Consider the following 144179-nt stretch of genomic DNA (forward strand, 5'->3'; position numbering starts at 1 on the left):
CTGGTCCATTCCAGTGGTAAGTAATTCAATGCTTTTCATGTGTTGAATTCCTGACCACTGCTTCAACGATGCTAACATCCAAACAACAAATGTTTTCAAAGCTATTTTTTTGGAGTCACATGTGGTAGCCTAATTATTAGTGCATCCATCACCTGCTACTTCACCCCTGCCCAGTCATGTGAAATCCGTAGATTAGGACCTAATGAATTTATTTCAATGGACTGATTTCTTTCTATGAACTGTAACTGAGTCAAATCTTTGCAATTGTTGTATGTTGCCTTTATATTTTGGTTCAGTATATTTTGGCACACTTATTGTCCTGCTATTGACCATGAAAAAAGTATAACCTAAAGTATAATTCACTCTCCCCAAGTGTTTAAATTGTATTATCTCTCGCCAGGGGTGCAACTTTGGTTTCAGAAGTGGGGGGGAGACATAATTATTAGTATTTTTTATACATTCGGATAAACACTCCAAACTGACTACCCGACCACTCGGAGGCGTCGGCATGGGCCTAAAAAATACCATTGCCTCGTTTTGTATAATATTCCAATTATGTGAAAGTTGCGTCCCTGTCTCTTGCAGAAATGAAAATGAGACTGCTGTCTATATTCAGTCGTTACTTTATGTTGGCATGGCCAAAAGTCAGGCCAGGGTTCTACCCTATGATTAATGCCTTGGTCTTAGTCTGCACAATTAACACAACATCAAGACAACACAGTGACCACACTCTCTGGCACTACACGTTTGTAGAAGTTTGTGAAAGGCCCCACCAGTTCAAGGCCATCATCGATGGTAACTGACCATATAAAATGCAATATTGTACCATGTGAGAATGATATTCTCTGAACACATGTACTGTTCAAAACTCTCATGTGTGCATCTCGGGTAGGCCTAGACTGACCCTAGTCCCAGGGAATTAGGTTACCAACATGCACAACCTTTCACCCCTAAATCTCTTGACTCAGGAGTGGGATGTACACTCACGTTAATTAGGATTCTCATCACAGTGTGTAAAAGATGCTGATTCAGTCGACCGTTCTAGTCTGAGGGATTAGAAATTAGCTGAGGATTTGGACTGTGTAAGGCATGCAATGAAAACAAGAGAAAAGGGTGCACAAAAAAATAATAAAAAGAAACGTCCTTTTTTAGGAACCTGTCTTTCAAAGATAATGTGTAACTTCACAGATCTTCATTGTAAATAGTCTAAACACTGTTTCCCATGCTTGTTCAATTAACCATAAACAATTAATGAACATGCACCTGTGGAACGGTCGTTAAGACACTAACAGCTTACAGACAATAGACAATTAAGGTCACAGTTATGAAAACTTAGGACACTAAAGAGGCCTTTCTACTTACTCTGAAAAACACCAAACGAAAGATACCCAGGGTCCCTGCTCATCTATGTGAACGTGCCTTAGGCATGCGGCAAGGAGGCATGAGGACTGCAGATGTGGCCAGGGCAATAAATTGCAATGTCCGAACTGTGAGATGCCTAAGACAGTGATACAGGGAGACAGGATGGACAGGTGATCGTCCTCGCAATGGTAGACCACGTGTAACAACACTTGCACAGGATCGGTACATCCGAACATTACACCTGCGGAACAGGCACAGGATGGCAACAACAACTGCCCGAGTTACACCAGGAATGCACAATCCCTCCATCAGTGCTCGGACTGTCCGCAATAGGCTGAGAGAGGCTGGACAGAGGGCTTGTAGGCCTGTTGTAAGGCAGGTCCTCACCAGACATCACCGGCAACAACGTCGCCTATGGGCACAAACCCACCGTCGCTGGACCAGACAGGACTGGCAAAAAGTGCTCTTCACTGACAAGTCGCAGTTTTGTCTCACATGGGGTGATGGTCGGATTCGAGTTTATTGTCGAAGGAATGAGCGTTACACCGAGGAGCGGGATCGATTTGGAGGTGGAGGGTCCGTCATGTCTGGGGTGGTGTGTCACAGCATCATCAGACTGAGCTTGTTGTCATTGCAGGCAATTTCAACGCTGTGCGTTACAGGGAAGACATCCTCCTCCCTCATGTGGTACCCTTCCTGCAGGCTCATCCTAACCTGACACTCCAGCATGACAATGCCACCCGCTATACTACTCGTTCTGTGCGTGATTTCCTACAAGACAGGAATGTCAGTGTTCTGCCATGGCCAGCGAAGAGCCCGGATCTCAATCTGTTGGATAGGAAGGTGAAGGCGAGGACCATTCCCCCCAGAAGTGTCAGAGAACTTGCAGGTGCCTTGGTGGAAGGGTGGGGAAACATCTCACAGCAAGAACTGGCAAATCTGGTGCAGTCCATGAGGAGGATATGCACTGCAGTACTTAATGCAGCTGGTGGCTCCACCAGATACTGACTGTTACTTTTGACCCCCCCTTTGTTCAGGGACGCATTATTCCATTTCTGTTAGTCACATGTCTGTGGAACTTGTTCAGTTTATGTCTCAGTTGTTGAATCTTGTTATGTTCATACAAATATTTACACATGTTAAGTTTGCAGAAAATAAACGCATTTGACAGTGAAAGGACGTTTATATATATTCTTTGTAGAGAGAAAACTCTACTCAGTGTTCTTGTGTGTGAATCTGACCTTTTGTTTTGCGGTGATAGATCTGATTTATATCAGGACTTGTTAAACACGCCATGTTCCACCCAAGATAAGAGTTTTTACTGCAGTGTTTAGGCTTACAGAAACACCATGCCGATCTGTGCCAAAACAATGTTGGAAAAGTATAACAAAATGATTCTTCTTCACAATTCTTTAGTATGATCTAATACAGTATTCCAATAATATGTTATGCAGTCTAATGGGCCTTATAAGGTAATTAAGCTTACAGCGACTGCATGCCAAATAGAAGCAGAGTAGAAATCCATGCTTAGATGTCTTGATGTCATTAGTTCATCATGCACTGAAATATATACAAAGTGTACAAGCTTCTCCATAATGGATCTCTCCACTCATTCCAACTGAAGAACTCTATCCCCCACCTGTGGATCTCAAGGAGCATCTGCCAAGGAGGGGGCAGCGATGGGGGGTTAATCGGCACGCTTGAGGGGGGACACCCCCCCCCCCCCAAAAAAAAAGACCCGGTGGGGCTCCTTTGTGCAGCTGTTCAGCCATTTTAGCACAAACCCCCAAGTGCCACCTATCACTACAACTCAAAAGGAGAGAGGCAGAGAGGGGGGGTCTGTATGTGTGCTGGGGAGAAGGGGGTCTGTGTGTGTGCTGGGGAGAAAGGGGGCTTGTGTGTGTCTGTGCACATGCTTGATTGTTAGTTTGCATATCTGACACTTAATCTTTTGAAGGGGGAATTTCAAATGAAAACGGAGACAGAGATATTCAGTTGGACTTGGCTTGGGATGAATCCAGAAACCTATTCAACAATCTTGCATTCATTTTATAATTTGGTCCCAGTAGTATACCCAAGAGCCTTTTTACAAAGATAGGAGATGAATAGGAGCAAATGAAGCACTTTCTATTGCCTGTGGAGGTCTTTACCACACATGTGAAATTAAGATAAAATGAAGACTGATGTGAAAAAAAAACTTCTAATAGGATCGAGGGAAGAGCATGACATTTCATTTTCAGGAGATGAAGAGTAAATTAAGAATTAATATCCTTCTGCCTTGCAGTCAGGCATAGATTCATGTACAGTGGAGAGCAATAAGCTTATAAACATGTGAGATTATTGTTAAAAATGTGGGAAATACTTTACATTTGGTGTTATGAATTTAATATAACATAAGAGCTCATGTTAGATAGACTGGGTTGGACATGCTCATAGCTCAATGTTGCATAGTGCAATAACCTAACAACTGTGTTGGCAAAACAGGTTGACTTCGTATGTTCTCTTTCTGAATACTAGAATGTGCTACTGTGAGTCCGAGAACATTGTACAGTTAGACCTTTCAGCATGACTTCCCTGCATGCAGTATTTGGAGAGATTTTGGGGGTTTAGTGCAACAGTTTAAAAGGTTCATTCACTACCTCTTTCGAGCTCCTTGCTTTGGCTTTGTCATTGTAATCACAATGTTTCTGCCAATCTAGCAATGTTGCTGTACTCACACAGAACAGTAAAGAGCAACTTGCCATGGGTAATTTAATGAGGAGCAATGCTTTTCTCAATTAGCCCTCTCCGTGATAAGCTACTCTTCGTACTTTGCCTGTGTTGTAACTACCCATGGCGGAACAGGGATGAAATGGCATGTGAATAATTTGATCAACAATACAAAAGCACCCTTTTCTTATTTCATCCTGTTTACTCAACTTGAGAAACCTTTTAACATCCTTCAATGTTTCACATGGACTGTAGCTGAACAAATGCTAACTTTTATTTGTCACATGCTTTGTAAACAACAGGTGTGGACTAACAGTGAAATGGTTACTAACCAACAATGCAGAGGAATAAAAAGAGAAATAGTAGAAGAAAAAAAGAAAGAAAAAAAATAGGAGAAGATTAAAGGATCAGTGTAGAGTTTAGCACACAGAACAACATTGTGTTTATGCCATTTCAAATGTGTCAATCTTTGCAGAGGAAATCTGGTCCCAGATCTGTTTGTGCTCATATGGTTGTTATCAAGGCTATACAGCACAAACAGTACTGAGACCAGGCTAAAGTGAACTCGTTGGTTTGATCACACATTTTTATTTATCTCAGTTCTGATGACAAGAAAAACACACTTTTAAAGAAAGGTTTGTAGATTGGGCCAATCTATAGGCTCATAATACATAACTGTGACAATGATAGTAAAAGTAATATACATGTTTTAGATCATCTCCTACCTGGAAGTTACTTAGTAAGCTTTTAATTTCAAGAGCCTTTTTCTACTTCCCTCTCAAACCCAAGCTTGTGGGAGAAAAGCAGTCTTGCACCCTTTCGTTCTATGTGCTGGAGGACACTTCTTTTTAAACCCCCTTTTCAAGAGATCTGCAAATGCACCTAATCTTTTGTACCCCCTCTTTCCAGGGTATTCAGCCCCCCCATCCTTTCATCTGTCTCTCAATGACCCACGCGCGCAGTCAAACATAGGCTTAATATTTTGAATAGATCTTTTGAAAAACATGCATTTGCTAAAGCCTGAAGTGCCAGTGGACTTATTTCAACTGAATTAACTTGATTGCGTCATGCACTGGGTGTGCAGTGGCTCTAAGTCTTCACCCTATCTTAAAAAATATGGGTATGACTGTTTCTCTATGCGCTAAAGTAATGGTTGGTGATAAGGCCACACAAAGGAGCCAGTTACACTCGTTATAAAGTTGGCCTCCAAAAATACAGTACCAGTCAAAAGTTTGGACACCTACTCATTCAAGGGTTTTTCTTTATTTTTACTATTTTCTGCATTGTATAATAATAGTGAAGACATCAGAACTATGAAATAACACATATGGATTAATGTAGTAACCAAACAAGTGATAAGCAAAACAAAATATATTTTACATTTGAGATTCGTCAAAGTAGCCACCCTTTGCCTTGATGTCAGCTTTGCACACTCTTGGAATTTTCTCAACCAGCTTCATGAGGTAGTCACCTGGAATGTATTTCATTTAACAGGTGTGCCTTGTTAAAAGTTCATTTGTGGAATTTCTTTCCTTAATGCCTTTGAGCCAAATAGTTGTGTTGTGACAAGGTAGAAGTGATATACAGAAGATAGCCCTATTTGGTAAAAACCATCAAGCGATATGATGAAACTGGCTCTCATGAGGACCGCACAGGAAAGGAAGACCCAGAGTAACCTCTACTGCAGAGGATAAGTTCATTAGAGTTTACCATGCTCAGAAATTGCATCCCAAATAAATGCTTCAGAGTTCAAGTAACAAACACATCTCAACATCAACTGTTCAGAGGACACTACGTGAAATCAGGCCTTCATGGTCAAATTGCTGCAAGTAAACCACTACTAAAGGACACCAACAAGAAAATGAGTGACTTGATTCAGGAAACAAGGTGTATGTCGCAAGACAACTTCATAGGAGAGCCGTTTCAATGTAAAAACTATTTTTTTTATCAAAATACGTTTCTTGGCATAAATGCCTTCTCAAACATGTGAATTTCCATGTGCCTTAATAACAAACCTGTATGCCATCTGTCAATAAAATATATTTTTTAAATTACAAGCCTTGTTGGTTAAGCCACAGAAAAAGTTAGCAACCTTCCCACTAGCCATGATTGATAAAGATAATGAGTGGGCTGTACATGCCGAGTTCGGAGTTCGGATTGGTCTGCCATATAGAAGGCTTGTCTATTTGAACTGGCTCCCTAGCTGATGTTATTATTTGTTTCCCAGAGATGTTTGCTTTTCTAGTTAACATTGAACCTGGTTGATTAGGTCCCAGCACTGTGGCATTGTTGGCACTTTGTTTATTGTTGTTTAACTAGCTAACCCGTTAGCTAACATTGCGTGACGTGTGTACAACACCTATTGAATTTGACCGGTGTCAGTAAACTTCTGCAAAAAAGCGTAATGAAATTGTTGCCAGCAGAGCTGGTTAGGCTGTTTTATCAAAAAGGTCTGCAAATGTATTTGTCTGGTTTTTACACTAAAATATTACTGTTCTGAATCAGTCACTCAGTAAACTTGTACTGCTTTGTACATGAGCTATGTAGATGAGGTTAATATATTGGGGGTCTGTCCTTAATGCCTACAGTTAGACAGTCATTCTCACCGCTGTACCATAGCAATAAAGTCCTCATTGAAAGGCCACTACACAACACAGTGTTAGGTAAATGTTTTGAGGTCCTAGCCTCCAAAGAATATGACAAACTTGAACAACAAGGATGAAGGGACTGTCATTAAGGAAATCTTTATTGTGATTTGTAAAGTGTGACTAAGAAAAACAGCTAAACCAAGTGTGTAGCACACAACATGATATATATAAAACAGTCATCAACCAGAGGAAGAGAACACGTGTGCACATATTTTCCAAACCACATTCCAACATTTACTGTAGGGTGCCATGCTTGACAGCAGCAGCATCCTGGAAAGACACTTTGACAGTTGTTGAGCATGTCTATAGCAACTCTGGTTGCCCTGTATGCTGACATGTTCCTTGGGTCCAGGAAGCTGGTGCCCCCTTGTACCAGTTGTCTCCAATCTCCTGGACGCAGGTCCCCAGTGGGTGTGGAGTGGTCAACAAGCGTGGGGGTGAATGTATCGCGTTGATGACTGTGTTGCCAGTGTCTACAGTGCAAAGGTAATTGTGGAGTGCCAAGCAGGACTTCACAATGGTCTCAGCTTTCTCCGGGGCAACCTCAAGGGCTCGTTCCAGGATCCTCCATCTTGCAGCAAGGATCCCAAAGCAGCTTTGAAATTGAGAGTGGTGGTAGTTGTAGATATTCTTGACGTCATCAAGGCCAGAAGAACCTTTAAATAAAATAAGCATTTCCATTAGTATTGAACAACGACTTGAAGGCTATCAAATGTGTTCTGTAATAACCGTGTGGTCTATGCTTTGGACATAGGCCTTTATCCTCTTACTGGGATGCCAGATCACTTTTATGTGAGGCATATAATTACAACGTCTATAATGATATCATTTTCACATCATACTGTATGCATAGTCACATGTACTTAGTGTATCTTACCTGGATATGGTCGCATTAGGTTTACCATCAGAGGGAATGCTTCGTTTCCCACGAAGACATATGGGCTCAGTGTTTGGGTCCATCGGCAAACACTCTGACCTTGATAGCGGCAGCTGGCCGAACTTGCTCCAGACTATGCGGCAATGTCGATCATGGTGAAGCCCATTTTGCCAAGGAGGGATCGGCAACAAAATCCTCCTTCGGGACATGCCAGATGGCACGGCACACTTTCGTGACGATGACACATACTGTTGAGATCCCTTATAGCTTATAACTCACAGTAATACGTTGCTGTTTGCTGCCAATTGCCAAAAGCTGAAGGGTCACAGACAGCCTGCATCAATTACAGGCAAGCTGTGAGTTCTCTCGCATGCACGATGTGAGAGGCAAGCCGCTGAAGCAAGCCATCAGATCTGGCAACAGACAGCCGAAAGTATTGAAAATGTCTTTCCTCGTCAATGCTTTGCATAGGTTGGACAAGAGACGTGTGTATTCTCCATCGTCCGCTCTTGTAGGGTTCAGTTTTTTTTCTTCTCCTCCTGAAGAAGTAAGAGCAGTTCTAGCTCTTGCTATTCAAACTTTAGCAAATGCAATTTATAGAGAGACATGTTTGCTTCTGTAGCTAGCTAGCTTTCGTAAACAGACATATGACACCGGGTCCCGAAGTTCAAATGTTATTGCCAGCTAGAGTCAAAAAGAGTGCTTCGGCCCCTCTTGCTTGGTAAGCTACACTGGCTTACCCCAAGCCCCCTAGTGGATATATACCACACAAGGCAGACTTCTTCTCTGGGTCTAAAGCTACGAAAAGAGTCTATGCACATAAACCATGTAGCCTGCCTTTAGACTTCATTGCATTGCACACACTTCACTGCACACAGGAAGAGGGGTCCCACCCTCCCCTCTCTCATCCCTCGCTTATTCACTCACTGCTCAAGATAGGGCTTGATTTGAGAGTCGCAGCTGCACTCTCTTCACCCAAACACTCAAAGGGAGAGGGAGAGGCCCTCAAACTCAGACACATTCCTAATCACTAATAGGAACAAGTGCACAAGCAAGCAGGACAGTAAGCGTAGCCGAAACACACACATGGAATCACACGTCGCTCATTAAATTGCTACTGATTGCTTTGAGTGGCGCAGGCCTGAGGCCCAGCAGTTAATTAAGGAAATTGGGGAATAGGGGGGTAAATAAATGGCACTGAGATTTTTTAACTATCACTGAGGGAACAAATGAACAACAAACAAACAATAGAAAGACAATAGAAAGAACCATAGAAAAGCAGAGGAAATACAGATGATACATGATGATAGCAGACAGACAGATCACAGATCTTGCCATAAAATTATGGAGAGCCTTTGCAGGGAGACTGAAAAGCGACTGATACCACAAAGAATGAAAGAAAGCCACACAAGATATCTTATCTACAGACAGATAACACTCGAAATTCGCCTGATCTGATTATTTATTTGTACAGTTCCCTTTTGAGCATTATACTCTTTGAACATATTGGCTATGGTTGTCCCTAATGGGTAAAGATATAGGCCACAAGCAAGGTTGGTTAGGTTACTTTATAAATGTAATCTGTTACTGTTATTAGTTACCTGTCCAAAATTGTAATCATTAACGTAACTTTTGGATTATGCAAACTTAATAACTTAATTAATCTTTCAGTTACTTTTGGATTACCTAGAAGACAGGGTTCCAACAAACACATTTGGTGTGTCATCATAGTCATCTCTGACTTGTGGTCAGACTCAGGTGGAACAAACTTAAACTTGCGTCTTTTTTCAATGCTGAATTGAATGTCATTGAGGAAAGAGAAAGATGTCATAATGTATTTTTTCACAAACATCCTTTCTGAATTTAAAAGTAATCCAAAAAGTAATTATCGAGTTTTTAAAAAGTATCTGTAATCCAATTACAATATGTTTTTACTGGTAACGAAACTGATTACAGTTACAGTTTTTGGGGGGTCAGATTACATGATTACATAAAATCAATTACTCCTCAACCCTGACCAGAAGATATTTTAGAATGCTGTCATTTTGTAAAAAAAAAATTAAAAATCAGATGTCTGTGTGCGTGCGCGCGCAAGTGAGTGAGAGAGCACTCATTTTAGAGGGTGCAGTGCAGTGGTCACAGACTTGTTCTGGTCTCTATTCCACGGAGCCTAGTGTTCACCGCCACAATGAGTTTGGACTCTGGAGGTCAGCTGCTGTGAATGGCCGAGGTCATCCATGGCCCCTTAATGAAATAACAATAGCAGGAATGTCCAGAATGTCCCCGGAGAGCGTACACCGAGCCAGCTCGTATAGTCTACTGAACATGCTATCTCTGTCTGTTGCCAATGCTTTCTGTAAATGCGTGGGTAGAGTAGCATCAAGGAAGCTTGGTCAAGACATTAGTTAGCTGTCAGCCTATATGCTGGATTTCATGGTGTCTAAATTTATTTTCATGCTAACCTGAAAAGCACAAATTGCACAATTGTTGCAAAACTATTGGTCAGAAATAAGTGTTTCGTTAAGGTTTTTTATTATGTGTTATAACCTATAATACAACCCTGAAATTACAGACACGGGTGTTTGTACAATGCCTTTGAAAATGATAAGCGTTATTACACAATAGCAGCACATTGAGCATGTTAAGACCTGACGGATACATGTGAGCTGAGCCATCCAAACATATGAGTTTGCTTTTAAATGACAGGTCTGGACGTGCAAAATACCCATTTTGACCTTCTGGCTGCCCACCTCTGGAAGTGTTCCAGAACAATCAAGTGCAATGTGTCCCGAGTAATGTTAACTATTTATGTTGTGAGAGGATAGCCTAAATATCCTGTAATTAACATTTTATACTATGTGTAGGAGGCAGGGGTTGGCAACTCCAGTCATCGAGGGCCTGATTGGTGTCACACTTTTTCTCCATCCCTAGCAAACACAGCTGATTAAATTGCATTCTTAACTGAAGATCATGATTAGGTGATTATTGGAGTCAGGTGTGTTAGCTGGGGCTGGGGCAAAGCTGTGACACCAATCCAGCCCACGAGGACTGGAATTGCCCACCCCTGGTATACAGGGAGTACAGGAGGGGACTGGGAACTCACCCTTGTGGGGCCCCCGTGTTGAGGATCACTGTGGAGGAGGTAGTGTTCTCTACCTTCACCAACTGGGGGCTGCCCGTCAGGAAGTCCAGGACCCAGTTGCATAGAGAGGAGTTCAGACCCAGGGCCATGAGCGCGGGGATGATAGTGGACATCTTTTTTTTTTTAATTCTTAAAAAATATATATATTTATTGAATATTCGAAACATACAATATACCTGCAGTGAAGCCGCTCAATACCTACATCATACCAGTCATCCAACAGATTCCCATTCAGAGTGACACACAGAAGCATCCAGGGTCAATACCCTGCTCAAGGGCATGTTGACCGATCTACCACAAGGCCAAAAACGGGAACCCGAACCCTCCAAGATCCCCCCACAGTTCCCCAATAGCTGTCGCTCAACCATTCGAGACCCCTCCCACAGTCACCCCCTCAAGGAGAAAAAAAATAAAATAAAAATACAATTAATTCCATTCCCCACCCCCAAGAACCCCCCAATGCACCAACAACCAAGAGAATGAACTAAATAGAAAATAGGAAAGACAGAAGAAAATGGCAAACAACAAGGCAAAAATGTAAAAATACATTTAAAACAAAGGACATCAAGGACAACTGGAATCATAACAGCAATGCCTACTTTATATGTTTGTGTGCATGTCTGGCACTATTACATGTATGTGTGTGTTCTTGTATGTGTTTATTTGAATGAGAGTGTGTGTATATGCATGTGCACAAACACCTGCAGCCTCAGGCAAACCGGCATTAGTTGTAAAAACACTGGCACTTAGTGTCATTCATATGTAGTTTTTATTATGTTTTCTTTTTTCTTTTTACCATCATTCTCTCTCTCACACAGCAACTCCACTCCCACTTGTCTCCTATTCCACATACCAACCCTCAGCTTCCCTCAGCCCATACCCATCTATCTCTGCTGGCCACCCACTTCGGGTTTCTACTCAACACATATCTTTCAACCATGTACAATTTCAATCGATCTAAATCGAATAGAATCCAGATTTCAAGTTGAAGATAAATACTTTACTAAGAGTGTTAGTGTATTAGTAACTGACTGACCCGGTCTCTCCTGATCTCCTAACAGTACTATTTCTATGGTCAATTTTATATCAATGCTATGCATTTTCAGCCATTCCTGAACCTGAGACCAGAAACAGGCTACCTGAGGGCAATACCAAAATAAATGGTCTATTGATTCTGTATCCTCACAACAAAATCTGCAGAGCTTCGATGATTTTATGCCCCAAATATTCAACATTTTGTTGGTGGCAAGAATTCGATATAATAATTTAAACTGAAAAGCACGAATTCTTGAATCTTGAGTTGTTTTATATATCAACTCATACACCCAGTACCATGGAATCGGTACATCAAAAATCTCTTCCCAACTATTTTGCAATCTGCATGTAAGAATTTGTTCTTAACTGACTTTCCTAGGAAGGGGAGGCCCATCATCCTCAGTCAATTGAATAAAAATATAAATAGTGAAACATTTAAAAAGTTATCCTTTTTAGATAAAACTACACTAAATATAGTCACATCACTAAATTATTGATTAAAACACACTGTTTTGAAATTAAAGTCACCCCCCTTCATAGACATACACAGTAATTATGACAACTTCCGGAGGACGTCCTCTAACCTATCAGAGTTCTTTTTTGTTTTGTATTCAAGTCAATGTACTCAGAGGAGGCTTGAAGCTATCTGTCTTTCGGCTACACCATGGTGCTACCCTACAGAGTACTGTTGAGGCTTTGCAAAATAGCTGTTTTAATCAATTATTTGGTGACGTGATTATATTTAGTGTCATTTTACCTAAAAAGGATAACTTTTTAAAAACTTTTTTATCATGAAATTCACTGAGGAGGATCTTCCCCTTCCTCTTCTGAGGAGCCTCCACTGCCGCAGTGAAACTTCATTCCATGAGGAACTATACCTTATCATGGAGTGACGTTTGACTGTGGTCAACTGGGTTGTACTGGGGTAATAATCCCTCAAAATATGGTGTTGGAGACCATTCAAATTAGCCCCAAGGTTGCCCTATGAAATCTTGTTCATTCTCTCAAACTAAATACCATGACTGTTTTCTCATTAGCTGGAAATGTTATTTGATATGTCTGATGCAACATCATTTGGTCGATATCATTACCAAGATACTGCATACTCCATAAATATATACATGTCCTGTGCAGGGTGTGCTATTAGCATTGCTAGCATTCACTGGTTGAAGTTGAAGTCACTTTTGAGTATAATGACATGAATATCATTCACAACATTTTGACAGGAGTTAAAATCCAGTTATAATACCCCCCAAAATGTCACTATGGTGTGTCAATATTGCTTTAATTCAGGCTTGGCTGAACTGCTCTCAATTGGGACAGATTTGCCCTTTCCTCAATTCTGTGATTTTCAATGAAAAAGTTACTTCCCCATGTGGACCTATGAAAAAGGTATTGACTCCAATTGAAAATAAATGGTTATCTTTCTAATTGGCATTATGGCTGATGCTAACCAGATTAGCACCTATTTTCTTAGAGTATATCAGATAACATCTATACACGCAGTACTTCCGCATTCCACTGGGCCAGCTTGCCAACTTCTTGTGCTACTGAAAGCTAGCCACCCGAGCCACTGCCTGTTCTCCCCGCTTCCATCACCCGCCCCTCCCCCACTCTGCCTGCTGCTCCACCCCATGGACATTTACACCCTCCCCCACTGTAATCAAATGGTTACCCGGACTATCTGCACTGACTCTATTTTGCACGAACTCCATATACACTTACAGGACTCTATCCACACACTCAAGCTGACACTTTTACACAAACACATGTACACATTCACAAATGTTATATGCTGCTGCTACTACCTTGTATTCCTGCACATTGATATGGTACTTGTACCATATCAATGTGCAGCTTCCTTCTTGTGTTTTATTCATCTTGTTTATCTTTTACTTATTTTACATCTGTATCGTTGGGAAGAGCTTGTAAGCAAGCGTTACACTTGTTGTATTCAGCACCTGTGATAAATAACGTTTGATTTTACATTCAAACTTAAACAACCAGTCCTCCAGTAGCTAGCTAGCTAGTTATTCCAAATAACATCTGTTCTGAAACTAATGTCAAGATGACACATTGTAAACTATTCAAGTAAACTGTCAAAAACAAAAAGCAAATGGAAACTTGGTCACAAAAAAAAGCACTTTAAATAAAATACATTTACAAAAATCTACAGGAGTGATCAGTCATGACTAAAAATAATAATAAAAGGAATCCAGGTTTATGTGGTAATTATGTGGTCCTAGACTACATAGCTATGTGGTACTTTTTGGTTAATTACTTCTCCTGTGGTAACTAAAACAATGAAAAGGATTTCAAACCAATAAAACCTATTGACATAAATTGTAAGAAATTACGAAAATTAATATGACTTAAGAATGAATTATACAGATTTAACTCTTATTCTTATTTATTTAATTATTCCCTACAAACAAGTTCCCAGTAAACCAAAATTGGTTCTGGGAAAGTTCCCAGAACATTCGTTAGGTTGCAGCAAATGTTCTCATAACCCAAAAACTGTCCAGTCGTGATGATGATTATAGAATGTTTGTATAAAACACTTACCTGATGTTGCAAGAAGGTTCCTGGGAACAGTCTGGAGAGAACAATTTGGGGACATCACAAAATATATGTTCCCAAATCACAAAACTGTCCAATTGTGTGGATGATTCTACGATGTTTCTTTTAGGATGCAATATATTTCACGTAATTTTCCCAGAACACATATCATCTGTTCTTTAAAAGTTCACAGAATGCTTCAATAGGTTTTGGGAACAGTCTGGTGGGAACATTGTGGGTGCATCACAAAATATATGTTCCCAAAACACAATACCTTTCCAGTTGTACGGAGGATTCTACAATGTTTATTTTAGGTTACAAAAAAACATTAATCTGATGTTACAAGAACATCCCTAGAACACATTTGGTCTGTTCTTTAAAGTTTCCCAGAATGTTTCTTTAGGTTGTGGGAACATTGTGGGGACATGACAAGACATAGGTTCCCAAAACACAAAAACTGTCTAGTTGTGCTGAAATTCAGATGATGTTAGTATCAGGGAGCAAAAAACATTCCTTTGATGTTGCAAGAATGATGACAGAACAGCCTTACTAAGTTCTTTAAAGGTTCCTAGAACTTTTAATTAGGTTGTGGGGGTGTTGTTCCCAAAACACAAAATATGCTTAGTTGTGATGACATTGATACAATGTTTAAGATAAGTTGCACAGGACATTCCAAGAATATTGTTAGAATGTTGACAGAACACCTGGTCTAAGTTCTTTAAAGGCACCCAGAACATTTAATTACGTTATGGGAGCTGTCTGGTATGTTGCAAGAATATTCTTGTGATTTTCACATAGGTTGCACAGGACATTCCCTTTATGTTGTAAGAATGAAATAAGTGGGCTTTTATGACATTAATAGCATATTTGTTTTAGGTTGAACATAATATTCCATTGATGTTCACGCAATATACATTTTACCTCGTCTTGGAACACTTCAAGAACATTTTTACAATGTTATATTTAAGTTTGACCCAATATTACCATAACATTCTCAGCATGCAAATTAAAGCAGATTGGAATACATCTCCATTATGTTTTCTCCAGATTGAATGGCAATTCGCATTTGAGGACTGTTTTTGAACATGTATTTTATCTTAGCTAATGTTATGGGAATGTTTCCGGTTTGCTGGGTTTCCTTTAATTGGATAGTTTGTTTGGTGCAGCTCCCTCAAGATCTTCACCCCCCCCCCCCCCCCCACACACACACTTTCTACTGCAGGTCCTCAAATAACACATATGTGATGACACATTATGTAACGAAGTAGATCAGTATTATAATGCAGTTAATTGCATATTTTTAAGTAATTATTTATAGCAGTGTGTTTGTCTAGAAGTTGTTGAATGTGGTGGGCCGTAGCAAGCTATCTGCTTCAGATTTCGACATGATCGATCTCTGTCGAGGGAGGAGGAGCTGGTTTTTACATATTGTGTATATTTATTTATTCTGAACACATTTCCGTTTGTTGGCAATGTCCGCCAAACTGCTATCAGTTATTTTTAATCTAACTATTTAGTTATAGAAATGTGATACCATCAATGCAAGCTGTAAAATGACTCCCAATTTAGAACACAGCAACCTTAGTAATGTGCAGTGCCTTCAGAAATGTATTCACACCCCTTGACTTTTTCCACATTTTGTTGTATTACAGCCTGAATTTAAAACAGTTTCAATTACAATTTTGTGTCACTGGCCTGCACCCAATGTCAAAATAGTAAAAAATAAATAAAAATGTGCTTAACAAGTCACATAATAAGTTGCATGGACTTAATAATAGTGTTTACCATGATTTTTAAATGACTACCTCATCTCTGTACCCCACACACACAATTATCTGTAAGGTCCCTCGGTCGAGCAGTGAATTTCAAACACAGATTCAACCACAAAACAGGGAGGCTTTCCAATGCCTCGCAAAGAAGGGCACCTATTGGAAGATGGGTAAACATAAAAAAGCTTACATTGAATATCCGTTTGAGCAGAGTGAAGTTATTAATTACACTTTGGATGGTGTATCAATACACCCCGTCACTACAAAAACACAGGTGTCCTTCCTAACTCAGTTGCCAGAGAGGAAGAAAACCACTCGGGATTTTACCATGAGGCCAATGGTGGCTTTAAAACAGTTGCAGAGTGAATCTTCTTGAAGCTAGGGGGCAGAATTTTCACTTTTGGATAAATAGCGTGCCCAATTTCAACTTCCTGCTACTCATGCCAAGAATATAAGACATGCATATATTCATAGATTTGGATAGAAAACACTCTGAGGTTTCTAAAACTGAATCATGTCTGTGAGTATAACAGAACTTATGTAGCAGGCAAAACCCAGAGGACTAACTGTTCAGATTTTTTTTTCTTTTTTCCCCCTCTCTGTTTCCTGCATTGTCTTTGCCATGGGATATTTCATAGGAACCTATTTTCAGTTCCTACCACTTCCACTGGATGTCACCAGTCTTTGGAATTTGGTTGAGGTTATTCCTTTGTGCAATGAAGAAGTAGGCCAACTCGGAACTGGGGAAACTTTTGTGAGTTGTGCAAGACGTGAAAAGCAGCGCTGGTTTATAGGCAACTTTTGAAATATTTTGTAGTGACGTTGCGTTTTTGTAAGCTGTTGTCACGCCCTGGTCAAAGTATTTTGTGTTTATCTTTATGTATTTGGTCAGGCCAGGGTGTGGCATGGGTTTTTTGTAATTGTGGTGTGTTTGTCTTGGGGTTTTGGTGGTGGTATTGGGATTGTAGCTTAATGGGTTATCTAGCAAAGTCTATGGCTGTCTGGAGTGGTTCTCAATCAGAGGCAGGTGTTTATCGTTGTCTCTGATTGGGAACCATATTTAGGCAGCCATATTCTTTGAGTTTGTCGTGGGTGATTGTCCTTAGTGTCCTATGTGTACTCTCGGTTAGTTTGCACCAGATAGGCTGTTTTCGGTTTCGTTTATTGTTTTTGTAGTGTTCGTGTTTCTTTGTTTTATTAAACATGAATCTCAATCAACACGCTGCGTTTTGGTCCGATCCTTGTTCTACGTCTTCGTCAGAGGAGGATATAGAAGAAAACCGTAACAGCTGTTTTTTTCTGGATCAAAAGCGCTTTAGAAATTGACATTTTGGATATATATGGACGGAATTAGTCGAACAAAAGGACCAATTGTGATGTTTAAGGGACATATTGGAGTGCCAACAATAGAAGCTCGTCAAAGGTAATGCATGTTTTATATTTTATTTCAGCATTTTGTGTAGCGCCTGTAGGGTTGTTCACTGCTGGTGCAGATGGTGCAGGCTATCAGATAATTTTGCCAAAAAGCATTTTTAAAATCTGACATGTTCACAACAAGTGTAGCTTTAATTGAGTATCTTACATGTGTGATTTAATGAAAGTTTGAATTTTATAGCATTTTATTTGAATCTGGCGCTCTGCATTTCCCCTGGCAATTGGCCAGTTGAGATATTTACATCCCGCCTATTCTTAAGAGGTTTTAATGGCTGTGATAGAAGAAAACTGAGGATGGATCGACAGCATGGTAGTTACTCCACAATACTAACCTGAAAAGAAGGAAGCCAGTACAGAATAAAGATATTTCAAAACATGCATCCTGTTTGCAATAAGGCACTAAAGTAAAACTGCTAAAAAATAACTTCATGACCTGAATACTAAGCGTTATGTTTTGGGCAAATCCAACACAAAACATCACCAAGTACCATTCATATTTTTATGCGTGGTGGTAGTTCCATCATGTCATGGGTCTGCTTGTCATCGGCAAGGACTATGGAGTTTTTTGGGATAAAAAGAAACAGAATACAGCTAAGCACAGGCAAACTGCTAAAGGAAAACCTGGTTGCCCAGCTGCTGGGTCAAGCTACCAACCCAATTTGCTGGGTTTGTGGCACAACCCAACACACTGGGTTGATTTAACCCAGTAATACGGTCCAATTTACCCAGCAGTTGGGTCAAGCCCTCAACCCAAGGCACTGGGTTGAATTAACCCAATTCTGTGTTTGTCCGATATTGACCCAGCACTGGGTTGTTGAAATGACCCAAATTGGGTTATTTTTAACCAAGCATTTTTTAAGAGTAACAATAAAACATATGTATATAATATGAATTGCCATATTAGGCATAACTAAATTTGTGCCAAAATATACATATTATTCAGTAGTTGTTTTCATTATCCTAATTTTATTTTGATTGTTTTAGTGTATGCATTCAACAAGCTTTGGATGAAGGACTTGGCCTTCATCTCTCCTCTACTCTCCAAAGTTCACTCAAAAAGACAATAGTTCTGAAATGGGCTTGATTTCGTTTTTGTTGTTTTAATTACTCATATTTTGTTGATTCTCTCTTAAACTTCCATTGGTTAATCTATTGCTCAGTTATCATTTGGCTCATGTAAATAATTCTGTAGTTGTCCCTTTAAACATCCTAAGGTCAACATCCCCATAGTGTTCACACTTATCTCATGTAAATGTTGTAGCTACATAAAAAGATTAAACCATTTATTTGTCTTTGCTATTTTCTTCATTTCCATGCTGATTTCAAGTCGTTTTGGATAGATTTTTGATATGTTAAAAGACATTGAATGCATGTTTTAGTAAATATATACAGTATATTTACTACATTTAGTATGTTTAGTTTTTTTATTTGAAGTAAGTTCATTTAAAGTTACGTGATTCGATTTATTTAGATATATTTCATGTTTAACACACAGTAACCAAAAACCTGATCTGATTTGCATATTCATACTGAGTTCGCAGTAAACAAAATGTTCGCCAGAAGTTTCCCAGAATAGTTTGCCAGAAGTTCAGAAGATATCTCAACAGTTGGCAACAAAACAAATTTGCATGTGAATATGAGTTTGCCGCAAATTTGCGACAAATTGGCCAAAGGTTTGCCTGAAGCCTGTGTTTTTTGGTAAGGGTCTACCATACTAAGTTAAGCATTATGTAAGTGGAAGAAATTATACACATTTCAGACTAATGTGACGCCAAACGTGTTTTCTGTTGGGCAACAGGGCACCAGAGGCTAACTCCAGGCCGCTCCACAACACGTGGGCCTGCATGGTTCCATGCACTCAGTCCACCTTGCCTGCCCTCAGGGTCCCGCGCCATACCCCCTTTATCCTCCTTCTGCTTCAGTGCACTCCATGTTTATATGACTGCAACGCTCCATTTCACCTGACTCCCCCCCCTTCACATGCACACAACCCCCCTCAGCAGCAGCTTAAAGAGCCTCCCTCAGTGCCTTCATTACCATGACAAACCAGAGAGAAAGAGAGAGAGAGGGAAAAATAAATGAGAGAATGGCACCTCCTTCCCTTGTCCTCTGGTTGCAGCTGAACATTTGGATTCTCCCTCCTCTCCTACTGGCCCTAACAGAGTATTCCTTAACCTCCATTGTTCAGCACATTTATGAATTGTTGTGTGTCAAGAAGTGTAATTGCGTGTATTTAGATACACTCTGAACAAATAATTTAATTCGAGCGGGAGTACATCAGTGCTTTTCATTTAGAAGTATGACCAAGGGAAGGACAGATTCATGCTGTTAGGAAAGACAATCTTTTTTAAGGAATGTATTAATGTAAATAATTGTCATTAAAAAAGAAAGAGACAAGCAAGCGTGGTGCACTGGGTTTATAGACTGAGCTATTAGGTAGAAATGCTCACATTTGCTTTGCCGTCTGCAGCCAACTGTTGGGCTTAGGTCACTGTTCTGTGAAAAAATGTATTGATTAGATGTCACATGGGCAGACAAGTGTAAAAGTGTCACACAGGTACAGCAGGTTGATATAACTAAGGGGAAAGGTTAAAAGGTCAAGCCCTGGTGACTGTGACACTCCATTTTCCATTAACCTTCACACACACACACACACGTCGTAATGAGTAGACCAAGGTGCAGCGTGAGTAGAGTTCCACATCATTTTAATAAACCGAAACTCACCGAACAAAAACAACAAACCAAACCAAACGTGACGCTACTGGTGTGCACCCAGGCAACTAACTAGACAAGATCCCACCAATAACCATGGGGAAATGGCTACCTAAATATGATCCCCAATCAGAGACAACAATAAACAGCTGCCTCTGATTGGGAACCATATCAGGCCACCATAGAAATACATTTCACCTAGATGACCCACCCAAGTCACTATCACGCCCCAATCAACAGAGAATAAACAGCTTACTATGGTCAGGGCCTGCCTGCCTGCCGGACGGACGCACGCAAACACGCACGCACGCACTATGGGTACATTTGGACGGCTGGCAGATGAACAGATTTTCTTATGACAATGTCTGTTACAGTAATTCATTCTCTCTCATCATTGTCCATATATCATACCATTGCCGCCAACATGGTCATTAAAAAGTCCCATTCCCTTTTAACTGGCCACCACGAGACTCAGTCAACCAACTGAAATACGGGCCAAGGTCCCTTACCCACGGGAGTAATCACATTCTTATCATCAAAAGGGAATGACGACACTGAGGAGTGAGCTCACACGCTGCCTGCTATATGCCCTAGCTACACAGTTATAGCATACACACTCAGAAGATGAGAGTCTGTGCTCTGTGTAGAATATGGTGTCCGTATTAGGACAGCTTCCACCTTGGGATGCACCACATACACACAAGAGCTCAGTAGAAGCAACACAGCATGTTATTGATTTAAAAAATTGTCTGTAGTTTGCAGTATGATTAGGCAGATGAGTTGGTTATTTACCAGCTGTGCCCCTCAATATGACCAATGAGGGGTATGTACACTCAAGAGGATGCAGTCTTTAGGATGCAGTCGGATGCAGTCGTACAGAATACACTCTACTTGTATACTATTAGTCCAAAGAGATGTTTACCCCCCCCCCCCCCCCCCCAAGTTAGTCCCCAGTGGTTTAGACCGGACTCTTAAAGAGACCCCAATCCCCTTGACATAGATTCTCATTATTCGCCTATCAATGGATTAGCCCCACCCTCCAGCCAGCACTGCAGAGGGGGAGGATGGGGAGAGAAGAGGATTGAGGAGTGTTATAGGTTATACGCAATGAAAACAGAGCTAACTGTTGTCCTTAGTTTACCTATAAACTTAGAAATGCAAACAGTACATTTTAATGGAATACATAGTGTATCAAATATGAGAGCAAGAAGAACGCTGCAGGCTTAGTATTCAGTTTTCAGTAGATACATACAGTCAATTGGGCCTGTCCAACATCCACTGGTGCAGTGTTGGCAGCTAAAATTAGTTTATAGAACGTTCCGTCACTCAGAGTACATAAAAACCTTTTAAAAAGCCCCACTGTCAACCAACCATCTTACATTGAATTTCCTATCCGCTTTACTGTCAATTAGTTTTCTGTCCCACATCAGATTGGACCCAATCATGTTTACACAGAGAAACTCAACATAATACCAATACAATCCTACAGGAATGACTTCTGACGACAACCATTTTTTTTTATCCCATTAGATGGACATGCTTAATACCACTGAGGTACAAAGCCTGTTACAGCAGCGACTCAAGGGCTTCTTTTCACTTTACATTAAATTATCCTATGAGGAATGCCTTTGAAATGACAGCTGCAGTCAGCGCAGCCTGCGACAGTGCTGACTGTCATGGCATTATGTGATGGAACCATGGTAACACATCAGCCAAGTCATAGGATGTGGAAGTGATCACACATCACAAGAGACACCTATCAATCTACATTTACCAAATGTACATTTGGATGCCATCCTGACTTATACAGAGTTAAGTCTTGTAATGCAAAATGACAAAAAGGTTGCTACTTAATCAAGATCATTCTAAGATGATAAGACATTATAAAGGTGTTATTCATTTTTAAGCACTATGTGCTTCAGCACTCAGCAGTCCCATTCTGTGAGCTTGTCTGGCCTACCACTTTGCAGCTGAGCCGTTATTGCTTATAGACGTTTACACTTCACAATAACAGCACTTACAGTTGACCAGGGACGGTCTAGCAGGGCAGATATTTTACCAACTGACTTGTTGGAAAGATGGCATCCTATGACGGTGTCACGTTGTAAGCCACTGAGCTCTTCGGTACGGGTCATTCTACTGTCAATGTTTGTCTATATAGATTGCTTGGCTGTGTGTTCAATTTTATACACCTGTCAACAACAAGTGTGAAATAGCCAAATCCACTAATTTGAAGGAATGTCCACATACTTGGCCATGTAGTGCATGTTAACAATCCAATATGCCCACCATAAACACTCAAACACCTTTATCTGGATATATAAAACGGCAGCAGACTGCTTGGCATGACAACACCAATTATTCCAAGTCACAAGTCTTCTTTGAGGATCAATGAGGCAACAGGGAGGCTCCAACGAATGGAAAGAGATTCCAACCCTGACACCCTCTCCCTAGCTCTACAACTTGCCCCCACTGTGGTATAACTTGCCCCTCCAGGATTGCTAACTCTTAAGTCACCTGCTGATCATTTAGAAGTGAGCTTTGATTCATTTCTAGTCCAATACGTCTGCCTGAATCCAACATGACCTTCTGCTGGCTCACTACAATTGTGATGCACATTTGGATGTTCTGGTGCACTCATCTTGTTTGGGTTGAGCTAGCACATTGCTTCTGCCAGACAATCATGTCCACCATCCTGGCTGTTTTATGCTGAGGTGACTCATACATTGGTCTGGGAAACTGTGCAGTAATCCCAACATCCCTATAAGGACAAAAAAGAGGTACAACTTGCTTTATGTGATCGTTTATGGTGGCTGGGGATTGACTGTGAGATAGTGGTCTTTGGGCACCATGCTTGGTCAGCTCTACCTCCTCTGCAACCATTTTACTGTCCATTAAAGCCAATTGATCATCTTCAAATGTATATATGTGTGGAGCTGTGCTATGCCCTCCCAACCAATGCTTCTTAGGTCATAGTCTTTGACCTAACTACACTCTAACTAACCTCTAAGCAACTTGAGGTCACCCTCACAGTTTCTGCCACTCTCAACATCTCCTGCTGGGCGAGCCCCAGTCCATAATCAATGCCAACCACACACAGTTCATATCATCATCATATGTAGGACGTGACCTGCAGGACTTTTTGCAACATTCAACATAAAATACACTACCCACAGGCCAATTAGGCGTTGGAAAGATCTAAAGGCAAGTCTGTTTTGACAGCCCTTTCACAGACTTTCCTTCACAACCAGACAACCAACCATTCCACCCCTGGAGTGTCCCCAGCATCATTCAGGCTTGGATAACATTCCAGTTAGTCTTTGGTATGCAAGATACATGTGCTGACTGCCTATAGCGAACTGTAGAAATGGAAACTGATCACCCCCACAGCCCCAATACCCTGCCTGTCATACAGGAAGGATATGACCCTTGTCGCTGCAGATTGCCCAGAATGACCAGTTAGCTGTGCAAACTGGTCAGGCTCCAGAACTACAACCACCACTGGCTATTTAGACTCCTCACCATTTGAGGACACACTCATGTCCTGGTCGCCTCAAAGACCTTGAAATCAACCTGGCACACTTAGTTTAAAAATGGGGAAAAGAGGGCTGTACATATACACTACTAGAGTAGCTGACTGTTGTATTACAGGTTGCTTTCCTGTAACTTGGTTACGCTACTGTGTGCTTGTATCATGAAGGGCTTGTTATTACATTTTGTGGAATTGCCCATTGTTGATATGCTGTGTGTGAATGCGATTAAAACATGAACACACATTGAAAAACTAGCTTGCTTCAGCTATTCAAACACAACAGAGGTATGGCAGTGCCACTCATAGTCCTAGATATACCAAGAGCTGTATGAAACCATTTAAAGACAGAAAAACACAATAGAAAATGAACAACGGCTACTTAGATGCAGGGAAGGTGTTGGGAGTGTAATCACATTGGCTGTATTGGATTCAGAATAACATGTATTCACACCAACAGTCTTTATAGGCATGAGTTTTGCACACAATTCCTAATTTACTAGTGATTTGACTTCCATCAAATTATGGCAGCCATACTGGATTTTGGACGCCAAAATATAAAGATAATCTGTGATTATTATTAATTGCAAGGGGGTTAAAGGTACAAAATCTTTTAAGGAACATTGGACCCTAAAACATTACATTTCGATATCTGAGCCCACTTGTTTTCCTTAGAGACGATTACAATAGCCACAACAACATGAGAAAATGTGTAACTGTATCCATGTGTGTTAGGCAGGACCACACAGCACTGTATGTCTAATGAACAGCTGCCAAAAAGTGAGGTTAATCATAAATATTCATAGTTGATATTTCTACTATAGTATCTATGTGTTTATAGGCCTATATTTCCAAGGTGCATGGAAATATCTTAATGCTGTTTGTTTCAGTATGTAGGACTGTCACGCCCTGGCCATAGAGAGGCTTTTATTCATGATGTTCATGATTCATGTGTTCATGATATATAAAATCATGAACACTTACCATGCTGTGCTTTGGTCCGATCCTCATTATGACGAGAGCCGTGACAGAACTACCCACCACCAAAGGACCAAGCAGCGTGGCCAGGAGGAGCAGGGATCCTGGGCCCGGGAGAAGAGGGAGTGGAGGACCTCATGGACATGGGAGGAGTTTATGGCAGGGGACAAGACCCTGCCATGGAAACAGGCGGAAACAGCAAGGGAGGAACGGCAGCGATACCAGGAGTCACGGCAACAAGGAAAGCACGAGAGGCAGCTCCAAATTTTGGGGGGGAGTGGCACACGGGGAGTGTGGCAGAGTCAGGGTTCAGACCTGAACCAACTCCTCGTGCTTACCATAGGGAGCGTGGTATTTGTCAGGCTCCGTGTTATGCGGTGGAGCGCACGGTGCCTTCAGTGCTCGTTCACAGCCCGGTGCGCATCCAGCCAGGAAGGACAGTTCCGGCTCAGCGCGCCTGGCCTCCAGTGCATCTCTTCGGCCCAGGTTATCCAGCGCTGGCTCTGCGCACTGTGTCTCCGGTGCATCTGCATAGCCCAGTGCGTCCTGTGCCAGCGCCCCGCATTTGCCAGGCGAAAGTAACCATCCAGACAGGACTGTTGTGCCCGGCTCTACGCTCGAGACCTCCAGTGCACCTCCACGGCCCAGTGTATCCGGTGCCTGCTCCAAGAACCAAGCCTCCAGTATGTCTCCCTTGCCTGGTGACTCCTGTGCCTGCTCGCAGAACCAGGCCTCCTGTATGTCTCCCCAGCCTGGTAAGCCCTGTGGCAGCTCCACACGGCAGGCTGCCTATACGTCTCCTCACTCCAGTGTTGATCCATGGCCCGAAGCCTCCAGCGACGGTCCCCTGGTCCGGAACCTGCAGCGACGGTCTCTGGTCCGGAGCCTCCAACGACGGTCCCCCGGTCCGGAGCCTCCAACGACGGTCCCCCGGTCCGGAGCCTCCAGCGACGGTCCCCGGTCCGGAGCCTCCAGCGAGGGTCCCCGGTCCGGGGCCTGCAGCGAGGGTCCCCGGTCCGGGGCCTGCAGCGAGGGTCCCCAGTCCAGAGGCGCCACCAAAGTGGGGGGAGCCAGAGGTGGAGCGGGATCTGCGTCCCGCACCGGAGCCGCCACTGAAGTAGATGCCCACCCGGACCCACCCCTATAGAGTCATGTTTTGCGTCCGGAGTCTGCACCTTTGGGGGGGGCATCTACTTCTCTATTTTGGTTAGGCCAGGGTGTGACTAGGGTAGTTTATTTATTTCTATGTCTTGGCCAGGTATGGTTCTCAATCAGGGACAGCTGTCTAGCGTTGTCTCTGATTGGGAATCATACTTAGGCAGCCTTTTTCCCACCTGTGTTTTGTGGGTAGTTGTTTTCTGTATAGTTTATGCACCATACAGAAGTGTTTTGGTTTACCCTCTTGTTTATTTTGTTTGAGTGTTTTGTGATCAAATAAAATCATGAACACTTACCACGCTGCGCTTTGGTCCGATCCTCATTACGACGAGAGCCGTGACAAGGGCAGACAGCTGACTACCCATATTCCAAATTTGAGCAATATCAGAGATTGCAATATTGGGGTACAATATTCTGCACTTTTGAATTAATGCGGTGTGTCACAATATTTATCAATTTAACCACTTTTGCATTAAAATACTTTGATACAACCACCAGTTTGTTATACCTCGGGTAGGGGTATCTCAACATTTTGGGGGCCATGCCACTATCCTAAATGTGAACTAATTCCAGATAATCAAAGGAAATGTATGCAATTTCCTAAACACGCTCTACCTTCTTTTTGATTATCTTCCAAAGCCTTCCTTTTTGTACTTGGTTTGGCTGAGGGTAGGCTAGGTTGGTCATTTGGGGTGGGATCAGATTTCTTCTCCATGGGAATCTTTTTGAGAACTGGGTTAGTGCCTTTAACAGTTTCTTTACAGCTCTCATTGATGGAAGAGAGGTACGATTCACCAGTCAGCTTGGCATCAGGAATCAGAAGCAAAGATGTCTGAGACAGTGTCTCTGCCACATTTTTAGCTATCACTTGCGTGAAGAGAGATTGACTACTCCTTGGCAGATCTTGGCTTAGAACACCGTGACCTGGCCTGGCCTGTATGTGAATATGAAGTGGGTGTCAGACTCGAAAATGGGTCTGAGAAAGGGAAAGCAGAAGGCCACATCAGTATATCCTGGTGGAAGGAGGAGGACTTGGAGAAATCGCTCTAGAAGGGACTTGAGAGACGGCTCTGTGAAGGCATAGACTATCTCCCAGTATCCCTCTGTTGACAGCTCCCTCTGGATCTCACCTGTCTGCCTTCTGCTGGGCAGAGCAGATTCAGAGTTGAACCTGCAGGTCACTGAAGACAATGGGGTGTGTTCTGCAGAAGGAAGCTGCAGATCTGCTCCACCAGGTGGTCTATGAATGGCCGGAGGATGCCTGTGGATAGAAGGGTCTGAAAGCTTCTCTCAGCTGAAGCTGCATCCTTCACGGTAGCCAACATATTTGCCATGAGGTTGGATACTGCCATGTTGGCCTTATCTAACACCTCTGACTGTGAGACTGAACTGGTTGTGCGAACTTCCTGCCCTTATCTCCAGTGCTTCAATGACCCTAAGGGTTCTGTCCGTGAGTGAGGGTCTTCCCTGAGTCTTACAGATGAGGATGTGCTTTAGATAGCTTTCAGCTCATTCTCCAGGCTGTCTCTACTCATTGTGTTGTCACAAGTACAACACTAGATTTCTCTGGCTTAACGGTCAGGCTGCTACTGCCATTTTGAGAAGTGGCAATGGCCTTCAGGGTACCATCAGAAGAGAAGATAGCAATGGTGGATGTTGGCTGGTCATATGGGATTATGGGCGTGGTGGAATAGGTTGTACAACTCATGATAGAAGTGTTGTAAATCTGAGGCCACTGTGTGATCAGACACACTTCTTGTCTCATTCAGATATAACACATGGGAGTTGATCAGTGGTGCTTTTATGTATTTCTCAACAGAGGTGTCATTGTTGAACACCGTTCCAATGCTGTAGAGCATGGAACCCAAACCACTGCTTGTGAGCAGGGAATGTTCTGAATCTCTGCCTTAGTCTGTGGTCAATCGTGTTCTGATCCACTTGTCTTTGTTGGAGGTGATACTGTAGTTGCATCACTAGTGCATCTCTGCAGACTAGCAGAAGGTGCAACAACCTCCATTGAGTCAAAAGCTGAAGATTTATGGGGACGGATGAACTTGTCCACCTTGACCCTCACTTTGCTATAAAATCAAGCAGCAGCGTGCAACCAGTCCTTTGGGAACTCAGGCCCAGTCTCGGGGTCAAAACATATTGAGCTCTTGGAAGGAATGAAAGTGGTCTCTGAGATTACAGCTTCACTCTGGTCTGCACTGGCAGGTGTGGGTACAGACTTCTTGAGCCTGCGCAGGTGGACTACTCCTCATGCTGTATGGCCAGTGATGGTGGTGCAGCTGACAGAGTATCACTCTGGTCACGAATAAAGAAATCAGAGTCTGTAGAAGAACTAAAGAGAATCTCGCTTACTGCTCTAACAGCTTTAGCCTGGAAGTTACAGTGATGCAAAAATAATAGGGATACTCCAAGAGGACCCCGTTCTAGCACTAATAGTGATATCGTCAAAGTACGTCTCCAATCTCACAGAGTACCAATAAGTTGTAACAGAGGAGGAGTAATCCTTCATGTGGAACAACAAACTGTTCAGAAATATACTGACCTCCGTGGAGGTTTCAGATTTTCTCTCCCAAAGATTCCTCTGTTATATTCTCTGATAAGTAAGAGAGGTCAATAGTACCAATAACCTTTTTGGTCCTCGTGTCTACGTGGCCTCGGTATGCCTCCTGGGCATTGGCAGACAGGGAATGAGAACTCTTGCTGAGTTTCTCACAAAGGTCCCAATGCCTTTACCTGGGTCTCTGAAAGTTTATCATTCTCCTTGGATGGAAGTACTGTATATAATTGATAGGAACAATGGTAATGGCAGCATGGTTCAAGTCATCCTGAAGCTCCTCAGGTGTGGCTGTGTTTTCTTGAACGGGAAAAGGCATCTCTAAGTCCAAGTCTTTATCTAGTCTCAACATTCTGGGAAACTGATGACAACATTTGGAGTTTGGAGTGTCATGGGGCACTGATTTTGGTGGTTAGTAAGGCTTGTTGAGGATCAGACAAGGACCTCACTGACACCACTAATAGCCATGGTCAAGTCTTCCATCGATGCCTGTTGTGCAACATGTTGGTCAACAAGGGAGCTGAACAGTGACTACTGCCACTAGCTGAGCAGCTATCTGGGCATTAGCCGTTGGGGGTTCTAGCCATGTTGCCCTAAGCCCACTAAGGTTGGCCAGGGTCTGCTGTATACGGTCCGATATCGATCTGCTTCACCACAGTTATGAGCGGTCTGATCTCCCAAAACAGATCTGTTTCAGCTTGGAGAAGTGTTGTACTCACCATCCTGTCCACTATATACTCATGGCCCTGGCCTTAAAGATTAGTCCTTGGTGACTTCGAAAAGCTCAGATGCAAATTGCTTTGCCCTCCGAGTTTCCAACATCCTAATTGTGAGCCTGGTCTTCTTCAGTAAGTGGTCTGCAACAGACATTCAAAATCATATTGTTTTGGAATAGGTTAGGTAGTTTAGACAGCACAATACCTCTCAGTACCACGCTCAATTCCCCCAGGGTGCAGGAGCAACCTGGTCCAAGTGCTGAGCCTGGTTGATAAGCACATCAGGTGCTTATCAAAAGACCCCTGGTGGGATGTCTGGTGGGGTAAGTGTGTGTGTGTGTCACACAAACAATTTGGGATTTAAAACAATGTTTCTTATAAAAATAAGAAGTGATGCAGTCAGTCTCTCCTCAGCTCTTAGCCAATAGAGACTGGCATGCATAGTATTTATATCAGCCCTCTGATTACAAGGAAGAGCAAGATGTTCTGTTCTGGGCCAGCTGCAGCTTAACTAGGTCTTTCCTTGCACCACACGACAGGACAATAATCCAGATAAGACAAAACTAAAGCCTGCAGGACTTGCTTTTGGGAGTGTGGTGTCAAAAAAGCATCTCTTTATTAAGGACAGACCTCTGCCCATCTTTACAACCATTGAATCTATATGTTTTGACCATGACAGTTTACAATCTAAGGTAACGTCAAGCAATTTAGTCTCAACTTGTTCAATAGCCACACCATTCATTACCAGATTCATCTGAGGTCTAGAACTAAGGGAATGATTTGTACCAAATACAATGCTCTTAGTTTTAGAGATCTTCAGGACCAATTAATTGCTGGCCACCCATTCCAAAACAGACTGCAACTCTTGGTGATGGAAGATCCTTCACATGGGAAACCGTCCAACATCATCAGGACATCTTCGGACTTGGCTCCACAAGCCTCTACTTAGAATTTGTATTCTGAGCTCCCATTGAGGTACAATAGGACACTGCAAAGGCAAGGAACACTATCTGTATAAAGAGCATGATTTACAACTCTTATATTGGTCATTGTCCGTTGTCCGCCAAGATGTGCATGGTGTACAATCCTAAACAATTAAGCACTATGGACTGTGACGCGACCATATACAGTTGAAGTTTACATACTCCTTAGCCAAATTGAGTTTAAACTCAGTCTTTCACAATTTCTGATATTTAATCCTAGTAAAAATTCCCTGTCTTAGGTCAGTTAGGATCACCACTTTATTTAAAAAATGTGAAATGTCAGAACAATAGTAGAGAGAAATATTTATTTCAGCTTTTATTTCTTTCAACACATTCCCAGTGGGTCAGAAGATTACATACACTCAATTCGTATTTGGTATCATTGCCTTTAGTACAATCTTTGTCCCCATGTGCAGTTGCAAACCGTAGTCTGGCTTTTTTTATGGCAGTTTTGGAGCAGTGGCTTCTTCCTTGCTGAGCGGCCTTTCAGGTTATGTCGATATAGGACTCGTTTTACTGTAGATATAGATACTTTTGTACCTGTTTCCCCCAGCATCTTCACAAGGTCCTTTGCTGTTGTTCTGGGATTGATTTGCACTTTTCGCACCAAAGTACGTTCATCTCTAAGAGACAGAACGCGTCTCCTTCCTGAGCGGTATGACGGCGTGCGTGGTCCAATGGTGTTTATACTTGTGTACTACTGTTAGTACAGTTGAACGTGGTACCTTCATGCATTTGGAAATTGCTCCCAAGGATGAACCAGACTTGTGGAGGTCTACAATTGTATTTCTGAGGCCTTGGCTGATTTTGATTTTCCAAAGATGCAAGCAAAGAGACACTGAGTTTGAAGGTGGGCCTTGAAATACATCCACAGGTACACCTCCAATTGACTCAAATTATGTAAATTAGCCTATCAGATGCTTCTATAGCCATGACATCATTTTCTGGAATTTTCCAAACTGTTTAAAGGCACAGTCAACATAGTGTATGTAATCTTCTGACCACCTGGAATTGTGATACAGTGAATTATAAGTGAAATAATCTGTTGGAAAAAGTACTTGTGTCATGAACAAAGTAGATGTCCTAACCGACTTGCCAAAACTATAGTTTGTTAACAAGAAATTTGTGGAGTCCTTGAAAAACAAGTTTTAATGACTCCAACCTAAGTTTATGTAACTCCGCGTACAGTTTGGCCAAGATGGCTCACCTCTTTATTGACACTGCTGCCAGTTCCCATTCCTCTTCCACCTAAACCTAGGTTGTAAAATGGCGACCCCCATCTCTACGTGCCTGGCAGATATCTCAGCTTGGATGTTGGCCCATCACCTCAAGCTCAACCTCAACAAGACGGAGCTGCTCTTCCTCCCGGGGAAGGCCTGCCCATACAAAGACCTCTCCATTATGGTTGACAACTCCACAGTGTCGCCCTCCCAGAGTGACAAGAACCTTGGCGTGACCCTGGACAATCTTCCCAAGTTCTCCCATGTCACCCTGCTCCTCTGCAACCTCCACTGACTGCCAGTCGAAGCTCGAATCCACTACAAGACCACCTCTGGTCTCTCGGCCCTCCACACCTACAGGGGGGCAGCTCCCACTCAGCCCTGTCCAAGCTCTTCTCTGTCCTGGCACCCCAATGGTGGAACCAGCTTCACCCTGAAGCAAGGACTGCAGCGTCCCTGCCCATCTTTCGCAAGAACCTATAACCCTACCACGTCGAAGAGAATCTTAAATAATAACCCTCCTCGACCCACCCCCCAACAAAAACAACTTCCTAAACCAACACTTGCACTTGACTGCCCCCCTTTCTAGCTCTGATTTTGCTGACACTTACTTAATTGAGGAAAAGTGTACTTACTGTGCCTGTGATATGTGGTTGTCCCGACTAGCTATCTTAAAATGAGCTGTAAGTCGCTCTGGATGAAAGCGTCTGCTAATTGACTAAAATGTATATGTACTATTTTTTATTCTGAACTAATTTCTCTGGATGTTTTGTCTCACGTACCCTCATGTGCTACGTCCAATAGCAAAAGGGTAAAACACTCTTATAAAGACAAGAAAGGAGAGGACATAAACATTTTATCTAAATAAAAAACAGACATTACTGTTACGCCTTTGTGGGTGTTTTTCATATATTAAAGTGAACCAAGCCCAGTCCCTAAATTACTTCATATCCCTTATGACGCAGTGTTTGAGTAGACTTATACTTCACTAGCCCTCTAATAGTTCCAGCACTTATTGTAGTTATGAAAATAATTGACTTCATTGTCCCATCTCACCAATTGCATATAGGACCATAGAGAATACTGGGGAATAATTACACAACTAAATGAATGAAACACACACAAACACAATGTGTAGGCATATGGCCTGAGATAACAGGAAGGCCCAAACACTTGTCTCCATGGTGATGTCAACAGTATGAAAACAGATGGGGAAGCATGTGTGGTATTTTACAGTGTGGGCACCACTGCATCACTTCTTCCACCAGACTGTGTGTTTGTGTGTGTGCGTGAGTGAGAGCAGGGGCGTGTGTACACTGTACACTCACACGCAAATATGATCATCTTTCCTTCGATTGATCTTTCAGCATGTGGGTCTTTCTATAAACTAGGGTACCAGTGAACATTTCTTGTAGAGGGCAAATGTTTGGAGCTGTTACAGTCATGCATAATACTCAGCTCTTTCTTCATGTGAACACATTAAGATATAAAACTGGGAACATACAATCAGTGGATAGTTTATTAGGTACACCACCCAGTTCACCGAAATAGTTTGCTCCTACACACAGTGAGTAACGTGGCTTGCTATATAAAGTAGGCAGATGGACATCGAGGCATTCAGTTACTGTTCGAACGAATGTTAGAATGGGCAAAACAAGTGACCTAAGAGATTTTGAGCGTGGTATGACCACTTGTGCCAGGCGAGCCCGGTTCCAGTATCTCAGAAACGTCCGGCCTTGTTGGGTCGTCCGGAGACCATGGGCCCATCCTGCCTGGTGCCTAACAGTAAAGGCTAGTGTCGGTGGTGTAATGATGCGGGGAATGTTTCCCTGGCACACCTCTGACAACCACAAACAGTTTTTATCCTATTAGATGGACATGCTTAATACTCAAGGGGTTCTTTTAACTCTCCTCATAGGATAATTGAATGCAATGCCTTTGAGATGACAGCGACACTCGATGCAGCCTGCGACCGTGCTAACTGTCATGGCATTATGTGATGGAATCACGGTAACACATCAGCCAAGACATAGGATGTGGAAGTGATCATACATCACAGGAGCTACCTATCAATCTACACTGGTCCCATGTTTCATAAAAGATCCCAGTAATTGTTCAAATGCACAAAAAACGTATTTATCTCAAATTTTGTGCACAAATTTGTTTACATCCCTGTTTGTGAGCATTTCTCCTTTACCAAGATAATCCATCCACCTGAAATGTGCAGTTTTGTCACACAACAACACATGCAATTGGCATGCTGACTGCAGGAATGTCCACCAGAGCTGTTGGCAGCTAATTTAATGTTAATTTCTCTACCATAAGCTGCCTCAAACATAATTTTAGAGAATTTGGAAGCACGTCCAACCGGCCTCTCAAAACGCAGACCATGTGTAACGACACCAGCCCAGGATCTTCACATTCAGCATCTTCACCTGCAGGATCATCTGAGACCAGCCAACTGGACAGCTGATGAAACTGTGGGTTGGCACAACCGAAGAAACTGTCAGAAACCGTCTCTGGGAAGCTCATCTGCATGCTCGACGTCTACACCAGAGTCTTGACCTGACTGCCACTTGGCGTCGTAACTGACTTCAGTGGGCAAATGGTCACCTACAATGGCATGCTGGAGAAGTGTACTCTTCATGGATGAATCCCGGTTTGATAGCAGACAGCGTGTATAGCATGATGTGGGCAAGCGGTTTGCGGATGTCAACATTGTGAACAGAGTGCCCCATGGTGGCGGTGGGGTTATGGTATGGGCAGACATAAGCTACTGACAGGACAACGAACACAATTGCAATTTATCAATGACAATTTGAATGCTCAGAGACACCGTGATGAGATCCTGAGGCCCAATGTCGTGCAATTCATCTGCCGCCATCACCTTTAAGCATGACAATGCACAGCCCCATGTCGCAAGGGTCTGTACACAATTCCTGGAAGCTGAAAATGTCCTTGTTCTTCTATGGCCTGCATGCTCACCCATTGAGCAAGTTTGGGATGCTCTGGATCGATGTTAACGACAGCATGTTCCAGTTCCCGCCAATATCCAGCAACTTCGCACATCCATTGAAAAGGAGTGGAACAACATTCCACAATCAACAGCCTGATCAACTCTATGCAAAGGAGATGTGTTGTGCTGCATGAGACAAATGGTGGTTACAACAGATACTGAATGGTTTTCTGATCCACACCCCTACCTTTTTTTAAAGTATCTGTGACCAAAAGATACATACAGTATCTGTATTCCCAGTCATGTGAAATCCATAGATTAGGGCCTAATTGATTTATTTCAATTGACTGATTCCCTTATATGAAGCGTTCAGTATAATTCATGAGTAAAACTCAAAACCTGTTTAAACCTTTTCTCATGTTTGGAATTTTCATAGATTTTTGCAAAAATGGTGATAAACACTACTTTTCTTTTTCTTACATTTATAATACTGTTTGTTGTTATATCATATACTAAGCATTTAACAATGTACTTACATATTGAATTTGATCCTGTAAAATTCCTGGATATTGCTGTCGGACACTTTTTTTTGTATGGAGAACTCGTATCTTCGTATCTCTCTATGTTACATTGTGAAAACAGTTTTGATGGGGCACACATATCCAAAATCATGTATACGATTGCAAGATCAAATGCATCTAACAGAAAGAGTAACTTTAACATGAATAACAAAATAATTAACAGGGTTCTTCAATAATTACAGTGGCAAGAAAAAGTATGAGAACCCTTTGGAATTACCTGGACTTCTGCATAAAATGGTAATAAAATTCAAAGTCACAATAGACAAACAGTCTGCTTAAACAAATAACACAAACAATTCTACGTTTTCATGTCTTTATTGAACACATCGTGTAAACATTCACAGTGCAGGGTGGGAAAAGTATGTGAACCCTTGGATTTAATAACTGGTTGACCCTCCTTTGGCAGCAATAACCTCAACCAAATGTTTTCTGTAGTAGAGGATCAGATCTGCACAATGGTCAGGAGGAATTTTAGACCATTCCTCAATACAAAACTGTTTCAATTCAGCAATATTCTTGGGATGTCTAGTGTGAACCGCTCGAGGTCATACCACAGCATCTCAATCGGGTTAAGGTCAGGACTCTCCAGGACCACTCCAGAAGGCGTATTTTCTTCTGTTGAAGCCATTCTGTTGTTGATTTACTTTTGTGTTTTGGGTCATTGTCCTGTTGCATCACCCAACTTCTGTTGAGCTTCAATTGATGGACAGATAAGTCCAGACCCTGAGGCAGCAAAGCATCCCCAAACCATGATGCTCCCTTCATCATACTTTACAGTTGGGATGAGGTTTTGATGTTGGTGTGCTGTTCCTTTTTTTCTCCACACATAGTGTTGTGTGTTCCTTTCAAACAACACAATTTTAGTTTCATCTGTCCGAACTTCAGACGTGCAGTAATGTTGTTTTTTTTGGACAGCAGTGGCTTCTTCAGTTAACACCATTCTTATTTAGTGTTTTACGTACCTTGAACTCGTCAACAGAGATGTTAGCATGTTCCAGAGATATCTGTAAGTCTTTAGCTGACACTCTAGGATTCTTCTTAACCTCATTGAGCATTCTGCGCTGTGCTCTTGCAGTCATCTTTGCAGGGCGGCCACTCCTAGGGAGAGTAGCAACAGTGCTGAACTTTCTCCATTTATAGACAATTTGTCTTACCGTGGACTGATGAACATCAAGGCTTTTAGAGATACTTTTGGAACCCTTTCCAGCTTTATGCAAGTCAACAATTCTTAATCTTGGGTCTTCTGATATCACTTTTGTTCGAGGCATGGTTCACATCAGGCAATGCTTCTTGTGAATAGCAAACTAACATTTTGTGTGTGTTTTTAATAGGGCAGGGCAGCTCTAACCAACATCTCCAATCTCGTCTCAATAATTGTACTCCAGGTTAGCGGACTCCTGCCATTAGCCTCGGGGTTCACCTATTTTTTTCCAACCTACACTGTGAATGTTTAAATTATGTATTCACTATAAACAAGAATATATTAGTTTAAAATAGTTGTTTGATGCGCATTTGATGTCTGGCTGTTGAGTATGAGGGGACATTATGGCACTACATCATCTGATTCAGGATTTTTTTGTGGAATGACAGTCAAGCTCCTGTTATACCGCATGTCATTGAACAACAGCCAAAGTGCAGGAATTACTGTTGATCTCCAGGATTAACAGAACATTGTGTCCATGTTACGGCAGTCAACATAATTAGCCTACTTCGTGGACAACATTAAGTCAGGATTCCTGAGATAAGATTATAGTCAGTGTACATTTTCCTCGAGTTACAAGGAATGTGAAAACAGCCAAATTGTTGGTTTAAAATGACTTTCAATGTTCACGTGTGGGGTTTAATGTGGAATGCCTGTCATTGGTCAAGTGCACAGCTAACACTTCCTGTCCTTTCAAAGTAGTTCACCCTTCCAACTCCATTCTATGCATCTATTAATTTATGAATTACTAATCAGCTACACAGAACTGCCTGATAGGTGTAATCTGGACACAACCACGGCACCATGTGCAAATCCGTGTGTACAGCAATGGAATTAAACATCCAACCATGCATCAAGTGTTGTGCTGAAGGTCCACCACAAACACAAAGGGTTGTGGGGTCCTGTCCAGAAACAACCTCTTCCCCTAGACACTTGTGGAGATCTGGGCAACAGGTAGTCAAAGTGGTTAAGAACGTTTGGGCCAGTAACTGAAAGGTTGCTGGTTTGAATCCCTGAGCTATGTGAAAATTCTGTTGATGTGCCTTTAATCAAGGCACTTAACCCTCATTCCTCCTGTAAATTGTCAATGGAAAAGTGTGTCTGCTTTATGACTAAAATGTACAAATGTAAATCTGAGAGGATTGTAAGGTGTAAGCAATATGGGAAAAAATTCAGCCAAGGAAGGTGGATCTTTCACCATGTCACCACCCATGGGTATTATGGTAGCTCAGTCCCTCACTCACTGTCACCATCTGTCAAATACTTGCTTCCTCTGTCCTTGGAAGAATCTCAATTGCATTTCCTTGATTCGTCGCATCCTCTGTCCTCGTCTCCTTCACTCCCCTCTCACCTTTTTAATCCAATGGACTTTGAGGCGGCGAGAGGACGTGAGGATGCAATTGAGATTCTCCCCTTGTTTCCTCACCTCCCTTTCAAAGCACATTGTGGGAGAGGAGTGAAGGATCCTCCCCTCGGGCCCCAATGCACATTCAGAGAGGCAAGGAGTGAAGGAAACAAGGACAGAGAAAGCAAGCATTTGATGGCTAGTTTTCCCTCAGCCAAACAAAATGCTTGATAAATTCACAGATTATATAGATTTAATTATTGATCATCAATTTTCTTGACAGGACCCATTGTATTTTATAAACTATAAAAACATATAGAAGCTGTTTATCTTTTCCATTCTTCAGAAATGTTTAGCATGGCTATAAATTATAGAGATGAACATTGGCACCTTTCTTTATCAAAAGACCCATATACACATCTTACAGACACCACCACTATTCCCGCTTATTTTAATGACCAGTGCAGACTCGCAAAAGTGTATATTTACCATCAATAACATACCTTTTCTTCAAGCTTTAGGCCCTTCTAAGATCTCAGAAATGGTGTACATTAAAGAGGTACAATAGAAATAAGTTATTTTGTTTTATACTACACACCAAACTAATAAGGGAATATAAAGTATCCATGGAGGCATGGAGGTAAAAATATGACAGCTGTTGGCCCTAAATATTCCCCTTTCCCCTGCATATGCATTTCAAATATCAGAGAATTGTCAAATGGTTTAGAACGCTATTTCAGCCAATCAGATTGCAGATTTCTCAAACCCGTTTATAAGTATAGGTATTCACAATAAGAAATGACAGAAAAACATCCTTTACTGTTCATCCATCTTTCTGTAACCATTTCAGTTTCAATATAACAACTTTGGGGAAATACTAAGGTAGGTTCACTTTTTATGACATGATCATCTTGTTCTCAGAAAACTGCACATGCGTACACACACACACACACACACACACACACACACAACCTTAACTATGAGATAAATTCACACTCAGTAAATCTGTACCATGTTGTGCTTATAGGACCAGCCTATTCATGGAACATGTGACTACCCATCCGAGAATGTGTCCTCGCTCTCTTCAGAGTGTGTGCTGAGCTGAGATTTGAGCTGTGACTTCCTCCATGTTGTGATGGCCGCCCAGATACGACACAGCATCCCTCCTCTGTGGACGAAACAGATACAGTAAAGAAAACAACCATTACGGTACAGACCCTTTGTGTGTGTGGGTGTGTGTCACATCCATACACCCTCACACTGCACAGATCCCTAGTCACATCCACATGTATCCACATAGACAAATCTCAGCAATCCACAGTACTTTCACAGTCCTTTGAATTAACATAACCATCCAAACAGAGAACAGCGGGTTTTCCCTCATGAAGCGCAGATCAGTTGTTTCCTGCTTCTGCTTTAAGGATGTGTGAACATGATTGGAGGAGGCAGGTCACCTTATGGCACAGTACATCAAGTCATCCCTGCAGGCCATGGTGAGGAGACAGTCCAAGGTGAACTCGTGAGAGAGTAACTAGAAACAAAAGCACAGCATGAATTCTACTTACACAACGTCGGTGAGAACAAGCCTCTAGCCTCACGCAAACACTGACTGAAACTGAGCTACATCATAAAGAGAATATTGTCATAATGGATTACGTCCTCTTTTTTCAGATTTTTCGTGGTCTAGACTTTTGTGACTTGTCATATTATTATAATGTGAATAAGGCTCACTCTTTTCACCAATTAGATGGTTTATTCCATGCATGTAGTTACCCATCAATCAAGTCACACCATATTTTGGTAACCAATCCCACATCATTAAATCACAAGGTATTTTTGAAGTTCCTTACCTTGTCTATGGTGTCCTGATCTACTGGGATAGCCTTCAGCCAGCAAACCAAGGACTTGACTTCTGAGTTCGAACTAATCTGCAGGGACAACTCTGTATCTACAGGAGCATGAGAAGACAAGTCGGCATGATCTGGTCACCAGTTTGCACCATCATGCTACTAAGCTGAACAGTATGAGTATTTCAAATACAGATTTTCAGTAATGGTTAAGCTGTTAGCCCCAGTCTGGGCTAATCGCGACAGTATATGTTAACATGGGGAAATAAGGTAATTAGGGTCTAATAAACAAAAACAGTCCAACATTTTCCTATGCCAGTTTCTAAATCATTATTATGACTGACACATCTGGTTCGAACTCTCGTATCTCAGCAGCAATGAGCTATACGCCTTAAACTCAAACCAGTAGAGCAGAAATCAACTGCCTGAGGGTGAGGTGTGGAGATAGATCTAGAAACACAGGGTGTGAATCACAAGGCCTACCAAGTGTCTCAATGGCATTTACATATCTCCATTTTAGGAATATTACAGTAGGCAGGCTGTAACTTGTGGGCCTTCAACCTCCAGTATCTACATGTATACAAAAACACACAAGAGGATTTAACAGCTGATATCCATTACTTGTTGGGCAAGGAGTGTTTGGCCTTGCTACATACTAAGGTGTGGCAGAGTGACACAGAATTTGGCTCACTAAGGTACCTCGCCCAAACCTACAATCTTTACCAACACTCTAGCCTTCAAATGTGCTGACATTAGCAATAGTCAGACTGCTTCGGGGTGGAGTAGGAGCTGAAAACATTACCTGTGGGTTCTGATGTGTTCCTGGTAGTGTCGATCTGACCCTGTCTACTCTGGACAGAGTTCCTCAGTAGCTCCTGGTATTCCCTCTCTTTCTCACTCAGCTGGGTCAGCAGTCTAAAACACACTTAGTCGTTATGGACCAGGCCTGAAATAACAGTACATTTCACTATTTACACATATCACTTCACTGTCCATTTTGTAACTGGTTGCAATGTAATCCTTGTTCACTGAATCTGTAGAAATGACCTTATTTTCTTTACATTTTAAAGCCCATTATACTAAAAGGTGAAAAAAAAAGGAAACCCCCACGTTAAAAGGTGGAACAAAGAATAAAATGACAACACAGATGCATTTATGCCACGCCAAAAAGCAATGTAATATAAACAGCTAAGTAAATGGTACTGAACCTGCGTGTCTCTAGCCGTAGATCTCTCAGTTCCTGACTGAGGGGACAGTTAGTGTTGTACTGGAGGCCATTGGGTAAGCAGGGGCTTTCTGAAACCTCCTCTATGGGCTCTGTGTCGGCTGGCGCCGCCACCTGGTCATCTGAGAGGACTGCAGGCAAAAGCTCTGCTAGCTCACTGGGCTGCTGCTCTCTTTCTGGGCTACTCTCCTCCGTCTCAAAGGAAGACTGCAGCTGAAGCTTGAGCTCTGAAAGTCATCGAGGTGTGTGTGAGCAAGTGTGTGTGTGGAGGTGGGACGGGGGTTGGTGAGGTATTTGAATGGCGGGGTTGGGACTCATATCTTGAAATTGAACTGTAGTTCTATGAGGAATTTCCATGTCTAAACAACTGATAGAAGTTGAGATGGAATTAGGCCAGACTCTGCTGGTTCTTACCTGGTAACAGCACAGTGATGGCGTCCTGTACAGCCTGCCTCAGAAGGTTATCCAGAGCAAACATCCAGTGAGGTTTCACCCGCTGCTGCCTCAACACCTTTTTCACCTGCACACACACACACACACACACACACACACACACACGAGGGAGTGAGAAGAATGGGTTAGCACAATACTACTGGGTGTGACACAGAGCCTGTGGTCGAGTGGTAAATCTCTTGCCTATTGACACATATAAGACTCCCCCTGTTTAATTCCACATCCACCCTTGCCTTGTGATTACTAACTATCTAATACTTGAGGAACCATGTGTGTGAAATATATGGCCAATCAATGACAGTACGCAATCGTTTACATGCCAGGGAGAAATGGAAACTGGCAGGGCTACTGCCCTCAAGGACTGGCTTTGCAACTCCTGGGTAATGTTCATTATGTACCAAATAAATCAAAAAACAGGGAGGGACTACCTGAACTAGTCCAATAAGATGTTGCAAGACGTTTATAATGTTTTCCGTTGCATACCCTAATGAACACAACCGTGACCTCCAGTGACCTACCGCATCCTGGAAGCTGAAGAGCACAGCTCGCAGGTTTTTGAGGGGTACTGCAGTAGCAAGCAGTGTGGAGCGCAACTTCACCAGGCTGTTGGTCAGGTGCCTTCTGTCTGGAGAGCGGATGTTCTCCCGCAGGCAGCCAATCAGCTCAGAGATGTGCTCTGAGGTCACGGACCCAACGTCTGTTTGCTTAGAGGCAAGGAGAGAGGAAACGCGATAAAATAATTATAGGCAAAGAAACCTACAAATGTAAAAATGCAGACATAAACACTCATTCTTTCACACCTAACATGTCCAGCAGACTCCTGATAATGGTATACTCTGTTTAAGTGCCTTGTGGTCCTGTGTAGCTCAGTTGGTAAAGCATGGTGCTTGTAACGCCAGGGTAGTGGGTTCACTTTCCTGGAACTATCCAGACGTAAAACGTATGCACGCATGACTAAGTCTGCTAAGTGACATATTATTTCACCATACATTGTCTTTAATTGCTCTAGATATATGCATGCTCAGATCGGTTGGGTGCATGCCCTCATAACAATCCTAAGCCATTGCATTTATCAGGAGTTGACCATCTCAATTAGGGATAGACCCTTCTCTGGGCCCATAATCAAAAATGGTAAAATACTAGAAGTACTGATCTAAGATCAGGTCCATCCTGTCTTATTCATTATGATCTAAAAGGCAAAACAGATCCTAAATCAGCACTCCTACTCTGACACTCTTGATACATAGAGCCCAAGATCTCTCGCTCTCTACCTGAGGTAGTGTGTTCTGGATGTTGTGCACCACGTCGGTGATGTACTCAGTGAGGATCCTGTGCAGTGTGGCCCTCCTCTCGCTGTCCTTCCTCAGTAGGAACAGGCCCAGGTTCTCCCCTGACGTGGCTGGACTAGCCGTCATGTCCACAGTACTGGGCTCCTCTGACACCCTGTCCACCACAAGGGGGAGACAGATATACACCAATGTCACATAGATAAAACATTCTGCCATACAAATATGGTCTTTGGCAATATATAGCATGGGCTCCATCTCAATCGCTTGAAAATCTGACCTCTCCTCTACTCCCCCCTCTATCTGCAGTGTTTGAAAAATAAGACCACATGGTGGAAGCTCATCACAGAGCAGCTGGATTTTTCAGACAATTTAAGAAAAGCCATGGTCGATCTTGAGGTTATCTATGGCATTGTATTGCATTTACAGTAAGGCAATGATCTACAATGAAGTTGCTTCACAAATCTGATGTAATCGAATGGGGAACCAGAGGGTATAGGATGTTTTGACCTACGGCAGGAAGCCTCTGGTGCTGGGTGGGCTCTTTGTAATGTCCTTTCCTCTGAGGGGGGAGATGGTCCTCCGGAGGTCCCATGAGCATGACAGGTCCATCCTGTCAGTGTCCCTGTCGGTATCTGTCACACGTATAGACACTGGGACAGACATACTCCGCTGGTAGATGTCACCTACAGGACACAAAGCAGGACAGAGTCATTAATTACCCCAATAATGGTGACGGAATGGCGATGAACGTAGCGTTTCTGAATTAGGAAGACTATACACAGACAAGGGCTATAATAATTCATAGTTCAGACAATTATGAAAATAATGAGTGTGGTGATTGAAATTAGGATCCCCTTTTTGTATTTTATATGTATTTGTAAAAGAACAGCCAGCCTGAGAGGCCAGGAAAGGGATTGTGTTCCCATCGTCGAGGGGGTATGTGGTCCAGAGTAGGCAGTGCTACCACAAGACTGGACTCTGGCGCTGATGATGATGACTATAGAAATGATAAATATGATGATTAAAATAACACTCTCTCTGATTATGATGATTACAATAACAATGAAGATGACTCACCAGCATCTGTAGGCAGTGTTTCAGGCTCTGGCTTGGCCTTCCTCCGGGAGGTGGATTTGAGGAAGGAATCCTTGAGCAGCTCAGAGGCCGTGGCCCTGTTGTCTGGGTCCGGTGTGAAGCAGCTCATGATGCAGCCTTTGGCCTCAGCTGACATACACTCCGGCACCTCCGGGTGGATCTTGAACATACCAACCTAGAGGGAGATGGAAACAGAGTACGTACACTTCAAGGTTGTGTTCAGTAGGACACGCAACGGAAAACATTTTGCAATGGACATGTTCAGGTAGTCCCTCCCTGTTTCAGTATATCTTCAGTTTGAAGCTTTCTGAACACAACCCTGGTTTCAGCTGGTAAAATTCTTTACAGTCCAGTATTTATCTAGTATTCACAAGTACTAATAAAGTATAGGTTACAATGTAATAACATACTAATTATCAAACCTTCTGGTTTCCAAGAGAAAGATTACCTTGAACATGGCTGCCTGTGGGCTGCCCAGCTCGTGGAAGGGTGGTTTCCCCGTGGCCATCTCTATGATGGTACAGCCCAAGGACCAGATGTCTGCAGGCTTCCCATAACCCCGCGGGCCCTGGTCGATGATCTCTGGAGCCATGTACTGCAGGGTCCCTAAAACACCACAGAGACGTTTAGACACCTGGCTACACAAACATGTAGACAACACATGTAAATAATATTCATACCAAGAAAGTCAAATATAATTTCATATGCAAAAAGCATGGCCACATACCCAACCACACTCATACACAAGCATGAAACATACACACACCTGTAAAGGTCTCTGTGCAGGGGTTGATTCCCGCCAGTCGTTTCGAGGTGCCAAAGTCAGAGATCTTGAGAACACCACTGTAGGTGTTAATCAACACGTTGTCACCCTGTGAGAAAATGACTCGTTTTTTTACACTGTAGAGGTCGACCAATTAAAATCGGCATGGCCAATTAATTAGGGCACCTTGTGGCTGCAAGGAGCCACGGTAAGGTGCTAGCTAGCATTAAACGTATCTTATAAAAAACAATCAATCTTCACATAATCACTAGTTAACTACACAAGGTTGATGATATTACTAGGTTAACTAGCTTGTTCTGCATTGCATATAATCAATGCTGTGTGTGTTAATTTATCATCGAATCACAACCTACTTCAACTTCGCCAAACGGGTGATGATTTAACAAAAACACATTGCCGAAAAAAGCACAATCTTAGCACAAATGTACCTAACCATAAAAACCAATGCCTTTCCTAAAATCAATACACAGAAGTATATATTTTTTAAACCTGCATATTTAGTTAAAAGAAATTCATGTTAGCAGGCAATATTTAGTAGGGAAATTGTGTCACTTCTCTTGCATTCAGTGCAAGCAGAGTCAGGGTATATGCAACAGTTTGGGCCGCCTGGCTCGTTGCGAACTGTACACTAATTTGCCAGAATTTTACATAATTATGACATAACATTGAAGGTTGTGCAATGTAACAGCAATATTTAGACTTAGGGTTGCCACCCGTTCGATAAAATACGTAACGGTGCAATATTGCACTGAAAAAATAAACTTTTGTTTTCGAAATGATAGTTTCCGTATTTGACCATATTAATGAGCAAAGTCTTGTAATTTCTGTGTTTATTATATTATAATTAAGTCTGATTTGATATTTAATAGAGCAGTCTGAGCAGTGGTAGGCAGCAGCAGGCTCGTAAGCATTCATTCAAACAGCACACTACTGCATTTGCCAGCAGCTCTTAGCAATGCTTGAAGCACAGTGCTGTTTATGACTTCAAGCCTATCAACTCCCGAGATTAGGCTGGCAATACTAAAGTGCCTATAAGAACATCCAATAGTTAAAGGTATATGAAATACAAATGGTATAGAGAGAAACAGCCGACGTGTTATAATTCCTATAATAACTACAACCTAAAACTTATTAACTGGGAATATTGAACCACCAGCTTTCATATGTTCTCATGTTCTGAGCAAGGAACGTAAACGTTAGCTTTTTTACATGGCACACTTTTACTTTCTTCAACACGGTGTTCTTGCATTATTAAAACCAAATTGAATAGGTTTCATTATTTATTTGAGACTAAATATATTTTATTTATGCATTATATTAAGTTAAAATAAAAAACTGTTCATTGAGTATTGTTGTAATTGTCATTATTACAAATATATACATTTATTTTTTTAAACGTCCGATTAGAAAAATCATAAAATCGGTCGATTCCACTGGATCCACTTTCCCCATAACTACTGTGTTACCATGTTTTGAGTAAGCAACATACACCAGGTTCATGCTCAGTGGGGCACAAAGTAGCAAAACGTTTAGAAATGGAAATAATAAAGGAGCATTTCTCAAGTCCAGGAAGTCCCTTCCTGTTTCACTCCAACACAACCAGCTCGGACTGTGTGAATTAAAATCTGCTGTGGCATTGGTACTTTTTTGAACATTTATTTAGCAGCAGCAACAAACAGTCTCCTTGAGGACACCTCACCTTGATGTCTCTGTGGACTATCTGGTGGTCATGGAGGTACTTAAGCCCTTCAAGGATCTGTTTGGTGTAGAAAATGACGGTGGCCTCGTTGTCTTTCAGGGGTCCCCATTTGGAACGCAGGAGAGAGGACAAGCTTCCTACATGGGAGAGATGACATTGGAATGGGTTACAGTTAGATATGCAAGGGGTTCAATTTAGGATTCGCAACACCTCTGGGCCACGTTTCCCAGTTGCGATGTAACTTAAGCGTTACAATGACGTACCAGACACATCGTTATTCATGAGATAACTTTACGAGTGTTTCCCAGACAACATTTGCTTAGTGCGTTGTTATACCACGTATCGACACTGATAGGATCAAAAGAAAAGCAGCACTGCTTTTAGGTCAGATTTCTCCATTCAAATCTTAACATTAAAACGATTCCACAATACTGACCAAGGATCAGCTCCTAGAGATATTACCACCTACGGCTGAAAATAGGCTATTGAGGCAGCTTATTATGCTTACCCAACAATACCTCACTACATCACAGATTGGGCACATTATTGACCACGTTGTCACACATGAAACACTTAAGCAAAAATAATAGACAATACCCTAGTCGAAAAATAGAACTCAATTGATGGAAATAGCCCATGCAGGCTATGCATCTTTTAATGCAGTCATCTCGGTTTTCATTCCAAGCATCATTTTATTCTTAACTTGTTGTATTTGTAGTCAACTTAGTTCTGAAGATAACAGCCGTCACAGTCAGTCAGAAAAAATCGAGATGTTTATGCTGTGTTTAGCGAAGATATTCTGTGAATAAAGTGATGCGAAAGGGCAACAACAACAAAAAAGCACCTAATGATGCACTTTGGCTGTGCTACGAGTGGTCTCGATCACTAGATGTGCCACGTTACTAACGAAGGAACTGGGAAACACCTCAGCTACGAAACATACATCGTAAGAAGGTTCTAATGATGATCTTAACGCTACGAAGGCTCTGGGAAACAAGGCCCAGAATATTCAAAGATAAAATGTCAGAAGCTGAAATAAAACATTACTTTTTAAAGTATTTTCACTTTCTTTAACACTGGTACATCAGTGACTTGATTGCATTGTGAAATTCATTTTTCCTCTATCGCTGGGATACTGGAAACACCCACACATCCGGTGTGATATCCTGCCTGTAGCTATTGCATTGAGTTACACACACACACACACAAGACCTCCAGACTTCCTGAAAACTGAAATATGATCATTTCGTAATATTCCAGTGAGTTTCACTAAGCCTTCACAACAGTGTGTAGCTGAAATTGTAGGGATTTGTACTGTCCTTTTTTACAGTGCATTCAGACCCCTTGACTTCCACATTTTGTTATGCTACAGCCTTAATCTAAAATGGGTTACATTTTTCCCCCACATCAATCTACACGCAATACCCCATAATGACAAAGCGAAAACATGGTAAGACATGTTTGCAAATGTATTAATGTTTGTTTAAATACCTTATTGCCATTAGTATTCAGACCCTTTGCTATGAGACTCAACATTGAGCTCAGGTGCATCTTATTTCCATGAATCATCCTTGAGATGTTTCTACAACTTGATTGGAGTCCACCTGTGGTAAATTCAATTGATTGGACATGATTTGGAAAGGCACAAACCTGTCTAAATAAATGTCCCACAGTTGACAGTGCATATACAGTGGGGCAAAAAAGTATTTAGTCAGCCACCAATTGTGCAAGTTCTCCCACTTAAAAAGATGAGGCCTGTAATTTTCATCATAGGTACACTTCAACTATGACAGACAAAATGAGGGGGGGAAATCCAGAAAATCACATTGTAGGATGTTTTTATGAATTTATTTGCAAATTATGGTGGAAAATAAGTATTTATGGTCACCTACAAATAAGCAAGATTTCTGGCTCTCACAGACCTGTACCTTCTTCTTTAAGAGGCTCCTCTGTCCTCCAATCGTTACCTGTATTAATGGCACCTGTTTGGACTTGTTATCAGTATAAAAGACACCTGTCCACAAGCTCAAACAGTCACACTCCAAACTTCACTATGGCCAAGACCAAAGAGCTGTCAAAGGACACCAGAAACAAAATTGTAGACCTGCACCAGGCTGGGAAGACTGAATCTGCAATAGGTAAGCAGCTTGGTTTGAAGAAATCAACTGTGGGAGCAATTATTAGGAAATGGAAGACATACAAGACCACTGATAATCTCCCTCGATCTGGGGCTCCACACAAGATCTCACCCCGTGGGGTCAAATATATATATACACACACACACACACACTATAAGTATCTTTCATATAACCATTAATATAGTGCTTAGCTTTAATGTCTTACAAGACAAAGAAATCAAACTTAAAAGTGTAAAGTATTTTGACTATAGCACCAGGCTCACGTGGACTGATCAATAAACTAACCTGGGTAAATTTAAAATACTAGTGCTTACACCTACACATCATTTATTATAAAGTAATCTAAAACATAGGTGTACCAAAATGGATTGTGATACTAGTTAATCACATTTCATGATAGTATGAAAACGAAAATAGTTCGCCATGCATGATTAGCATGCTCACTAACGTTTGCCATTTCAATTGATCGATAGCTGAGCTAGCCTAAATGTTAATGGCTTGTGCGTATGCTTGGTTCAGTATGAACGCGCACAAAATGCTAGCAATAGTTTAGCTAGCCTAATCATTAGCAGCTCGTTTTCCTTATGAAAACTCAACAAATCCTGGCATCAACCGTTCCCTCAATCGCTTCACAGCACGTTCGTACAGATAAGTGAGTGTTAATATCCAGGTCTCTCTTTTTAGTTCAGTTTTATAAAACTTCAACGATTCGAAATGACATTTTTCTTCCATGGAATGGCGGCAGCTCATCACGTTCCGTTCTAGCTCTTTTTCAGCATGTTGGCGCCAACTGGTGTATAACGTGAGGTTAGGAGAGGGACTAAGAGAATATTGTTTGGCTCAAAATAAACTGCACGTCATGCAGCTTCTGACAGCTGATTTGTAATATCGCTCAATTTAAAACATAGCAATATAGTATAATATGATTGGTTACTGGAATCTCACTAGTAAGGATAAGTACTCAACATTAGTTGACCTGCGTTACACTACGGTGAAGCGTGGTGGTGGCAGCATCATGCTGTGAGGATGTTTTTCAGCGGCAGGGACTGGGAGACTAGTCAGGATCAAGGGACAGATGAATGGAGCAAAGTACAGAGCGATCCTTGATGAAAAGCTAATCCAGAGCTTTCAGGACCTCAGACTGGGGCAAAGGTTCCCCTTCTGAGAGGATCTGCAGAGAAGAATGGGAGAAACTCCCCAAATACAGGTGTGCCAAGCTTGTAGCATCACACCCAATCAAGAAGACTCAAGGATGTAATCGCTGCCAAGGGTGTTCCAACAAAGTACTGCGTAAAGGGTCTGAATACTTGAGTAAATGTGATTTGTTTTTTTTATACATCTGCAAAAATGTCTAAAAAACTGTTTTTGCTTTGTCATTATGGGCTATTGTATATAGATTGATGAGGGGGGAAAAAAACAATTTAATACATTTTAGAATAACGTTGTTACATAACAAAATGTGGAAAAGTCAAGGGGTCTGAATACTTTTCGAATGCACTGTATAATTCTAACATATGAATGCTATCCCCTCCTCTTTACTCTCACTTATGTGATAGCTCCATAGTCCAGAGTCAGTGATGCTTCCCAACATGGGTGTGATGGCAACGCCTTTTTCCCCCTCAAGAGGCTGAAAATATTTGGCATGGGCCCTCAGATCCTCAAAAATGAGAGAATATTGACTGACTGCATCACCACTTGGTATGGCAACTGCTTGGGATCTGACTGCAAGGCGCTACAGAGGGTAGTGCGTACAGCCCAGTACATCACTGGGGCCAAGCTCCCTTCCATCTATACAAGGCGGTGTCAGATGAAGGCCCTAAAAATTGTCTAAGAGACCCCAGCCACCCTAGTCATAGACCGTTCTCTCTGCTACTGCACAAGCGGTAACGGAGCACCAAGTCGTAAGACCCCCAAGCCGCAAGACTGCTAAACAGTTACTCAAATGGCTACCCAGACTATTTACATTGACCTCCATTTTTTTGTACTGACATTCTTGCACTGGCTTTATGAACACTCACTGGACTCTACCCACACACTCAAGCATACTACACTGACACTCCAGACACACACACGCATATTGAAGCCACACGCACTCACACTGCTGCTATTCTGTTTCTTATCTATCCTGATTGTCTAGTCACTTTTACCCCTACATATTACCGCAAACACCTCAACTACCTCGTACCCCTGCACATTGACTCAGTACTGGTACTCCTTGTACAGTTGAAGTTGGAAGTTTACATAAACTAGTTTTAATGACTCCAACCTAAGTGTTTCAACCACTCCACAAATTTCTTGTTAACAAAACTAGAGTTTTGGCAAGTCCATTAGGACATCTACGATGTGCATGACAAGTAATTATTCCAACAATTGTTTAAAGAGAGATGATTTCACTTATTTTCACTGTATCACAATTCCAGTGGGTCAGAAGTTTACATACACTAAGTTGACTGTGCCTTTAAACAGCTTAGAAAACTTAGGCTAATTAACATAATTTGAGTCAAATGGAGTTGTACCTGTGGATGTATTTCAAGGCCTACCTTCAAACTCTGTCTCTTTGCTTGACATCATGGGAAAATCAAAAGAAATAAGCCAAGACCTCAAAATAATTGTACACCTCCACAAGTCCGGTGCATCCTTGGGAGCTATTTACAAACACCTGAAGGTACCACGTTCATCTCTACAAACAATAGCACACAAGTATAAACACCATGGGACCACGCAGCCGTCATACCTCTCAGGAAGGAGACGCGTTCTGTCTCCTAGAGATGAGCGTACTTTGGTGCGAAAAGTGCAAATCAATACCAGAACAACAGCAAAAGGACCTTGTGAAGATGCTGGGGGAAACAGGTACAAAAGTATCTATATCCACAGTAAAACAAGTCCTATATCGACATAACCTGAAAAGGCCGCTCAGCAAGGAAGAAGCCACTGCTCCAAAACTGCCATAAAAAAAAGGCCAGACTACGGGTTGCAACTGCACATGGGGACAAAGATTGTACTTTTTGGAGAAATGTTCTCTGGTCTGATGAAACAAAAATAGAACTGTTTGGCCATAATGACCATCTTTATGTTTGGACTAAAAAGGGGGAGGCTTGCAAGCCAAAAAACACCATCCCAACCGTGAAGCCCGGGGGTGGCAGCATCATGTTGTGGGGGTGATTTGCTGCAGGAGGGACTGGTGTACGTCACAAAATAGATGGCATCATGAGGTAGGAAACTTATGTGGAAAGAATTGTGTTGCTCGGTCGCAAATGGGTCTTCCAAATAGACAATGACCCCAAGCATACTTCCAAAGTTATGGCAAAATGGCTTAAGGGCAACAAGGTCAAGGTAGTGGAGTGGCCATCACAAAGCCCTGACCTCAATCCCATAGAAAATTTGTGGGCAGAACTGAAAAAGCATGTGCGAGCAAGGAGGCCTACAAACCTGACTCGGTTACACCAGCTCTGTCAGGAGGAATGGGCCAACATTCACCCAACTTATTGTGGGAAGCTTGTGGAAGGCTACCTGAAATGTTTGACCCAAGTAAAATAAGTTAAAGGCAACGCTACCAAATACTAATTGAGTATGTAAACTTCTGACCCACTGGGAATGTGATGAAAGAAATAAAAGCTGAGATAAATAATTCTCTCTACTATTATTCTGACATTTCACATTCTTAAAATAAAGGGGTGATCCTAGCTGACCTAAGACAGGGTATTTATACAAGGATTAAATGTCAGGAATTGTGAAAAACTGAGTTTAAATGTATTTGGCTAAGGAGTATGTAAACTTCTGACTTCAACTGTATATATCCTCATTAGTTATTTTATTGTGTTAACATTTCCTTTTATGCTATTTAATTGTATTTTTTTGTATTCTTTTTTAACTCTGCATTGGTGGGAAAAGGTTTGTAATTAAACATTTCACGGTAAAGTCTACACCTATAGTATTCGGCACATGTGACAGTTTCATAATTAGGGGGGCAGAGAAAGATGAGCAATAGTGAAATGATTGATGAGAGAATACAGTACCAGAGTGTGTAGACAGAGATTGAAGGAAGGAGAATGAGTAGTAGAGAGACACACAAACTGAGAAGTGAAGACTGAAACCATTAGTTGTACGGCAGTTTAAAAGTTAAAGCAGGACAGTATAAGATTACCAAAGCTTTCGTCAGTGAGAGAATGAATGAATACTGTACATACTGAGTGAAGGAGTGATATAAAGACTTGTCTAAAGACTACTAATTTGTAGTAGACAGGCACAAAAATCAAAATTAGAACACTGAACAAACTGGTTCTATGTGACCTGGTTTATGGGACCATAGAAACAGAATGAGATTTTAATATATAATTAAATAAATTATATTTCTATCCTCTGTACCTCCAGGAACCTCCTCCATAAAGATCTTGATGAAGCCGTCCTGACTCATAGAGCCCAGGTACTGAACGATGTTCCTGTGCTTCAGCCTCTTGTGCAGAGCTATCTCCTCATGCAGAGGCTGGGAGTAACTGAGATTCACACGCAGATGGGGAGAGAACCAACAGTTAGCATTGGCACTAGATTTAGCATAGCATTAGCAAATGGGACATTGTGTTCATCTGCAGTTATAACAACATTGCTACAAAACATAAACAATGTTAGTGCTAGCTGTGCCGTCATTGAAAATCAACTAAATTCACACTCTAATCTGGCAGTTGTGCTGACATGGTGTAGCTGTGACCCATACATACTGTATGAATATGATGAGAGCTTTACAAATCACCTGTCATGTGCTGCTTTGGCCTATGTGGCCATTAGTTCTGCAGAGGAACTTAGTATTAACATTTCTTGAACTATGGGGCTAAGCTCTTAGTCGAGGTCGAAGGCTCGTAAACAAGGAATGGGGAAATCTAAATAGACATCCATCTCTTCAGGGAGTAGATTCCTGTGTAGCTATGGGGATACTGGACAAACATTACACATTTGGAATGTTGAGGAAAACATATGCACATTCATTAATCGTGAATCGTTTCACTCACAATTATATAATACATTATACATATTAGGCTCAGATAATAATTGGGTTTAATGGTATAATGTGCAAAGAAAAGTAGCCTGGTCCCAGATCTGTTTTGTCGTGTCAACAAGTATGGTCATTGTTTGACAATACAGCAAAAACAGATCTGGGACCAAGAAATGAAAAGAAGAAAAAAAGGGGGGGGGGGGGGGGGAAATGTAGCCTGGTCCCAGATCTGTTTTATCGTGTCAACAAGTATGGTCATTGTTTGACAATACAGAAAAAACAGATCTGGGACCATGCAAAAACAAATTAAAAAGGGGAAATGTGTTTTCCATACGTTCGGTCTTTCTCTGGGATCTCCTTGATGGCGATGCGGACTTGGTTGCTCAGGTCCCTCCCAGCATACACCACGCCATAGGTTCCTTTACCCAGAACCACCTTGTCTCCGTTTTCGCTGGTCTCATAGATAAACTGCAGGAGGTAAGGGAGAAGGTTTAATTCAACAGGAAGACGGATGTGAAACCAAATGTGTGTTTCATTAAAAAAAATGTTTTAGAGTGTGTAGGTTAGAAATATTGTAAAGAATTTCACAGGCAACCACAACAGAAAAGGTTGAGTGAGAGCGCGAAGCAATGGAAAAATATGCTAATTTAGAAACCTTCTGCTGCTCTGAATGGCAGTGAACTGAAATACTATTTCAAATGATTTCAAATTGTATTTGAACCCAGGTTTGCTGGAGTGACATGCTGGACTGAATCCAATGTTCTGTGAATACCAGGAACTTAACACACACAAAAATGAGGAGTCCGGAATATGTTAACCATTGGGGAGCGGTTAAGGGAAACGTTTCACCTTTTGACCCCATCATGACAGGGCTTGTTTGTGTACTGGTAGGGTAGAAGGGGGGGTCAGAAACAGAAAAGCAGCCTCGAGAGGGAGGATTCTAGGCTTCTATGGCCCTATCTCAATTTGTCTCTCCGCAATTCCTTGAATCCTTTCTCCTCACCTCCTTTTTCAACCGTATTGGAGGAGAAGGTCCAATGTCTCTCCCCTCGAATCCTGGTTTCCAATGCGCTTTCAGAAGGAAGCAAGAAAAGAGGAAATCGAGGAAAGATGAATTGAGAAAGAGCCTAGCTGACCTCCAGTAATCCTCCAGTGAGCTCGCTGGGGTACTCCACTGGGGCTTCTGCCTGGCTTAGGAGAGAGTTGACCAGCTCACAGAACCTGATGGAGAAACACACACAAGAAACTAAATCATATGGAAAGACAGTCATATATTCATGGACCGGCAAGGCAAGTCATAGACAAGACCTGCTGAAACACACAAACAAATTCAGTACACAGCACTATTATCAATCTTATATGTCATGACATTAAAGGGGAACTTTCAATTGCTAGTTATTTGCCTTTCACTGATTCTGCAAATACTACTATGAAAACCAACTATTTCCTTCCTTTCTCAGAAGGTCTTGGATAACACTGAGTATTTACTGTGTCCCAATACACAACACCTAGATAATCATGTACTGTATAAGCACACTATGTAAAATACATACACCTATCAATCCACACAGAAAGGGGAGAGAGAAGCAGGCTCTATTTCCATATGCCAGTGTAAAATAAACATTAAGTTGTCATGTCAACACAATCAAATAATGTGATAATGGTCGAATGAACAGGCCCAATCTGTATGTACGTTTTATGTGGGGAATGAATCATTGGTTGATATGGTTGGTTGTTACGCCTGTTCCTGCTAGACAGCTGGGATAAAGGCTGTCTTTTGGTGTGTGTTTGTGCGTGCGTGAGCGTGTGTCTGTGTTTGTATGTGTGTGGGACCCACCCTTTACAGTGCAGCTCGCTGGGAAAGCAGAGTTGGAAGTCATCCGAGTTCTCCAGGACATACAGGAAGCAGCTACGCTCATCAAACTTGGAAACACTGAACAGGTCAAAAAGGTTAAAGAGGAGGATTAGGAGCTACACAACACTTCAAAGCGAAGAGCGGCATCACAACAAGTACTCTCAAAATAGCAATGCAGGCAAACAAAGTTAAAAGGAATATGAATCAAGACAAGAAAAGCCAATAATAACACATTCAATATGTGGCTCTGCAATTCAGAGAAAAACTTTTCTTTGTATCTCGTATAGGTTGAAATACTGATACGTTTCAAGCCACCGGTTGATAGTGTTGCAAATGCAAACTGAAATAAATATATCTACTGCCCCTGGAGGCAGTTCGGTAAGCAAAAAATAAGGGTAAAATACACAGTGACCTCCACAGCCAAATAGACACGGACTCACACACACATATCCAGTCACAGTCTTTGAGAACAGCACAGACAAAAACACCCTGATGGCCAGTGGTCAAGTCCGCCAGACAGTTAAAGTGTTTAGACTCAGTAGACCGCAACCTGGGTTCAAATACTATTTGAAATCCTTTGAAATACTAAAGCTGGGCTTGACTGAGCACAATGGAACCAATAGAGTAGTCGCAAACCTGCAAACTCCGCCCATCAGGCTAAAGCAAACGCTGAAATATTTCAAATAGTATTTAAATCTAGGTCTGGTAGACTAGCCCTGATGATGTGTATGGGCTGCAGGCGTGAACACCACACACCCACACAGCAAATGTTAGCACACTCTGTACTGTCTGTTACCGTACCTCACTCCCCGGATTTGCGAGGCAGGGAAAGTCCACTGGGCTTTCTGGCCTTTCTATGGAAGGGAAGACATGGCAGACTGTCAAAATGCTCACTCAACAACCTAAACACACACACACACACAAAGTATACACGTGCCTGCACACACTGGCGGCCTCGCACGCACACTTCCTCATTAGGCGTGTCTTCTTTCCCCATCACTGACGTGGTGCCGTTAAGAAAACACTCCACGCCTATTCTATTTAAAACACACCATTCTGTCTCACACCATTCCTGAACTACCATTTTCAATGTCTTGACACGTTGAAAACTGTAGACCTGTACAGTATAACTCAGTAGTTAAATATCTACGAGGCGGTAGGGGTCCGTTTACCTGGTCCCAGATCTGCTTGTACTGTATTAGCCAACTCTTATGGTCATTGTCATGCCAAACATGGTCTTTACCTTCAGGGGTGTGATGTGGTTGAGCTGAACTGTGCAGCTGTCGTCCTCCTCACTCACACACACTATGGTGGGTTGGAGCACTTTGGTCGGCTCCAGGATCAGAACCTGAGGAACGGCAACGGTTAATGGTGCTTAGCATTAAAATTTCACTTTTATAAATACTTCTGCTGCAGAAAGGCACCTAACATTGTTAATGTGACAAACTATCCCGGCAGGGTGACGCCAAGTGCCAACTTCATTAGCAAATGATCTAACCATGACGGTGCAGTTAAAATACATGTTAAAGCAAATCTGTTTTTACTGCTCTGCATTTGAATTAGAGGTCGACCGATTCTGATTTTTCAATGCCGATACCGATTATTAATCTGCCTTTTTTTTAATTATTTTTTTATAATGACAATTACAACAATACTGAATGAACACTTATTTTAACTTAATATAATACATCAATAAAATCAATTTAGCCTCAAGTAAATAATGAAACATGTTCAATTTGGTTTAAATAATGTAAAAACAAAGTGTTGGAGAAGAAAGTAAAAGTGCAATATGTGCTATGTAAGAAAGCTAAGGTTTAAGTTCCTTGCTCAGAACATGAGAACATATGAAAGCTGGTGGTTCCTTTTTAGAACTATTTCCTTCTATACCCTTTGATTTTCATTAACCTTTGACTATTGGATGTTCTTATAGGCACTTTAGTATTGCCAGTGTAACAGTATAGCTTCCGTCCCTCTCCTCGCTCCTCCCTGGGCTCGAACCAGCAACACAACGACAGCAACACAACGACAACAGCCACCATCGAAGCAGCGTTACCCATGCAGAGCAAGGGGAACAACTACTAGAAGGCTCAGAGCGAGTGAAGATTGAAACGCTATTACCGTGCGCCAACTAGCTAGCCATTTCACTTCGGTTACACCAGCCTCATCTCGGGAGTTGATAGGCTTGAAGTCATAAACAGCGCAATGCTTGACGCACAACGAAGAGCTGCTTGCAAAACGCACAAAAGTGCTGTTTGAATGAATGTTTACGCGCCTGCTTCTGCCTACCACTGCTCAGTCAGATACTTGGATATTACTAGATATTATCTAGCGTGTATCAACCATGTGTAGTTAATAGATTATGATTGATTGTTTTTTATAAGATGCATTTAATCCTAGCTAGCAACTTACCTTGGCTTACTGCATTCGCGTAACAGGCAGGCTTCTTGTGGAGTGCAACGAGAGAGAGGCAGGTCGTTATTGCGCTGGACTAGTTAACTGTAAGGTTGCAAGATTGGATCCCCCGAGCTGACAAGGTGAAAATCTGTCATTCTGCCCCTGCACAAGGCAGTTAACCCACCGTTTCTAGGCTGCCATTGAAAATAAGAATGTGTTCTTAACTGACTTGCCTATTTAAATAAAAGGAACACAAAAATAATATATATATTTCTTTTAAATCGACAAATCGGCACCCAAAAATATCGATTTCCGATTGTTATGAAAACTTGAAATCGGCCCTAATTAATCGGCCATTCCGATTAGTCGGTCAACCTCTAATTTGAATGCCCAGAACTGTTATATACTAGACAGAGAATCTATTGAGATCTCACAAAGCAATGTGGGTTTTAGGAACTGGGAGTGTTGGGAGTGGTGGAGTCTGACAGAGTGTCTTTGCAGCGGTCAAGACACTAACTAAATAAAGCTGAATGTACTGGGAGCTGTGATGAGGTCTTACTGGGCAGCGGTCAGTGGAAACAGTAGGCTTGCAGGCTTGCAGCATCAGCTCCATCCAGAAGTCCACAGTCTCCTGTTTAGACATTTTCACCTCTGGGGGCTTGGTGAACTGACGATACAAGATGAACGTCTCCATGATCGAGCCCACATACCTCAAAAGAAAGATGCGAATAAGTATTTGAAAATCAAAATAAAGTTGACCTTAGAGACCATACCAATATTTTTCTTAGTGTCCATTTAGGGGACCCCTTTCCCCTATCTTTAACAATAAAGGTCCCGCAAAGAAAACATGTTTTTCATCAAATGGATGATATTTGGATGAAACCAGATCAGAGTTGGATGACCTAAGTATGAAAAATGACTGTTGCTGGTACATTGATCAAGTCTGATCATAAAGTTACTGGTCCCCTCCCCCGTTGTCAAACACTTGAATTCAGATGGTGGGATTATTTAGGGCTTTGTGTTACATCACATAAAGCCCTAATTTGAATATACCAATGGTAATGTCTTATTCTCTTACCTAATTTAAATAAGTACCGCCTGGTAACCATCAGCACAGAAGGTGTGTTTGCATAGCTAGCTAGTCTACTGGTGCCAAAATTTGACTGCAGGGTGACATCAGATTACAGGTTTCTCCTATTCATCTATGGCCAAAAAAATTATACGTTTCCCCTTTCATCTGTGTCTGCTAGTTACTGGCTAGATAGTTCTTTAGTCATCATGGAACAAAAGGGGGGGAAGGGTCGTTCAAAATTCAGACGCAGTTGTCATGTAATATATATACACACACACACTTAATCTGGGTTTAGGAGAGGGAGAGTGAGAAAGAGAGGGGGAAGCCATGATCTACACTCATATGAGGGATACCCAGACCTCACCCTGTCCAGTTTCAACTGAAATTGTCCAAGATGAACTAGCTACAAGATGAACAAGCTAGCTATCTTCATGATCTCACTGCAACACCGCTGTCATGACGTGGACCTTTCTGGGTGTAGATCATGGCTTCCCCCTCTCTTTCTCTCACTCTCCTAAACCCAGGTTTTATTGCCCCAGGTCGTAAATACCACAGAGACTCTCCCTGACCATGCAATTGAGAGAGAGTTTCACAGAAAGACAAAGGGATTCTCCCGCCCAATTCTACCATGTCCCAACATTAGTTAGTTAGTAAATAAATAGCCATTTGGTCTATGGATGATTCATGGTGTAGGGTGGGTTTGTGCAGATAACCAAGAATTCTACGACGTTTGAAATGAGACTGACGTAAGGTAAAGAATAATTCAGTAATTGAAGACTAATTGATCAGATATTAAAATATTTACTTTAATCTGAAGATTTTCCATGGTGCCCCGACTTCCTAGTTAATTAAATTTACATGATTAGTTTAATCAAGTAATAATAATAATTACAGAGAACTGATTTGATAAAATAACAGACTTCACCTTTAATGATAGCCAGAGGCACGACACAGCTCATTTACGTCCAAGTTGCTTGACATAAGTATTTCAAAGAAATGTCAGTCAAGGTGAGCTCCCCCCCACTCAGCCGATTAGCTCCCTGCCCACTCAGCCTGTCTTTTCAGTCTTACTGATAGTTAGACATGAGAGAGAGTGCATTTTTCTCCAATTCTGAGCATTTTTTTTAAATCGGGAAAAAATATAAAGGCTATTTTACATGATAATCCGAATGACTGTGTGGGCCCTTTAACAAGATATTTTGAAATGTGCCCTCTCATTCTGGTTTCTAATCATCTCAATCTCAAAAACAAGGTGCATACAACATCAGTGTTTTTTGAGTACATCACTGGGGCCAAGCTTTCTTCCATCCGGGACCTATATAATACGCGGTGTCAGAGGAAAGCCCATAAAATTGTCAGAGACTATAGTCACCCAAGTTATAGACGGTTTTCTCTGTTACCGCACAGCAAGCGGTACGTGAGTGCCAAGTCTAGGACCAAAAGGCTCCTCAACAGCTTCTACCCCCAAGCCATAAGACTGCTGAACAATTAATAAAATCGCCACCGGACAATTTATATTGACACCCCCCTCCCTTTTGTACAATGCTGCTAGTGGCTGTTTATTATCTATGCATAGTCACTTCACCCCCACCTACATGTACAAATTACCTTAACTAACCTGTACCCCCAAACACTGACTCGGTATCGGTGCCTCCTGTATATAGCCTCGTTATTCTTATTGTGTTACTTTTTCTTATTACTTTTTTATTTTAGTCTACTTGGGAAATATTTTTTTAACTCTTCTTGAACTGCACTGTTGCTTAAGGGCTTGTAAGTAAGCATTTTACAGTAAAGTCTACACTTGTTGTATTCGGCGCATGTGACAAAGTTAGATTTGATTTGAATCTGTGAGAATGATATGCTTATATATTTCACATCAAGAATGCCTGCCTGGTCCCAGATCTGTTTGTCTTGTCTCGAATGTTTGCAGTGACAATGACCATAGGATTTGACTAATGAATTGTGACTCCTCTCACCACATGGGTGCATTGAGCCGGTAGAGTTTTTCTGAAGCCTCGATGACCTTCCTATGTTCGTTAGCCAGGATGCTGGCTCCCAGGTAGAAGCCTACGTCCCAGTAGTCCTGCATCTTCTCCAAGCTGCCCTTCCTCCCCAGGAGGCTGCTCAGGGTCACGCCTGGATACACACACACACAAACACAGATGGGCGCAGACAGACACACACGCTAGATAGTGAGAATATTAGTATTATATTTATATTTTCAGGCTAACAGTATGGCTTCGAAATGTAACTAAAGAAAAAGAGATGCATGACATGGCACAGAAGCCCAGAATAACAGTGACATGCATTGATAAATAATGTACGGGTGTAATTATTTAGTGTCTTTATGCAGGCTGTTAGCAATGATGATAGGGATTGGCAGGGATTACAACTGCACCAACAATTAGCCCACACTCAGTTGATCACAGACATGGATAAAAAATAATAAGGCAATTGTAGTTTATTTAAGCAATTAAACAAAACATGAACACACAAGTTCCCTTTTGACAGGCTACTGATTCAGGGCACTGGAGAGTCGTGAGAACAATGTACCTATTTTCCGCAGCTCGATGGAGGTGTCAAATTCGTGGCCGGCAGCCATCAAGAGGACAACGTTGTTGATGCCAGAATGAAGGGTGGGCTCTGTCTCGAAGGCTTTGCCGTACCTGGGGGTGAATCCATGAAGGGAGATTAAAACGGATTCATTAACTAATACATATTGCTGCCTAGTCAATGAGCTGCCCTAAGCAATGATTTGTTTAATAACAGAGTAACATATAGTATCAGGTGTGTCATGACTGTTTATGCCATCTGCTATGTTATAATTCTAACAGTGTTATGCAGCCTTTATGACAGAGGACTCAAGTAAAGTGTAACTGAAAGGACGGAGGGAACTCAAAGGAATAACATAGTAGAGTGCTAGTAAGGAGGACTTGACTGGAGTGAGTGAAGGGATGCTGTGTCTACGGTGTGCATATTAGGACAACTTACAAGTCCAAACTGCCTCTGACACAAACTCCTTGTGACTCGAAGGCTGTACTAATACGGACACTTGTAATGGTGTGTCTCACCAGTAGCAGGCCTGGTCTCGACTGCGATGGTCTTTAAAGCCAGAGCTCATGAACATGTCTTTGTAGATACGGCCGCAGAGGCAGTGCACGTCCGACACCACCCGGCCACCTGACTCCACAATGGGCAGAATCACCTCCAGGGCCTTGGCACGGTCACCTGGACGATTCCTCCTGAAGGTCAAAGATTAGGAAACATTATGACAGATGGAATCCTCAGAATCAACAGCATGTGTTGCACAGCAAATTTGAAGTGTCGGGTAAATTTCTTGAAGAAAATCTGTGTGCTTATTTCAAGCTGTCTAAAATAATAAAGATAGGGGGGAAAAAACCAGTAGTGTGCTTTCAGAAAGCGCACTAATTAAGTGTTAAAATGGGGGAAGGCTTTAACCCATTTAGTGTTGTATACACATTATTTCCTTCTATTATATAATGTGAAAGACTATCGTCAAACAGAATGTGTGAGCAATACACAAGTGGAGGAACAATGGTACCTGTTTAAAGCAAATATGTAGTGAAATTTGATATTCTGCTGGGCAGCCACCAAGCACATGGGCAAGTTGTTCAGAGTCTCTACCAGTTTGATAATGGCATCGTAGTCCTGAAGTCAGAAAGAGGAATGGATTACAGAAAACCCTTTATCAACATTATAATAACATATCTGATTTCAATTCATTATAAATTAGGCATGGCTGCAGACACCTTTAACATTTTTAAATAGACACAGAGTGAAGATCCTCATTCAAATGGATTTACAATAACCCTTGCGGTACTTGTTAGGGTTGGGCGATGTCAACCTTTGTTCTAACTTGATTAAGTAGCCATAAACAAAATGGTGACATAAAATGAATATCCCCCCCTATTTGCCAAGCCAAAAATATATACAGTGCCAGTCAAAAGTATGGACATACCTACTCATTCAAGGGTTTTTCTTTATTATAACTTTTTTCTACATTGTAGAATAATAGTGAAGACATCAAAACTATTAAATGACACATATGGAATCATGTAGTAACCAAAATAGTGTTAAACAAATCAAAATATATTTTAGATTCTTCAAAGTAGCCACCCTTTGCCTTGATAGCAGCTTTGCACACTCTTGGCATTCTCTCAACCAGCTTCATGAGGTAGTCACCTGGAGTGCATGTGTGTGTGTGTGCAGACACGCAAGAAAGCCTCATGGGCTGTGCTTCTGTGATATATTATGGTTTGTAAATAATGAAGGGCCTGGCTGCAGAGCAAGCAACTCTGCTGTCCCCAGAACTGGATAATTATTCAATGGTTTGCATTTTTGACAAATCTTCCTCTCTTATTAGGCCAAGGCTTCTATACGTTGTAGGTAGGTTCTGTACATTGCTAATAATAGGCTATTGAAATAGGCCTACTCTACACATCATTTCTTTCATAAGCTTGGCTCAGCTGTAAGTTTCCTTTTGACTTAATTTGTCCACCAAAATATTGTTTGCACAATTTCACTTCTTGTTGCCTGTAATAGTTGCCATTCAAAATAAATCTGTATCAGAAAATCACCTATAGATTCTGACTTTCACAATTGTTTCCATTGTTTCCAAGCTGCAACTTTAAGACATTAAACACTATTGGAATGGCCTACTTGGGAAAAATCTTTTATAATGTTAACTTGTCTTAATGCTTTTTATAAGCTTTTTTAATTAGTAGGATTTGGCTTTTGGCCATTTGGTTTGCAACGGCAAGTAGGAGGGATGAATCATTTATTTCAGACTAAGCTTGGCTCAACTCTAAGGTTTGTTCAAACTACTCATTCTATTTTTCTATCTTGCTATTGTTTGTTCTACCTCTCATTATTACCGTAGGCCTATCATGTTAAGTTATTCAAAAACAACTTGAAACTGTCTGAGAGCGCTGTTAAATAAATGTATTGTTTGATCAGAAAGTAGTACAGCGGGAGGCGGCGGGAGAAAGCCAGCATGCATAAAAACAGGTGTCATATTCATATCAAATGGAGAGAAAATACAAAATTAGGCTTTTAAAATAATTAGACACCGGATTGTCCGCTATAAAAGTAAAACAAATGTATAGGCTTCGGCTATATGCCCAGATCACCCGACACGGAGAAGAAAAAAAGATATGTTTCTGACAGGACATTTTGAGCTGCTTTGGTGAAAATCTTAGCTCCGTCTACATTGTTCTTTTGCATTGTATAAATTGTTTATAACATATATATTGAAATAGGTTATGCAGGTTATGCAGGTTATGCAGGTTATGCAGGCTATAGCAAAGAAATAGGCCACTTGGCATGGCCCTGCTGTGGGTTGCACGGGCAGCTCTTTACTGCTTGGTGATGTCTTCACCATCAACGATGGCTGTCAATCAGCTTCGATATCCAATACTATCATAATATCAGCCAACCCCTACTAGACAGTGTTATTGCCTACAACTGAGACCCCGATAAGATGAGTTTATTTTTTTTACTTAGAATGACCATGGAGGGCTGCCATCTAGTCATTGTTAGCATTCAATCCCCTTTATATTGGTATTTGTGTTCGCAGACAAAGAGCATTAATGTTTCAATGAAGGCAACAGTTATGCAAAAACAGGCAACCGTCATGCAGACTGTAGATCCGCCACACCAACACACAGGTTTTAAAGGTAGATTCAGCGATGCTTGTCGTAAACTGTAGAGTCGGGCCAATTTCCACAACAACTAAAAAGTATGAGCACGAGGCTAAACCTCTCAGCAATTGTGGTCCTGCAGCTATCACATTGCAGCAGTTACTCTGTGTGAGTGAACTGTCTTGCATCACGCTTATCTGCAACATGCGTGGTTCATTCTTCTGCTCGTGGTAACGTCATATCGCCGATTCTCTGTTTAAAACACCACAAAAGCATTCCACAGCCATAAAAGTGAGCCCATGCCCAAATATATACTGCCCAAACACAACAGCCAGCATAACATAAATAAGGGCAGTCTTGCCACTGGCAAACACAGTACCACTGAGCCCTCGGTCATGTTCATTAGGCACCAAATAGTAGGAACTACCTGGACTTGTCCAATAAGAAGCGCTCATTTTCATTTTCTATTACACAAAGCTTTGCTACAGTGTAACCTAATAAACATGATCCAGGTCCCTCGCTCCCATAGCTAAGCCCACCTGGACATCCCGGTACGACAGCAGTAGGTTCATGATGATGTCTGGGCTGAGCAGCTCCACCGTGTCAAGGCGCTTCTGGATGCGGCCCAGCTCCTGACTCAAATCCTGGCCACTGAAGCGCTCCCGGGCCGTGCGGATCTCATGCCGGATGGACTCCCGGAAGTACTCACTAATAAGAGAGACAGTTGTACTCTTAAGCAAGGCACTTAGCACCTGAAACTGCTCTTGATCCAGAGGCATATATTGTATAGAGCACGAAAGACTGATAATCGCTAACCAAAAGACATTTGCAGATGTGCAGTCTAGACATTTCCAAGCGTAACCTTGTACTTTATTTGCTGCTATTCTCCCTATCAAACCAATCAGTTTGGTTGAGCAAAACTAAGTGGAAAAACACAACAAGGGAGTCATAAGGGAATAATTAGACATGCAGCGTGGGTAGCATGACATGCTGACCTGGCATGAACGTGCACATTATCCAGCAGTTGAATGAGCCTCTCTACCAGTGGGGTGAGGAGGGGTTCCAGTTGGAAGCTTGGCTGCATCAGTTCTTTGATGCCGTTTACGAGGGTTGCATCGCAGGCAAACACCTTGCCCTGTGGCAACACTACATACGGGATGAACGTGTAGCTCCCACACTGCTCCTGAGGGAAGACACACATACGGACATTAACATGCAGCATACATGAAAATTTTATGATGAAAGCCCAGCACACTATTAGTGAACAGAAACATACACAATATTCACTTTGGTACCACTGTGTTAACAGGTGTTCAAATATTAGGAAATGTTTTTGGTTAAGTCACATCTCCGCAAAAGCTTAATTAACATAAATGAGGTTATGAACACTGTTCCATTGGCTTATGATAATGGAGTACTCACCTTGGTACCTTATCCATACCAGAGTGGTATCATGCTCTAACAGTGGTGCTGCTTTAAAACACACATATCTACTAAACACACACATCCGCTTGATAGGTCAAAGGAAATCCATTGACCTATAAACCCATAAAAGACTGCAATTCAATCTTTGTTCAACAAGCCAGAGAAAACAACCCTAGGATCAACTTATATCAGAGAAATCAGGTCTAAAAATGTCGCAAATGTTTTTTTTTAAGTACAGCAGTAGTTATTGGCAATATTACGCAACTGGTGGTGGGATTGTTGTGGCAATGGAGGGGACATCTTTATGGCACTGTAGCCTGCTTCTTCCAAAATGTCACACCCTAATATCTGTTTACAACCCAATTTCCCCCCCAAAGTGAGCTGGCAAAAGGCCAACGTGGTCCCTTCCTCAATCATTTAATAGTTGTAAACTCTCACGATGCCCTGGGTGTACCTTGAGTGCTTCCAGGTCACTGTCTTGCTTGTGACAATACAGGATGATGTTATTGGTCATGCTGAAGCTCTCTCTTACACCCAGGTGATAGAAGAGGGACTGCTGGCAGTAAGTATCACTCATTTCCACCACTGCCACATCTGTCAAAAGAGAAGGGTCAAATTGGGTGTCGAAATTCGAAAACACCCGTTCAGCGCAGGTACGCACTTAAAATACCTGGGTGCAGAACACACACACACACACTAACTTGTTGGCCAACAACACTTTAGAAGAATTAAGTCGTGTGGTGTGGCCAATGCCTTTACAGACAGTCGGCATGACTATACTTGCCTGCATTGTAGAAGATATCAAGAATGTCAGTCGTCCCAAGCGATATTCTCTCGAAAGGAATGGTTTTGAACACCGCGTGCGTTTCCGCGCAGGCTTCTTTCACCGACTTCAGTGACAAGTTCTCTTCTGTCTGTGGCAGGGATGCATCCTCAGTGACAATGTATGCAACAGCAACAGCCCTAGTCCGGCTCCGGGGGGAAATAATGTGTTTATTCGAGGTGCTGAGTTCAATAGCCAAAGGGTCCTGCCATAAACTTCCAGCTGATACCCAAACAGGATCCTTTCTCTTAACCTCGTGCAGGCTCATACGCCTGCGTTCGGTGGTATACATTTCTCCAAATATTCAAGAACGCATATTCCAGTGTTGAATACCCTTCATAGACAGTGCAGCTCTGTTCCTGCAAATTCCCCAGGTACGTTTCGTCTCGCCCCCGTTTCCAGTGACATTCCGAGAACTGTTCCATAATCTCTACACGTCTTTAACCCCTCCCATATCCCCGGTTGCAATGCGCGATTTCGTTTTGCGTGGCTCGGTGCACCCGGTCGGCGTAGTCTGTATATTTTAGACCATTCCATTGGTCCTTAACTGTATCTCTACTCACCAGGGGCACCGGGCCATGCGAAACGAATTTGCCCCATGTCTAGCCCAGATTAACTGTTAGATTTAGATTGGCTCTTCTACGACCTCTGCTGACTAAGCAGTGGTGTAGCCAGAAATTCGTTGGTGGGTGAGCCTGCAGAAATGTTGCTATGTGGTAGAGATACATTTGTCGTTTTATAGCTAATCTTATGCTATTCTACACATTTTGCTATGACACTGATAGAAACTGTTGCTGTTTTAAATCTCATTTCCTGTAATTCTACACATTTTGCCATGGGGCAGAGGAAAATGTGCATTTTTATAGTTAATCTCATAATAAAGAGATGCTCTGCTTTTTTGACACCACACTCCAAGAAGCACGTTCTGCAGGCTCTAGTTTTGTCTGATCTTGATTATTGTCCAGTCATGTGGTCCAGTAATGCAAGGAAAGACCTAGTTAATTAAGGGGCAGCTGGCTCAGAATGGAGCTGCACTTTTTGCTCTTATTTGTAATCAGAGGGCTGATATAAATGCTATGCATGCCAGGCTCTCTTGGCTAAGAGTTGAGGAGAGACTGACTGCATCATTTCTTCATAAAAAAAAAGAAACAATGTTTTGAAAATCCTAAATTGTTTGCATAGTCAATTTACGCACAGCTCTGACACACACACTTGTCCCACCAGACATGCCACCAGGGGTCTTTTCACAGTCCCCAAATCCAGAACAAATTCAATAAAGCGTACAGTATTATATAGAGCCCTAATTGCATGGAACTTCATTCCATCTCATATTGCTAAAATAAACAGAAAACCTGGTCTCAAAAAAACAGATTTAGCAACACCTCGCTGCACAACGCCTCTCCCCTATTTGACCTAGATAGTTTGTGTGAATGCATTGGTATGTAGGCTACGTGTGCCTTTTTAAATGTTTTATGTCGTACTGTCCTTGAGCTGTTCTTGTCTATTGATGTTCTGTATTATGTCATTGTGTATTATGTTTCATGTTTTGTGTGGACCCCAGGAAGAGAAGCTGCTGCTTTTGCAATAGCTAATGGGGATCCTAATAGAATACCAAATAAACTCAGCAAAAAAAGAAACGTCCTCACACTGTCAACTGCGGTTATTTTCAGCAAACTTAACATGTATAAATATTTGTATGAACATAACAAGATTCAACAACAGAGACATAAACGGAACAAGTTCCACAGACATGTGACTAACAGAAATGGAATAATGTGTCCCTGAAAAAAGGGTGTGTCAAAATCAAAATAACAGTCAGGATCTGGTGTGGCCACCAGCTGCATTAAATACTGCAGTGCATCTCCTCCTCATGGACTGCACCAGATTTGTCAGTTATTGCTGTGAGATGTTACCCCACCTTTCCACCAAGGCACCTGCAAGTTCCTGGACATTTCTGGGGGGAATGGCCCTAGCCCTCACCCTCCGATCCAACAGTTTCCAAACATTCTCAATGGGATTGAGATCCGTGCTCTTCGCTGGCCATGGCAGAACACTGACATTCCTCACTTGCAGGAAATCACGCAGAGAACGAGCAGTATGGCTGGTTGCATTTTCATGCTGGAGGGACATGTCAGAATGAGCCTGCAGGAAGGGTACCACATGAGGGAGGAGGATGTCTTCCCTGTAACACACTGTTGAGACTGCCTGCAAAGACAACAAGCTCAGTCCAATGATGCTGTGACACACTGCCCCAGACCATGCCGGACCCTCCACCTCCAAATCAATCCCGCTCCAGAGTACAGGCCTCGGTGTAACGCTAATTTCTTAGACGATAAATGCAAATCCGACCACCACCCCTGGTGAGACAAAACCGCGACTCGTCAGTGAAGAACACTTTTTGCCAATCCTGTCTGGTCCAGCGACAGTGGGTTTGTGCCCATAGGCGACGTTGTTTCCAGTGATGTCTGGTGAGGACCTGCCTTCCATAATAGTTTGTAGGTCAAACCATTCGGACGCATTAGAAGTAGTGCTGTCACCTTCACCACAGATGCGGAAGGGTGATCTCTGCGGAGCCGTCGGATTAAGACGCAGCCCATGCAGAAATATATCATTTTTAAACAGGATTTTGATGGGGATTTTTGTATTATGTTAATTTGGTTTCCGCAGGGCCGTGGAAATTGTATAAGGGTTAATATGACATATTTGGGAAAAGAGACCCATGATTAATGGTATAGTCCACAGGGAGGGGACATAGGTATAAAGGTACCTGTGAGCTGGAAATATGTTCTGGCTCTGCTATATGAGCTGTGTGGGAGGCTGTCTATAGCCCAACCTGCTATCGGTGGTTTAGTAGGGTAGGTCTGATTAAGGCTTAAATTTTCGTTTTAGATTTAAATCGGTATTTTGAGAGTCTGTTCATATTGTAAATATGTAAACATTTGTGTAAATATTCATTCATTTGATTCTGTCATTCACCAGGAACCACCTTTCACTGTTAATAAACTGGACACTCTTTTGCACCTGATCCTGCTGCCTCCTGCTACTTACTGCATAAAAGGCTGCTTCAACATCCAGTCTCGACAACAGCATCAGAGAGAAAATGTGTAATTTTCCAAGCTAATATCCTGCAATTCTACACATTTTGCCATGAGGCAGATAACAAAATTCTGTTTATGTTCCAAAAACATTTGAAGGGGAATACAAGAAGTACGGAGTACTAGGGAGCCTCCAAGACCCATGTTGCCCAGGGTTAAGAACATACATTGTAGAATAAAGGTGCTAGGCTATATGTTATAGTTTTCATTGTTATTTCTAAAAATATTCTTCATATCGACAACAATAGTGGAATGAGTGTTTCACAATATTATTTTCCCCAAGAAATGTATTAGGTCCACACAAAATTGCATTTAATGGTAGAGCGTTGTTATTGGTCAACAAAAGACTATCTCGTTATCAACATGACTGAGCTTCCTTTAGGTTCAATAGACATGTTAGCTGACGTCGCAAAAACGATGTGGAAGCTTACAAGGGGCAGAAGGCAGTGTGTTATGGTTCTGGATGGCCAGAGAGCGAGCAACAATGTCAAGAAACTGCCATTTGGTTAATCTTTAGTGGCTCATTTCAGCTCATTTGATGTCTTATTTGTAGGTGTTTTGACTGTCACATCTATGCTAATATGGCAACAACAAAAAAATGCTCTCTATCTAATGTAAACCTAACGATGTATTTGAGAAACAAGTGCTCATTGTTCAACTTTATGTTTTCAATAAACATTGGAGATATACACCAACCCCGTGTTTTGTCCCATAGTTGCGCACTTCGTTTTCTTTTGCTAAACAATCAACCCCTACCATATCCCCAAAGTAAGATGCCAAAAGCCAAAATTGGCTACAAAAAAATAGGTCAGGGTTTAATTTAAGGTTAGACATAAGGTTAGCATTGCGGCTGTTAGGGTTAGGTTTAAATTCAAATGTTAGAGAACTTGTAGAAATGGGCAGGGTTTATGACTTTGTAGTTATAGAAATGAGTGACGAACAATTGACTGGGGCCAGCAAATCTCGTCAAATTGACTGGGGCTGATCGATTTCTACGTTTAACATTTGCTGGCCCCAGTCAATTTGACAAGAGACGTTCGCCTTTTGTTGACCAATAAGGCTGCACCATTAGAATGCAATTGTGTCTGCCCACAATAACCTTTTTGGGGGAAAATACTATCACTGTATATATTAAGGACTTTTATGAAATTATAATACAACAATATTACATCTAGCTCCTTTAATATTATTAAATTGCATTACACCCTCAACTTATTCGACAGATACCGGTCTTTGGCCAAAATGCATTTTGTAATATTCATGTAATTGTTTATCTTGCAGTACCTCCGTGGCCCACACTGAAAACCACCAGGGGTACTCAACTCTTAACCTACGAGGTCCAGAGCCTGCTGGTTTTCTGTTGTACCTGATAATTAATTGCACACACCTGGTGTCCCAGGTCTAAATCAGTACCTTAAAAATGCAGTGTGGTCCAGAGTTAAGTTTGAGGGGTCTACGTGATACTATTACTAATGATATGACAGAAATGTATGAGAAAATGTTACTCACACAACGCAGGCGAGGCTAATAAAACTGAAATAACCGTGGTTATCAGAATTTTAGATACATTAGTTTGTAGAAGTTGCAACATTTACCTCTGGTTTATCACTTGATGTATGTGGCTTACTGTAAGGTTACGATGGTTTACTTGACCATACAGTAAACCATCAAAGGAATGGCAGATGTAAACCTGAATTACGAACAAACATCAACAAAACTAAGTCTTTCACAACCTTTATGTACAATACAAAACATCTAAAATGGAACTACAATGTAGATGGTATCTGAAAAAGTAAAAAAAAAAAAATTGTCTTTGTAGTAGGAATAGTCATGCTTTACAGTGTGGTATGATTTTTCTCCAGAAACCTCCATAGCCTAGTCAATTCGGTGGTAAAGACCGGACAAACGAGAATACACTGCGATACACACGTTTTTCCTACATCATTAGAAACACACATTTAAAGCAGATACATATACGCCTATGCTTTCTTTGCAACTTGCAACGCTCAAATCCAAATACAGTACACCATATGATGAATCCAGCATTCACATTCAATACATCCAGTGTATTTACAGTTAAGGTCTGGATATAGTCTATTGCTGAAGGCTAGCCTTACTCTGTATTCAATGTTGTATTCCAAAAATATAATAACAAAATATTTATTTTGTCAAGGAACTTCTTTCTGGCATTTGAGCACTTGTGTTGAACGTATGCAGTCAGATATATGGGGGGGGGGGGGGGGGGAGAAATCAACCACACTACTGATCTTATACTAATGTCCTGAGAATAGAGAGTACTGAGACCCGGTTACTGCAGGTTAAAGCAGGTTTTTATGACCGCCAAATAGAGACCACACCGACTTCTCCTACCACTTTTTTTATTTGTTCTGTTAACCCGGAAAGACGCTTAACCCAACACGCCATCATGTCAGGTCATTGTTCCATTCATGTTTTTAAAGAGATGGCCAACAGGTGGCAGGCATCGGTGAGAACAATACACTTGATGGGATAATCTGTGGCACTGTCAGAATACTTGAAAGAATGTGCATTTCCCCTTCCTTTTTCCCCCGGAGGTAAGCACATATTTATAAGTGACTGAATAGGTTTAACTAAGCAAAATCCTATTACTTTCAACAATCCAACCAATTAAGATCTGTGATTACTTCAAAGGAAAGTAGGCCGGAAAAACGCAAGTCAACTATTCGAAAAGGCTCAGAGGTCTTGCATTTCCTCATCAAGGCCCTCGTCCAGGCCCTCGTCGTCTTCCTCCGCCCTGGCGTCCACCTCGGCCGTGTCGGAGAACTCATGCAACAGGACGTACTCGCGGCTACTGAAGCCAAACTTGAGCACGTCCTTCTCCTTGAGCTCGTAGTAGCGCTGCGCCTCAATGCGCTGGTTGTTCAGGTAGGTGCCATTGCCCGAACCTAGGTCAATGATGTAGGGCTTCACCCGCCGCCCGCCAGTTCCATCAGAACGCGTGAACTCCACCAGCCTGGAAATCAGCAAACACAGAACTACATTACCCAAAGGTTGAAAGTGTCCCAACTCAGAACTACATAGCCTAGAGCAGGCCTGTCCAGGCCTATCCAACACTGTTCCTGGAGAGCTACCGTCATGGAGGCTTGCGCTCCAACCCTAATCATCTGATTCTAGTTATTAGCTGGTTGATAAGCTGAATCAGGATAGTTACAACTGGGGTTGAAACGAAAACCTACAGGTGGGCAGCTCTCCAGGAACAGGGTTAGAGAGACCTGACCCAGAGATTGAAATCACATAAACCCAACAGAACTGCATTAACCAGATGTTAAGTGTCAGACTTCAACAAAATGTTGGGAAATTATGTAAGATGGGAAAATGGCATAATTTCAAAACATAGATGATTTTCGAAGGATCAGCAGCTAAAATAATGTCATCCCGAGGGCCTGATTTGAGCAACCAAGTGATTGTCAGATCTCACCTGTACTGGAACACTGCGTGCTGTTTGGAGCAAGAGGGGTGGTCGATGGGGATATCAGCAATCTTCCTCTGCCGCCCCATCAGGTAGGCACTCTGCCTGTGGACGTACATGACCGGGAGCTGCTCATCGTTCTTGAAGGGGTACAGTCGCCACCTGCGCTTAGGGATGCGAGCCTCGGGGGGCTCGTTGTACTTGATCACTTCCCCCCTGAACGTGTTGGTATCTTCAGTGAGCGCGCCAGACAGTTCAAAGTTGGGCTTCTCTTTATCAACTGGGGGGCTGTCTTTGCCCTCGCCCCCCTCTTGGGTACCTTGTCCGAAAGCTTGCCCCTCACCGTTGTTCTCCTCAAACCGGTGCCGGTTGTCCCGTCGTTGATTGTCATGCTGCTGTCTCTCAGCCTGCTGCTCCTGGAAGGAGCGGGATTCGCGCTCTCTGGGCCTGTCCCCACCTCCACCCCGCTCTCTCTCAACTCGTTTTCTCTCCCTGGGTCTGTCAGATTCTCTGGGTCCGTCAGCCTGCTCCCACCTACTTCGCCGCACTGGTGGCTCCGATGGCTCTGGTTTGTCATTGCGGTCACGCCTTCTACGGTCATCGGCACCGCGGTGGTCATCCTGCTCCTATAGGGGAGACAGTGGGACAGGAGATAGGGGAATTAGCCTGATTCCAGAGTCAAGCATGGAGTCAAAATTAGTTGGTAAAGTGTTACTATTTAAAGAAGATAATTGCTGCATTAAAATATTACATGAATGCATTTCCCCAATTGTTACATTTACTCATAAGTAGTGGCAGAATCACCCGCTTTATTTTGACATCGGCACTGCGGGGAGGGCTTCGGCTCCTGCCGGTGTTTTTGGGCGATCTGTCTCGTCTTCCCAACGCCCTTCTACCTGGCGAATGACCTTTTGTCCTGGGTGGCGATCTAGTCAATCAAATCAACAAGGAAACGCTTTAAAACCAATAGTTGAGTAATTTAACACCAAGGCTAGCTAGCTACAACGGACAGCTCCTACTGGATTCTTCTCTGAGCGACATCTGACAAATAATTCGTAATACAGGGTTTGACATACAGGATGATCGCTGGCCTAGGGAGTCAATCATCCCTGTCAATGGCCTGCTTGGGCCAGTGAAAAAAATATATTGTAATAATGCTATTTTCAATCTGGGCTATATAATTGGTGAAAAACAAATTCCCAAAGCTGTTACTTCTTCATGTATATTATTTATTACACACGTCGCACACACAGCCTTTGAGAGGAATATAATCTGTCGGGCAGCAAGAGGATGCAGCTCTCAACTGGTTGTCACGTAGAGCAGCTCACAGAAGAACGACAGCAGTAGGGAAGACGTCTCAATTTATGATAACTACCAGAAAAAGCTACGGCAACAAATGGGTATGCAAATCAGGTATTTAAAAAGTTTGGTCCGAAGATATGGTTAAATTCCTGCGATGCGCAATTCAGTCATCATGATTTGTTTGAATGGACATTTCTGAATGCTTTCCTAAAAAAAGTAAAAAAATTAGAATTAGGACTGCTATGTAGATTAGAGGTCGACCAATTATGATTTTTCAACGCCGATACCAATTACTGGTGGACCAAAAAAGCCGATCCCGGGAAAAAAAATGTATTTGTAATAATGACAATTGCAACAATACTGAATGAACACTTATTTTAACTTAATATAATACATCAATAAAATCCATTTAGCCTCAAGTAGAAAATGAAACGCGTTCAATTTGGTTTGAATAATGCAAAAACATTATGGAGAACGTAAAAGTGCAATATGTGCTATGTAAGAAAGCTAAGGTTTAAGTTCCTTGCTCAGAACATGAGAACATATGAAAGCTGGTGGTTCCTTTTAACATGAGTCTTCAATATTCCCAGGTAAGACGTTTTAGGTTGTAGTTATAGGAATTATAGGACTATTTCCCTCTATACCATTTGTATTTCATTAACCTTTGACTATTGGATGTTCTTATAGGCACTTTAGTATTGCCAGTGGAACAGTATAGCTTCCGTCCCTCTCCTCGCTCCTCCCTGGGCTCGAACCAGCAACACAACAGCCACCATCGAAGCAGCGTTACCCATGCAGAGCAAGGGAAACAACCACCCCAAGGCTCAGAGCGAGTGAAGTTTGAAATGCTATTAGCGCGCGCTAACTAGCCAGCCATTTCACTTCGGTTACACCAGCCTCATCTTGGGAGTCGATAGGTTTGAAGTCATAAACAGCGCAATGCTTGACGCACAACAAAGAGCTGCTGGCAAAACGCACGAAAGTGCTGTATGAATGTTTACGCGCCTGCTTCTGCCTACCACCGCTCAATCAGATACTTAAGATACTTGTATGCTCAGTCAGATTATATGCAACACAGGACACGCTAGATAATATCTAGTAATATCAACCATGTGTCATTAACTAGTGATTATGATTGATTGTTTTTTATAAGATAAGTTTAATGCTAGCTAGCAACTTACCTTGGCTTACTGCATTTGCGTAACAGGCAGTCTCCTTGTGGAGTGCAACGAGAGAGAGGCATGACGTTATTTTGTTGGACTAGTTAACTGTAAGGCAAGATTGGAACCCCCGAGCTGACAAGGTGAAAATCTGTCTTTCTGCCCCTGAACGAGGCAGTTAACCCACGGTCATTGAAAATAAAGATGTGTTCCTAATTGACTTGCCTAGTTAAATAAAGCTAAAATAAAAGGTGTAAAAAATTATAATAATAAAAAATAAAAATTGGCAAATCGGCGCCCAAAAATACCGGTTTCCGATTGGTATGAAAACTTGAAATCGGCCCTAATTAATCGGCCATTCCGATTAATCGGTCGACCTCTAATGTAGATCTACCTGGCAGAATGATATCATGATGATTGAGCAATTGGGTCAGCATTTGTTTTGCAAACTCTGGCATCAAAATTAGGCTACACTGTACAGTAGAGAAACACCACTAGCCAAACAACTGTCTCTTGGCTAGGTGTGCAATTGAATTGAAAGGCAACTACACCCTCCCCCAAAATCACTTATGAGTTCTGGAAAAAATGTAGTCCCCTGATGTGGTTTATGCGTTGTTCGGGTTGTAGAATGTCACATTTTATCCTTTTCTATAAACATTTTAAAAGGTGTGATTTTGAGAGTGAAACCCTGACAAAAATAGGAAACTCAGAAACCGGGAATAACAACTCTGGGAAATGGAATTTAGCAAAATATAAAACTGATTCTATAGGGTCCTTTAGCCTGCTGACTGTTCAAAATTGTTAACAATAACAACCTGAGAATACGATAAGATTCTTTCCCTCTAAATCAATCAATGTAAACATTAAATTGTCAAGTTAAAATGCAATTATTAGTGTATGGAGGGTAGGTTTTTATAGGCTACTTGCTCGGCCGGCAAAATATGTATACAATTACCTGATATTGAAATTATGCACACGTTATCCTTTTTCGCGTGAGACCCTGGCCCGGGACAGTATATATTTTTTCCCCATTTGGGCCAGTAGCTTTCAGTTGGCACTGGGCCGTGTGCCACTGGCAAATGTACCATTTATAGCTAGTCCGATTAATCAGACTGTAACACAGAATTAATTGGTATATACAGCCTGAAACTAATGACTGCAAAATCATGTAAAGGTTCCTTAAAAATAATTTTACCTCGTTCCGAACCATATACTTACTGGCTCTCTAAAATGTTGGGTAAACAATACCTTCCTGTGGATATTTTCTCAAATTGGAGAAGATGAAGGACAAACCACTCAGACAACCAGTGTAAATGTAGTTTTATTAAAGATTCTGGAGACATTTGTTTCAGGCTGTGTACCAAATTAACCGTGTATTACTGCCTGATTAATCAGACTAAAACACATTGCCCTGTAGCAATCACATCTGTAATTATGAAGTGCTTTGAAATGCTGGTCATGACACACATCAACCCACACACCCTAGACCCACTCCAATTCGCATACCGCCCCAGCAGATCCACAGACGGTGGAATCTCAATTGCATTTCACACTGCCCACCTGGACAAGAGTGGAAATAATTATGTGAGAATGCTTTTCAAAGACTACAGCTCAGTGTTCAACACCATAGTCCACTCCTTGCTCATAACCAAGCTAGGGGACCCAGTGACTGAAACCCTCCCTCTGCAACTGGATCCTGGGTAGGCAACAACAACTCTGCCACGCTAACCCTCAACATGGGGGCCCCTCAGGGGTGTTTGCTTAGTCCTCTCCTGTACTCCCTGTTCACCCCACACAGCTGCATGACCGTGCACGACTGCAACACCATTATCAAGTTTGCTGACAACAACGCTGGTAGGCCTGATCACCGACGAGTCAGCCTACAGGGAGGTCGGAGTCTTAGCAGAGTGTGGTGCCAGGAAAACAACCTCAACATCAGTAAGATCAATGAGCTGATTGTGGACTATAGGAGAAAGAGGGGAGAGCATGCATAGTTCCTTGGCGTCCACATCACTAAGGACTTAACATGGTCCACACGCACACCCCCAGTCGTGAAGAGGGAACGGCAGCATCTCTTCCTCTTCAGGAGGCGGGAAAGATTTGGCAAGCGCCCTCTGATCCTCAAAAAGTTTTACAGCTGCACCATCCAGAGCATCTTGACAGGCTGCATCACCTATTGGTATGGCAAATGCACCAACCCTTGAGCACAAAGCACTTCAGAGGGTGGTGCGGACAGCCCAGTACATCACAGTCAGAGGAAGGCCTGAAAAATTGCCAAAGACTCCAGCCACCCAAGCCATAGACTATCCACTCTGCTGCCGGACGATCGGCTCTCAGACAGCATCTACCCCCAAGCCATAAGACTGCTCAATAGCCAGTTAAAATGGTACCAGAACTATCGGCATTGATTATCTTGCACTGGCCCTATGCACACTCACTAGACTACATACACATTACACTGACACTCCCACAGACAATACAAACTCGCACACTTTTACACTCATCATTTGCTGCTAATGCTGCTCTGTTCTTTATTTTACTCTTATTATCAATCTTGATACCTAGTGACTTTACCGTCTTCATGTGCATATCTAGTAGAGGTCGACCGATTATTGGAGGACCAAAAAAGCCGATACCGATTAAATCGGCCGATTTAAAAGTGCAAAATGAGCCATGTAAAAAAGCTAACGTTTGAGTTCCTTGCTCAGAACATGAGAACATTTGAAAGTTGGTGGTTCCTTTTAACATGGACTTCAATATTCCAAGGTAAGCGGTTTTAGGTTGTAGTTAATATAGTATGTATAGGACTATTTCTCTCTATACCATTTGTATTTCATATACCTTTGACCATTGGATGTTCTTATAGGCACAAAGTAGTATTGCAAGTGTAACAGTATAGCTTCCGTCCCTCTCCCCACCCCTACCTGGGCTCGAACCAGGAACACATCTACAACAGCCACACTCGAAGCAGTGTTACCCATCGCTCCACAAAAGCCGAGGCCCTTGCAGAGCAAGGGGAATAACTACTCCAAGTCTCAGAGGGAGTGACGTTTGAAACGCAATTAGTGCACACCCAGCTAACTAGCTAGCCCTTTCACATCGGTTACACCAGCCATTAGGCTGATAGGCTTGAAGTCATAAACAGCGCTGTGCTTGCGAAGAGCTGCTGGCAAAACGCACAAAAGTGCTGTTTGAATGAATGCTTAAGAGCCTGCTGCTGCCTACCATCGCTCAGTCAGACTGCTCTATCATAACACAGACTTAATTAAAACATAACACACAGAAATACGAGCCTTTGGTCATTAATATGGTCGAATCCGGAAACTATCCTTTCAAAAACAAAACGTTTATTATTTCAGTGAAATACGGAACCGTTCGGTATTTTATCTAACGGGTGGCATCCCTAAGTCTAAATATTCTTGTTACATTGCACAACCTTCAATGTTATGTCATAATTACGTAAAATTCTGGCAAATTAGTTCGCAATGAGCCAGGCTGCCAAAACTGTTGCATATACCCTGACTCTGCGTGCAATGAACACAAGAGAAATGACAATTTCACCTGGTTAATATTGCCTGCTAACCTGGATTTCTTTTAGCTAAATATGCAGGTTTAAAAATATATACTTCTGTGTATTGATTTTAAGAAAGGCATCGGTGTTTACGGTTAGGTACAGTCGTCCAACGATTGTGCTTTTTTTGCAAATGCGCTTTTGTTAAATCACCCCCCCAGCGTTGCATTGATTATATGCAACGCAGGACACGCTAGATAAACGAGTAATATCATCAACCATGTGAAGTTATAACTAGTGATTATGATTGATTGTTTTTTTTAAAGATAAGTTTAATGCTAGCTAGCAACTTACCTTGGCTTCTACTGCATTCACATAACAGGCAGGCTCCTCGTGTAGTGCAATGAGAGGCAGGTGGTTTGAGCATTGGACTAGTTAACTGTAAGGTTGCAAGATTGGATCCCCAGAGTTGACAATGTGAAAATCGGCCGTTCTGCCCCTGAACAAGGCAGTTAACCCACCGTTCCTAGGCCGTCATTGAAAATAATGAAGAATGTGTTCTTAACTGACTTGACTAGGTAAATAAAAGGTATAAAAAAAGTTAACATTTTTATATCGGCGCCCAAAAATACAGATTTCCGATTGTTATGAAAACTTGAAATCGGCCCTAATTAATCATCCATTGCGATTAATCGGTCGACCTCTAATATCTACCACAAATAGCTCGTACCTATGCACAATGACCTGGTACTCTCAGTACATATTGTCAAATAAAATAAAACTGTTATTCCTCACATGCGCCGAATACAACAGGTATTGTCAACCTTACCACGAATTGCTTACTTACAAGCCCTTAACCAACAATGCAGCTAAGAAAATATTTCCTAAATAAACTAAAGTATATATACACTGCTCAAAAAAATAAAGGGAACACTTAAACAACACAATGTAACTCCAAGTCAATCACACTTCTGTGAAATCAAACTGTCCACTTAGGAAACAACACTGATTGACAATAAATTTCACATGCTGTTGTGCAAATGGAATAGACAACAGGTGGAAATTATAGGCATTTAGCAAGACACCCCCAATAAAGGAGTGGTTCTGCAGGTGGGGACCACAGACCACTTCTCAGTTCCTATGCTTCCTAGCTGATGTTTTGGTCACTTTTGAATGCTGGCGGTGCATTCACTCTAGTGGTAGCATGAGACGGAGTCTACAACCCACACAAGTGGCTCAGGTAGTGCAGCTCATCCAGCATGGCACAACAATGCAAGATGTGGCAAGAAGGTTTGCTGTGTCTGTCAGCGTAGTGTCCAGAGCATGGAGGCGCTACCAGGAGACAGGCCAGTACATCAGGAGACGTGGAGGAGGCCGTAGGAGGGCAACAACCCAGCAGCAGGACCGCTACCTCCGCCTTTGTGCAAGGAGGAGCACTGCCAGAGCCCTGCAAAATGACCTCCAGCAGGCCACAAATGTGCATGTGTCTGCTCAAACGGTCAGAAACAGACTCCATGAGGGTGGTATGAGGGCCCATCGTCCACAGGTGGGGGTTGTGCTTACAGCCCAACACTGTGTAGGACGTTTGGCATTTGCCAGAGAACACCAAGATTCGCAAATTCGCCACTGGCGCCCTGTGCTCTTCACAGATGAAAGCAGGTTCACACTGAGCACGTAACAGACGTGACAGAGTCTGGAGACGCCGTGGAGAACAGAACGTTCTCCACGGCGTCTCCAGACTCTGTCACGTCTGTTACGTGCTCAGTGTGAACTGAGAACGTTCTCCACGGCGTCTCCAGACTCTGTCACGTCTGTTACGTGCTCAGTGTGAACCGGCTTTCACCGGTTTGGCGGTGTCTCAGTCATGGTGTGGGGTGGCATTTCTTTGGGGGGGCCACACAGCCTTCCATGTGCTCGCCAGAGGTAGCCTGACTACCATTAGGTATCGAGATGAGATTCTCAGACCCCTTGTGAGACCAGAAGCTGGTGTGGTTGGCCCTTGGTTCCTCCTAATGCAAGACAATGCTAGACCTCATGTGGCTGGAGTGTCAGCAGTTCCTGCAAGAGGAAGGCATTGATGCTATGGACTGGCCCGCCCGTTCCCCAGACCTGAATCCAATTGGGACATCATGTCTCGCTCCATCGTTGCACCACAGACTGTCCAGGAGTTGGCGGTTGCTTTAGTCCAGGTCTGGGAGGAGATCCCCCAGGAGACCATCCACCACCTCATCAGGAGCATGCCCAGGCGTTGTAGGGAGGTCATACAGGCACGTGGAGGCCACACACACATTTTGACTTGTTTTAAGGACATTACATCAAAGTTGGATCAGCCTGTAGTGTGGTTTTCCACTTTAATTTTGAGTGTGACTCCAAATCCAGACCTCCATGGGTTGATACATTTGATTTCCATTGATAATTTGTGTGATTTGTCAGCACATTCAACTATGTAAAGAAAAAAGTATTTAATAAGAATATTTCATTCATTCAGATGTAACGTGTTATTTTAGTGTTCCCTTTATTTTTTTGAGCAGTGTATATTATATGTTAACAATATCAGATAACAAAAATGAGACTTTATACAGGGGGTACAGGTTAGTCAATGTGCAGGGGTACAGGTTAGTCAATGGTAGCGCTATTCTATTTTATTCCTTACCATTTCATTTTTAAACTCTGCATCAATGGAAAGGGCTCGTAAGCAAGCATTTCACGGTAAAGTCTCCAGTGTTTGTGACAGTTTTATTTGAATTCTAGCTAGCTCACTGTTTCCAGTCAACTAACATTAAATGAGACTTAGCTAGCTAATTGAGGGGAAACTAGGCAGCATTCTGCTTTGACCCCACAGTTCAGTCATTTACTTTCCCACTACCAACTCATTTGAACTAGGTACAATCCTGACACCGTTTTAACGTTGAGAAACGTCAATAATCATCACTTCCCATACGTCTTTCAAAACATATATGGCAGTTATCCATCATCAGAGAGAAAAAAAAACACTTAATCCAACCGTTTTGCAGATCCATTGGGCTATGGTAGCCTCCACCAGAAATAACTACACTTCCCGAGTTACGCTTACACACGGGTGTTGGGATGGAGCATGCTAGCTAGATAGCACAGGTGGTCGGTAGCCTCGTCTTCCGTAAACAAGCACTTTAACATGGAGATATTTCAGTGTGGGAACACTAAACTTAACCCTATCAAGTCGTGTATCAATTTAACATTTTGGTTTTTGAAATTATATAATACTAAAAATAAGGTCCTTATACTTCCAAAGCCGCACCGCCAGCGACGCGTTCCAAAGACGCATTTGTCCAATGACTTGTGTAAAATGTAACAGAGTCATGATAAAGGGCAAATTGAGGACTGACGTTAACGTTCCAAGACTAACTCATAACAATGGTGCCTGCTGGTTAGCTAAATGGTTAACTAGTTGCTATTATTGATATTGTGTAAAATCATGGACTTGCAACCGCACTGTGTAATTTGTGCTCGCTAACAACAATACCATACACCCATGAAATCAGGCTAGCTACCTGCTCGTTCGTCTCCTCTGTGGCGGTGGGCTTGGGCTGCCGTTGGACCCCGAACTCGAGTGGCGTGATCTCTGGGGCCTAGCAGGGCTCAGTTTCTCTTGTTTGATTTTCGGTTTTGAGTTCCGCACAGGGGATTTCACTCTTTTATGTCGTCTCTCTTTATCCATTATGAAACTCAACCAATCGTTGTTAATCGACTAAATAAAGGGCACAGCGAATACATATGTATAAAACGTGAACAACAAACTACTGCAAACGCTGAGAAAGTTTTCCTAATTGTGCGCAAGGGTACGCGTTTCCACTTCCGGCAGAACGCTTTTTATATTTTTCACCGTGGCTATGGACTACAACACTTTAGTTCCGTTGTAATATTGCAGACCTATTCTATCATATTTACTATGAGGTAATGCACCTACAGATGTTATAATTAAATGTACTTAATTTTCCTGAAACAACTAAATCATGCCTTCGAGCCGCTCGGAGAGGTTAGTGAGTCGCGCATGGAATTAAGTTGCCATGGTAAAAAAAAATATAAAAAAATTAGTTATCAATTCACATTTCAACAACACATACATACATACATTCATTAAGACATTACTTGCTACAACAAACCACGTTTTTTTGTAGTAATCAAAGTATCACAATGATTCCTCCAGCTGATTCTCTGCTGAAATATGACAACCCAGTCTTGGTGAGCAGAAACATAAAATAAGTCACCAAAGGTAGAGTAACGTTAACAAAACGTGTTTAATGCTGGCTGCGAACGTTACTTACAGTAGCTGCAGGTAGCTAAATGTATCCATATAGTGGTATCTAACATACATTATTACATCCACAGTCATTATTTTGAAATCAATATCATGCCAATGTTCCTAGTGAGCGGTGAGAGATGTCAAACAATTGTCTTTGCTTTTTTTCCAACATCAAATTGGCTGAAGATGGATATTCTTCTAATCTCAATGAGTACTGCAAATTCAGGCACAGCCTCAAAGTGGCCCCACAACAGCCTGCCATGACTGGACCTGTGTCACCTCCACTCAAACCCAAGACCCCCTCAGCCGATGCCAACAAACCGAGGAGATCCTCAATGCCATCCTACCACCCCGGTATGACATGACACGCACACATCTTTAACACCCGTCTCCCTATTTTTTCCCCCTTAGGGAAATTAACCAATATTCCCGGTTTTGTAAAACCTGAAATCTGGCAACCCTGTGTTAATCTCAGCTGTACCACTGTTACAGGGAATGTATGGAGACCAACCAGCTGTGGGTGCAGCAGGTGTCTAGCACACTGTGTACCCGCATGGATGTGGTGCACCTATAGAATCAGCTGGACCTGAAGCTGCAGCAAACAGGCCAGGGAGACTGGCATCTGCCCAGTCCTCAGGGAGCTCTACTCCCAGTGCTTCGGTAAGGAGAGAGAGGAAGGAAAGATGAGGTGCATGGATGGTAGTAATATTGGAAAAGTGTGTTGGATACAAATTCTAAATCCGGGCCAGTTTCCAAGAGGACCTAGATTAGGCTAGCATAAACCTGGTTCTGAACTAAAAGGCAATTTCAGTTGGTTTAATCTGTGTCCGAGTTGATCTGATTGGTTAAAATATCAAATTAGTGAAAACAAATATCAGAATTAGGCTGCCTGTCGAAACCCAGCCCATGACGTCAGAGAACTTTCATCTTTTAGCACTTCATCTTACAGATAAAGCTAAATATAATGCTATGCCATTGAATGATTAAAAACCTTTATTACCCCAAAGTGAATTTGATTTGCATCTACTTGTGTAGATCTCCGATGTGTAGAACGAGAAGCGGGACCTAGAGAGACAGGTTAACGAGCAGAAGGCCAAGACTGAGGCCATTGAGAAGAGGGAGACAGAGAAGGCAGGTGGAGAAGAAACACAGAGGAGATTTAGTTCCTGAAGAGAACCAACCAGGAGCGCAAGGTAAAGGCGCCCAGTCACAATCCCTGTGCAGTCTTGCCAACTCCTATGGGCATTGTTGCGCCAAATAAGGCAGGATTTTCCTAACTCCTAGAAAGTTTTTGGAATGAAATCAATCAATTTATGTAATTTAAAATATACTTAACAAAAATAAAACGCAACATCAAAAGTGTTGGTACCAGCTGAAATAAATTATCCCAGAAACTTTCCACACACAAAAAGCTTATTTCTCAATGTTGTGCACAAATTTGTTTACATCCCTGTTAGTGAGCATTTCTCCTTTGCCAAGATAATCCATCCACCTGACAGGTGTGACATATCAAAAAGATGATTAAACAGCATCATTGCACAGGTGCACCTTGTGCTGGGGACAATAAAACAAACTCTAAAATGTGCAGTTTTGTCACAACACAATGCCACAGATGTCAACATTTTTGAGAGAATGTGCAATTGGCATGCTGACTGCAAGAATGTCCACCAGAGCTGTTGCCAAATAATTTAATGTAGATTGCTCTACCATAAGCTACCTCCGTCATTTTAGAGAATTTGGCAGTACGTCCAACCGGCCTCACAACTGCAGACCACGTGTAACCACGCCAGCCTAGGACCTCCACATTGGGCTTCTTCACCTGCGGGATCTTCTGAAACCAGCAAACCAGATAGTTTATGAAACTGTGGGTTTGCACAACTGAAGAATTTTTGCACAAACGGTCAGCTTATCTGCATGCTTGTTGTCCTCACCTGACTGCAGTTCAGCGTCCTAACGAACTTCAGTGGGTAAATGCTCACCTTTGATGGGCACTGGCACGCTGAAAAAGGGTGCGCTTCACAGATTAATCCCAGTTTCAACTGTATCTGTGACGAACAGATGCATATCTGTTTTCCCAGTCATGTGAAATCCATAGATTAGGGCCTAATGAATTTATTTGAATTGATGGATTTCCTTATATGGACTATAACTCAGTAAATATTTGAAATTGTTACATATTGTGTTTATACTTTCGTTCAGTGCCTTCAGGAAGTATTCAGAACCCTTGACTTTCCATTTTATTAGGTTACAACTTTATTCTAAAATATTTATTTCCCATCAATCTACACACAATACCCCATAATGACAAAGAAAACAGGTTTTTAGAAATGTTTGCTAATTTATATATTTAAAAAAAAACATTTACATAAGTATTCAGACCCCTTACTCAGTACTTTGTTGCAGCACCTTTGGCAGCGATTACAGCCGAGTCTTCTTGGTTGACACCACACAAGCTTGGCACACCTGTATTTGGAGTTTCTCCCATTCTTCTCTGCAGATCCTCTCAAGCTGTCTCAGGTTTGATGGGGACCGTTGCTGCACAGCTATTTTCAGGTCTCTCCAGAGATGTTCGATCACGTTCAAGTCCGGCCCCTCAAGGACATTGAGTCTTGTTTGGCATTCGCCAAACCCAGGTTTGTCTGTTGAAGCGTGATTCAACACTCCAGAGAACACGTTTCCACTGCTTGAGAGTCCAATGGCGGCGAGCTTTACACCACTCCAGCCAACGCTTGGCACTGTTTGTGTGCGGCTTCTCGGCCATGGAAAACCCATTTTATGAAGCTCCCGATGAACAGTTCTTGTGCTGACATTGCTTCCGTAGGGAGTTCCAAACTACACGCGTCAGCCCCGTTCTGTGAGCTTGTATCCTACCACTTAGCGGCCGAGCCGTTGTTGCTCCTAGACGTTTCCACTTCACAATAGCCACACTTACAGTTGGCCGTGGCAACTCTAGCAGGGCATAAATTTGACAAACTGATTTCTTGGAAAGGTGGCATCCTATGACAGTGCCACATTGAAAGTCACTGAGCTCTGACAGTAGAATGCCCTTACTGAAATGTTTGTATGGAGATTGCATGGCTGCGTACTCAAATTTATACACCTGTCAGCAACAGGTATGGCTGAATACACTCATTTGAAGGGGTGTCCACATACTTGTGTGTATATTTGATAGATATTTAACATTTCAATTTCTTCTCCTTTACAGGCCCAGCTGGAAGGGTTCATTGCCCCAAAAAAGTGACCCCTTCATTCCACAAGTGATCTATAACTGGCAGATTTCAGATCGTCCAACACAGCATTATGTAATAAGTCTACTTCAAAACCATAAAGCATTGCATTACTATAGCAGAATAAATAAAACAATTCTAATCATTTGTTGATATTCTTTATTTTATGGTATGACATGTATATTTGGAGAAAAATTGTCACATTTTTTTTTTCCAAAAGTGCTGTACATAACCTGGGTGACAGTGTGTTTCTGCTCTCTAGCCAACTCCTTATGGAATGGTCATGCCAAATTTGACAGTTCCATAAGGAGTTAGCAAAAGAATGAAAACAGACTGGCATCCAGGCTATGCAGTACAAATGTACTTTTTTTGGGATGACAGACTCATCCTTTCACTTCGCAGTGAAACTCCTTATATGAGTTTAAGTAATAGTTTGAAGACAACATTGATCGTTGTCACTTCGTTGAAGGTCACTCAGGATTAGGTTAAGGCGTCAAGCGATTAGGTTCATCAAAATCTAATTCACTCAATGCAACCTAACCCAAATCACTTTCCATCAAGATGCCAAGGGTAGGTACTAAGACAACTTAAAACAAGTCATTACAATGACAGGGTCAATAAAATAACTATTTATTAGAAATGACCCAATTTGGTGTCTCGAACCCCAGACTAGCGCTTCGATCTCTTGGCTTTCTTGCCCTCGCTGGGCGCCGTAGGTATCTTTCGGTTCTTGTTCTTGTTCTTGACGTTGTGTGTTTCGTAATAGCGCGTTCCAACTTTCTTCACCTTCTGAGCACGATCCGCTGCTCTCCTCTGCAGAGGGGGGGGGGGGGACAAATGAGGGAGGTTTAAGCTTAAGGAGGAACAGGGCCGTCATTCCATTAACAATAGCGGTAGGGGAGTGGCTTTCCATCAGAGGCGTCCAGTCAAGATGGATGGGCCTGTTTGATGTCAAACAGCAGGGTAAGTGAACATGCAGTACCTGCTTGGATGTTAAACTTCTGTGTGGACGCGTGGGCTCCTCTGCCTCCTCGGTTTTCCTCTTCTTGCCGACCTGTGTTACGGCTGAGGAACAAAAAGGTTGGCAAGTAAGTGGATGACCCGTAGGCATGGAATTACTAAAACACTTAATAGGATATTCCCATTGGGGCGGCAGGCAGCCTAGTGGTTAGAGCGTTGGGCCAGTAACCAAAAGGATCGAATCCCCGAGCTGACATGGTAAAAATCTGTCGTTCTGCCCCTGAGCAAGGCAGTTAACCCATTGTTCCCCGGGCGCCGAATACGTGGATTTCAATTTAAGGCAGCCCCCCGTACCTCTCTGATTCAGAGGCGATGGGTTAAATGTATAAGACATTTCAGTTAACCTGTTGAGTGTAGGTGGCAGTATTTTGATGTTTGGATGAAAAAAGTACCCAAATGAAACTGCCTATTTCTCAGGCCCAGAAGCTAGAATATGCATATAATTGTCAGATTAGGATTGAAAACTCTAAAGTTTCCAAAACTGTCAAAATATTGTCTGTGAGTATAACATTGACATGTTTCTACGAACTTTACGGATACTATTTGGAATTTGTCTGCCCCGTCGTGACCTGCACGAGCCTGGATTTCTGAACAAAACGCATCAACCAAATGGAGGTATTTTGGATATAAAAATAATCTTTATCGAACAAAAGAAACACTTATTGTGTAACTGGGAGTCTCGTGAGTGCAAACATCCGAAGATCAAAGGTAAGCGATTCATTTTATTGCTTTTCTGACTTTCGTGACCAATCTACTTTGCTGCTAGCTGTTTGTAATGTTTTGTCTGCTGAGAGAGATGTCCTAACAAACGCTTGGATAGCTTTTGCTGTAAAGCTTTTTTGAAATCTGACACGCCAGGTGGATTAACAACAAGCTAAACTGTGTTTTGCTATATTGCACTTGTGATTTCATGAAAATTTAATATTTTTAGTAATTTAATTTGAATTTGGCGCTCTGCAATTCAGCGGATGTTGACGAAAATGATCCCGCTAAAGGGATCGGTGCGCCAAGAAGTTAAGGGCATTCAGTTGTTCAACTGACTAGGTATCCCCCTTTATATGGTTTGATTGCTTGTTTGGTGGTCAGTTTAACAGTGGTCTTTGGCCAAATACCTACTCTAGTTATACATTTTATCTGCTGCCATCCATGAAGACTTGTGTAAAGCCTCTCCAGGTTCTCCTTTAACCAAATCCAGATAGCAGATGTTCTGAAAGAGCTGCAAAACCTGGACCCGTACAAATCAGCTGGGCTTGACAATCTGGACCCTCTATTTCTGAAACTATCTGCCACCATTGTCGCAACCCCTATTACCAGCCTGTTCAACCTCTCTTTCATATCGTCTGAGATTCCCAAGGATTGGAAAGCTGCCGCAGTCATCCCCCTCTTCAAAGGAGGAGACACCCTGGACCCAAACTGTTACAGACCTATATCCATCCTGCCCTGCCTATCTAAGGTCTTCGAAAGCCAAGTCAACAAACAGGTCACTGACCATCTCGAATCCCACCGCACCTTCTCCGCTGTGCAATCTGGTTTCCGAGCCGGTCATGGGTGCACCTCAGCCACACTCAAGGTACTCAACGATATCATAACCGCCATCGATAAAAGACAGTACTGTGCAGCCGTCTTCATCGACCTTGCCAAGGCTTTCGACTCTGTCAATCACCATATTCTTATCGGCAGACTCAGGAGCCTCGGTTTTTCGGATGACTGCCTTGCCTGGTTCACCAATTACTTTGCAGACAGAGTTCAGTGCGTCAAATCGGAGGGCATGCTGTCTGGTCCTCTGGCAGTCTCTATGGGGGTGCCACAGGGTTCAATTCTCGGGCCGACTCTTTTCTCTGTGTATATCAATGATGTTGCTCTTGCTGCGGGCGATTCCCTGATCCACCTCTACGCAGACGACACCATTCTATATACCTTCGGCCCGTCTTTGGACACTGTGCTATCTAACCTCCAAACAAGCTTCAATGCCATACAACACTCCTTCCGTGGCCTCCAACTGCTCTTAAAACGCTAGTAAAACCAAATGCATGCTTTTCAACCGGTCGCTGCCTGCACCCGCATGCCCGACTAGCATCACCACCCTGGATGGTTCCGACCTAGAATATGTGGACGTCTATAAGTACCTAGGTGTCTGGCTAGACTGCAAACTCTCCTTCCAGACTCATATCAAACATCTCCAATCGAAAATCAAATCAAGAGTCGGCTTTCTATTCCGCAACAAAGCCTCCTTCACTCACGCCGCCAAGCTTACCCTAGTAAAACTGACTATCCTACCGATCCTCGACTTCGGCGATGTCATCTACAAAATGGCTTCCAACACTCTACTCAGCAAACTGGATGCAGTCTATCACAGTGCCATCCGTTTCGTCACTAAAGCACCTTATACCACCCACCACTGCGACTTGTATGCTCTAGTCGGCTGGCCCTCGCTACATATTCGTCGCCAGACCCACTGGCTCCAGGTCATCTACAAGTCCATGCTAGGTAAAGCTCCGCCTTATCTCAGCTCACTGGTCACGATGGCAACACCCATCCGTAGCACGCGCTCCAGCAGGTGTATCTCACTGATCATCCCTAAAGCCAACACCTCATTTGGCCGCCTTTCGTTCCAGTACTCTGCTGCCTGTGACTGGAACGAATTGCAAAAATCGCTGAAGTTGGAGACTTTTATCTCCCTCACCAACTTCAAACATCAGCTATCTGAGCGGCTAACCGATCGCTGCAGCTGTACATAGTCTATTGGTAAATAGCCCACCCTTTTTCACCTACCTCATCCCCATACTGTTTTTATTTATTTACTTTTCTGCTCTTTTGCACACCAATATCTCTACCTGTACATGACCATCTGATCATTCATCACTCCAGTGTTAATCTGCAAAATTGTAATTATTTGCCTACCTCCTCATGCCTTTTGCACACATTGTATATAGACTCCCCCTTTGGTTTCTACTGTGTTATTGACTTGTTAATTGTTTACTCCATGTGTAACTCTTTGTTGTCTGCTCACACTGCTATGCTTTATCTTGGCCAGGTCGCAGTTGCAAATGAGAACTTGTTCTCAACTAGCCTACCTGGTTAAATAAAGGTGAAATAAAAAAAAAGATTAAAAAAAGGAAGGTGCATATTTTGCGAGAAGGCCCTTCTATTCTTTGATGGAATACATTTCATGGGAAAATAAATCCCATGACTGACACTAAAGTTGATCTCAGATCGAATGTCTGGAGGGAACTAAACCTCCCCTTTCATGTAACAAAAGAATAATGAGCATCATGCTTTTAGGGTAAAGAGGATCATTTTGTAAATGTATTAAACTGCAAGTTTGACCAATTCCAGTCCTATTCCATTTTAAATATATATATTTTTTAAATCCATACGACAAAAATCCATCAGTGACAGAACTTTAACCCCTGCATTTGGGATGTCAGGTAAAAGGAAGGAAAATCACAATTAAATTGAAATGAAGTTGTTACCTTTAGGTTGTGGGTTATTCCCCGCCTGCTTCACTTTCATGTCTGTGAGCACTTTGTCAGAAAGTGCCTTCGGAATCCTGTACAAAAAAAGAAAAGTAGAGACGTCACATAACCTCATTACTCCCTACACATCCAGACGGTTTAGTCCAGTTGTTATTCGCTGAGCCGACAATGGAAAGCAAATTGGCCGCAGACGACTCTAATTTGACGTAGTTGAGCGAGGGGGCGTGAGCTGAAGTTCTCCAGCGAGAGAGACGGTAGGTGAGTGCGCGGAACAAATCAACAAATGATAAACCCCATCGATCAGACAGAACAGTATGAGCAGCTGCTAATCATGTGTCACCTCAAAGGACCCAGGCACCCTTCATCTCTCTCTATGGCTTCGTCCCAAATGGCATCCTATTTCCTGCATAGAGCACTATTTTTGTAGTACACTATATAGGGAATAGGGTGCCACTTGGGACGGAGCTATGTCCGTCTTTTGGACAAGCTCTGGGGTTGATGGAAGCTTAATTAAGCACATATTCAAAACAAGACTGAAATGATAAGTGGTGGGGAGAACTGAGAAGAATAAGGCAAACCGGATGGCGGAGAAGCGCTTGAGTCTGGCCCGGTCCAGGAACTGCTTGTACTTCGCAATCTTCCCATCCAGCTCGCGGATCGTCTCACGAGAACTCTTTTTTTCCTCCACCTTGGCAGGCTGACCGGCTGGGGTGGTGGCAGCAGCCTCAGCGTCACCGGAAGCTGTCTCCCCATCCCCCTTCTCTTCCTCTCCATTTTCCTCTTCCTCGCTATCCTTCTCCACGTCCGAGCCGGACAGGTCAGAGAAAGCGAGGTCGTCTGTCTGCACGGGTGCCAGGTCTTCATCGTTGAACTCGGGCGCCACGTTGATCTTGCCGAAATTCTGCCGGACATTGGAGAGGATCTTCTGCACCTGCTGATGTTTGTGTTTCTGCTGTTGCTGGGCCTCCTGCTCGGCCGACATTGCAGCCACCATCTCCTTGCACTGCCCCTCTGTTGCTCCTTCTTCCTGTACACACTCTGTAGCTTCTGGTGCCCTCTCCACTGGCAGTTTATCCTTGCCCTGAAAACAACACACCAGTCAGTACAGTTTTCATAATCATGGCTAGGTTTCGATTCACCTGAAGTGGGCACTTGCAGTTATTCACGTGGATTTAAAAATGGAAACTACCTTCAGCCAATGCTTACACCAATCCAATTAAATCCACAATGGGGAGTGTGTTAAAGTGCACACTTCAGGAGAAAGGTAGAGAATCGGGATGCATGCAGACCATGTGTACATTTCAGAGTGGACAATCTTGTTGCTCACCTGAGATGACCACAATGGAAATAAGACTTTGGGTTTTAGCCTCAATAATTTTAATGTATGCATTGTTGTCTGGGCTGGAGCAGCTTTATATCTATTTTTACTTGTCAAATAAAAAGATAACTTGAGCAAAGAAAGTCAATGTGACCATACATGCACTCTCGACAAGTCCTGTGATGATATTTTACATTTAGCCAGAGGGTGGCAGACTATAACTAGAATATGTGCTAACATTACTGTTGGGAATGTCTCTTTGTTTTTGTATGCGAGACAGAGGGTTTTATTCCAGCCGTTCGTCCACCCCTCACCTCATGCTCTTCCTCACAGCCAGGGGGTTTTACGAAGAAGGGGATGCGTCCTCTCTGCCAGTCGTTCAGCACCATTTTGGAGACACAGGTAAGGTCTGGCTCACCCCCCTGCAACAGATCATGCATTAGGGAAACATGAGAAGAAAATAAAGTAGGAATAAATGGAGCATCCTTATACAGACCTTGTGCCACTTGGATTGATGAGTTCCAAATAAGCTTTAGGGTCAAGTGTAGAATTTCAAACTGATTAAAAAAAAGGCCCATACAAAAACAGTGTATGTTTAGGGAAGATCATTTTTACCACTGATATAATATAATAGCTTCTCAAATACACAAAGATAAATCCTGAACATACACCTTTCAGGACTAATACATATTGTGACACTCAAATTCCATTGACCACAAAGAGTTATAAAGCTAATTCAGACAGATGAAAGATGGTCAGAAATGAAGACAAGCAGCCCAGACAATGTAGCCTGGTGGTCTCAGATCTGTGCTGTCTTGCCAATCCCTATGGTCATTAGCATGCCAAACGACAACCATAGGGGTTGGCTATGAAGCACAAACAGATCTGGAGCGACCAACAGCCTACAGTCAATGACCCTGGACTGTGACTCCAGCCCCCTTTGATACACTCCAGGGAGATGTTAATTAAGTACCAAACAAGAGACAACTGACTGGAACAGGGAGGGACTATCTGGGGTTGTCCAATAAGAAACACTTTTTGTTTTCCATTAAAATGTTTTGCTACGGTGTGCGCCAATTAATATGACCCAGGCCCTGACCTTGAGGAGTTTGCCCATGCGCATCGCCAGTTTCTCCAGGAAGTCCTCTGGGGAGCTCCAGGTGGGGATGCGGTACGTCTTCTGGATGTACTCTGGTTTGGCCCGCTCTAGCACCGCTGGGATATGCTCCTCCGGGTTACGGATCTTCTCCACTTGCACCTGGGAAACAGCAGTGAAGCGTACAATGATACACTTGTTAGGTTAGAAATGGTACAGGTTTAGACATGGAAGTATACAAAATTATCAACGAGAAAGTTACACACAAATATCATACCCCCAAAACATGCTAACCTCTCACCATTACAATAACAGGGGAGGTTAGCATTTTTGGGAGGGGAGGGGGGTATGCTATTTGTTCGTCTAACTTTCTCACCAATCATTATTCACTATTCATTAAGGACTATCTGTAATCATGGTAGCATCCACATTAATATACAAGTGTTTGGAAATATTCTATTCACCATGAAAGTGACACCAAAATGATACATTATTTACCATTCATTTCTATTGGGCACAAAATAATCTGAAACAAACAGCAAATGCATCCAACAAGTTTGGCGTCACAAGCTTGACGAAATCATTGCATGCTAGGAATATAGGACCAAATACTAAACTTTTGACTATTTTAATACAGAAGTGAATTTGTCCAAATATTTTGTTTAGGGGGGGGGGGGACCAGGCACAAAAAGCCTGGTCCCCCATTTCCAAACATTTACCCAACATGGATGAAAATACCCTCGAATTAAAGCTGACCGTCTGCACCTTAACCATTTAAAATCTAATATGCTGGAGTACAGAGCCAAAACAAACCATTTTCCACCGTCCCAATACTTTGAACTCATATATATATATATATATATACACACACATACACACACACACACACACACACACACACACACACACACACATATATAACCCTGCCTACTCAAATAAAATATAATAAATGGTTTTCCACAAAACAATAACATACCACTCCTTTCAACACGATGTCACTCTCGCTGTCTTCAGAGGGGTAAACTACACCAGGGCAGTCGATGAGGAAGATGCGTCGCATCAGAGTGATGTACTGCCACACCTGGAAGAAGAGACCGGGCCCAAGATCAGCTAAGTAACAGGATCTAATGATTTTATACTCTGAGCCTATTCACAACTTTTCACCGGTTTGGGACAATCACATTTGATAATGTAGCAGAAATAAAGACCCTAGTGCATCAACATAAACAAAACAGATCTTAAAAGAGGACAGACCATTCAGAGCGCACCACAGAACTGTCCACATGTATTTTGTCAGCCAAAAAGGTCAGTAGGACTAGCGAACACCAAAAGCACAAAAGTACAAAAGTTGAACTATTGTTTTCGGTGCAAGAAATGCATATTTCTCTAATGTTCCATTAGCGGGAAAACACCATTTTCGAAAGTGACCACAAATGCGATTATGCATATAATGCTTTTATTAAATCTTGTCTTTACATATACTAAATAAAATGTGTGAAATTTGTTTCGATTTAGAAAGGTGCATGGTAATGGTCCAATCTCGAAACAGGGGTAGGTGGAAAAAAAATACACGTCATCTATGCTTGAATAGCAAATGGAAGACGCTTTTCCCCATGGTTTATTTTCATGCCAGCCAGGTAGGCTATACTCCTGTTGCAAAGACAAGCAATGTGCTTCATATTAGGAAAGTTGAGAAATTAATATAGTAGGCCTAGCCTATAGAAAACTGATGGGATCCTCTTTTAATAGAAGCGATCACGCTGTTTTCTCACACAATTGCATAGCTTATAGAAATGTTGCGCAACATGAGCTCATGGGCTCTCATGAAGTGTTTGATTAGATTTTTGATCACATTTGCATCGATATCAGAGTGAATAGAGGGGACAATAGAGTGCTCAGTACCTGGCAGTTTGGCAGGCTACTAATGCTCATCAGCAGCATCAGAGCTTGGAGAAGCCTAATTGGTCACACAGAATTTGACTGCCTTCATGACTCGTGACCGCTGGTGTGGTGGTAATACGGTCAACGTAACAGCTCTAAATCAGGGCTACCACCGCCATGTCGTCAGCAAACTTAATGTGTTGAGTCCTGCCTGGCCACTCAGTTGTGGGTGAACAGGGAGTACAGGAGCACACACCCAGAGAGCCCCCATGTTGAGGGTCAGAGAGGCGATGTGTTGTTTCCTACCCTACTACCTGGGGGGCGACCAGTCAGGATCTAATTTAGGTTGTTTATCTACTTGCCCAGAGTTAGACGAACTCATGAATACCATTTTTATATGGCAGCGTGCAGTTTGGAGATTGAAGTTCGCTTAGCACAATTGCTGGAAATCTCCCGGTACAGTAGCCAGCTCCTCTCAAAAGCAGGGAAATAGACCTAACTACACCAAAACTGGGTGGTTGGTCATTTATAGTCTTACAAATCTATACACACATATATATACATACATTTGTTAATTTCAATGATAATCATATGAAATGAGTTTCTATCCACTTACTCATTCTCTGACCAGTTGTTGCATAGAGATCGCAATGTTGTATTGGTCTCAATGGCGCTGCCTGTGTGCTTACAGACGCCATAATGGGACAGAAAACATTACTAGCCTTATAAATCTCTATGCAACAACGGGGACATAATGAGGAAGTGGATAGAATCTCGTTTCTTATGATTATCAGTGAAAGGAACTATATTTGAATCCATGCTAGTTAAGGATACTATCACGTTTCACATTGAATTTAACTACAAAAAGGTAAGACAGTTGAATTTTAATTCTGGTGCCACTCTGCACATATGCTTGTTAGCTAGCTAGCTCTGGTCTAGCTCTCAAACTCTAGGCGGTATGTGTAATGTAATGGAACAGCATCATGATTAAGGGCTAGCTCTGGTTCAACATTAGTTAAGCCAAATCTCTGAAATTCAAAGACATTCAAAGTTCCTTCATAGAAGCCACTCCTCTGTAGGTATACTTCTGTAGGCCTAATTCAGATAATGCATGTCATAAGAACAAGATTCCCAATTTCAGTCGCATACCGCACCCTACACTACACTTGTCTGTCCAATGCATGTGCATAGCCTGCCTGCTCCATAGCAAGCGGTTCTATCCATTGGTTAAGTAATTTAATGTTGAGGTAAATGGAAAAAAAGTATTGATTTCAGAGGTTTGAAAAGGAACAAAACAATTGGAAAATCATTTCAGTTCCAACCCCTGGTAAGAAGGTCTATTCCCCTGCTTTTGAGAGGAGCTGGCTACTGTACTGAGAATCACATTTCTTTTTCTCTTCTGCCTGAAAACCAATACTCATATCCCAATTTGGACGACGGAAGGAAATATTTGACAAGCTTTTTTTTTTATACACAGAAACACAAACACATTGCACATCCATTCAAACAACCGGGGCGAGAGAGAGTGAGGAGGGCCAGCCCAATGCTGAACAACCTTGTTTGGCCACAGACAAAGGCAGACAGACAGACGCTAGCAGCCTCTGGCAAGAGCCACCTTGCATTGGGCGATAAACTCTTGCTGGTTACACGCCGATCTGATAGATCCCAAAGGGGAGAGAAAAAACCTGATATTTTTTGCACGCTCACAGCTCTGGCAACAGACGGCCAACTCCGATAGTATGACCCTCAGTGGGGTTTCCAGACCTCCAGATCCACCGTTTGGTTCCAAACAGGATAAACGGGTCCAGAGAGAGGAAATGAAGGATGAGGGTTATTGTTTTTCTTGCTTTTTGGCCAAGTCTCTGCCAGGTATCAGACGTACACTACCGTTCAAAAGTTAGAAATGTTCTTGTTTTTGAAAGAAAAGCAAAAGATTTGTCCATTAAAATAACATCAAATTGATCAGAAATACAATGTAGACATGTATGAAACTCGTCAGTCTATTCTTGTTCTGAGAAATGAAGGCTATTCCATGCGATAAATTGCCAAGAAACTGAAGATCTCGTACAACACTGTCTACTACTCCCTTCACAGAACAGATCTGGCTCTAACCAGAATATAAAGAGTGGGAGGCCCTGGTGCACAACTGAGCAAGAGAACAAGTACATTAGAGTGTCTAGTTTGAGAAACAGACGCCTCACAAGTCCTCAACTGGCAGCTTCATTAAATAGTACCTACAAAACACCAGTCTCAATGTCAACAGTAAAGAGGCAACTCCGGGATGCTGGCCTTCTAGGGCAGAGTTACAAAGAAAAAGCCATATCTCAGACTGGCCAATAAAAAGAAAAAGATGGGCAAAAGAACACAGACACTAGACAGGGGAAGATTGGAAAAAAAGTGTTATGGACAGACAAATCTAAGTTTGAGGTGTTCGGCTCACAAAGAAGAACATTCGTGAGACGTGGAAAAAATGAAAAGATTCTGGAGGAGTGCTTGACACCATCTGTCAAGCATGGTGGAGGCAATGTGATGCTCTGGGGTGCTTTGGTGGTGGTAAAGTGGGAGCTTTGTACAGGTTAAAAGGGATCTTGAAGAAGGGAGGCTATCACTCCATTTTGCAACGCCATTCCATACCCTGTTGACTGCGTTTAATTGGAGCCAATTTCCTTCTACAACAGCACCAAACTATGCAATAACTATTTAGGGAAGAAGCAGTCAGCTGGTATTCTGTCTATAATGGAGTGGCCAGCACAGTCACCAGATCTCAACCCTATTGAGCTGTTGTGGGAGCAGTTTGACTAAGATATGCCCATCAAGCCAGTCCAACTTGTGTGAGGTGGTTCAGGAACCACGGGGTGAAATCTCTTCAGATTACCTCAACAAAACTGACAACTAGAATGCCAAAGGTCTGCAAGGCTGTAATTGCTGAAAATTGAGGATTCTTTGACGAAAGCAAAGTTTGAAGGACACAATTATTATTTATAACCTTGTCAACGTCTTGACTATATTTCCAATTAATTTGACAAACTCATTTCATGTATGTTTTCATGGAAAACTAAGACATTTCTAAGTGACCCCAAACTTTTGAACGATAGTGTATATAGTCGAGGCGAAGGGTTTAAATACATACACTTCAGCACATCGTCAGGAAGTTACTTAGGCTATGAGTAGCAGATTGATACACAAACAGTGCTGCCTGCAACATCCCATTGTGTGTGCTCTCTTAGCAATCAAGGGAATAGCGTGAGATTGTCCCCCCTGCATTGGCCTTTATTGAGATTACATGGACATATGTAATTTGCTCATGACACCTCCGGTATCAATATGGGCTTATGTTCAAGTGTTTTTATTTTGAAGTTATTCTTGAGGGGAATGATACCATACCTTAGTCTCACCGGCGAGGGGGGCCACGTTGCAGACCTTCTTGGAGCGTAGAGTGTTGATGACAGAGCTCTTTCCCACGTTGGGGTAGCCAATGAATCCAACGCTGATCTGTTTCTTGTCTGTGTGGAGCTGAAGAGGCAAAACAAGTTAAAATAGCAGTTTCCTGAACAATAGTCTAAACTTAACCTGTCTTCAATTCCGGAGAGCCACAACTCTAGAAAGCACTTCGACGGAGGCCAATACTAATAAAACTTATGACCATGTAATCTAAAAAAGCTTGTTTTCACCAGAGAAAAATAGCTACTGGAAGCAGATAAGTCTACACCATGGATGAAAAATCTGTCAAAACCAAGAGGTAGGTATAAATATTAGTCTCTCCACTTTGTCCCGAAAGGTCAATTCTAACAGCCATTTATTTTAACCGTTTCTTTGCCTCGTTATCTCTCTGACATGTCTGTGAGCCGAGGCCAACAACTTAAACCGCTGGAGTGGGGCAAATGCCTAAAGAACCTCAATTCACACACAGAGATCATGGAAACCTTAGTATGTTTTCTACTCAACACGGTTATCTTAAACCCAACAGGGAAAGTGTCAGCGATATACCTTTCAACTTGATTTATGTTAACTAAGCCTCCTCTGAGCATCCAAGGCCCTGTTTTATGGCCCGTGCATACCACAATAGCTCGGCAGCAGATGGGAGAACCTTGTGTGGAGCCGCACGCTCAAAAGGGTGGTTAGAGTAGGGCGCCATGACAAAAGTTGCCCATTTGTACCAACCTCTGCCCCCTAGGGACCTACTTTTGACCAAATGGGGAGTTTAGTTCGGTCCGTGTCGAGTGGGAGACTCATGTGTGAGAAAGTGGTACCTACCTTGCCAAACTGCCTGAGGAGTTGGATGAGGGAGCCCTTTCCAAACGAGTTGGTGAGGCTGGCATGGAAGGCCAGGGTGGGGTACTCTGTGGAGAGCACGGCTACCCAGCGTTTCTGGTTTGAAGACAAAACAGACAGACCTAAGTCAGACAGACATGGACATACATTTACTCTGTGAAATTGTAATTAGTTTGCCCAGAACGTGTGTCAGTATGAAAGGAAAGTGTATAGATTGTAGCCTACAAACCAGGCGAATGTCAAACCCATCAAATATCCTGCAAGTATGCACAATTCAGTTGGCCATTGAAAAATATGTCTAGAAATGTATCATTAGGGTAAGGCATCATCTTCTCTGATGCCGATGGAGTAAATAATATAAATACATAAATTATAAAATAGCACTGGTTTTACTAAAATAGAAAACAGATACATTTCATTTACTGTTATTACTGAACAACAACGTGAAATCTAATTAAAAGATTTGACACCGTTTTTTGCTTGCATGCCATTATTGCTAGTTAGACTAGCCTAAACCATACTTAAAGGGAGATGGCAAAGACTGGTGTTCTGATTGGTCTGCATTTGTTGTGATTGGATTGCAGATAGAACTTCCTAGTTTATTTTTCACTTAATTTAAAAAATATATATTTTTTAAAAATCTAACTTCACAGACATGAAAAAAACACCTAAAATATCTATTTTTGATTTTTAAAAATGTTAAAGTCAGACATAACTACAAATCGAGACCTTGGGACATAAGGTTAAGTCATTGCATGTACAGATTTTTTTTACTTGATTTGCTCAAATGCATGACTTGGATTTGAGACTCGGCCCTTGTGACTTGGCCTCACCTCTGGGCTCGGCCCTAATTGATGTGCTCTCTGCCACCTGGAGCTGTAGGGCGAGGAGAACTGATGCTATCTATATGGATGTATGATCTGTGTTTTTTTAAACCTTTATTTAACTAGGCCGGTCAGTTAAAAACAAATTCTTATTTACAATGATAGCCAAACCCGGACAACGCTGGGCCGCTTGCGCACCGCCCTATTTGACTCCCAATCACGGCCGGTTGTGATACAGCCTGGAATCGAACCAGGGTCTGTAGTGATGCTTCTAGCACAGATTCTGTGCCACTCGGGAGCCACCCAAAAATGGTGTCAGAAGTGGGAAGTGAGTCAGAAGTGGTAACTCATCTGTACAGGGTGAACACTGAATTACTCTATGCAAAGGGATTATTGTCTTCAGGAATTCTGTCTTACTTACAATGGTCTCATACCCCACACAAGCCTTTAAATTATGTGACATCCTGTTGAGATTGGGCCTTGGTGATCAGGTTACTATAAACTTGGTGTCATTTGATTGGTCAATTGTAGTTGTTTTTAGGTTGAAAAGGTTACACCTCAGAAGGTATCAATGGAATCAAGGTCTGTTCGCCCTCTTATCCTGTATACAGTCCACGGAGGAAGGTTGTATGATCAATTCTCATTTCCTAGGCTTCTAGGTCTCTAGCCTAATCGGCATATTTGTTCGTGCTTTGTCTTGAAAGCTAAGGTTAAGATCTATATGCCTTGTAATGCTTGCAATTTAAGCTTTGTGCCTCATTTTACAAAGCCATTAAACACAATTCTATTTAGAACTCCATTATCAGACATTTCTTGATTGCCTATTACTTTAACTCAAACAGTCTCATGCATATTGACATTTATCTTTTGGAGTCAGAAACATATTTTAATAGGCCAATTGCTTAGTCTTATTATGAGACGTACGGGAGGTGTATATACACACAGAACTAAAATATCAACGGAACATGCAACAATTTCAACGATTTTACTGAGTTGGAGTTCCTATAAGGAAATCAGTCATTTTAAATACATTCATTAGGCCCTAATCTATGGATTTCCCATGACTGGGAATACAGATATGCAGCTGCTGGTCACAGATACATTTTTTTTAAAGTTAGGGGAGTGGATCAAAAAAAACAGTCCGTATCTGTTGTGATCACCATTTTCATCATGCAGCACGACGCATCTCCTTAGCATAGAGTTGATCGATCAGGCTATTGATTGTGGCCTGTAGAATGTTGTTCCACTCCTTTTCAATGGCAGTGAGAAGTTGCTGGATAATGGCAGGAACTAGAACACGCTGTTGTACACGTCGATCCAGAGCATCCCAAACATTCTCAATCTGGTGAGTATGGAGGCCATGGAAGAACTGAGACATTTTCAGCTTCCAGGAATTGTGTACAGATCCTTGCGACATGGGGCCGTGCATTATCATGCTGAAACATGAGTTGATGGCGGCGGATGAATTCCACGACAACGGACCTCAGGATCTTGTCATGGTATCTCCACGCATTCAAATTACCATCAATAAAATGCAATTGTGTTCGTTGTCCGTAGCTTATGCCTTGCCTATACCACAACCCCACCACGGGGTACTCTGTTCACATCAGCAAACTGCTCGCCCAAACACGCGGTCTGCCATCTGCCTGGTATAATTGAAACCAGGATTCATCCCTGAAGAGCACACTTTTCATTGTGACAGTGGCCATCAAAGGTAAGCATTTGCCCATTGAAGTCAGTTACGACACTGAAAAGCAGTCAAGATCCTGGTGACGACGACGAGCACGCAGAGGAGCTTCCCTGAGACGGTTTCTGACAAGTTTGTTCAGAAATTCTTTGGTTGTGCAAACTCAGTTTCATCAGCTGTCCGGGTGTCTCAGACGATCCCGCAGTTGAAAAAGCCAGATGTAGAGGTCCTCAGCTGGCGTGGTTACAACTGGTATGCGGTTGTGAGGCCAGTTGGATTTACTGCTAAATTCGCTAATGATTTTGGAGGCGGCTTATGGTAGAGAAATTAACATTCAATGCTCTGGCAACAGCTCTGGTGGACATTCCTGCATTCAGCATGCCAATTCATATCTCCCTCAAAACTTGAGACATCTGTAGCATTGTGTGACAAAACTGCACATTTAGAGATGGGCCTTTAACAGTGTACGGGCCTTTTTTACTGGCTTTGTATTGTCTCCAGCACAAGGTGCACCTGTGTAATGATCATGCTGTTTAATCAGCTTCTAGATATGCGACACCTGTCAGGAGGATGGATTATCTTGGCAAAAAATAAATGCTAACAAGGATGTAAACACATTTGTGCACAAAATTTGAGCGCATGGAACATTTCTGGGCTCTTATTTCAGCTCATGAAACATGGGACCAACACTTTAAATATTGCATTGATATTTTTGTTCAGTGTAATCCTCATATACGATAATTATTACCCCACTACACGTGTATTTGTCTCAGGATAAAGGGGTCTCTTACCGTGACCCAGGTGGGGATGAGGTCGCACTTGTTGAGCACGAAGATCAGGTGCTTCCAAGGCTTCTCCTTCCTCATGTAGGTCTCGATGCTCTGCGAGCGCGTACCCATGGGGTCACGGGCATCCAGCACCTGTATGATGACGTCTGACGAGTCTATCACCTGCGGGTTAAGGAGTGAGATTGAGAGAGGAAGCAGATTCAGGGTTTGAGAGTTCTTAGTTGATCTAAAATCCCTATACTTCAGGGATACAAACCGATGAGGGCCCAAAAATGTGCCAGAAAGAGGTTGTTAAAATACCAACTTCATACGATATAATAGAAAAGGCCAAGGCAGAAAATAGCTGATTTGCTCATATTTAAAGGCCTCAATGTAGGAAGGAGTATAAATGCAATGATCCTCTTTCCCACTCACTCATTCACACACTCCTCCCAAATGTTAGGCACCAAACAGAATTTAAGGAACACCAGAAAAATACATTTTTATTCAGATTTAGCTTAGAATTACATTGATTATGCATATGCAGCCTACGTTTGAAGCATCTATCTCTATACCTTTATCCCTGTGCTAGCAAAATGTGTGCATAACCATGGTACCATGTTGTTAGCGAACATGACTAAACAAGGTTGCTTGTTATCAAACCAAAAACTTGCGACCCATGAGTAGTATAAAAACAGCCCGTGACATGATTTATAAAATTATATAACATTAGCCCCAATTTGCAGTAAAAAGTGGTTTGGAACTTTATTTTCAGTGATGTAAAAGGTAGCCTTACAGGTGAAATGAAAATATGCATATTCAACCCCATCACTGCCTGCACACCCCAGCTCGCCATCAAGGCTAAATAACATTTTTTTTTTTTAACTGATAGAGCTGAACAGAAAGAATGGAGGGAGAAAAGCAGCTGAGTAGACTAATGGCTAGTTAGGGGATGCAGAGAGCTGCTCACAGCCATCACACGTGATTTTATTGGATGAAGAGTTCCGTTATGCCATATCGGACATCACGCTCTGAACTTTGATATTCTATTTGTAGGAAGCGTAGGGACGCATTCTGTCATTAATTTCGATATGAGAAACATACAGTGGAAAGTTTGCATCCCTGATACCTGCACCGTACGCAGTATCTATTAGGAAAGATCAAGGTGAACTACAATAAACATTCCTATATCAATCCGATAGAAAGATGCTGTACCTTGTAGAGTTCTCCCCAAATCCTCTTCGACTGGCCCTTCTTGAAGATCTCCTCACGAGCTTCCTCTCTGTGTGTAGATAACATACAGTTCAACAGGTGCCCACACCCTAACAATAACCACAGACTGGAACTGCTCATGTGGTCCGACATACAGTCAAAACCTAGGCTATATTATCAAAACAAAGAAAATGGAGTATCAATCATGGAATTGGGGAGGTAGTAAATAGAAAATGGTTAGTAGTTATTGGTAGACATTGAATACCTGATAAAGCACAGTACTGTTTGAAGGCATTGTCACTGTCAGTCAAAGTGACATCAGTGACAGTAGCCAGTGACAGAATTAACAGTGCCAAAGTGACAGGAGCTACTGCACTTACCTGACCCCGTCGTCCTCGGTGACCAGGTCGCGGTCCTTCTCAGCGCTGTAGGTCTGTGCCGAGACCTCGGCCTGTTCTGCCAGGTCCTTCACGTCTCCTACCATCAGGCTGGGTCGTTTACGCTGTGCCTTGGGCCCGAACGTGGTCTCAAAGCCCTCGGTGTCCAGGATGTGTACCTTAGAGTTCTGCAGAAGATGGTGGCCAAGGGGGGGAGATGGGGAGAGATAATTTAGACAAAATTGCTTGACAGACTGCATTGGTTAGATAACAGGAGGAGAAAAGGGGGCTTTTGCAATCTATTTGAGAGGCCATTCTATCACAGCTGCTTCCTGAGAGAAGCAGCAGGAGGGAGACATTCGGAAGACAGACAAGGGGAAGACTTTACGATAGATGCAATTACGTCTGTGCTGCACTCTCTTATTATGGTTTTCAATGGGTGTCTGAGCTCTACAACCACAAGTGTCCTCAAAACATAATGTCTGCAAGTTGTTCAGCTGCCTAACAGACAAACCACAACCCTGGGGGGCTGGAGGAGAGCAGCTCTGTACTCGCACAACAGATTTATGGCCGCCTGCGTTGTATAGTGTGGCTTTGTAATGGTGCATGCAATGCAAAATAAATGCTTCCATTAAAGCAACAGCTTATTTCTCTCACTGCGAAGAAACAAGCAGAACTAAAACACACCGGCTTGGAGGGGGTTACAGCTGGAACAAAACTCTTGGGTGGAACAGTGGTGGAGAGAAAGAACAGTGATGTAGAATTCCATGTGTGTTCCGTGTGAGGTATATGTTAGGTTATAATTAGTTGGTGCAAACCGCAAAGCTTTATGCGACGAAGCTGGTGGCCATGTTCCAGGGGTTCCACCAATAAACAACGGTGGAGAACACACACACACAACACACAGAACCCCAAGTACGCAGTGAAACGGTCAATAAACTGCATTGTCTGTGCCAGATCTGATTAGGAGTTAAATTACCCTCCAACACAGCCGTAAAAGGAAGCCGTAGTCCTATTCCAACACTGAGAGAAAGAGAAAACAAACAGTTTATGGATCTTGTCAAAAGCAATGATGTTTAAGATTTCAGCTTCACTTTGACTACCCGCCAGGATGTTTTGGAGGTTGTTCTTTTTAAAACTATGCGTCTATCACCTCCTGTTTCATTCTTCCACCCCTTCTGGTCTTTTTTTGCCGTATTCTATTGCTAACCCTGGCTTTTAAAATTAACAGTAAATGACAACAACAAAAAATCCTCGAAGGGGAGCAAAAACTCCAAATACGTGTTACCGACTGAAGACAGAAACTATGGTGAAAACATCACCATAAAATAGAATAAGAGACCTGACAAAGACCATGGCGAGAGAACACTCTGCCAACAAACAGTGAAGAGCAGGAACAGATCAAAAGATAGAGAACCAAAATTGACATCCAATTAAAAATAATTTATGCAACATATCTGGACTTGCTCACATTGCTTTGGCATGGGGCTCAATTCCCTGAAATGGCTTAAGACATAAAATGGCAAGAGAAGGAAGGAGGAGTGGGGAAAGCAGGGAGAGTAAAAAAGGAAAAGGCCATTCATCTCCAACAGCTTTGAGCATCTTGAAAGGTCTTACACGCATATGGAGCTATTTAGAGGGAAAAGAACACTGAAACTCAGTCAACAACAATGTTCAGAGAGAACATGAAGAACTGGACAGAAGTGTTGCTTGGAGACATTTGGGGCGTTTTTAGCAGGGCAAAATGGACAATAAGTCAAATAGTGATAAATTTGATCATGTTGCTTGATAACAAATACAAGGACACTCACTGCACATTAGTGGCAGGGCTCTGGACAATTACTCAGTGCCAAGTAATACAGAGATGGTAGACTTTGATTAAAAAAAGCTATTATTTCATCGAACAACCACCTTAAGGTACCACGTTCATCTGTACAAACAATAGTACGCAAGTATAAAACACCATGGGACCACGCAGCCGTCATATCGCTCAGGAAGGAGACGCGTTCTGTCTCCTAGAGATGAGCGTACTTTGGTGCGAAAAGTGCAAATCAATCCCAGAACAGCAGCAAAAAGGACCTTGTGAAGATGCTGGAGGAAACAGGTACAAAAGTATCAATATCCACAGTAAAACGAGTACTAAGTCAACATAACCTGAAAGGCCACTCAACAAGGAAGAAGCCACCACTCCAAAACTAGCATAAAAATGCCAGACTACAGTTTGCAACTGCACATGGAGAAATGATGAAACAAAAATAGAACTGTTTGGCTATAATGACCATCGTTATGTTTGGAGGAAAATGGGGAGGCTTGCAAGCCGAAGATCATCATCCCAACCGTGAAGCGTGGGGGTGGCAGCATCATGTTGTGGGGGTGCTTTGCTTCAGGAGGGACTGGTGCACTTCACAAAATAGATGGCATCATGAGGCAGGACAATTATGTGGATATATTGAAGCAACATCTCAAGACATCAGTCAGGAAGTTAAAGCTTAGTCACAAATGGGTCTTCCAAATGGACAATGACCCCAAGCATACTTCCAAAGTTGTGGCAAAATGGCTTAAGGACAACAAAGTCAAGGTATTGGAGTGGCCATCACAAAACCCTGACCTCAATCCCATAGAGAATTTGCGGGCAAAGAACTGAAAAAGCATGTGCGAGCAAGGAGGCCTACAAACCCGTCAGGAAGAATGGGCCAAAATTCATCCAACTTATTGTGGAAGGCTATCCCAAACATTTGACCCAAGTTAAACAATTGAATCTACCAAATACCAATAGAGTGTATGTAAACTTCTGACCCACTGGGAATGTGAAAAAAGCTGAAATAATTATCTTTACTATTATTCTGACATTTCAAATTCTTAAAATAAAGTGGTGATCCAGGTTAAGGGCGCTGTACTGCAGCGCCAGCTGTGCCACCAGAGACTCTGGGTTCGCGCCTAGGCTCTGTCGCAACCGGCCGCGACCGGGAGGTCCGTGGGGCGACGCACAATTGGCCCAGCGTCGTCCGGGTTAGGGAGGGCTTGGCCGGTAGGGATATCCTTGACTCATAGCGCACCAGCAACTCCTGTGGCGGGCCGGGCGCAGTGCACGCTAACCAGGTCGCCAGGTGCACGGTGGTTCCTCCAACACATTGGTGCGGCTGGCTTCCGGGTTGAATGCGCGCTGTGTTAAGCAGTGCGGCTTGGTTGGGTTGTGTGACGCATGACTTTCAACCTTCGCTACAACTCCCGTACAGGCTCGGGAGAGACGATGAGACAAGATAGTAGCTACTAAACAATTGGATACCACGAAATTGGGGAGAAAAAGGGGTAAAATTAAAAAAATTAAATAAAGTGATGATCCTAACTGACTGGGAATTTTTACAGGGATTAAACGTAAGGTGTGTAAACTTCGGACTTCAACTGTAGATACATTAAATTTCCAGCACTAGGCGAAGGCTACTTGATGTAACAAACAGTAGAAGCTTTGAAAACTGTACATTTTCCTGTAGTAGCGTTTTGAGCTTCACAAAATGCCTCTCTCCCTCCACCATGCGCACAGTTAGGAGAGGGAGTGACTCGCACACACAGCAGCCGGCCACAAAACAGGCAGATACTTTCATAGCAGGAATTTTCATAGCAGGAATCCTCATAATGCATAGACTATTACAGTTGAAAATAATTATTACAGGAACGTCATGTAGCAAAATCACCGGTGGCAGGGGTGCAAAGTTGGCCGACTGCATTAAAGTATTTCTTGCAAAACAACGCGATACAGGCAGATTGGTTCACTGTGAAGAAGAGCAAAACAAGCGGGAATAGGCCAATAGGTCACAAATATAGCCTGGTTAAACCTGAAAGATCGCTCAATCTGGTGTAACCAGGCTCTAAGAAATTGGCTACCTGAGGAATACGGAGTACTGATTTTACAATAAATTAACTACTGACTTTCAGCAAAAAAAGGAGATGGGCACTCAACTTGTACTGCACTGACTCAGATGACTGATGTGTAAAATAAATGGATAATAAAATAAATAGGTGGAGCTGTATTGTTAGATTTCAGTGAAGCCTTTAATTTTATTGATCATAAATTGGGGGGAAAAGAAAAACCTCACTTGCTATGGCTTTACATCACATGGTTACAGAGTTATTTATCCAACAGAACCTAGAAAGTGTTCTTCTAACATCAGATATACTTTTGTGTGTGTACATACACTGCTCAAAAAAATAAAGGGAACACTAAAATAACACATCTGAATGAAATATTCTTATTAAATACTTATTTCTTTACATAGTTGAATGTGCTGACAACAAAATCACAAAAATGATCAATGGAAATCAAATTTAAATCAACCCATGGAGGTCTGGATTTGGAGTGACACTCAAAATTAAAGTGGAAAACCACATTATAGGCTGATCCAACTTTGATGTAATGTCCTTAAAACAAGTCAAAATGAGGCCCAGTAGTGTGTGTGGCCTCCACGTGCCTGTATGATCTCCCTACAACGCCTGGGCATGCTCCTGATGAGGTGGCGGATGGTCTCCTGAGCGATCTCCTCCCAGACCTGGACTAAAGCATCCGCCAACTCCTGGACAGTCTGTAGTGCAACGTGGCGTTGGTGGATGGAGCAAGACATAATGTCCCAGATGTGCTCAATTGGATTCAGGTCTGGGGAACGGGCGGGCCAGTCCATAGCATCAATGCCTTCCTCTTGCAGGAACTGCTGACACTCCAGCCACATGAGGTCTAGCATTGTCTTGCATTAGGAGGAACCCAGGGTCAACCGCACCAGCATATGGTCTCACAAGGGGTCTGAGGATCTCATCTCGGTACCTAATGGCAGTCAGGCTACCTCTGGTGAGCACATGGAGGGCTGTGCAGCCCCACAAAGAAATGCCCCCCCACACCATGACTGACCCACCGCCAAACCAGTCATACTGGAGGATGTTGCAGGCAGCAGAACGTTCTCCACGGCGTCTCCAGACTCTGTCACGTCTGTTACGTGCTCAGTGTGAACCTGCTTTCATCTGTGAAGAGCACAGGGCGCCAGTGGCGAATATGCCAATCTTGGTGTTCTCTGGCAATTGCCAAACGTCCTGCACGGTGTTGGGCTGTAAGCACAACCCCCACCTGTGGAAGTCGGGCCCTCATACCACCCTCATGGAGTCTGCAATGTGGTCAGAAACACCACAGACTGTCCAGGAGCAGACACATGCACATTTGTGGCCTGCTGGAGGTCATTTTGCAGGGCTCTGGCAGTGCTCCTCCTTGCACAAAGGCAGAGGTAGCGGTCCTGCTGCTGGGTTGTTGCCCTCCTACAGCCTTCTCCACGCCTCCTGATGTACTGGCCTGTCTCCTGGCAGTGCCACCATGCTCTGGACACTACGCTGACAGACACAACAAACCTTCTTGGCACAGCTCGCATTGACATGCCATCCTGGATGAGCTGCACTACCCGAGCCACTTGTGTGGGTTGTAGACTCTGTCTCATGCTACCACTAGAGTGAATGCACCGCCAGCATTCAAAAGTGACCAAAACATCAGCCAGGAAGCATAGGAACTGAGAAGTTGTCTGTGGTCACCACCTGCAGAAGCACTCCTTTATTGAGGGTGTCTTGCTAATTGCCTATAATTTCCACCTGTTGTCTATTCCATTTGCACACCAGCATGTGAAATTTGTCAATCAGTGTTGCTTCCTAAGTGGACAGTTTGATTTCACAGAAGTGTGATTGACTTGGAGTTACATTGTGTTGTTTAATTGTTCCCTTTATTTTTTGGAGCAGTGCATATACGTGTGTGTGTGTGTATATATATATATATATATATGTGTATGGAAACACTTTCAAATTAGTGGATTTGGCTATTTCAGCCACACCCGTTGCTGACGGGTGTATAAAATACAAGCAGACCGTCATGCAATCTCCATAGACAAACATTAACAGTAGAATGGCCTTACTGAAGAGCTCAGTGACTTTCACTGTCATAGGATTCCACCTTTCCAACAAGTAAATCTGCCAAATTTATGCCCTGCTCGAGCTGCTACTTTCAATGCCCTGGTGCACAAAGCCAGGTCCATACAGAAATGGTTTGTTGAGATCGGTGTGGAAGAACTTGACTGGCCTGCACAGAGCCCTGCCCTCAACCCCATCAAACGCCTTTGGAATTAATTGGAACGCTGACTGCGAGCCAGGCCTAATCGGCCAACATTAGCGCCTGATCTCACTAATGCTCGAAGCAAGTCCTCGCAGAAATGTTCCAACATCTAAGTGGAAAGCCTCCCCAGAAGCATGGAGGATGTCATAGCAGCAAAGCGGGGACCAATTCCATATTATTTGCCATGATTTTGGAATGAGCTGTTCACATACACTACATGACCAAAAGTATGTACAGTGTCCCTCAGGGCAGTCGTCCTGGGCCGTTACTCATCTAAAAATTTTTTTTAAACAAACGATTTTACCCAAAGCTATGACTATGTATGCGGATGAATCCACACGCTACATTTCAGCAAGCAAAACTCACCGAAATTCTAAAAGAAAAAGGAGTTTGTCAGCATCAGAATGGGTGATTCATAATAAACTCTTAAATACATTTAAGCTAAAAGCATTGTATTTGGTTCCAAACAATTTCTAAGACCGAAACCTCAACTGGAGTTGCGCATAAAGGTGTGACCATTGAGCAAGTTGAGGACGCTAAACTCCAAGTTATAACATTGGATGGTCAATTATCACGGTCAAGTCATATTGCCAAAGTTGTGAAGATGGGGAGGGTTATGTCTGTAATAAAAAGATGTTCTGTGTTTAACACAAATCAACTGTACTGGTTTTTCAGGCTCTGATCTTGTCCCATCATGATTACTGTCGTCTTGTAATATGGTCAAGTGCAGCAGAGAAAGACCTAGCAAAGCTGCAGCTGGCTCAAAACAGAGCAGCACCCCTTGCCCTTAACTGTACATACAGAACTAACAACATGCATGCCAGTCTCTTGTTTGAGGGTTGTATTGTTTGTATAAAAGTGTAGTATTGTTTGTATATATTTGTATTTAAAATGTGTGACCGGGTTGTATTCATTAGGCACCAAACAGAAGACTAAAACATCTGAAACTGTTTTCAGTCGCAAAACATTTTGCTACAGTGGGCTAATATAGCACGGTCTACCGAAAAGTTGGTACCTTTCGATACTAAAACATTTTAAAAAAGGGTTGATACTAGAATTTGTTACTTTCGGTACTTGTGTCAAATGTGTCTCAAGTCGGATTGAGAGGATCTAGTTCATCTAGTAATTTGTCTGTATCTTTTTTTTTTGAGGGGGGCAGATTACTTGCCCATGCAGCGGACACAGTGCGAGCCACATTTGGAAAGTAAGCGAGAAGGAGAGTGAGAAAATACTGACAGCATGGCTTCCTCAAACTAAAGCATCATACCTCCACAACCCCAGCTTGTTGACGAAACTCCAGAAGTGCACTATGGGAATACTTTGCGTACAGAGCATATGAGGGCCAGCCAACCGAAACTACTAAGCAAAAGGTGCCACAAAGCAGTGCAAGGGAGGTTAAGTTCCAAAACTACAAACTTTTTCTCCCCACTGAAATAGTATGTGAACCCTTTAGAATTACCTGGATTACTACATTAAATTTTATCTGCGCTTCATCCAAGTCACAACAATAGACAAACAGTCTGCTTAAACTAAACACAAACAATTATAATTGTTCATGTCTTTATTGAACACATCGTGTAAACATTCACAGTGCAGGGTGGGAAAAATATGTGAATCATTGGATTTAATAACTGGTTGACCCTCCTTTGGCAACAATAACCTCAACCAAATGTTTTCTGTAGTAGAGGATCAGACCTGCACAATGGCCAGGAGGAATTTTGGACCAGTCCTCTTTACAAAACTGTTGCAGTTCAGCAATATTCTTGGGATGTCTGGTGTGAAACGCTCGAGGTCATGCCACAGCATTTCAATCGGGTTGAGGTCAGGACTGACTGGGCCACTCCATAAAGCATTTTTTCTTCTGTTCAAGCCATTCTGTTGCTGATTTACTTCTATATTTTGGATTGCTGTCCCGTTGCATCACCCAACTTCTGTTGAGCTTCAATTGATGGACAGATGGTCTTACATTCTCCTGCAAAATGTCTTGATAAACTTGGGAATTCATTTTTCCATCGATGATAGCGAGCTGTCCAGACCCTGAGGCAGCAAAGCAGCCCCAAACCATGATGCTCTCAACACCATAGTTTACAGTTGAGATGAGGTTGATGTTGGTGTGCTGTGCCTTTTTTTCTCCACACAGTGTTGTGTGTTCCTTCCTTCAAAACAACTGAACATCCAGGTGTACTTATGAACTTCAGACGTGCAGCAATGATTTTTTTGGATAGCAGTGGCTTCTTCCATGGCGTCCTCCCATTAACACCATTCTTGTTTAGTGATCTACGTATTGTAGACTCGTCAACAGAGATGTTAGCATGTTCCAGAGATTTCTGTAAGTCTTTAGCTGACACGCTAGGATTCTTCTTAAACTCATTGAGCATTCTGCGCTGTGCTCTTGCAGTCCTCTTTGCAGGACGGCCACTCCTACGGAGAGTAGCAACAGTGCTGAACTTCTTCCATTTATAGACAATATGTCTTACCGTGGACTGATGAACATCAAAGCTTTTAGATACTTTTGTAACCCTTTCCAGCTTTATACAAGTCAACCATTCTTAATCTTAGGTCTTCTGATATCTATTTTGTTCGAAGCATGGTTCACATCAGACAATGCTTCTTGTGAACAGCAAACTAACATTTTACGAGTATTTTTTAATGGGGCAGGGCAGCTCTAACCAAAATCGTCTCATTGATTGGATACCAGGTTAGTTGACTCGTGACTCCAATTAGCTTTTGGAGAAGTAATTAGCCTTGGGGCTCACACTTTTTCCAAACTACACATTAAATGTTTAAATGGTGTATTCAAAATAGACAAGAAAAATACAATGTGTGTGTTATTAGTTTAAGCACACCGAGTTCAGATATTGTTGTGACTTATGTCAAATCTATGCAGAAATCCAGATAATTCCAAAGGGTTCATACTTTTTCTTGCCACTGTACACAGAACATTTGCATTGTAACCTTATTCTACTAGCAACTACATTTTAATGATTTGAGTGACAATGACAAACACACAGTACCAGTCAAAGTTGACACAACTCATTCCAGGGTTTTTCCTATATTGTAGAATAATAGTGAAGACCTGAACACTATGAAATAATACATATGGAATCATGTAGTAACCAACAAAGTATATTTCATATTTAAGATTCTTCAAAGTATCCACCCTTTGCATGATGACAGCTTTGCACTTCATTCTCTCAACCAGCTTCATGAGGTTGCTTTCCCAACAGTCTTGAAGGAGTTCCCACATATGCTGAGCACTCGTTGGCTGCATAACCGAAGTATGAAGGCAATATATTTAGACTATTTTGCATTTGTCTGGGCTTGCTAGCCAGCATTCCTGGGCGGAGCATTTCACCCTGGGAGTTAAAGTGCACTCTTGGAATTGTAGTATGCTATGTAAAAATCCATTGTATTCCTATGGTGTGTACTGCGTAGACCAACTCTTACCATAAAAGAGGTCAGGAGCCTGCTAGTTTGCTGTTCTACTTGAAAATGTATTATACCCACCTGGTCTGCCGGGTCTAAATCGGTGCTTTATTAGAGGGTAACAATGAAAACAAGCAGTGGAACTGGCTTCGAGGTCCAGGGTCGAGGGGTGTAGACTACTGCAGTATAGAAGCTTCAGAAATGACCTTCAAATACTTTTTTACGTTGTTTTGGAACTATTAAAATTATTTAGCTGTAATGAAAAATGGATCATAGGTCTAATGAATGTCATTTGACCCAATATTATGGCCACCGATGATTATATTAACCATGATACTGTATGTCAAATTACATTTTAGAAGAGATATTCTTCTGTTATTTAATGCTTAAGAGTATAAAAATGTGATAAATATTGAATTTGGCCTTTACTACTGTAGTCCATAGTAACAAATTGAATAGCACATTCACAAATGGCAAAAATGACAGTTTTTAAAAAAAAAAAAAACATTTAAGTGTCTGTCATATCTAGGATATATAATAAGTCTCACACACACACACATTTAACCCCCAACTCTAGGGGGTTATTGATTTATATTAAAAAATAAAAAACACCATTATTTTAGATGTACTAAATGAAGGTTTAATAAAACTAGTTATCAACATATGTTTAAAAAAACTGTACGACCAGTGGTTATGCGGCGACATTTTTGCAACGGTATTGTTTCCATATCATGATACTAGACCTGCTATCGAGATCAAAATGCTTGTACCCTGTTTGGTACTTACGTGTGCCTTGACTCTGTCGTGCAGGAGTGACATGGGCAGCCTGCTCTGTTTCATCACTACGCGGTATGGGTCCTTCTTCACTGCACCCATCTCATCCTGGAACTTCTGTAGGGACGACTGCTTGATCACCCGAGTGTTTGCTGAGACAGAGGAGACCAGAGGGGAAGAATTATCCAGTGTGTGTGAGTTGAGGCTACCATCTTATCTCTCATACAGATATTTTAAAAAAGGCATAAAAACAGATTTGTTAAATCAAGAGTTTGCCAGTCATTATTGACAAGAACTTCACCATTCTGTATACAGTTTGAACTTGCTCAGAGCTGATCAATTGTTAGACAAATTGCCATTATACCTGTCCAATCAATTATAAAAACAGACAAGAAAATGTGTGGGTTAACCAGGGACAGTGTGGCAATTGCTGTTAACAGCACTACTCACCAAACCATTTGATGTTGGGCTCCACTCTGGCCTGTGTCCCATCAGAAACAGTGGACTGGTACGACAAACGCTTGATCACCTGGCCTCTGTTGTTGCTAATGGCAGAGGATGTTACAGTCAAATATATTACAAAACAATCATTTTAAACAAGAAATGAAGATGAGCTAACTTTGGAATACCAGGAACTAGTGTGCTCTATCTGGGTAATGTGTCAACCTGAGCGTTACACTAGCATTATAGGAAATAGTTCATATGTAAGTCACGGGTGAAGTGTCACATTTTTCCCCCACCCATCATTTACCATCTCTGCTTTTGTCTGTACATATTCAGACGCCTGACAGTTGCTCGGTCCCTCATGCTGTTGCCTGAACCTGCAGGAGTCTTGGGTCGGTCTGTAAAAGGTAAGGTAAAGTTACGGTGATATAGCAATTTCATGTCACACACAGTGTTGGAGATTATAGGTGGTGGTATTTCGGGTTAATTAATTGTCAGTGTCAGAACAATATTGGAAATCCATATAACGTGTAGTTCTCAATGTTGTTATGAAAGTTATGTTGTGTTTTTGGCATAATGTTAGACATAATGTGTAGTTAAATTAGGTAGTTACTGTAGCGAACTAATTATGTCAGTGCCAAACATATTGTATACTTTTCAATTTGTAGCTAACACGAATGTCACATATGGACCAAATGTTTCTGCATAGATAACGTTAGTTGGGTAAGGTTGGATCTGTCCATTTCGTATTTTCAGAGAGAAAGTCTATCGGCTTAGCCAACTAACGTTAGCTAGCTAACATTAGCTGTAAACAAACAGTAACGTTACATCGCGCAAGGACTGTAACTTACCAGGATTACTGCTGGCCGCCGAGGTGTTTATCGTGCTTTTCCCCTTGAACCGTGGCTTCACCATCTTGGCAGGTTATCTGACACACAGGTAGACGATGAACAATAAGCGAAAACACTCTAAATGTAAAGTGATATCTTCAACTTCTTCTATGTACCCGAACCACGTGTTTTAACTCAGCGTCCCGCACATTCCGGAAAGACGTCATCAGAGAGCGACAGTACACGTGTATTTTTTTGTCTTTTTAAAATGTTATTTATTGCAGACAAACCAGTATACATACAATAAGTATACAAACAGACAATGATAACATATGCTAGGGGGTACAACAAATGACAGATTAGCTCATTTGCAATTTGCAGCTTTCTTATTAGAAGAATGTAGAATGTACTGTTCTAATTCCTTATAAACAACACGGAAGAGTGTTTTTTTTATTCATGAATTTCCATTCATGAATATGAATTTTACATTTGCACAATTCGATTTTACGAGGAAAAATTATGTTTCTTTATCCCTATTATAGTTAAGGAAACCCGAGCAGCACACTCTCCCATAAACAAACAAAAGTAATCAAGAATATTAACAATTATAAAACTACGAACATACATCCAAACAAATAATTTATTTACATGTAAACAATGCCAAAATAAATGTAAGACTGTTTCTGGATGCTCAACACAAAAAGTACAGTTAATGTTAATGTATTTTTTGAGTTTCTTCAAATAATGATTAGCAGGTTAATACTAACAAGCAGGTATGTGTGGTAATAACCAGACTTTTTTTTACAACAGATATTATTGACAAATGTATTCTAGTAAGATGTGACATAAGGAATGGATACAATATACCTTTGAAATAAACCACGTATAGATCTGTTGTTCTGAGGGAGCAAGGAGAAACACATTATTCCTATTGGAGAGTCAACTGGATTAAGCAAGGGTAGTTCAAGAAGGTGAGGTCTGGTTACACCTCTAAACAACATGAGAGTTCCAGGTGGAATAGCATCAACAACCATGGCAGACTCTCTATGTGTAATAGGAATATTGTAACGAGATAAACATTCGTCGTGATTAAGTAACAATCCTTCTGCATTAAAAAGTTGACATACCAGCATTTTTTACTTATTTTTAAAGACTTACCAGTTCTTTAAAAATAAAGACTTGTTTCTATACAAAATATCCATCCAAATGAAGTACCTATGCGGGGAAAAGAATGATGTTTATATATTAATGATCACGCTAAGAATACTTGTCTATGAAAAGCAGATCATTTTGAAGGAATTTTATCAATGTTATAGTTACAAAGTAACATAAAATTGAAGCCACCAAAACGGGAGAAGATGTAATGAGGGGATTCTTTTAGAAATGTTTAGTTCTATTTATCTTAAAAGTATTATTCAACGTAGAAAAATTCAGACCACCATATTCATATGTGTTCAAAACTAAAGATTTCCTAATATAATGTTTACGATTTTTCCAGATGAAATTGAAAAGCATCTGGTCAACTGCTTTACCTATTTTGTTGTCAAGATGTATGGACTTGGCTGCATAGGTAAGTCTGGAGATGCCTTCAGCTTTAGAAAGCAATACACAACCTTTCAAGGATAAATCATTTTGCAACCAATGGTTCTTTTTGTTTTTTTCTATAATATGACATTTAATGAGCATCTTTCCTGTTGATCCTTAGAAATGTTAATCCCAAGGTATGTTACTTTTTTATTTACTGTAATATTGCATATAGAGGGTATCACACAGTCATTAACAACAAACAATACACACTCATTAAAGATTAGGCAAATTCCAGATGCTTTGGAAAAAATATTTATCGACTGCTCTAGAAATCTGGTCAGCATCTTTGAAAAAGAAGGTGATGTCATCTGCAAGCTGATTTATGATAATATCTCTGTCAGCAACAGAGATCCCTTTTATTTTGCTGGATATAACAAAACTCGTAAGAAGTTGGGTTGCAAGCAGGAAAAGGTAAGGTGAAATTGGGCAACCTTGCCTAATTCCTCTTTTCAAATCAAATCTGGGAGAAGTACCATGCTTTAATTTAATGGAACTGTTGCCATTCATATTAAGAGTTTTAATAGTACTACAAAATAACTCCCCAAAACCACATTTCTCAAGAGAGAGAAATATAAACTTATGTTCCACTGTATCGAAGGCTTTATAAAAGTCTAAGAAGACAATAAAACTATCTTCGAAGATTAGATCAGATTAGTCAATAAGGCTAACACCAGTCGGATATTATTAGATTATATGTATATTCCTCATGAAGCCAGGTTGGGTTTCTTCTATAATTGAGTCCAATACTGCCTTCATTCTTTTTTCAAATATAGAGGCTAATATTTTGTAGTTGTTATTGAGCAGACAGATTGGACGCCAATTATCGAGGAGAAGCAAGTATTTCTTGGGTTTAGCGATTCATGTAATCAGACCTTGAGTCAAACTGGGAGGGAGAGCATTATTTGCAACGCTTTCAGAAAAGACCTCCAACAGAAATGGGGCTAAATGTTGAGAAAATGTTTTGTAAAACTCAGCAGATATACCATCAATCTCAGGAGATGTATTATTTTTAAGGTGTTCAATAGAATAAATGATCTCTTCAACTATAATAGGGTCATCACACTGTTCCCTCTCAGCCTCCCCAATTGATTTCACATCCCCCAGAGAGTAAAAAAAAGAGTTGAGGAAACCTCACAATACTTAGAACTAGAACTAACGTTAGAGATTAATTTGGGATCATCTGTGATGAGAACATTAGTATTTAATTGTTGAATTGTGTTATTTGTAGAGTAGTATTTTTCTAACCTGAAAAAATAGGATTAATTTTGTTCACCCTCCTCTAGTCACTTCTTCCTAGATCTGACAAAGGCTCCCTCTGCTTTCAGTTTATACATATCATCCAACTTGTGTTGTAGCTCATACAGAACAAATTTGTCCTCCTCTGAAAGACTTTCAACAGGCTTTTGAACAAGAGAGGTGATCTTTGTAATTACACTTTCTTCTTCAGCTCTCCCATATTTTCTTGAATATTTTCCAACCTCATATTTAAAAAGTTCCCAATTATTACTGTATGAATTGTAATTTATAGCTTTGTTCCAGAAGTTTGTAATTAAATTGGTTATCTCCATCTTGACCAACTCATGTTTTAATATAGAGCTATTAAGCTTCCAGTCGGATTTTCTGCCAAGTCCATTATCAGAAATAAATAGTTTAATGTCAATATAAATAGCTCTATGATCAGTAAGGGGAGTGGCAAGGATGTTAACCCGAAATACCCTGTTTATCAAAACATTTAGACACCAGCCAAAAATATATTATTACTCCAAGTGAAAGACTGGTCACAAAGAAACTCTCCAAATATATATAATATCAAACCTTTCCATAAACTGCCTCAAACTTGTATTCATAGAAGTGGACTGTCCCGGAGGCCATCTATCAATTAAATTATTCTGAGAAATATTAAATTCCCACCTACTATAAGTCAAGCATTAGTGAACTTGGTTAGCCAATGGAGAATACGCTTCCAAAGATTCAAGTAACTGATCATTTTCAAGTTTGGAATTGTACCCATAATTGTTGTTAATAATAATAGTAACAATGTTGTTACACTTGATAACAAGACAAAAAAAGTGACCAAAAGGGTCACATCGACAATACATGTACCAAAACACTGATCTGGAGCTCTCAAAAGATGGCAGTTTTCGACTTGTACTCAACACAATGAGAAACAATAACAAACACCAAGGTTGCTATTTAAGAAGTTCTTAATTTTGGGGATTTATTCTTTTTGTTGGATGCCGTTGGATGCCGTCCAAGTTGGATGCCGTTCAAAACTATTTTTTCCCAGTCGGAGCTAATTTTTACCTAGAGTTCCCAGTTGTTTTGAATGCTGCATGAAATCTCTCACTTCACCTCTTCCTCTCTGACCATGTGATGCTCAAGTAAGGGTCAGTGCTATCCAGGATCATTAGGACTTTTCCAGCCTTACCTTAGCCATAACCCTTAACCCACAGCCATATTGTTCCGCTAATAAAGGACTATTAAAAGTGCAGTGCACTACTTTCATGAAAAATTCAAATATTTTATTCCGATTTTTCAGGGGTTGCTGTAGCGCCCTCAGCACCCCTACTTCCCGCGGCTATGCGGGGGTTACTGTTCCCACACAGCCATATATCCATGTTACAGCATGTATTTACAGAAGTCAGAGGGACCACCTGTGCTAATTAGTTATCTAGCATGCTACACCTGTGCGTGATGGATGAAGGCCGCCAGAAACGTGTTGTCAGTGTCCACATGCACACCAATATCCCATTATTATTCGGGATACTCAAGTATTCTGTTTTTGAGTTGACACATACTGTATAAGCCTCATATCTCATTTACAATCACTCGAAAAAGCTTGTATCCCGGTTATGAAGAACCCGGGTAAGATGCCTGGGATATGCTGATCTAAAACAGGATACTGTTGCATGTAAACATATTATCCTGTTTACTGTTGTTATTGCAGTCTGCGCAGGCTCAGTTTCACATGGATGTTGTGCGATGATGTTTTCATCTGATTGTCAAACAAATCACTTCAAAAAGCAGGTTACCTGCGCAGTTTAAAGTGGCCTTTTATTGTCCCCAGCACAAGGTGCATCTGTGTAATGATCATGCTGTTTAATCAGCTTCTGGTGGATGAATTATCTTGGCAAAAGAGAAATGCTCACTAACAGGGATGTAAACAAATGTGTGCACAACATTTGAGATAAATTAGCTTTTTGTGCCCATGGAAAATTTCTGGGATCTTTTATTTCAGCTCATGAAACATGGGATCAACACTTTACATGTTGCATTCATATTTTTGTTCAGTGTAGTTAACACTGGTTAAGTTTTGTATTCCAACAGTGCAAAGATTGGTCCTGTGCAAAATGACAACGTCTCATCAGTTTGAACAGTTTTATAGGAAATGAAAAGTTGACAAAACAATGAAACACGTATGGGTGCATATTTTATGTGGTTGAAATACTGTCTGCTTGCTTAACAGTGTCAAAGACAACAGATTACACCAGCATTCGCATTTTCTCAAGAGATGCCAAAAAATTAAGATATCTTGTATAATTGAATTGAAAGAAATGCATAATTCTGCAGGAATTCATATTATACTATACAAAAACATAAATGCAACATGTAACAATTTCAAATACTTTACTGAGTAACAGTTTATTTCAGGAAATCAGTCAATTGAAATAAATTCATTAGGCCCTGATCTATGGATTTCACAGACATGCATCTGTTGGTCACAGATACCATAAAAAATTGGCCTCATAATGGGCCTCAGGATCTCATCACGGTATCTCTGTGCATTCAAATTTCCATCAATAAAATGTAATTGTGTTTGTCGTCCGTAGCTTATGCCTGCCCATGCCATAACCTCACCGCCACATTGGGGCACTCTGTTCTCAACGTTGACATCAGCAAACCGCTTACACACATGACGCCATACACATGGGCAACGGTTGTGAACCGGTTGGGCGTACTGCAAAATGTTCTAATACAATGTTGGGAGCGGCTTATGGTAGAGAAATTAACATTAAATTCTCTGGCAACAGTTCTGGTGAACATTCCTGCAGTCACCATGCCAATTGCACAATCTTTCAAAACTTGAGACATCTGTGGCATTGTGTTGTGTGACAAACTGCACATTTTAGAATGCCCTTTTATTGTCCTCAGCACAAGGTGTACACAAAATCTGAGAGAAATTAGCTTTTTGTAAGCATGGAACATTTCTGGGATCTTTTATTTCAGCTCATGAAACATGGGACCAACACTTTACATGTTTCGTTCAGTGTATATTACACAACAGTTGAGCGGTTATAGGCCTACAGTCAGAGTTCATATTTCAGTTACTATTCCATTTATAACCCATATATTTAAATGAGGAAAATTCTGTTTATTCATAGATACAGGGATATTTATGAGCGGGTTATCAAAGGTGCATGTAAACAGCTCCCGAGTCCCACCTTAAGCGCGGTATGAGTTACTATCTGGAATACTGTGCGCATGTAAACTTGATCATTGAAAAATAATGTCTGCTGCAACTGTGAAGTCGGTTAACACAGTGCATAGTAAGTGTATATTTAGCATTTGTGAAATTATTTTCGATGTGACATGAAAGTAAAGGGCTTTATGTTTCTAAAACCGTATAGCAATTGGGAATCAATTCACCTTTAGAATGAGCTTTTGGCTGTTTTGTCTGGCAGAGCCAGTTACCTATGAATGTAATAAATATCATCCTTGGATCTTAAGGAGTAACGGTAGGCTCCTTAAGAGTAGACCTACATTTTGGGGAATGCCCTAAAATCGTTTAGCTGGTGGTCTCAGGTCTTCTGCTTATTTTACATTCCCAAACAAATTCCCAAACGGGCACTGTTTAGCCAAGCGAAATACTAACAATGTAAACTACGCCCCAAAACGACAAATAAAATACATTTTCTGTGTTTTTCGAGGTGACCTCCCTCCCTCCCCAAACTAAATGTTCTGCTCTTTCATTTTTTTAAATCACCAACTGAGAAAGCAGTTTTTTTTTATATAGACCCTATTTATATAGTTAGTAGCTTGTAGTAGCTTGTACTGGTGATACTAGCTACTAAATGCTATAATGCTGCACATTGCTGCTTTTTCCAGAAGAGGGTGCTACACAGATGCATTGGTTTGCTTGCCTGGGTCATAGAGGATTATGCACAGAAGTGTACATTAATCCTTTTACTGTCAATCCTATACATCTATTCATATTGCAACTGTTCTGTCAGGTTATAAATTGGGATTATAAATAGCCTTCCTATTTTAGTTTTACAGTTGCACTTTATTCAACCACATAACATGTATTTTACACCCTACCCATGTGTGCAGTTTATAGGCATACACAACTATTTATATAGGCCTAACTACCAACTTTGGACTGTTTGTCATACATTCTAACTGTCTTTTTGCTGTTGTTTCCACTCAGCATTCCTAACTGAAAACACTGTCATTCTGATTACTTGTCCACTAATTTATTAAAAAGTTAGCTTAAATGCATCAGTTTCAGCTCAAATGCAAATGTTGGTTAGATTACATTGTTATTCTGCAACAATCTGTGCTCATAGTAGATAAGTTGATGAAAATGTGATCTTAAAGGTATTTTTTGTGTGTGACAGTACAGCCCTGGCAAATATAATAAACGTGTTTAGCCTACGGTATATAGGCTAATACACTCGAAACCTGTACAGATAGCTTGTGGAATGCGTAGATAATGGCATCAAAGGCCTTGCACGTTGCCAATAAGAAACAGGCATACCCAGCCTAATAATGCCCTCTATATCCATTTTATGAGGTTTAAATTCATTTTGAAACGTTTTACCTTGACTGTGTATTTAGAGGCATTTTACCCTGTCAGAAGAGACACACAATTAAGCGTGTTTTACTTTCATCATCAGGTATATGACGCAAGACCATAAATTGCACTCAACACTAGCAATTTATAGAAGTAAAGATAAGATTGTGTAGAGTTGGCTACTGTGGTAGTACTACACTATATGGCACAGTGCCATGCCGTAGAACCAATTTTCACTACCCCTGAAGGTGGATCAGCCAGTGTTCAACTCCAGTAAACTCGCAACAGCAGCAGGAGAAAAGTTCAGACCAGACCAAGGAATGTTCTCGGTTAATTTTCATACAGATGAAATTGAAACGGACGGCGTCAGCAATGCACTGCGAATAAATAAATAAAGTGCCCGCCTATCATAAAGCTGCATTTTCCCCTCAAAATCTATTGAAATGTCAAGTGTCAAGTCTCGTTAGGACAAACAAAGAGAACAAACAAATGCTCCTAAATTATTTTCAGGTTTTATACCTTTTGCCCTTTTGAGCTCATCTGTCTTTTTAACATTTGAGCTGTTGTCGGAGCAAAAGAAGCAAATCAAACAATGTCTTGCCTTTTTGCTTCAAGAACACTTCACATTTTCCTAACCATTTAGATTAGAGTGGGAGTTCAATTTAGGGTAATTTCGGAGTATTACTCTGGTCATATCATACGTCATAGATAATACCCTATTCCTGTTAATCTGTTTAACATGTTGTTCTTTGAGCAATAAAGTGTTGCAAAATGAACGTTGCAAAGTGTAACCAGTCATTACTACCATATGTAACCAGCCATCGACAACATACGGAAAACGTTTTGACTAAGATTTGTTTTCGTTGTAATTGTAACTATCTAACAGAAGCAGAACACAGGCTAAACTGAATAGACAACAAAGACAGAATGCAATATGGAATTTTATTGAATAGTTTGGGGTATACTCATCGGAGCCAGATGCTGATGACAGCCCAATGCTAGGCAGCTGGCATCAAAACTCCCTCGCTGGGGGAAAGGAGTTCCAATGATGGGGCTTATGGTTATTATGCTGGTGGTGATGGGGAAGTGAATGGTTGTCGACAACTGTTGCTGAAAAACAGCAAGTGAGAGAACATGTGTAAGTTGACAAAAATACCTCCCAAGATTTACACCCATTGGTTGAGAGAGATGGTGAAAATTGCAAGAGTGAGACCATAGGTTTAACAGCATGAGGGAATGTACATCACTGTGCCGTGCTTATAGTCTATGAGGTAAATAGGTGAATGACATTTCGCACATGACTAATAGGAAAGAGGAGAAGAAGCAAGACGCTATGCTGATGATGATATGTTTGTATTCATTCCCACCATGCCCATTTAATAGGAAACAAAGTCAATTATGTTCTGCTTAATTGATGAATTTAAACAAGCATTCAGACCAGCCTTCTTGATTTAACTTTCGTAAACTATATACTATGTCACTTTGTATCATAGGGGTTTTGCAAAGTATTTTACATTTTCAGTAGGTTGACTTTAAACAGACAAAGTGTACATCCCAAATGGAACCCTATTGACTATTTAGTGCTCTACTTTTAACCAGGCCCCATAGGGCTCTTGTCAAAAGTAGTGCACTATATAGGGAGTAGGGTGCCATTTAGGACGTAGTCAAAGTGATCCTGATGATGTTTGCCATGTGAGATGGGTCTATATTCTCCTCCACTTGTGTGGTAAGGTTATTTATGCCCTACTCTTCAGGCAGGTTTACAAAAGCATGTATCAGTGCTCCCAGACTCTGGTACGTCTAAGCCATGTCTTGGAGGGAGAGTGAGGTCACAGTGCTCTCGTGCAGACAGAGCAAGTTGCGGCAGACACAGCTAAATTACACCACTGCAATAAATTGCAGATTTACCAAGCAATCTTGTATTAAAATAGAGGATTCTGCGTGTATTAGTTTTTATAGAACTATATAAAAAAAAGTGGGCTAGCAAGTAGGGGGAGCCCCATGTGCTCTGGCCACTCATCCAGGAGCCAGTGTGAGAAATGTTTGACAGATGACTTGCAGAGTGCTTCTCTTCCCTTTCTTCTTTTTGGGTCCTCTTCTGGAGCCTCACGGGAAGGAGAGCCTGTTTATTTCGTCTCTGCCTCTGCCCAGGGCCAACGAGCGAGGTCATGGCACCCCTCTGGCGGGTTGGTATTCACTCAATCAAGTTCTTGGATGGATGCGGACCTCCTCCGTGGAGCGTGTTCGTGACTGACGTCACCAAAGTAGGACGTGAGATCCAGGCAACACCGTTTCCCATCCGAGTTCCCAGAGCTGATCATATGTTTTATAACACCGGACCTCATATTGTTCTACGTGTCAAGGCGTCTCATATTTGACTGTACTGTTGGGTAACACTTTACGTTAAGTTGCTCTTACACCTGTGGATACTGTAAACGTTGTCGTTAGGCCACCATTGCTTTGCTTTGAGATTGCGTAGTAATGGAGTTGAGAGATCATTCAGTTACGGTATGTCTTTAATAACACTGCAGGGCTAATTATGTATTCACCTCTGATGTTGCTGTCCTTAGGCTACAATATAGAATAAGTTTCGGAGATTCCAGAGGTGGTGTCTTCAAGCTAACCTAAGTATATGAGGGTTCAGAAAGGCTGGTGCAGTTTAATGAATGAGAACCAATTCCCCTTGGATGGCTTACCTGTACCTGGTAACATAGATGATATAAGACAGAGGAACCTGAGCTGTTCCATTGCTGTACTATGGCTGTTGATGGAATGCAGGTCAAAATCAGGTCAGTGTTGTTACCATTCAGTGAGGGGATTAGGTGTTCAGCACAGGAACATGTAGTGCGTGGCCCCGGTCTTGATTTTGTCAGAGCAAAACAAATCACATAACTTCTTCAAAATCTGTAACCGAGGACAGATTTTGGCCTACAGGAAAATGTCATTCCAAAACACAAAGCCAGGCGTTAAAGCCCCCCTCTGTGGAGTGAAGCCCTGAAAAATCTCAAAAGGCCACAGCAGCATCAAATTAAAGCTGGTATAAAACCAGAGTGCCCGAAAAGCACAATGATTCTTCATAAGCAATGCAATTAGGCAATTCCTCCCTCGCTATTGTTTGGCGGGGCACTAATACACTGTGGCAGCAATTATAAACATTTTCTTTTCGTTGAAAATATATATTTTTCTCCCTATCCACTAGCTAGACAAATGCCAGATGCAGAGGATGCAGCGAGGCTAAAAGGCACAGTTGCCTTTTAAAATCGACAGCATGCGGCGAGAGGGGATAATCAAAGCAGCCGTGGCGTCGCATTGAAGTAAGCTCCTAATTGACTGTCTATGTACATTTGTGGATAATATCTCAGTGTGGTTAATTAGAAGGGTCTCGAAGCAGCTCTGCTTTGAGTCAAAATTGGATAGGTGGCCCTGGTGAGGGAGTGCAGAGTTCTACCGGCCTGACTAAACAAAAAGAGATGAATTGCTGACGGTCTAAGCTCTCTCTCTCACTCCAGAGCGCTGTGCTGTGGAGACCCTGCTGTAGAAAATCTGCTCTCATGACAAGGGGGTTTCAGAGCTTAACTGAAGTGCTACCGAAGTGCTGACGGAGCCACTGCTGCTTTGAGCCATTTCAATCTAAATAACTGGAGAGAAGTTGTGGGTTGGGAACGTAGAGAAACGAGATTCCATCTTCTTTAGGTGGTAGTATGTTCAGTGGAGCCAAACCCAGTTGTTAAGGCGGTTCCAACATCCCCACTTTGTGTCATTATATAGCATTTGAAGATCCTCTTGATGGCTTGTGGTTTTTGCTATGAGGCAGCGGCAATCTCAGCTCCTCGATCTCCATCTATCCACACTCTGCGAACAGGCCAAAGCAGCTAAACAGCAGTACTGTCTGCAGATCACTCATACCCGCCTACACCTCATTAAATATGTGGACAGACTATTGCCAGTTTAATGTGGGATTAGACCGGTTTGGAATTTACGGTAAAGGATCGAACAATGAAAGATGGAAAGACGGGAACAAACGGTGAATCACTAAAACTAATGAAAACAATGTTGGAAAAACCCAGCTGGGATGGAATTATGGCACTTATTGTATTTTCTTCTTTAAGGGGATATGTTTTACAAATGTGTTTTATCCTCTGTTTATTTTTGCCCCACTTCCCCAAAACCTTCCACTTGTTGAGTTCTCTAGCTTGCCGTGGACACGATAATCACACCACATAAATCATGGCATTATCTGCTGGCTGGGGCTGTGTGAGGTGTTCTCTGTGCCTACTTTTTTAATGAATGGTGTTTATGGGGCCTAATCTGTGGCATGTAAACCACTGTTTGGTCTATATGTCTCCATCAATAGGGTTAGGCCAAGTGTATGTAGTACACTAGCTGAACCTTTCCCTAGATTGCCTGTAGGATCCAATCTGCTAGCCTGGCTAGAATCCAAACTGATATACTCAGTTTCACCATTGTTCGACTTCATATCAGTTAATTCCAGGCTACAAATTTACAGTCGTTCAGTGACTTTTCCTCTAAAATTGGAATCATATTGGGAGCAACCCACTGGGCAAAAACTGGTTGAATCAACGTTGTTTCCACGCCATATCAACAAAAACATTTAATGTGACGACGTTGAATCAATAGGGGAAACTGATTGGATATGCAAAAAGTCATCAACGCAAGGGAATTTCATTTTATTTCCTCACCCAACTTTGAACCTAAATCCAATGAAAGGGTGACAGTTCTTGAACTGACGTCGTTGCCCAATGGGAAGTAATGTAGGCCTCACAGTAGAGAGGAAAACCCGGCATCATTCTCATAATGGCCGCTAATTCGCCACCTACGTACTCTCTCTTTGCCACAAATCACAAGTAAGCATCATAGTTAAAGGAAATGCGTGCATGGTCACTGAGAGTAAAACAGCCTCTGCCCTCCTAACATTGGAATACAGGCAGCTTTGAGCTGAGACAATCAAACTGACAACTCCGATGTAAGTGGAAAGAAGAAATTGCCTTCACATTGAGCCAGTGATTGAATGTGTTTTATAGCAAGTCAGGGGCTTTACAAATCATTTTTTACATTGAAATGCATTTATTAGTTAGCCTGAAAATAGTTTTCCACTTTTGTTTAGTGTTTTATCTGATCAGATAGCGATCTCCAATGAAACATGTGGGAGCAATTACGAGCAAAGCCCAAAAACGTCTAAATAACTATACTTTCAAGGGTCTTTTGATGGAACAATATCAAGGACTACAAAATCTGTAAAACAGGGTGCATGACTGAACTAACACAGAAAGACTTGTGTCTTGGAGCGACCAAGGCAACAGGACATCAAGGAAACTGCTCCCCCACAGCCCTTTAGGATCAAAAAGGTTCAAAGCTTGCTCTCCTTTATTATTCTACACAGCTTGTTTCTTTATGTGACTGAAAACACACTCATCTGTTTCTTACGGGCCTAGTATTTCAAAAGAAACACACTAATGAAGGCAAGTATGCAAACTATCCCAAAGTGTTTAAAGTAACAATAAAATAATTACCTTCTGATAAGAAAAATATGTGCAGCCGAGGGTTTCTCGGAAACCCGACGCTAATCTGAAGTGAAACGCGAAAACGATTCCCCGCCCGCAATCTCAGTTTCCCGAGCCATTTGCTCTCTGCCAGAGCACTTGCTCAGAGAAGCTGGCAGATGTAGGTCTGTCTATAGTTGGTCCAAAACAAACACGCTCGGACGCTCCTCACTCTCCAAAGTCCAACGATGAGCTGTCATGGAGTTCAGGCCTCTCCTTCGCACCACGTCTGTGCATCTGGGGTGTTCGTGCAAACGTACAGAGCTTGGACTGCAGGCTATAGTTTGAATGTCAGTAACTGGATTGCGGTCAGGCTGTGATGTAAAACTGGAGGGGAAGGCTAAAAATATGTTTTGCACGGTAAGTTTAAAGAGGGCTTAATACCATGCTTGCTCCGCTGCCAATAGTTCTCTCCAGTTGAAACGAAACAGTGTTGTGTTCCCCAGTGGGCACCTCCACCCCTCTCTCCTATTCCTCTTGTTTTTCTGTGGTGGGCGCTACCCGCTGTGCCACCTTGTCTCCACTGTTTATCTGGTGCCCTTTGCATTAGATAGAGACAACAGAGGAGACCATTGTTGCCAAGGTTTGTGGCACCCTGAAACTTTTAGGGGGGAACCACTGAGGTCATGCAGTGAGATGTATCTGCAGCACAGATGATTACAACAACTCTCTGCCCTCTCCAAAGAGTCATGGACCGGTGTGGATCAAAGAGAACCAAGAAACCACTACCTCTCACTTCTCTTGCCAGGAGAGAGGGCCTGGGGAGGAAGGGAAAGGGTCTGGGGCTCTGGGCAGAGGGACTATGGCACCATACCTCACATTTCCATCTTGAACTTTGTGAGAACAGTGTGTGATACTAAAAACCACAAGATGCTTCAGTTAGGGGCTCTTTAATTTGTTTATCTTGTGCCTTTTACCCAGTAAAACAAATGGTTGGCTGATACCTCAATCTATGAGGTAAAATATGAAGTGAGACCAATGGGTAAAGAAATACCTCTCCTACTCAAGCACATTTGCAGAACTTTATATGCGATATGGAGACCTTTCAGTAATTACCTACTGGGCATAAGCTGCGTAAATCAATGTTGTTTTAACAAATTCTGTCAATGTATTGTGTTGTGGAATCTATTGTGGAAAATGGATTGGATTTGAAAAAGTCAGCAACTGTTGTTTTGAGGGTAAAATTTAAAACCACAAGATTATGTCATCATGGTAACCAGTTTTCTATGGGATAATGATAACGGAAGCTCATGAGTTTGTATTTTGAATTTCGTGGTCACACATTGAGATTCGTGGTTGCAAGATTCGTGGTTTGCAAAATTGTAACTTGACATTTAAATACATTCAATAAGATTTTTTGGTCCAGTTACGACTATAAATATTCTGCTGTGAATCAAAAATACACCTGCAGATTTAGAATCTGTGCACGCTCAAAGTTCTATCACTTTACTAAAAGATTTGTAAGCTTGTTGAATGTTTTTTAAGTTTGTGGAAAGAGATTCGCAAGTAAAAACGAGGTTTGAGCAGCTCTAGCGACAGGACCTTTTACTCCTGACCATTCAGCCAAAAACACAGCTGCCTATTGCTGCAACTATTGCTAGATTGATCCATCAATCAAATCTCAGGAAGTAGCTTGAAAAGGAGAAGATAAGTAATTTCTGCAAAGTAATGCTATTAACGTTATTCCTCGGCCTGAAGTACTAGAATAAATACTCTACTTGAAGGTAATCATCAATTTTATATGTGTCCATAGATTTTTGGTGAAAAGGCAGGACAGTAGTTTGTTTATCATGTGAAATATAGTGGTACATTTCAGATGAACTCCATTGACAGCAGCTAACGTCTGACATTCATCCTAGCTTTACTATCACCTGGCTAGCTTAATCAGCCAGGTTTAGTTGAGAGGGGAAAACATATATTTTCTTGTTAACCATCTGATTGATAAAGTTGATATGAATGCCAGTATTTGTATTTGTTTATTTGGATCACCATTAGCTTTTGCAGAAGCAGCAGCTACTCTTCCGGCGTCCACAAATCCCCACAATACAAGTAACACAAAACAAACCACTGATAAAACAGGATATACAACAAATACAAACAATACAACAAAAATAGTGTGTTAGTGTGTCCTCTCACAGTCCCCACTGTTCAATGTTTAATCTGTTTTTAAAGGTCATTTTGCTGGAGACGGAAGTTCCATGTGATCATGGCTCTGTATAATACTGTGCATTGGTGTAAATTCGTTTTGGACTTGGGGACTGTGAAGAGACCCCTGGTAGCATGTCTTGGAGGGTATGTAGGAGTGTCTGAGCTAAATGTTATTTGATTACGCAGACAATCTGGAATTTTCACAGTAATATTTCTCGAAAAGAAGCAGTTAATCTCTCATCAACCCAGAAAGACTAGCATGCATGTTGTTAGTTCTATATGTACAGTTAAGGCTGCTCTGTTCTGAGCCAGCTGCAGCTTTGCTAGGTGTTTCTTTGCGGCACTTGACCATATTAATCAGACAAGACCAGAGCCTGAACAACTAGTACAGTTGATTCATGTAAAAAAACAACAGAACAGATTATTTTTATAACATACATACCCCTCCCCATCTTCACAAGAACTTTGTTAATGACTTGACCATGATAACTTGACCATCCAACAAATTATTGGATCATACCTAGGTTATACCTAGGAGTTTAGCTTCCTCTATGGTCACACCCTTTATGTACAACTCCAGTTGAGTTTTTAGGTCTTAGAGAATGGTTTGAACCAAAATACTGTTGCGCGGGGCGGAGCAGGTGAACCCAAATGCAGACTCAGACGAGGAGACACGGATAGGTATCCAATGTATTTATTGAAAAGCGGGAGAGGAGATGCAGTCCAGGGGGATCTCGGGATGGTAGTATGGAATCTGGACTGAGGCTGAGGTCAAGGAGATTAGGAACCGGGTAAGCAGGTCTGGAGCAGAATCCAATGAAGCAGTAGAGCGGGGATCCAGGGCAGCGAAGAAGGACTGAGGAGATGAGGGACTGGAGACAGGTACCAGAGCAGACGGGACTGTAGCGGAGAGAAAAAGCAGCGCGAGACTAGGGAAACCAGGTGCAAAAGGATGCATGAACAAACAGCTTGCACAGCATACTGACTGAGTAGAGGCCACAATCTGGCGGTGTGGAAGTGGCAGGGCTGAGTATTTGTAGGGTTCTTGATTATGGAACAGGTTGCAGCTGATGGAAATCTGCTCTGCTTCCAGCACACCTGTCTCCACTCACACAGTCACATACAGAGAGAGAGAGAGAGAGAGAGAGTCTCTCAAATTTTGTGCTCAAATTAGTTTACATCCCTGTTAGTGAACATTTCTCCATTGCCAAGATAATCCATCCACCTGAAAAGTGTGGCATATCAATAGGCTGATTAAACAGTATGATCATTACACAGGTGCACCTTGTGCTGAGTACAATAAAAGGACACTCGAAAATGTGCAGTTTTGTCACACAATGCAGCAGATGAGGGAGCATGCAATTGGCATGCTGACTGCAGGAATGTCCACCAGAGCTGTTACCAGATAATCTAATGTTAATTTATCTACCATAAACCGCATCCAACATCGTTTTAGAGAATGTGGCAGTACGTTCAACCGGCCTCACAACTGCAGACCACGTTTAACCATGCCAGCCCAGGACCTACACATCCGGCTTCTTCATCTGCGGGATCGTCTGAAATCAGCCACCCGGACAGCTGATGAAAATGTGCGTTTGCACAAACAAAGAATTTCTGCACAAACTGTCAGTAAACATCTCAGGGAAGCTCATCTATGTGCTCATCGTCCTCACCAGGGTCTTGACCTGACTGCAGTTCGGCATGGTAACCGACTTCAGTGGACAACAGCTATTGTTTGAATTCAGCCCAGGATTCAACAAAAAAATACACAATACATATACAGTAGGCCTAGAGTTTCAAGCTTTGGTTGATTTAAAATGGAATCTACAAGTTAATATTAAATATGTGTCCATCTCAACCAAAAATCTTGGAATATTAATATCGTGGAATATTAAAGGTTATGATTGAATCAAATCAAACTGTATTTAAAGTGCATTTAAAGTTTTTGATTTGATATAGTCCTATTCTTTAACTTCAATTTTTGGTTGAAATGGAGACATGAATCTAGACTCAGATAAAGCTAGACTCATTGGCACAGGTGGAGCTATCCAAGCAGAAGAAACATCTCCTTCAAATGTTGATATTTGGTTCCGTTGACAACCAAACACCATTCAGTATCACTTTTGCAATAAGGCAAATAGCCTGTTAACTTGTTAACAAATGATATGTGGATTCACCTCTCCATCTCAACCAAAAATAAATGTGAAAGAAATAACAGAACAGGATTAAGCCAGTGGCTCAGATCGAACTATACAATCAGTAGATACAGTGCATTCGGAAAGTATTCAGACCCCTACCCTTTTTCCACATTTGGTTACGTTACAGATTTATTCTAAAATGTATAAAATTACATGTTTTCCTCATCAATCTACACACAATACCCCATAATGACAAAGTGAAAACAGATTTTTTTTTAAATGTTGCATATGTATTCAATATAAAAAGCTGAAATACCTTATTTCCATATGTATTCAGACCGTTTGCTATGAGACTCGAAAATGAGCAAAGATGCATCCTGTTTCCATTGATCGTCCTTGAGATGATTCAACAATTTGATTGGATTCCACCTGTGGTAAATTTAATTGATTGGACATGATTTGGAAAGGCAGTTGACCATGCATGTCAGAACAATAACCAAGCCATGAGGTCAAATGAATTGTCCGTAGAGCTCCGAGACAGGATTGTGTAGAGGCACATCTGGGGAAGGGTACCAAAACATTTCTGCAGCATTGAAGGTCCCCAAGAACACAGTGGCTTCCACCATTCTTAAATGGAAGAAGTTTGGAACCACCAAGACTCTTCTTAGAGCTGACCGCCTGTCAAACTGAGCAATCTGGGGAGAAGGGCCTTGGTCAGGGAGGTGACCAAGAACCCAATGGTCACTCTGACAAAGCTGCAGAGTTCCTCTGTGGAGATGGGAGAACCTTCCAGAAGGACAACCATCTCTGCAGCACTCCACCAATCAGGCCTTTATGGTAGAGGGGCCAGACAGAAGCCACTCCTCAGTAAAAGGCACATGGCAGCCCGCATGGAGTTAATCAAAAGGCACCTAAAGGATTCTCAGACCATAAGGAGCAAGATTCTCTGGTCTGATGAAACCAAGATTGAAATCTTTGGCCTGAATGCCAAGCATCATGTCTGGAGGAAACTTGGCACCATCCCTACGGTGAACCATGGCGGCAGCATCATGCTGTTGAGATGATTTTTAGCGGCAGGGACTGGGAGACTAGTCACGATCGAGGGAAAGATGAACAGAGCAAATTACAGAGAGATTATTGATGAAAACCTGCTCCAGAGAGCTCAGGACCTCAGACTGGGACAAAGGTTCCCCTTCCAACAGGACCCTAAGCAAGCAGCCAAGACAATACAGGGGTGGCTTTCGGACATGTCCTTGAGTGGCCCAGCCATAGCCTGGACTTGAATCCAATCTAACATCTCTGGAGAGACCTGAAAATAGCTGTACAGCGATGCTCCCCATCCAACCTGACAGAGCTTGAGAGTATCTGCAGAGTATAATGGGAGAAACTCCCCAAATACAGGTGTGCCTAGCTTGTAGTCTCATACCCAAGAAGACTCAAGGCTGTAATCGCTGCCGAAAGTGCTTCAACAAAGTACTGAGTAAAGGGTCTGAATACTTATGTAAATGTGATATTCTATAATTGTTTTGTATAAAAAAAAAATCTAAAAACTTGTTTATGCTTTGTCATTATGGGGTACTGTGTGTAGATTGATGAGGATTATTATTTTTAAAATCCATTTTAGAATAAGGCTGTAATGTAACAATGTGTAAAAAGTCTGAATACTTTGTGAATGCACTGTATATCTCCTTTAAATGTTGATATCTGGTTGCATTGTCAAACGAACACAATTCAATATGACTTTTGTAAGACAATAAATAGTGTAATGTTAAGGCTATCTTTTAAACTAATGTAACAGTAATCATTCAAATGTGTAACACATGTACAGTTGAAGTCGGAAGTTTACATACACTTAGGTTGGAGTCATTAAAACTCATTTTTCAACCACGCCACACATTTCTTGTTAACATACTATAGTTTTGGCAAGTCAGTTAGGACATCTACTTTGTGCATGACACAATACATTTTTTCCAACAATTGTTTACAGACAGATCGTTTCACTGTATCACAATTCCAGTGTGTCAGAAATGTACATACATTCATGGCCAAAAGTTTTGAGAATGACACAAATATTAATTTTCACAAAGTCTGCTGCCTCAGTTTGTATGATTGTAATTTGCATATACTCCAGAATGTTATGAAGAGTGATCAGATGAATTACAATTAATTGCAAAGTCCCTATTTGACATGCAAATGAACTGAATCCCCCAAAAACATGCATTTCAGCCCTGCCACAAAAGGACCAGCAGACATCATGTCAGTGATTCTCTCGTTAACACTGCTGTGAGTGTTGACGAGGACAAGGCTGGATATCACTTTGTCATGCTGATTGAGTTCAAAAAACAGACTGGAAGCTTCAAAAGGAGGGTGGTGCTTGGAATCATTGTTCTTCCCCTGTCAACCATGGTTACCTGCAAGGAAACACGTGCCGTCATCATTGCTTTGCACAATAAGGGCTTTACAGGCAAGGATATTGTTGCCAGTAAGATTGCACCTAAATCAACCATTTATCGGATCATTACCAACTTCAAGGAGAGCGGTTCATGGCCAGGAACTTGTGGTCAATCCTCAAGAGGCGGGTGGACAAACAAAACTCCACAAATTCTGACAAACTCCAAGCATTGATTATGCAATAATGGGCTGCCATCAGTCAGGATGTGGCCCAGAATTTAATTGACAGCATGCCAGGGCAGTTTGCAAAGGTCTTGAAAAAGAAGGGTCAACACTGCAAATATTGACTCTTTGCATCAACTTCATGTAATAGTCAATAAAAGCCTTTGACACTTCTGAAATGCTTGTAATTATATTTCAGTATTCCATAGTAACATCAGACAAAAATATCTAAAGACAATGAAGCAGCAAACTATGTGGAAATTAATATTTGTGTCATTCTCAAAACTTTTGGCCACAACTGTAGACTAAGTTGACTGTGCCTTCAAACAGCTTAGAACATTCCATAAAATTATATCATGGCTTTAGAAGCTTCTGATTGGCTAATTGACATCATTTGAGTCAATTGGTGATGTACCTGTGGATGTATTTCAAGGCCTACCTTCAAACTATGTGCTTGACATGGGAAAATCTAAAGAAATCAGCCAAGACCCCAGAAAGAAAATTGTAGACCTCCACAAGTCTGGTTCATCTTTGGGAGCAATTTCCAAACGCCTGAAGGTACCACGTTCACCTGTACAAACAATAGTACGCAAGTATAGACACCATGGGACCACACAGCCATCATACCACTCAGGAAGGAGACGCGTTCTGTCTCCTAGAGATGATCGTACTTTGGTGAGAAAAGTGTAAATCAATCCCAGAACAACAGCAAAGAACCTTGTGAAGATGCTGGAGCAAACAGGTACAAAAGTATCTATATCCACAGTAAAACGAGTCCTATATTGACATAACCTGAAAGGCTGCTTAGCAAGCCACTGCTCCAAAACCGCCATAAAAAAAGCCAGACTACGGTTTGCAACTGCACATGGGGACAAAGATCGTACATTTTGGAGAAATGTCCTCTGGTCTGATGAAACAAAAATAGAACTGTTTGGCCATAATGACCATCGTTATGTTTGGAGGAAAAAGGGGGAGGCTTGTAAGCAGAAGAACACCATCCCAACCGTGGAGCACGGGGGTGGCAGCATCATGTTGTGGGGGTGCTTTGCTGCAGGAGGGACTGGTGCACTTCACAAAATAGATGGCATCATGAGGGAGGAAAATTATGTGGATATATTGAAGCAACATCTCAAGACATCAGTCAGGAAGTTAAAGCTTGGTGGCAAATGGGTCTTCCAAATAGACAATGACCCCATGCATACTTCCAAAGTTGTGGAAAAATAGCTTAAGGACAACAAAGTCAAGGTATTGGAGCGGCCATCACAAAACCCTGACCTCAATCCCATAGAAAATTTGCGGGCAAAGAACTGAAAAAGCATGTGCGAGCAAGGAAGCCTACAAACCTGTCAGGAAGAATGGGCCAAAATGTACCCAACTTATTGTGGAAAGCTTGTAGAAGGCTATCCCAAACATTTGACCCAAGTTAAACTATTTAAAGGCAATGCTACAAAGCCCTGACCTCAATCCTATCTAAAATTTGTGGGCAGAACTGAAAAATGAAAAAGCGTGTGCAAGCAAGGAAGCCTACAAACCTGATTCAGTTACACCAGCTCTGTCAGGAGGAACGGGCCAAAATTCACCCAACTTATGGGAAGCTTCTGGAAGGTAACCTGAAATGTTTGACCCAAGTTAAACAATTTAAAGGCAATGATACCAAATACTAATTGAGTGTATATAAACTTTTTATTTATTTATTATTATTATTAAAAATGTTACCCCCTTTTCTCCCCAATTTCGTCATATCCAATTGTTAGTAGTTACTTTCTTGTCTCATCGCTACAACTCCCATACGGGCTCGGGAGAGACAAAGGTCGAAAGCCATGCGTCCTCCGAAACACAACCCAACCAAGCCGCACTGCTTCTTAACACAGCACGCATCCAACCCGGAAGCCGGCCGCACCAATGTGTCGGAGGAACCACCGTGCAACTGGCGACCTGGTTAGCGTGCGCCCAGCCCGCCACAGGAGTCGCTAGTGCGCGATGAGACAAGGATATCCCTATCGGCCAAACCCTCCCTAACCCGGACGACGCCAGGCCAATTGTGTGTTGTCCCCTGGACCTCCCGGTCACGGCCGGCTGCGACAGAGCCTGGGCGTGAACCCAGAGTCTCTGGTGGCACAGCTAGCACTGCGATGCAGTGCCCTAGACCACTGCGCTTCCCGGGAGGCCCGAGTGTATGTAAACTTTTGACCCACTGGGAATGTGATGAAAGAAATAAAAGCTGACATAAATCATTCTCTCTACTATTATTCTGACATTTCACATTCTTAACATAAAGTAGTGATCCTAACTGACCTAAAACGGGGAGTTTTTACTAGGATTAAATGTCAGGAATTGTGAAAAACTGAGTTTAAATGTACTTGGCTAAAGGGTATGTAAACTTCGACTTCAACTGTAATCATAGAAAGTGTGCGTGTTCGGATTCACAGGCCTGTGTAGATCTTCACAATTGCTATAATAATCTGCACTGAATCTCAAACGATATTGCACCATGTATTAAATTGTAATCTCAACTGCAATCCAGGTCATTTGGTTGTGTTATTAGATGAAGCACAGTGATAATACATTGAGTTGTTGTATAAGTACCCCAAATATCTGACATCGTATTCCCATTTGAACTGTGTTGTGCTTTTAAATGGTTGAAAGCATAGTGAAAACACATTGGGAACATACAACAGGTGTAGTCCTTACACTGAAATGCTTACTTACAAGCCCTTAACCAACAATGCAGTTTTAAGAAAAGGGGGGGGGGGCAATGCAAACAGTCTGGGTGGCCATTTGATTAGCTGTTCAGGAGTTTTATGGCTTGGGGGTAGAAGCTGTTAAGTATCCTTTTGGACCTAGACTTGGCGCTCCGGTACCGCTTGCCGTGTGGTAGCAGAGAGAACAGTCTATGAATAAGGTGGCTGGAGTCTTTGACAATTTTTAGGGCCTTCCTCCTTCCTGACACCGCCTGGTATAGAGGTCATGGATGGCAGGAAGCTTGGCCCCAGTGATGTACTGGGCTGTACGCACTACCATCTGTAGTGCCTTACGGTCGGAGGCCGAGCAGTTTCCATACCAGGCAGTGATGCAACCAACCATTGCAACCAATGCAATGCTCTCGATCGTGCAGCTGTTTAGCTTTTTGAGGATCTGAGGGCCCATGCCAAATCTTTTCAGTCTCCTGAGGGGGAATAGGCTTTGTTTTGCCCTCTTCACGACTGTCTTGGTGTGTTTGAACCATGATAGTTTGTTGGTGATGTGGACACCAAAGAACTTGAAGCGCTCAACCTGCTCCACTTAAGCCCTATCGATGAGAATGGGGGTGTGCTCGGTCCTCCTTTTCCTGTTTGTCTACAACCATCTCCTTTGTCTTGATCACGTTGAGGGAGAGGTTGTTGTCCTGGCACCACATGGCCAGGTCTCTGACATCCTCCCTATAGGCTGTCTCATCGTTGTCGTTGATCTCAGGCCTACCACTGTTGTGTCATCAGCAAACTTAATGATGGTGTTGGATTCGTGCCTGTCCGTGCAGTCATGAGTGAACAGGGAGTACAGGAGGGGGCTGAGCACGCACCCCTGAGGGTCCCCCGTGTTGAGGATCAGCGTGGTGGATGTGTTGTTACCTACCCTTACCACCTGGTTACGGCCCATCAGGAAGTCCAGGATCCAATTGCAGAGGGAGGTCCCAGTCCCAGGGTCCTTAGTTTAGTGATGAGGGCACTATGGTGTTGAACGCTGAGCTGTAGTCAATTAATAGCATTTTCACATATGTGTTTCTTTTGTCCAGGTGAGGTGGGAAAGGGCAGTGTGGAGTGCAATAGAGATTGCATCATCTGTGGATCTTTGACAGCCAACTTCTGTCTGTCTTTTTGAGAGGGTGAAAATAGGTTGGAATCTTGTTGATCAATGTATCTACCAAATATTACCCAATACTCCACGTTGAAATGACATGGGACTGGGACTGGCCTTGGTAAAACAGATTTCTTCTGTAACAACGTGGGAGAGGATATCAGGTGAAGAGGGGAAGCACAGAAGAAAACAATTCCTTCTCCAACTCCCAGCATGCCTCTGCTGTTTGTCCTGAACCATGTGTAAAGTTTTCTGTCTGACTGGGCCAGTCACAGCAAGGGCACCACCAGTCAGACACCACACAGAGAACAGTCAGACACCACATAGAGAACAGTCAGACACCACACAGAGAACAACTCCCACGGAGACACAGACACTTTCCTTTCCAATATATTGTTCCGAGCCAGTCGTTTAAAGGGTTGGTGTAACAGTAACATGGTTCAATACATTTTGACATGTACTCTTAGAAAAAAGGGATCCAAAAGGGTTATTCGGCTGTCCCCATAGGAGAGCCCTTTTTGGTTCTAGGTAAAACCCCTTTCGGTTACATGTAGAACCCTCTTTGGAACAGGTTCTAATTGGAAATTAAAAGGGTTCTACCTGGAATCAAAAGGGTTCCTCAAAGGGTTCTCTTATGGGGACAGCTGAATAACCCTTTTAGGTTCTAGGTAGCACTTTTTCTCTGAAAAAAAAAATCATTAAAAAAAAAGATTAGATATTGCAATTAGAGTTGACATAGAGATAATAATTATGCTTTTAACAAAAAATCACCCCGATTAAAAAAGTTAAAGACAGTTGTGTGAATGTAATATCATTATACTCTAACAGCACCATGGTTCATTGTAGTTTGCATGGATAAAAGGGCCTGAGTGTATAAAAATGCATTGAAGTGGGCTGAAGAATTTACAAATTCTGAAAATCGCAGAGGGACATAACAATAGACAGTGAAGTGTTGGACCGTTTTGTTACTGAATTCCTATCTGTGGGCCAGTAGTGTATGTGGCTTGGCGGATACACTACCCCTCTTTCTACCCCCCGACAAACATACCCAAATATATGCTCAGAGCCCAAGAGGAGACCTCACATGGTGGCCTGTGCAAATGGGTGACCAAGTTCATAGTCTTTACATAGAAGTACTGAGAGAGAGAGAGAGACCAGAAGCAGTCCCTGAGGTCTGAAAGAAATTCCCCACATTGGCATGGATGCAGACAGGCAATATTCTCTACATATGGTGCAGCGGTCATACATGACCGGGAAAAATCTATTTTGTGTGTCATACAGGGGTCGTATCACACCGCCAAACTACATACTGCATGTGTATCATATTCGTGCTTTTATAATGTGGGTTGCTGTTTCACTTCAATATAATTGAGAATGGCTTGAGTTTTGCATCCTTCCAATTCAACCAGAATTGCTAGAAGTACCCCATGAGAGGTCTTTAATCTCTGTGCCGTATGCACAAGTCTCACAGTAGAATTGCTGATATAGGATCAGTTTTGCCTTTTAGATCATAATCAATGACATCATATGGACAGCGGGGACCTGATCCTTGGTCAGCACTCACACTCTGAAACACTTTTTGAAGTCCACTTGAGGACAATGCCCGATAGAAACCTTTTAGAGATCACAGTAAATAGGGAAATTTGATTGGACAATTCTGCAACAGGCCTGTAATGACTCATGCGAGATCAGTCTGGGAAGATTGCGGGCACACATACAGGAAATGTTCATTAAACACAAATCTCATCAGACCGTTCTGACCTCCTACGTTTGCTAGCTTCTGTTTTCATCAAGCTCATGAGACTATGTTGGTGTTCATCCAGACCACTTATGACAATCCCTCCTCGGTGGCCAGGTGAAGCTATTGTATCTGTCTCACTTTAAATATTTGCGGAAGTGAACACTTACAGCGCCTTTATGTGGGTCTCTGGAAGGGACAAATGGATGAAATCAGTTTATTTCTAGGTATTGTGATGCAACCTTTTGGGTGCTTACAAGATGGGAACCATCACAACTATGTGTCCCGGTGGGTGGGGGGGGAACAACAACAGAGTATCACTATGGTGCAAGTGTTACCTTTAAAGGACAGAGATAGAGACAGTGACACCCCTGGCAGCCGTGTGTGTTTCTTTGTGTCTGTGTTTCCACCCAACCTCTTCCAGACACTGGTCTCCATATCCAACCCACAATGACCTCCGCCAGAGAACATAAAAAAAACAGCTCTGGTTTAACGGCGCCCTTCTACGTTGCTTCAAGACATGTTTACCTAAGGTCTGTCCCGGTCCCCACAAACCACAATGCTTCTGGCTTATTTTAATGACCCCGGCAAAGGTGGTTATAAAATGGGTGAAAATCATCCCCTTATCCTTTGTGGAGTGCATTTCCTTTTTTCTTCTCTAACGCTACTGGAGTGCCTCTTCTCCCCTCTTCTTCCAGCTGATCAAATAACAAGATTTATAGTAGAAGTTGTTATTCACCCCCCCCCCCCCCCCCCCACACACACACACACACACACACTTTGACCTCTCTATGTCTATTTTCTCCGTTTTCGATTTTGGCCAGATGTGTTTCATGTGGAATGAGCACAGATTGCTTTGTCAGGGAAAGGCTGGAAGAACAAATATAGCATGGAATTGTGGAATGGCAGTCTATCAATAACCAGTATTCAGTGTGCACATACTGGAGTGTGAAGACTAAGGACACACACAGACACCGGTTGTGGAATGTTCATCTCTGTTGAAACCTCTTGCTGTCACATACAGAGGAACAGAGCTTTATTTACGTAAAATGCTGACTGAGGAAATGCTGACAAAGTAGTCTAGGGGGAAGCGCGAGGGAATAGAGATGTGGGCTGCTGCTGCTTTCCAGGCCTGATGAGGTTCTCTCTCTCTCTCTCTCTCTCTCTCTCTCTCTGTGTATGTGCGATGAAACAGAAGCATCGCTGTAAATTAAGTTTCACTTTGCCAAGATGAAATTCCCATCACCCCTGGCTAGCACGAGCTGTTTAATGGCTGCTAAAGCTTGATGCTATCTGGCCTCGAGTCAGGGATGCCACAGCTACTCCCCAGCCTCCCCCTTTCTTTACAGACCACGATGGGAGAGTTTAAACATAAACCATCATAAACAATCTCTTAGCATGCTTCATCTAGAGCTCCAAGTATGTCCACCAATATGCAAAAACAATGATGTATATGATTTACATACCTTTGAATTGGAACCAGGATCCCAAAAAAGTATTTCTGGCAGTGACAGAGGTTGGGAGGGCTGTAACAAGACAGAGTAGTATGATTGACATGCCATGGCACATATTACTGTATATGCCTATGTGGCATTTTGCACTCCATAAAGAGAGATTATAGACTAAAATGAATCAGTAGTCAAAGACAAATCAAATGGATTTTCTGTAACAATTCTTTAAGTTGTGTAACCATTACAGTGATGCAGAGTCTGACCTTGATGCTTAAAAAGCTATTACAAAGAGGCATGAAGGGTATGAGTCAGAAGTTTTTCCCTCTGACCCCCCAACCTTGTGCAATATGGACCCGGGGAAAGATCAGAGATATTGGCTTCTACGGGGGAGTGGGAAAAAGACCCAACATGAGTGCCGTTTCCCGGAGGAACTAAACCTGGGGCGGGAAGAATGTGCGGGACCAGGGATAGCCACCACGGTGCGGATCAGAACCTTCATTCCTGGTGCCATTGTGTAGGGATTATTAGTTGCTAGATAATTAGTTCCCATGTAGTCTGTCTGCACTCCTCCTCTCTTCTCTCTCTTTCTCTTTCTGTCTCACGCTGTCTTTCCCCTCGTCTTTGTACCCCTTGTCTGCTCGCTCGCCTTCCCCGAGGTGGGCAATGTTCAAGAAAAGCCACATCATATAGCCACATGACTCAGCACCTATAGGTTTAGTGACTGGGAGCTTGCTAATGTCAGAGACCTAGAGTCCTATATATTTTCTATTTCTTTGTGTCGGCAACTTTTAGAGTTTGGTTTCTCTTATTCAATCTTTTTCTGAGGGCTGTTCTGCCACGAGGGCAGAAACAAATGTGATTGGTTAAGTTTAGGGAAGATTGGTTCAAGACGTTCTCCAGCAATATTTTGTACGTTTACTGTTGAAAAGCGACATCCCAAGTATAAATACAGTAAAGTACACACACCAAAAGGTAAAAAAGCATCAAGGAGTTCAGTAGGACTTTCAAGGAGTTGGTCTGATGGGAACCCATGATGTCATCGGCCTCCCCTCGTGCTTGATGAACATTAAAGTGGCATACAGAACAATAGATAATTAGAGAATAGAGAATTTGTAACCTGAACCACCTATTGAGATGTACCTTTTGTTAAATCAGCTGTTAAATGAGGTGAAAAGGAGACTGGAGTGCCACTTTAAATGTAGGCAAGTAATCCTAATTGGTTAGGGTTAGAAGTTGGGCTAAATTGAGGCAAGATGTGATTGGTTTAGTGTAGGGTAAGGTGTTGGGGTAGGATTCAAATCTGTGACCTTGTGTATGTGTACCTGCTTGTTACCGTTATACACAATACATAGCACATTCATATTCTGTAGTCAAACAAATGAAGTGCTACCAAATCATCTTGTCTAAACAGCACAATCCTCATCTTATGACTTGTTTCTTCTAGTCCATAAAAAGAAACTTGTAACATTTTACTAAAAGCCTGCAGGTATAATGCTTTGTAAACTTCTTATAAGCATGTACTGTATGAGC

At 42.1% G+C, this 144179-nt stretch overlaps 3 protein-coding genes and 1 pseudogene across 3 annotated transcripts; 1 reads left to right on the forward strand and 3 right to left on the reverse strand.

The window, feature by feature from the left end:
- Window positions 1-37712: 37712 nt before the first annotated feature.
- LOC109902148 (mitogen-activated protein kinase kinase kinase 5) lies at window positions 37713-66678 on the reverse strand. The gene is made up of 28 exons (XM_020498260.2): window positions 66185-66678; window positions 65855-65994; window positions 64971-65158; window positions 64515-64683; window positions 61878-61984; window positions 61387-61557; window positions 60869-60981; window positions 60292-60451; window positions 57803-57953; window positions 56093-56197; window positions 55651-55703; window positions 54832-54927; window positions 54131-54215; window positions 53329-53462; window positions 52373-52500; window positions 45870-46006; window positions 44153-44258; window positions 43835-43992; window positions 43369-43561; window positions 42803-42974; window positions 42274-42445; window positions 41521-41706; window positions 40964-41069; window positions 40533-40776; window positions 40127-40239; window positions 39328-39425; window positions 38932-39008; window positions 37713-38645 (listed from the first exon to the last, which is right to left on the reverse strand). The coding sequence occupies exons 1-28, from the start codon at window positions 66513-66515 to the stop codon at window positions 38531-38533; spliced, it is 4008 nt and encodes a 1335-aa protein (XP_020353849.1). The 5' UTR covers window positions 66516-66678; the 3' UTR covers window positions 37713-38530.
- A 4358-nt stretch (window positions 66679-71036) lies between these two features.
- Window positions 71037-82592, reverse strand: LOC109902149 (smad nuclear-interacting protein 1-like). Its single transcript, XM_020498261.2, has 4 exons — window positions 82270-82592; window positions 73571-73694; window positions 72776-73392; window positions 71037-72310 (listed from the first exon to the last, which is right to left on the reverse strand). Exons 1-4 carry the CDS (start codon window positions 82434-82436, stop codon window positions 72031-72033), a joined length of 1188 nt encoding a protein of 395 aa, XP_020353850.1. The 5' UTR covers window positions 82437-82592; the 3' UTR covers window positions 71037-72030.
- Window positions 82593-83034: 442 nt separating this feature from the next.
- LOC109901761 (axonemal dynein light intermediate polypeptide 1-like) lies at window positions 83035-84191 on the forward strand (annotated as a pseudogene).
- A 2199-nt stretch (window positions 84192-86390) lies between these two features.
- Window positions 86391-116028, reverse strand: gnl2 (G protein nucleolar 2). The gene is made up of 16 exons (XM_020498259.2): window positions 115807-116028; window positions 115263-115353; window positions 114962-115056; window positions 114524-114663; window positions 104182-104366; window positions 103805-103871; window positions 102614-102772; window positions 99294-99407; window positions 98424-98552; window positions 94135-94239; window positions 93162-93320; window positions 92377-92484; window positions 91323-91825; window positions 90742-90818; window positions 87231-87313; window positions 86391-87061 (listed from the first exon to the last, which is right to left on the reverse strand). Exons 1-16 carry the CDS (start codon window positions 115868-115870, stop codon window positions 86918-86920), a joined length of 2223 nt encoding a protein of 740 aa, XP_020353848.1. The 5' UTR covers window positions 115871-116028; the 3' UTR covers window positions 86391-86917.
- Window positions 116029-144179: the final 28151 nt, after the last annotated feature.

This window comes from Oncorhynchus kisutch, linkage group LG13, assembly GCF_002021735.2.
Source record: "Oncorhynchus kisutch isolate 150728-3 linkage group LG13, Okis_V2, whole genome shotgun sequence".
NCBI lineage: Eukaryota > Metazoa > Chordata > Actinopteri > Salmoniformes > Salmonidae > Oncorhynchus > Oncorhynchus kisutch.

Coding starts and splice junctions, on each gene's coding strand:
- LOC109902148 (XM_020498260.2), bottom strand. CDS start 66,515: ATGTATACCACCGAACGCAGGCGTATGAGCCTGCACGAGGTTAAGAGA. Junction 57,954..60,291: donor CGGCTCAATGCACCCATGTG/GTGAGAGGAGTC, acceptor CTTTCTTTTGAG/GTATGTGGGCTCGATCATGG. Junction 54,216..54,831: donor AGCGAGCTGCACTGTAAAGG/GTGGGTCCCACA, acceptor TTTCTCCATCAG/GTTCTGTGAGCTGGTCAACT.
- gnl2 (XM_020498259.2), bottom strand. CDS start 115,870: ATGGTGAAGCCACGGTTCAAGGGGAAAAGCACGATAAACACCTCGGCG. Junction 91,826..92,376: donor GCTGTGAGGAAGAGCATGAG/GTGAGGGGTGGA, acceptor TGTTGTTTTCAG/GGCAAGGATAAACTGCCAGT. Junction 90,819..91,322: donor AAGCGCTTCTCCGCCATCCG/GTTTGCCTTATT, acceptor TTTTTTGTACAG/GATTCCGAAGGCACTTTCTG.
- LOC109902149 (XM_020498261.2), bottom strand. CDS start 82,436: ATGGATAAAGAGAGACGACATAAAAGAGTGAAATCCCCTGTGCGGAAC. Junction 73,393..73,570: donor CCGATGTCAAAATAAAGCGG/GTGATTCTGCCA, acceptor TCTCCCCTATAG/GAGCAGGATGACCACCGCGG. Junction 72,311..72,775: donor CACGCAGTGTTCCAGTACAG/GTGAGATCTGAC, acceptor GCTGATTTCCAG/GCTGGTGGAGTTCACGCGTT.